Source organism: Solanum verrucosum, unplaced genomic scaffold, assembly GCF_900185275.1.
Source record: "Solanum verrucosum unplaced genomic scaffold, falcon-dt-bn FXZP01000376.1, whole genome shotgun sequence".
In the NCBI taxonomy this organism is placed as follows: domain Eukaryota; kingdom Viridiplantae; phylum Streptophyta; class Magnoliopsida; order Solanales; family Solanaceae; genus Solanum; species Solanum verrucosum.
Window position 1 is genome coordinate 1 of NW_026019870.1, and position 104,948 is coordinate 104,948.

The following is a 104,948-nucleotide window of genomic DNA, read 5'->3' on the forward strand; positions in this document are numbered from 1 at the left end:
TTGTCTTTTCTTCATTCTTCCAGCTGCTTAGTTCCTTTTTGCCCAATAGTGTTCATGTTTTGTCTCAAACTCCAAATACCTGAAACTCAAGGTTTTTCATCAATTATTGAGAAAAAATATGCATTTGAGGAAACTAAATTTATCAATGTATAGCCCTAAATGAGTCCAACTTGTGGACTCATCATATATGAACACTACTACAAATATGAACTTTAGCAACAATTATTTTGCGGCAATAAGCAAATGGCTGGTAATGTATTCATGAGAGGCAATATATTAGCGGCTAATGTATAATGGCCAGGAAAAAGTACACTTTTAGTAGAAATTCCAAACAATAGCCGCCAAAAAGGCCTTTTTTCTAAAATTAAAAACTCCTACATGAGAGGCTATCTATTAGCGGCTAATGTATAATGGCCGGGAAAAAGTACACTTTTAGTAAAAATTCCAAACAATAGTTGCCAAAAAGCCTTTTTTTTCTAAAATTAAAAACTCCTACTTTCTCTAAATTATTTATTTTCCCACCATTCTCCAAAATCTGGAAAAAAAAAAGAACTCCTAGGCAATAAGGAAAACATTACTTAGAAAAAAACCCTATGTACGCTTCAAATAAGGAAAAATTTCCTAAAACGATCTCCCACACACATAAGAATTATGTATCCTAAATCTCTTAGAGTTGTGACGTGCAACACCATATATTCATTCATAGCAGCAACCTTCCGACAGCATATATCAACTTACAGCAGCGACGTCCAGCAGTTATAGATTACTCGCAGGAAATACGTCTAGGAAAAACAAAGTTTTCAGATTTGTAGGTCACTCATCTCCACTCCTCTTTTTTTATCGTATTCTATTACCCTTGTTGCTCGGTACATCTTCGTTATGAATTTATCCCCATTATTTATTTTCTATTATGTTCATTAATGAGTATTCACACATTAACTAAGAAGAAAACAGAAAATATACTTGACGAACTAATCAATATTTAGGTATTAGCTGTGATTTCTAAGTGATTTGAAATTCGTAAAAGTAATGTTTTTGCGTTTGTGATCTCTGGCTGCTACTATTTTGATTGCAATTGATTAAATCAATTCATCTGATAATATACTTTAAGGTGTGTGGCTATTATATTAAGGTGTGTGGTTGTTAATATATTAAGGCGGGTGGCTTTTAGTTCATCTGTAACTTATAATCATTCGAAAGTTCTATTGTGAATACAAGAAATAGTACAAAGAAATAATTGTTTTGTTTTGACTCGACTTAAGATCTTTTTTTTGAAAATTTCAAGCTTAGCGATTACATAGATTCACTATTGTTTAGATTCATGTTTGTACAAAAAATTTTGTTTTGACTATATGAGCTCTCTGTTATTGAGATTATCTGTAACTAGAAGCATTTTTTAAACCTTTTGGTCTAATTTGTGGTAGGTTTAGCATTTGTCCTTGAATCTTTTATTTAATACTCTTGTTATTCATTTAATTTTCTGTTTTAGACGTTTATTAGAATATCTATTTTTTGGCCATAAAATATGAAACATTACCATACAATGAATAAAATAGTACACTTGAGGCATCTATGATCTGGTTATGATTAACAAGCACAAAGTTAGTAGACCTCCAGCATCATCTATTTATAGATTGTATCCCCTCGAAGGAAGGGGGGATCTTTAAATGAACAAACATGTAGTTTCGTAACACAAGATACACAAGTATCTGAATCTCAATACATCACGAAACAAATTAAAAAGCTATCGAAGTAAAAAAACTCGACTAGAGCACCTATTGATATAATGTTTGTATTTTGGGACATTAGGATCTTCATAACTGTTAGCCAGGCTAAAAATGTGCTACACAACATCAGAAACACCATAGGTCATGGTTGCTACAAGATTCGTTTAGCTTTGTTTTCACTAGCTTGAGTCGTTTCTTATGTCTACTCCATTATTTCTGAATCCTTCTTTTTTGTAGCCTAATCTGCTCCATTGGCCTTCGCCTTAGTAGCCTGATTGGCTCTAGTTGTCTTCATTGAGTTGTCTAATCTGCTCAAGCTGCCTTATCCTTCGTAGCTTGACCTTCTCTACTCATATTATCCTTGGTTGTCTGGGCTGCTTCACTTATCTTATTGTGCGCTATTTTTTAGCTGAATGAACCATCACGAATGCCATATTTATTTTTGCTTGGGCCTTGTCTTTCATTCATTCCATTGTTTGACTAAACATTGACTATCCCCCACCAGGTGTTGTGACATCTTACCCAAAATAATTCTCTTTCAAACTTGAGGAGAACTGAATCCAGATGAAGCTGATGATTAAGTTGGTCGATAATCCTTAATTGTTGACATAAGATATATTCAAAGTGTCTCTTTTGTGACTTTCATTGTTTTGATTATAGTAGATTGAACCTCATACCACACATTAAAACAATCACAATAGAATCCACAAACAAGCTGTCAAAATGGAATTATGGTAAAAACCTATATAAGTACTTCATTATGCGTTTTTCAGTATGCCTTTAGTGTTTGGACCTGTAGCTTATTGAGTTATTGTTGATCAGCCCCAAACCCAGTATTAGAAATACCCATTTAATCTGCTTCCCTTTCTCTTATCGTCTGAAATCAAATTATTGGAATTTGTGGTTTCATAATTTTTTTAGTTTCTGATGGGAGTTCCTCAAAGTTAATGTATTGAATAGTACCTGCACAAACAAAAACTCTATTAGTTAAAAAATTGGCAAGGTGGTTCCTTTCTCTTAGAACATGTGATACTTGAAAATCACCCTTTGTCTTCTAGTCTTTGATCTTCTGAACCTCCATACTTCTCCATAACAAAATCTCATTGATAAAGTTTCGACCTTACTGAACAAAGAGAAAATCTCCATAACAGAGTTATAGTTGCACAAATTTTACAGAGAACCAGCGTAAAGATTGTTCAGTACAAATTTGCTCCCTTAAAGAGAATTATCTTAGCTAACAATAGAGGGTGATTGATAAGATTACATGATACGTGTTAGATGAGTGTAATGAACTATTGATCATGTATGTAGTCCCCAATTACGGTTGTAGTTGAGTAGATGCCAAATCTTTTTTTTTTGCAGAAGCTGATGCTTTATGTTTCTAATGGTAGGAATTTCACTTATAACTCAAATTGATCGTCTGATACTCTCATAGTTAAATCCCAAGCTTGTTTCCAGGGAATTAAGGACTTGACTTTTTTCTATTGTAGCATTCTCTGTTCTATTTATCTTTATGGCAGTATTTCCTAGAGAGTTTGATCATTAAAGCCTATGGAGTTTCTAGTATATTTTTCAATAGTACCATGATAATAGAGCTGGACACATTGTTTCTCTATGATATTTCATGCAAGAGAGTTCAACTTTTGCATAAAAATAGGGAAGTGGAAATTAGCACATTTCTTTCACTCTTCATCATTCACCTTCTTCCACTCTTTGATCTTCTGAACCTCCATACCTCTCTAATCAGTGCTTCACCTTTATACCTTTGTACTCTATGAGCATTGAGCAAAAAATGTCATAAACTTGTTTCTCTGTTTCCAAATGGAAAAATTAAATTATATAAAGTTCTAAGCAGCAACTAGTTAGGAATTAAGAGATAACATTTCTTAATTTCATGGATCCACTGGAAATTAACCAAAATACATTTCATGTATCCATTGGAAAGATCCCAAAAAGAAGCAAAAATAAATTTCTCTTGTGCTTAAAAGCATTGCAAAAGTTTCAGCTCTAGCAGACAAACAGATAGACAATCACTTACAAACATAGCAGGTAAATGCAACTAATAAAAGTTAATATTGAAAATGTAACACCAATCTAAGTAACAATCTATTTGTGATTCAACGGAATATTGAAACGAAACATATTAACATAGCCATAAAAATCCTCGTCCCAATAGTTATTATTACTATAAAGCTGGAAAGAATTAGACTCCATCCTCTTGAAGCAGAAACAAATAGCAAATGATGTAAAGGCAAAGATAAAAATTCCAAACGTCCCATAAATAAATAGTGCATCAAAAACTCAATTTTTGCATCACCCATTATGTCTTGAAGGAAAATCCGAGTAACTCATCATGTGATTTTTAATTAAAGTCAAAGAACAAAAAACATCTTTGGACACAATTTCAGAAATACATCACCAAGTTGAACATGAAACAAATGTAAGAACTCAATAAATAGTGCATCAGAAAGGAAAATGCAAAGGCAAAGGTTAAAAATTTCAAACATTCCATACATAAATAGTACATCAGAAACTCGGTTTTTGCATCACCCATGATGTCTAGAAGTCCCGATATTTATATCTAGCTAGCTTTGTTCGATGATGATCCTTTCTTCATTCTGTGTTAAATTTTGTAATGCCAATAGGTCAAGTAATCTTAAATGTATTAGATTTATTTTTATGAGGGTACCTCAATATTGTCAACACCGTGGAAACTTAATACACACAAATTCACAAATACATGAAATTTGGTAACATGCTTCAAGAAACATTATCTGCTAGAAACAGGGTGCCTAAAGATCTTGCTTATTCATTAACAAATGAAGGTATTGATTATCTTTGGACTTCATTGGAAGATACCAAACATGTTGACGGTCATCTCATGTATTGCACCCTATGTACTAATAGGATGGATATTTTATCTGAAATACATTTTTGATTAATTTTCTCTTTTTTTTACTAACGTATTTCAGCTTCTACAATAATTGCAGAAAATAAAATCATATCTTGAACGCCATGAACAATTATAGAAATAAAATATTGATGTGAAACTATATATTGACTTTTATTTTACAGAAGAAGTTTTCTTTTCCAAAACGTGGAGAAGCGTTTGTCTTAAAGTCACTAGGAAAGAAATGGAAAGACTACAAGTGTGAAATTAAAGGTGAGTATATGTAAAATATAAGACTAAAAACTCTTTGCAGAAAAATAGATCAAATCGCATACTGAGAGATCAATGGAGTGGTCTAGTCTCTTATTGTCTTTCTGATAAAGCAAAGGTATAAACAAATTTTGAAAACACACCTACTTTCTTATTTTAACTATGTGGTGATTTTAGTTATGCTACATTTTTTTTATAATTTGTAAGATATTATTTAAATATTTCAACAACAGAACCGTACCCAAGCAAATAGAAACAATAGGGTCAATCAAAAGATACCTCACACAGGAGGATCCAAAAGTATAACGACATTGATGCATGAGCAAGTAAATCTGTGAAACATATTTTTAAAGATTTTTTGTCATGCATATCTGATATCAATTCTATTGCTTAGGATGAAAATGGAATAGAGCCTACACGAGCAGAAATTTTCTTATAAACTGATAAAAAATGGTAGACCACTAAATGATGATTTTGCCAAGGCAATCGTAAGATTTCTTGTTAATGTTATTTTTAAATCATGAAACAATTAAAAATAAATATTACAAGTGAATAAGCCAATTTCAAAATGGATTTATTGTGTATTCTATTATTAGGACATGATAAATGAAAGGATGAGCAATAATGAAAGATCTATCGACCAACCTCCTCACAATATTGCTTGGGAAGGTGATGTGTATTCTCAAGTGTTGGGAAATGAGAAGGGTGGGTATGTTCGTGGTTTAGGACTTGGTACAACTCCTTCAATTCTATGGGGTAGTAAATCTTTCGTAGAAATATTGTTGTAGAATATTCATCTAATGAGATTGTACAAAGGTTAGAACAAGAAATAACTGAGTTAAAGGAAAAACAAAATGAAGAAATGGATCTGATGAAACAAAATCACAAGAAGCTGCAATCAGAATTACTCCAAATGAGACAATTCATGCAAAAATATGCTCCTAATGAACCCTTCCTCAAGATATCAATAGCACTTCAAATGAACAGGTAACTAAATTTTACATGTCTTAGGAATTTTTAATGAAAATTTTTTATCCTATAAAAGGATTGTTAACTAATGTCTTAATACTTACAGTTCCTGATAATAATAGCAGCAAGAAGGAGTACCACAATCATCAAGGATATCTAGTAATGCTGAAATTACTCTACCTCATGGTACTACTCATCTTTATCATTTAACGTTATTCTTTAAGTTTTCATTACTAGTCTTTCTTGTCTTTGTTTTTAATAGATATGTCCGCCAATAGAACTCGCAATTTTTTGTAGTAGTAGTAGTAGTTCTTCTACAAGTATAGACTATCTTTCTGGTTCCATTTGTCTTATCGTCTAAAATCGAATGCTTGGAATTTGTTATTTATCAGTGGTCAGGATCTTTTTAGCGTTAGATGGGAGTTTCGGAGAGTTATTGTATTGAATAGTACCTGCACAATCAAAACCTCTGTTAGTTAAAGTTCCCTTCTCTTAGAACATGTGACACTTGGACACAATAGCTAGGTTTGTATATTTCCAACTTTTGTATGATGAGTGGTCAAGTGTTAGAGATCTCATTTATCCAACTTTTGAGGCAACTTTTCTCTGTTTGTCTTGGAACAAAGAATGATATGAGTTGTTGTATGTGAAATGGTGAAATGCTATTCTAAATCAGTTTCTTGGCTTCGATGTGACCTAATCTTGTTCTAAAAGCTAGTTCAATCTCTGTTTTGTTTTGCTCGAGTTTATTTGATGTTCGTTTGGTTTAGATTTTGAATGCACTAGATGTACATTTATGTTTCTTCATTGTTCACTCGTAGTCTTGGCTATCTTCTCTTTCGCTCTTGATTCATTATTATAGACTTTACTTGTCTTAGTTTAATCTCATAGAATTCCTCTCTGTTCTAGCATAACTTTAGTGTTGTCCATATCTTTTGTATTTCAACGGGTGATGTTACGTTTGTAATTCGTCATAATCTTGTTTTAACTTGGCTCTATTTATTGTTAGCTTATCTGTAAATACATGTATAGTCCTTTACATGGTAGAACTATTTTTTCTTCAAAATGTGACTGGGAATCTGATTGTCTTCTTTTCTTTCTAAGTGTTGCTTTATTTATTTTGGTGTTTTCCATTAATCAAAATCTGAAAACTTCTTCATTCTCTAAAAAATATGTGGTCTTCTTTCCTTTGTTTTTTTTTCAGTCTGAGTCTTAGTATTTATACCTGAGCTTTTTAATATAATATCCTATTTTTTAAGATATGGTTAAGTACCAGTCTCTTGTATTGTTGCCTATCCTCAGCCTAAGTTTTTTCTTTGTCCTGCTCATCCTCTTTTGGTTGTTCAATGGGCTGATCATGTGACATTAGATCAATAAAATTGTTATGGGAAGGGTTCTTATTCATATCTGTCTTTTGGTTGTTCAATGGGCTGATCATGTGACATTAGATCAATAAAATTGTTATGGGAAGGGTTCTTATTCATATCTGTCTGGACTTGAGTTTCTTTGTGAAGTCCTTTGTTGTGTTGACATGAAGTTGCAATCTTTCCTCCATCAATACTCTGATCTGCCGCTACTTGATTTTTGACTTGCTTTGTTTTTGGTACTTGCCATTATTCTTCATGTTGTGTGTTTTCTGCCTCTTGGGTGTGAGGCAGAGCTTCAGTACTCTTTTGTTTTCCTATCCCTTGAGTTCCAGTCTGCTCTTTTTTCTCCTGAGCATTTTTGTTTTTACTCATGATCATCTCCACCTTAGGCATAGTATTGCTGAATTTTCCCACGAAAGTATACTTACATCTAGTTGCTAACTTGACCATAAAATCCTCTCTTTTGAATATCACAGAATTCGGTTGCGACAACTCCACATTATTTATATGGCATTATACTCACTTTACCTAAAAATTGCAGATGGTGGTCCTTCTGTGCAGTACTTTACTGAAATCTCTCTAGCATGTGTCAGGTGACAAAATTGATAAATAAATATGCTGCTTTATCTCATATTGGAATATTCTTTTCAAAGACAGGGGAAGTTTTTTTTTATTAAGTATGTGTATTTCGCGAGAAAATTTATTAAAAGAAATTATTTGCATGCTTTAAGTGAAAACAATCTTTATTTGTACAATTTGAATATCACTCCTAATGAAAAGTCTTCAAAGCATGTTGACATGTTGTATACTGTTTTTTTCAGTTTGAAAATATTGTTTTATCTTTTAACTAAAGAAATCCAATTGTTATCATGTTCTCCATTACTGCTCTAGTTAGTTTCTCTTCAATAATCAAGATGACAATAATTGTTCTGTTGGTTTGTTATCTTGCCATTGATGTGACATCCTCTATGTCCAACTTTTTTTTCTTTTCTTCATGAAAAATCTGATCTTAACTTCAAACTTCTAACTATCAAGTGAAAATGTGTCGAGCAAGTTCACAGAGATTGTACTATGCTTTTAACCAAATTTATATGTGGCAAGCGAGGTAGACATTTCTTAGTAGTGATTTTAGGGTAGCCAAATTTATAGGTGTTTTATCCTCTAAAAAGTAATTCACTTTTTCAATTTGGTTGTCTCTTTGATTTGATGGCACAAAATGAAAATGGATGCTTCTTACTTGTAATTTTTCAGATTAGTCACACTACTTGCAATATTTTTATACTTTGGATTTCATCTATTGACACATTTCATTTTTATTTCAGGTTATACAATCTGAAGTTCTCAAATTTTATATATTGGTGATTTCAAAGACATTATTCGAAGAAGAGTAACAAAACTTATTTGAAGACATTAATCAATAGTTTGAACAATATACGTTTATTTTTGAAAGTTGTTATTGTCGTATTTTGGATTAGTACTTCTTTTTGTTTGTCTAGATTTAAAGAGATATATTATATTATATGGATCAATAGTAATATATATGTTTTCACCATTAGCGAAAATTGTTGTTACTATGAGGCTCTCATTTGCGAACATGTTTGTTGGATTTTTATATATACATTTTATCTATAATGTAGTAGATATTATTAATGGCGGCTAAACAATTGCCGTTAAACATTAATATTTAGCGGCAATTCAGTGGAAATTATTAGCCATAAAATGGACGTTAAAGGGGAAAACAAAGATATTTTTAGAAGAGATATTGTAGCCATTACTCACCATTGTAAAATTGTCGTTAAAACTACTACCTTTTAGCAACTATTTATTTTGATTTATCAACTAAAACAATGAACGCTAAAGGACCACGAATAGCCGATATGAATTACCTTTAGTAGCCTACATAATTGCCGCAAACAATCGCCATTAAAACTACTATATTTTAGCGGCTATTTATTTACATTTATCAACTAAATAACTGTACGCTAATAGACCATAGTTAGTCGAATGAATTACCTTTAGCAGCCAAGACAATTGTCGCAAACAATTCACATTAAAAGTACTACCTTATAGCAGCTATTTATTTAGATTTATCGGCTAAATCAATGGATGCTAAAAGACAATAGTTAGACAGTATGAATTACCTTTAGCAGCCAACACAATTATCACAATCAATTGTCGTAAATGTTAATGGTTTGTAGCGGCAATTTATGCTACCCTTTACCAGCATTTCCCACAATGGCCGCAAAAGCCTTTGTCGACCCCAACATTGCCGGCTAAAATTCATTGGCCGGTATAGAGTATCGCGACAAATGTTATTGCCGCTAAAGCCATATTTTATTGCCGCTAAAGGACCCTTTTGTAGTAGTGGAACTTGGAATTTACTTGAAAGGTAAAGGTTTTATGACAATGGTGCAAGTGAGGTATTGTTGAATGGTCTTTCTTCCCTTGCCCCTTACACATAATGATGTATGCATTGTAAAGAATTATATTAATGTATGGTGTTGATTGAAAGTCTATTCTCATGAAAACACTATGAATGATAATGTGAAAGTTCTACTCACATACTAATGTTGATTCTAAAGTTGAAAGTACATTCTCGCTTTAATGAATCTATGAGCTATTTTGATGAATTGTTTTGAACAAAGGATAAAGTATCTCCTTCACACATGTAGATACAATTTAAACACTATCAATGTATAATTTGGGAAATAATGCTTAGCACCGAGTGGATATGGACAATGAGGTAAAGACCCTTCCGTTAATGCAAGAGGTTGGGTCATCTTAGTGAACTCATGAGATGGAAACTCCTCCGGTAATGCAAGAGGTAGAGTTTCTAGAAGCAATCTCCCTATCCCATAACTATGTGTCAACATAGGACTTAGCTAGTGGATCCACCTTATAGCTATATATATTTAGTTCTACCTTAGGTAAGTAGAACACCTTCTTTCGGTGTGGGGTTATACGACACCGGATTCCATGTAGCTCATATGGTCTATGTCGGTTATGGTTATTCTTCCCTATGTAATGAGATAATGAATGAGACATGAACTATACTATGACTTCTTGGTAAGTTTACTTTGTAGGAGTGGGGGTATGAGACTTCACTTTTACATTGCACAAGTAGACTTAGTAGGAGGTTATGGGATGGTTCTTTTATATTATGTTGAGACATAAATGTATGCATGTGTATTGAATGGATAGTTACTATGAATGAATTTCCTTATATTCAAATGATATACATGGCTAATTCTTTATGTATGACTATTGAATATGATGAGGTCTAAAGGTAATATGTTTGACCACGGTATCTCCAAAGGGGTGCTTAGTAGGGTTGGTATTATGGGATGCCAACCATACATTGCAAAAGTACAGCTTAAGGGTTGCTAAGGTGATGAATTTACTATGTTATGAGTATAATTGTGACTTTGGCTTGTATTTAATGTTGATGCTGCAAGTTGGTTTCCAAAACCTCATAAATGCATATATTTCACATAAATATCCTTTTAAGCATATTTCAAGATTTTTGTGCATATTTCCATACTTAGTACATATTATGTGCTAATACCTTTTTCCCTTCTACATCTTAATGAGTGTAGGTTCCCGCTAGGTGACTTTTACTCTCCTTTGAAGAAGACTTGGATTGCTTATCTCCAAGTTGTGGTGAGTCCTCAAGTTTGAGGACGGGATTTCCTATTTCTTAGTCCATTTTGTATCTCGTATATTGAGACTTTTATTCATGTAAAGGGCTAGGTCCCAAAACTTGTATTCATATGTTTAGATGGTTCATGTGACAAAGTCTAGACTTTCTATGATTTTCTTTTATGAAAAGTGAAGTTGAACTTCGATTGTAAAGTTTTGAATTTTTTCGCATTATTTCTATATCTTATGTAAATGATGATGCTAAAGGCTTGTATGAGACCCCTTCGGGGTCAAGTACGTCGTGTCGCGTCTAGGGGCTAGCCTTGGGTCTTTTCATCCATGGGATCCTTCCTTCCATGGAGTCCCCTAGAATTCCCCAATTTGATGAAGAATTCCCCCAAGTCTAGCTAGGATTTCTTCCAATGTTGTGGGTTATGTTGATTATAGATCCAATTGAGTGGATTATGATTGTTTATGATTGAATTAGTGTAATTACATGTTATTAGAGCTGAATTACATGTATCCATGCCTATACCATGATTATGGCCTAGAATTGATATAATTGGTTTGATGCCATGAAGGGAAACTTTGTGGGTATAGGCTTGTCCTTATAGGATTGATGAATTATGAGTAGAATTTCTTTAGAATGAAGCTTAGATGATGATCATGAGATCTAGGGCTTTAAGATTAAATATTATGATGTGAATTGTTGGTAATTGATATTATTGTTGAGGAAGGGATACTTCCCACATGATTTCCTAATTATGAATGTATGAATGTGAAAGGCTTTCTCACGTTAGTGATTCTAGGTTGAAAGGATTGCTCACCTAAAATGAATCTAGACTAAAAGACTATGTAAATGATAAAGTTAGAGGCGACTACCCTTGACCTCCATATGTGAAGGATATAAGGTGATTTCCAATACTCCTTAGAATTAAACAAGAGGTGAATCCTATGTTCCTATTATGATTGAATGGACATGGAGGCGAGTACCCATGCTCCTTATGAAATAATGTGGAGTAGAGTACATGTGTCATATGATGAGGTTGTGGAGGCGAGTACCCGCAATCTAAAAGTAAGTAAGGCAAAAATTGAATACCCATTAGCCTTTGAAAGTTAGGCAATGAGGTGAATCCCCATGTCTTTAAAAGTAAGTATTAACTATGTGAATTATCTTATGAAGAATGAATAGCTTGGATTGTTGCTTGAGGTACCATCCATGAGGTAAGTTGACTAAGAGGTGATGACCCAAGTCTTGACTAAGGATGAGTAAGGTTGCTTGAGAAGTATTCCTTTCTTATTATGATATTGATGAATGTGCATGATTATTCTTATGGTTTATATTGACTAACCATGATGTTTATGTTATTTATGCTAGCTATCATATTTAGTACTTAATTGTACTAACGCATACTCTTGCCTACATTCTTATCAAATGTAGGGTCCGGCGACATAGATTCTCACACTCATGGCTAGCTCTCTTGTTGATCAAGGAAGTGAAGATTTGGTGAGTCCTCATTGTGTTCGAGGATGTGATCACCCTTTTTCTCTTATGTCTTTTCTTTTATGTCTTGTAATTTTGTATGGGTTGCGTCTCAAGATTTTATTCATATTGTTTTTGATGGTTTGAGGCAATGATGTTAGACTTCCGCTCATTTGATAAAGGACTTTCATTGTATTGAAATGTTTTAAATTTCTGCACCATTATCTATTACTTTATGTTATGATATGCTAAGTGGCTTGTACGAGGCCTCTCAGGGTCTTATACGCCTTGTTGCATCTAGGGGGTACCCCTGGGTCGTGACGCTTAGTGCTTATGTGGACCAGCTGAGGTCCCTCGATATTTCTATGCTATGGAGTGAGGTTCATTTGCTTAAGTTTGTGCCTCCTACAGAGATGAGAGCAGATGTACGTACTATTGTGGTTGAGTAGCCGCCAAATATTGATGATGAGGATGATTATGATGCTACTGAGAAGACTGAGGAGGATGCTTTCCAGTGTGAGGATGAGCAAAGGATTGTGAAGACCCTAACAAAGGTGTAGGTTATAGAGGAAACAATAGTGCACGCGACTACGGAGAGATCTCGTCTGGAGACTTCCACGGTTTGTACTATTGGGTCTGTCTTTCATGCTCTACTATTCCTACCACTGATTTGCTTGGAACTGATGCATCAGTTGATGCTACTGTGCTACCTCCCACTCTAGTTGTACCATGTACTGATGCCCGAGATGATGACATCCCTTGAAAGCCATAGGAATAAGTTCTTCACAAGTATAGCCTGTCAGGGGAACCTTCACTCATTCTCCTCACATACTTATTTTGATTGCATTGAGGACATTGCTAGTTATTTTTTATGAGGTGAGGGCATTTGTGCCAATAATCCCCTTTTTGGATTGTATTTTGTTATTTCAGTTTTATTTTAGATATTGTAGTATTTGATTTTCTCTATGATATTTGGTTTCTTTTTTAATATTTGGTGGTTTTTATTTCATTTTGTCCGTCTATCCTTTGCCCCATGATTTTGGAGATGTGAAATGATTGACACTGTTTGTGTTTTCATTGTTGATGATCGACGATCGATTGAGTCCAATATCGATGTCTTTGATAGTACTCATGATGAGAAATGTGTTTTGTGTAGATGCTGCAAGAAGAAATCAGTATGGCTTTACTTTTGAATGATCTTTTTTATTCTTGTGTTGACTAGTTACGTATTGATGTGAACCTTACAATGAACATCGCATGCAAGCTCTTTGATTTTGTAGAGTTGTTCTAGATGATTGTGTTTGAAGTTACATGTATGGTGAGGTTCTTCTTGAAAGCATGCTTGGTGATTCCTAGATATTGCCTTGTTAGTCTAATTGTCTATCCTTGGTGAATGCAAGAAATGAACTTGGGAATGAATTATGAGAGGGAACACAAATGTTCATACCTTTAGTGACTACCTTGTGAGGGTATGCAACCATATTGGCACCATTTGAGCCTAAATCATTTGTTGTCAACCTTGTTGAAACCTCTTGAGCCAAATATGTCCCTAACTTCTTACACATAAATCATTTTCTAATGATTGTTTTCTTTGATAGACAACTTAGACCAAAAGCCTAAGTATGGGGTTTGGAAAGGAGGGATGAAAGAAAAGAAAGTCAAGTGAATAAAGAAGAAAGAAGAGTGAGACTCAACCTTGAGGTTTGTAGCAAAAAGAAAAAGAAATCCCTACTTGTAAAAAAAAAGTGATCAAAAGTTTGAAAATGAAATGAAAAAGAAAGTGTGATGAAATGAAAGGGGTGTCCAATAAACTGAGTGAAAAATTGAGGTTTGAGTCTCCAAGTGAAAAGGATGAAAAGAACTTGAGAAGAGGTGAAGATGAGTACAACACTGCATTGAATAGGTGAAATCACTGAGCCAAATTTACCATAATTTTACCCTCAGCTCCATTACAAGCTTAAAATACCCTTGAGATATTGCTTAAACTAGGTTGTATGATGGTTGGAAAATATGTGCAAAGCGTTGGGATAAAGCTTGCATGTATTTCTCTTTCGGAGAGTGAGAGTTGTATTAATTCCTAACTTCTTTATTAATGTGCTTTGTGAGAGAATGAAATGATTTTTGTTGTGAGAGGACTTAAATGCTTTTGTTGAAACATGTTTTGCATTAGAAGGGATCACTAGTGAGCTTAAGCTTGGATTGATACTAACTAGTCATCATTTGAAGCTTTTTAAGCATGATTAAGCATTGCATATGATTGTTAGTAGTCTTGTGAGGACACTTGTATGTTATCTCCCATTTAAGAACTGTTGTAGACACGTTGAACTAATTATATTCTTGATTTACTTTAGTACAAGAAAAATTTTAAGTTGGAGTGTTGATGAGTGGTAGATTTCCATTAATTTGAGTCATTTTTAGTTTAACAATTAGTGCTCTCAATACCTATTTAGGTCCTATTATGATGATATTTTAATGCTTTGCAACTATGAAGCTAAAGGACAAGACAAGGATAAATACATGAAAAAGAGTTCAGAAACATTGAAATGAGTATAAACTCTCAACTAATGGTTGATGAGTCTGCAATTTGGACTCATTTAGGGCTATATTTTGATAGATTTAGTGTCCTCAAATGCATATTTTGTCTCAAAAACTGATGTAAATCCTTAAGTTTTAGGAATTTGAATTCAGAGACAAAGCATGGATGCTATAAAGCAAAAAAGGAACAAAGAGGCTGAAAGAACGGAGAAATGAAGGGTTGAGGATCACCTAATGCATTAGATGAGTCGCCGAATGGCCTTAATCTCACCTAATGTTCCAGTGTGCTGAGCCCTGAAGGAAAAGATCAAGTCGGCGATGAAAGGGCACAGTTGGCGCGTCGCCGAACAGATCTGCGAAGCAGCACCATATTGCCCAATGATTCAAAATGCAAGGATGTTGAAGGCAAAAAGTAGAAAGGCGATGAACCAGACCAAAGGGCGGATCGTCGAGTGTGTCGGCGATCCCTACTAACTGCGCCGAATGATCCTTCGCAGCACAAATTTTTGAAAACTATAAATACCCATTTAAATATGTAGCTTATTATCGAATTATTACTGAATTTTAGAGTATTCTTGAGCTGAGACTTAAACATTTTCATTTTTTAGAGTTTTTGGGAAACATTATTCTTGAGCTTTGGGGATTTTGAAGGTTTTCAATTCCAAGAATTTGGAAGTGGGTCTTGAACAATCTTCATCCTTGACGTGTTTAAAGACCTTATTTATCGTACCCATTTGATGGAAAAACTTATCGGTATCGATTTCTATCTCTTTTACATGTCTAGCTAAAACCTCAATTCTTGGGGTGTGATTTTGTGAATATGGGTTAAATTTACTGTTGGGTATTTCTCATTGAAAGTCTATTTGTTGTTTAAATGTGATTTCATTTAGTAGTTGTGTTTGAACTTAATGGGGTTGTCGTTGCAAATACAATTTCATCTTCGTGTTTTTGGCTTGCGAGAGAGAGAGGTCTGGCTTGCGAGAGAGAGGGGTCTTAAAACCAAAACTACTAAATCGATAGCCTGTGGTTATTGGGTCGTCGTGGGTTCAGCTCAAGAGAGTGAATCATATGCCTTCTCCCACATATTAAGCTCGAGAGAGAGAGTGAATGGGCTAAGGCGAAGGTTGTGCTTAATTGCTATAACTCGATGTTCGAGAGAAACTGAGTTGATTCGGGATAAATTGTTCAAGATAAAATTTACCCCCACTAAAGTCTAGCTTAGTTACAAATGTTCAGCGATTCACTATCAATAACATTTACCTGATTGTTTATTTTATCCCATATTCCTATCACATCCCAAGAATCCCGTTATCCTATCTCGCATCTTTATATTTTTGTTGTTTTTTTTATTAGTTGAATACAATGCCCCCCATTGATAATTGACATTCGTGTCACCATTAGATTTAGTATGTTTTTATTCGTTAATATTTATAGCTATGATTGATTAGAACTTAGTTTTACTTTACTATTTGATTCTCGATTGTTAACTGCTCTCTTGGGACTCGACCCCAACCCATTTGGTTAGGTTATATTACTACTCACGATCGTACGCTCTTAGAATTGGAAGAAGAGTCTTGATCACGTGAAGCATCAAAATGGCGCCGCTGTCAGGTAGTGGTGTTAGTTGAGAATTTATAGTTAAGTAGCATTATTGTTCTTATTAGTTATCGTGATACTTACTTTATTTTTTGTTTTGTTTTTCTTTGTATTGCTATTGTAAGCAAATACTTTGAGCATGGCTGATAGAAATGGTGGCCAATTGCCTGAGACAAATGAAGTAGTCGAGAGGGACTTCAAGTTAACTGCATTGGTAACTCAGCTGGACGATTTGGCCACCAAAATATCAGAGGTAGAAGTCCAGTGCAAAAGCAACGGGAGGTACACACCCCCTCATGAGCTAAGAAAGTCTAGAGACCGTGAGAAGATTCGTGTCGAGGACACACTACTAATCATTCTTCAAAAGATAAGTGAGCAAGATAGAGTGCTGGAAGAGATGAAGGAGAATATTGAAGTGTTAAATCAAATGATTGGCTCTTACTCTAGATCTATCCAGCTGATCGAAACACTCATGAGTCATGTAGTGCCTCATCTCCACCCAAATGAGCAATTAGGGTTACCTAGTGACACTAGGGCCAACCCCAATAATGGAGTTTGAGTAAGGACTTGCATCGTTCCACAACGTTAACTAAGGCGCTTCTTGGGAGGCAACCCAAGGTATTATCGCTTTAAATTGTTATTCTAGAATAAGGGTGTGTTGATTGTGCAGGTTAAGGTGAGAAAAGTGTTGAAAATACAGAATTGGCGAGCTAAAGGTCTATTCGGCGTATCTCCAACGAGGTCGGCGATCCCGACCTAGACTGCCGTTAGACTCAAGACAAATTCAAATGAGAGTCGGTAAAACTCGGTGAACCATTGAAATTATTGGCAAATCACCGACCTTGTCAGCGATACCGATCTAGCCCGCCGTTTGGACTCTCAATATAACGGAGGTCCTATAAAACTCAGAGAGGTAAGTGATCATTCTGCGTGTCGCCGAGTGAGTTGGCGATCACGACTAACGTCGCCGAATGGGCACGAACTGGACGGTCTTTAATAAGGGCTAATGGTTTAAACTTCCAACTCTTTCACTTTCCCTCACTTTTTAATCCTCTCAAACTCACACCAGCATAGTATTCTATATTTTTCTTGTTTTTCCATCGTATTTTAGTTGTTGATTTGTGTTTAGAGAGGATTACATTGTTGCCTAGCATCTCAATATTATTTTAATTGGCGTAAAAGGTTGGTTTTCCGAACCCCGAATTTATTTTTATCAAATTTGTAATCATTTGCAAATGATCTTATCATATGTTGTGCGATGGGCCTCTCTCATTTAATTAGAATATTTGATTGCCCGTTGTATCTCTTAATCTTGCCTGTAGTGCATTTTCGATGTGAAATCCTGTATTTTCGTGTTTTAAAATTGAGTAAATTTTGTGGGGTTATCCTTGCATACTGTTTAGTTTGTTTGGGTGAAGTCTGAATAGCCCGTATTTGTGCCAAGCAGCATAATTTTCCTGATGATAGAAAGGGTGCCTTAGGTCTTAAAGAAAAAAATCGTAGATTGGCTAAAATTGGCAAAACCGGGAGAAGTCTGAGTATTTTGGGGAAATGGGTGCTATGGGTCTTACTTTAATTTGAGTAGTGCATGGTTTGATTATGTTTTCGGGGGTTGCGGGGTTGAATTCGAGAGTATGGGTTGAAAATAGGCATCTTGGGTCGTTTGGCGAGCTGGGTCGAGCTCGCCGAACCACTTGGCGGTTCGCCTAATGCCCTCATCTTGCCTTTGATTTTATGCTAAACTTGATGTTTGCCTCTGTAACTTTCAGCGAGAAGCCTGAGGTCGCCAAAGGTACTCGGTGACTCACCAAACGTCTCTTGTTTCACCCTTGTTGCACTGTAACTTCCGGCGAGCTATCCATTGCTCGCCGAATGATATCGGCAATTTGCCAAAAGACCTTTTACATTGCCAACCTACCATAATATTTGGAGCCAACCCTTTCGGCGAACCCGATTCAGCTCGCCGAAGCGATTTGGCGACTCGCCAAGTATCTCGATGAATCCTTTTGCAACTACTTCTCTATGAAGTTGATTAAGTCTTTCCTAACTTTTTTCTAAAAAAATTGCAGGCATGACAAGGACAAACATAGATGAGCAACCTCGAAAAAGAGTACGGGGTGTCACAATCAACGAAGGGGGATCAAATCCTCCAAAACGAGGAAGGCAAGAACCTCCACCAGGTGACAAAGGAAAGGGAAAGAGGCCCATGTCTAACATGGCCATTGCTAGATCCCAGGCTGCTCTATTTGAGCCTAATGATGACCAGCTTCTCCAGTCCCAGCAGTTTGAGCTCCGGGCTAGATCTCACACCGCGTCCAACAGAGTCCCTCATACATCTACACCAGCAGAATCAGTGCCAACTTCGGCACCTCCTATGGCTCCTGTGCCACCAGTTGTTCCTCCACCTAGACTCCTCTACAAGCTGAAAGGAGATGGTTTGCGAACCATCCTCGAGGAGAAGCTATCTATAAAGGTTTTGGAAGGCAAGTACTCCAGTGTAGCAGAACTATTATAGTGGCACCAGTTCCGGATTTTCACAAGGCCCCGAGGTCCATATATTCCTTCATGGGTCCATGAGTTCTACACATTATATGGTGAACTAGTGCCCAAGAGAAAAAATAAAGCTAGTGAGTTCAGACCAGTTAAGTCGGTCAGTGTTCGCGGTGTAAAAGTGAGCTGCAGTGAGGAGTGCATTAATGTTGCATTATATAAGCTTCTAGAGTTTGCACTCTCATATGAAGGTCTGCCTACGACACAAACTCTGGAGGATCTAAAGGGTTGGCTTGCTCCTTTTATTACTGATACCATTCCTAGGTGGATTGAGGCCGGAGTCGAGATCGAAAAGGAGGATTTGAATGTAGCTGCCTGTTATTAGTTCGGATTCATCAGTTGCTCAATTATGCCTTCAAAGAATGAATCTATACTCCGACATGCAAAAGAAGCCTGCTTAAGGTCTATATTATCAAATAGGTGGCTCAACTTTGGCCTTATCATAGAACAAGAGATAGCCATGAGGGCCAATCAGAAGCAGACCTCTTTGCTCTTCCCAGTACTGATCACAGAACTATGCAGGTGTGCTAAAGTGCCTCGGGATGCTGCCAGAGACATTGAGATTACCCCGTCATCCTTCATTGATATCCGGCGTATTGAGGCCGAGTACACTAGAGAGGAGGCTGACAGGAGAAGAGCAGCACCGACAGATACTTCTCCAGAGCTGGATGTCGATTCTATACCTGCAGAGGCATCTTTGCCTACTCCGGCCTTCAGGTACTTCTGTCCCTTCCTTATCTTCTCAGTCTCCAGGCACCTCATCTTCCTCCCAGCAAACCAAGATCACTCAGGAAATGATCCTGAAGATGGGGAATCAGGCCCAGTCATCTGACGTGAGGGCCACCCGATCAGAGAGGTCTGCCCCCTTGATGATTGAGGTTGCGATTCTAGTTGCACTGACCCCTCAACAGACTTCTATCGACACTCTCATTACGAGAGTTGAAGCTTGTGAAAGCAGGCAGGGGGGAACCTCTGATATTCCAGATTTGAAAGTTGAGGTAGCAAAATTGTGGAAGGACGTAGACTATCTGAAGTCTACCGACTTCAATTCATTAATAAGGGTTGCAGATGACTTGGAAGCTCTTGAGACTTCAGAGATACCTCCGGCTACCACCGGAGATGTACATAGGGATGAAATAGCAGATGATGAGTCAAATGCAAAGACAGATAAGGAGCAGATAGCGATATGGGAGGAGAGCATATTTATAGACTTTCCTGACGTTGCGGAGGCTGAGAGAGCTATGGTAAATGTTGTTATATAGGCTTCCTTAGCAGATACACCTTTAGCGACCTCTAGTGGAGCTGGCCCTTCTGAGGTGACTCCGGGCACTGATGCCTAAGTCCAAACCGATGCACCTGGCACTGATGCCTAGATAGATGGAGCTACTGCTTAGATAGGATCCCCTCTTTACCTCCCTCTCTCTCTTACTTTATTTTAAATTTTGGATAATTTTTTTTGCATTTGAGGACAAATACTTTTATTTGTGGTGGGGTGAGGCCCACCTCTCTTTTGCGATTGATATTTTAATCATATATTTGGGTCATTATGCTTAAAACTTGTGTTATACACTGCTTTTTGTTGATGTTTGACCTTGTAGCTCCTTTTGGTTTAATTGTAAATGATTTTGACCCTTCTAAAAAATTTCACCACCTCTTATATTTAGTTGAATGTGGGTGTTCTTTGGCAAATTTGAGTCCAGTTTTGACCAATACTGATGACTTAAATAGTGCTCATAATCGAACGAACATGAATGTGCGGCTATGATGAGACCAAATGAAGTTGCATAGACAATATGTGAACTTTTTGCATCTCGTTGTGATTAGCCATGTATCAAATCGATTCTCTTGTGATGAACATTGCACACTAGCGAAAGTGTGGAGTCTTGTTTGACTATAGTGTCGATGTCTTGTGTGATGAACTTACTGTGAACCATGCATGATAACACCTAGAATTTGCCCCATTGGTCCGGTTGGCGAAGTGATGTGATCTCATGATATGATCTTAGGCAACTTTGAAAAGTGTGAAACAATTTGACATATACCTCTTTTGTGGCCTACCTTGTGAGTGTGTGAACCTCTTTTGAACACCCCTTGAGCCTTACCCTTCTTTGGAAGAAACTTGATGAAAACATGACATTTCTTAATCCACTACCTAGAATCCTCTTGATTTGTGGTTGATTGAATATCCAACTTAGGCCAAAAGCCTAAGTTGGGGGTGTTGTGAAAAGAGAAGGCAAGTCAAGAAGTGCAAGAAAATTCCCTTCTATCCATGTGTTGAGAAAAATGGAACCCCTCCATACAAAAAAAAAAAGGGATATGAAAAAGAAGAAAAGAATGAAAAAGAAAAAGAAAAAGTTGTGGAACAAAGTATGCAAAAAAAAATGGGGTTTCCAACAAACCATGGAAAGTGAATAATGGGATGACTTGTGAGCATGAACAAACTCGATAAGAAGAAGGAAAGGAAGTGTTGTAAGCACCACATTTCATGAGGATAAAAATCACTGAGCTTAAATGACCATACATTTGCACTCAGCCCCATTACAAGCCTTGAAAAGACCTTTTTGATCTTGAGTAAGCTGAAGCAATTGTCAGTTGGAAAATACGGGCAAGCCTATGGGTGAACGCATGCATTTTGTTCATCTTTGTGAGTGTGAGCGTTGCATTTGATTCCGGAACTTTAAATGATTAAACCATTGTGTGTGAAAATAGAATCATTCTTTTTGTGAGGGCATTTGAACACTTTAGTTAAGCTTAAACTTGTATTTGAAGCAAGTATTGTGAGCTTGAGAATATTTGGTAATGGTGTGTCACAATTTGAGTCTTTGAATACACAATTGATCCTTGCATGAGTAAGTTGAGTCTTGTTATGTATTCTCATGATTGAATCTTGTGTAGCACTGTTTGAGACATCCTTTTGAACTGTTGAACTTGAGTTTTACTTGTGGACAAGCAAAAGTTTAAGTTGGGGGGTGTTGATGAATCCGCAATTTGGACTCATTTAGGGCTATATTTTGATAGATTTAGTGTCCTCAAATGCATATTTTGTCTCAAAAACTGATGTAAATCCTTAAGTTTCAGGAATTTGAATTGAGAGACAAAGCATGGACGCTATCAAGCAAAAAAGGAACAAAGAGGCTAAAAGAACAGAGAAATGAAGGCCCGAGGATCGCCTAATGCATTAGGCGAGTCGCCGAATGGCCTTAATCTCGCCTAATGTTCCAGTGTGTTGAGCCCTGAAGGAAAAGATCAAGTCGGCGATGAAAGGGAGCAGTCAGCGCGTCACCGAACAGTTCCACGAAGCAGCACCATATCTCCCAATGATTCAAAATGCGAATATGTTGAAGGCAAAAGCAGAAAGGCGATGAACCAAACCAAAGGGCGGATCGCCAAGTGTTTTGGCGATCCCGAATAATTGCGTCGAGTGGTCCTTCGCAACACAAATTTTCGGAAACTATAAATACCTATTTAAATCTGTAACTTAGTATCAAATTATTACTGAATTTTAGAGTATTCTTGAGCTGAGACTTAGGCATTTTCAGTTTTAAGAGTTTTTGGGAGACATTGTTCTTGAGCTTTGGAGATTTTGAAGGTTTTCAATTCCAAGTAATTGGAAGTGGGTCTTGAACAATCTTCATCCTTGACGTGTTTAAAGACCTTATTTATCGTATCCATTTGATGGAAACACTTATCGGTATCGACTTATATCTTTTTTACATGTCTAGCTTAAACCCCAATATTTTGGGGTGTGATTTTGTGCATATGGGTTAAATTTATTGTTGGGTATTGCTCATTGATAGTCTATTTGTTGTTTAAATGTGATTTCGTTTAGTAATTGTATTTGAACTTAATAGGGTTGTAGTTGTAAATACGATATCATCTTCGTATTTTTGGCTTGCTCAAGAGAGAGGTTTTAAAACCAAAACTACTAAATCGATAGCCTGTGGTTATTGGGTTGTCGTGGGTTCAGCTCGAGGGAATGAATCCTAGGCCTTCTCCCACACATTCAGCTCGAGAGAGTGAATGGGCTAAGGCGAAAGTTGTGCTTAATTGCTGCAACTCGGTGTTTGAGAGAAACCGAGTTGATTCGGGATAAATTGTTCGAGAGAAAATTTATCCCCACTAAAGTCTAGCTTAGTTACAAATGTTCAGTGATTTACTATCAATAACATTTACCCGATTGTTTATTTTATCTCATATTCCTATCACATCCCAAGAATCCCGCTCCCTATCTCACATATTTATATTTTTGTTATTTTTGTTGTTTTTGTTAATTAGTTCAATACAAAAACCCCCATTGATAATTGACATTCGTGTCACCATTAGATTTAGTATGTGTTTATTCGTTAATATTTTATAGCTATGATTGATTAGAACTTAGTTTTACTTTACTATTTGATTCTCGATTGTTAACTACTCCCTTGGGACTCGACCCCAACCAATTCGATTGGGTTATATTACTACTCACGATCGTACGCTCTTAGAATTGGAAGAAGAGTCTTGATCACGTGAAGCATCAATGGTCGCCTAACCAAAATGGCGAATGGCCCAATTTGCAAGACCTCGCCCAATGTGACAAGTTTCACAATTTAAAATATTCAAGGCAGGTTTGCGAACTAAAATTGAGACAACGATTCACCGAAGTTATGGGAAAGCTAGCACGTCCATCGCCGAATGTGACAGATCTCTAAGGTAAAATGAAAGCTTAATAGGCGAATAGAATGGTAATCAGCTATCCACCATACGTGTTAGGCGAGCCCGACTAATGTAGCTGAACTGGTCACGCATGAAATTTTGGACCAATTTTTGGGAAACTATAAATAGTCCAAAGAAGAGAGAGAGAGAGAGAATGTATGAAAATTTTCATCATTTTTCAGAGAACAATTTAGATGATATTTTAATTAGTATTTTACCCTTTGAGAAATATTCTTAATTTTTGGTATTTTTGAACAATCTTATAATTAACATTTGAGGGTTCAAATCAAAGTGGATGTTGAAAATTATTGTTTAATTCCAACTCTCTAATGGCTCAAAACATATGGGTGTACTTTCTTTTCCTTTTATGATGTTTGGCTAAAATCCCAATTCTAGGGGTGTGATTATGGGGTTGGGTGTTGATTTAATTTCGTGGGTCTTTTGTTTTGCTCTCTTTTATTGGTGTTCATTCATGAGATTTTAGTTATTTAGCAAGAACTTATGGGTTAAGGTTGCAAACTTAATCCTAATTTTTATCTTCGATTGATGCTCGAAAAAGATCAAATGAAGTAGGTAAATAGCTTGATGCATGCAATTTAGCTTTGATTTCTATTGTTTGCACGAAAGAAAAATTGTTGTTCAATTCTAGTTGCCAAAACTGTTCGAAAAAAGAGATTTTAGTAAGATTTTGGTTGAGTTGTGATTCACATAGATGAGACCGAAATGAGATTCTATGATATGATGCTTTGAGATTGAAAGAAGATTAATGTCATTGAAGATTACCCAACGTATCCATGTTTGTCAAGCATTATTGAGAATGCACATGTACCCCTATTTGACATCTATACCAACCACACCCCTTGATCGTCTCTTACTTGTTTGAATTCCTAATTTTAGATTAATTGTGATAATTGGTACCAAAATCTTTTTTGTAAATTTTGTGGAATCATCCACCTTGTTCTTATTACTACAATGAATTTGTTTGCTTGCTTAATCTCCTAATAGAATTCCTTGCATTATATCACTCCTTGTGGAATTCGACCCCAACTCTCTTGTTGGGTATTTTTATTGTTAACGGTCTTTTATTCTTCTAGTTGTTTTTAGAGTAATTTTAGTGTTATCATGGGCCATGAACACCCCTGATGGAAGAAAAAATTGCAGACTTCAGCAACTTTTCTGCACTTTTCCACTTTTAACTAAGTCAGGCACTTCCGAAGTGTTAGACAAGACAAAAAAAATAAGATCTTTTTTCTAAAACAAATTTAAAACAAACATTTATACGTGTGGCAACGCGAGTCATGTCACCATGCTAATTGAATTGAGTCTTGGGTCTTGACTTCACATCAGTATAAAAAGAGCACGAAAAATATAAATAAATGAGTTTAAGAAGATTATAGGACCCTAGTTAAGTCTAGGTATTTCGCTGAAACTTCGGGTATAGTTCAAGATGGTACTTGTTTCATATCTCATACAACATATCAAATTGTTGATAAAAATAATGCTTATGCCTTATCCCATACAACATATCAAATAGTTGATAAAAAATAATGCCAACATAACTTGTCACAACATTATTAATACACTTTATTCAATAATATTCTTGTACACCCTACCGAGCAACTCTTTAAGCAAAGTTAGCATACAAACTCTACATTCAAACGTCTAAGTTGTAAAGGAGTCGTAGGCTATACCTAAAATTTGACACCAAGGTCAAAACTTTAATAGTAAATTAGACCTTGTCAGTCAAAATGTCTATCAAAAATGGTCATATCAAGTCATTTTAAATTTCAAACAAAAATGTTTGATATTTGAATTTTAAAAAGATAATGCATAAGTATCATGACCAAAATCCCAGCGACATACCTTAACCTAACTAGAATCCTATTACCCTACTATTGAACTAATTTGGATTCAAACAAAAATGTTTGATATTTGAACTTTAAAAGGATAATGCACAAGTATCATTAAATTATGACCAAAATCCCAGCGACATACCTTAACCTAACTAGGATCCTATTACCCTCCTATTGAACTCATTTTTTTGTATTTTTGTACACCTTGTGCTAACGTGACACCTTCAACCAGATAAGTTGATTGCGTTTGTACAACTCACGCTCGTCACATGTATAAATATTTTAAGAAAAAAAATTAGTTTTTTCTTTTATTTGTTTTAAAAGCTTCTTATTTTTTTATCTTATATTTAAATTAAGTCAATATATGTAAGAAAAAAATATTTGTCTTGTATTTAAACTCTTTTTCTTCATTTTATTTAACTTCATTCACTATTTTTTCTCCTTTTTCTTTTATTGATTTTGTTTATTCCTTTTATTTTGTTTGACTTTTCTTTTGATTTAATTTCAAATTTAATTTAAAAATTGTATTAAAATAAGCAAATTTTGAAGGATATCAAATAAGTGAAGAAAATTAAATAAAACATTAAAAATTAAAGAACAATTTTTAGTTAATTATTTTTTAAAAAATACACATAATTTTTTAAAAATAATTAAAAGAAAAAAGAAAAGAAATTAATGAAAGAGAAAAAAATAAAGATTAAAGTGAGGAAGAAATTAAAATAAATATTTTACAAAGAAAGAAATAAAAATAATTACATATGTGAAAAAAATTGTGTACTAACTAATTGTAAATAGACCAATTAAAAAAGAACACATGTTCAATTCTTTAGATCTTCACTTGCCTTCAAGAGAGTGTGCACTCTCTCTCTACCATGTCAACTTTTGGGGTGTTCTTATTCCATTTTAAAATATTTTATGGGATAAGAATACCTATAAGTTAGGTGTGCAACAAGAATTTCAATCATAATTTAAGGGGTAGTTATGCATTACCCCAACTTTAAAATAACACTTTCGACAAAAATATTTTGAAGTTTGGCAAATTTGTACACAAATTTTAACTTTATTCACATATTTAAAGTTGTTTTTGAATTGGGTAAACTTGCAAACAGACTTGAACAGGTACAAATAAATAACGGCTCCAGAAGCTAATATGAGTGCACTTTGCTGGATTAATTTCAATAATTTTTCTATAAAAAAAACATTTAAAAATAATAAATAGCTGTCACAAATCGGAATCATGATGCAAAAGACAAGTTTGAGAAATAAAATAAGCAAAATGCATTAAAATAAGAGGATAAAATGCGAACTCAGCAGAGGAAGTGGGTCAATCAAAAAAAGGAATCGTTTTTATGTATTTATCAATTGTCTCAACACTTTTCTAATTGTAGAGCTTTTCATCAAAACTTAACCGACAAGCTTTTCTGCTCACACGAATTTAGAAGAAACAAATAGATGAATTATCATGATAGACATAAGGAACCTATAATAGGAGTTATAAGAAGTGGTTGTTGATATCGTTTTACTCACTTCTAAAATGAATGAATTAGATGAAATGAATCACTAAAGATAAAAAAAAAAAAGATAAATAGAATCTTTGGTCAAAGAAAAGTGTCACATCATCTTCCTCATTTCCAGGATTATATAGATAAATATATAGATTCAATAGAAGCTACATCAAACCATACAAAGTCAAGATATACTTGGACTGGTTTCTGCAGCCCCTCTTCTCTGTGCTTATGATCTATATGCCAACATTACACTTGAATTTTAGCAATATACATATACTATCGTTTTCTGCAAAACGTTCTTCAGCAAGTGTATCCTAACAAAATTATCTCTAGGATGGGGGATATTTCCACTCTTTCCTTTCCCATACATTGGTTTGAGCCTCTCAAATATCAAACTGAAATCATAACCCCTGCATCATTGTCAACAATCGCAGCCTATACCCCAACTTTCCTGCCCCAGTAACCATTTTTGGGACAAAAGGATTCACATAATATGAAGCAAGAAAATGCACATGAAGAGGCAAAAAGACCTTCCCACCATAATTGATTATCAACAATATTATGAGATTCACCTACCCAAGGGCTCAAAGACAACCTAAATTTCATACATCTTCTGCCTGCAATAATTCAGGATACACAAAAGACACCATTTGCTTCAAGGAGTTCATAGATTCTTTCAAAAATGTATGTCCTTCCATAGCTGCAAGAATCAACAGTGTAACAGATTGAAACCATCAAAAATAACAAACACCATGCAGAAAGAATCATATAATTACACTACCTTTTGTCAGAGCATAAAATTCCTTGGAGAAGTCCTCAACATGTCCATGGACAGGTCTCATTCCACAGATTTGGATCACACAAAATTCCAGGTACAATGCCATAACAGTAATTTGCAACAGCAAAATACAGACCCCTTGTATTTCAGAAGTAACCTGCTTCAACTTGTTGGCTTCGCACAATTCAGTGACAATAGTTATTCCTTGATCCTACAACCCCAGAGTGAAACATAACATGAGTGTCATAAGACTGCTAGAAAATATCTTCTAGGAAGGTAACATGGCAGTATCCTCATGAAGTTTTTTTAAAATAATGCTGACGAATGCAGAGTTGGAAACTAGGTGCAGTTCCCTTTACATCCTACAGCACAAAACTTGTATTCCTCACATTCACCTTAGAATAAAAATTGATCATCTTTAAGAGTTTCAGGGAAGAGCCCCCATTAAAAGTGACTAACGTAGCCCAAAATCTCAAAAGAAAAATTAAAGGTTAAAATTAACAAACTATAACAGGGGGACACATAAATATTGAGGACAACAGGCTCAATACTGCAGAAGCAATTAAGTAAAACTGATCCATTCTGTTAGCTCTGTTTATTTTCCCTTTAAACAAGACAGGTGGTTAGATTGAGAAAATCCTGGGAAGTCAACCTGCAATCTTAAGCCTCCATAAGGTCAGGGACATACAAACCGCTGTGTTCATCAAACTACATTGGAATACTGACACGGACTTAAGCTCAATGCATAAATCATCCAAAGATCAAGAACGGAAAGAGGAAGATAAAGCAGTCAAAAAATGTGTTTCACCTGCAAGCAGTGAAGGATATCAGGCATTGGTAGCTCAGGAAAATGAGCAAGATCGACAAAACCCACTTCTTCAGCCCTTGCAGCAGCATCTTCAGCTTGTTGACACAAAAACTTAAGGAGAAGAGAGGTAATTCTGTATATCTGAATAGACATTGCATCTGAAAAGTGTGTCTGCGAAGTCAGGTTAGCATGCTCATTTGGTTGATCTTTGATCAAAGTAGCAGTTCTAGACGAAAAAGATGAATATTTGGGATTTAGACTGCAGCAATAAGCAGAAAAAGCAAACCAGCCATTTTTGCTACTGATAGATGATGGCTTTTTGTGCCACTCGTACTCCTCCCTAAGGGTAGGATGACAAAAGATGGGGGGAACTCTTCCTGGTGATTCCCCATGACGTGGTGTACCGCAGCTAATAAAGGCCAATAAATGTATGCATCTTTCCCTCAACTGTGACTCCATTTCTTTCATGGCCCTTGACCAGGTATTCCTATGCTTTGCCAGAACACAGATTAACATAACTGTATTTTCAATCTCTCTAAGAGCACTCAATGAAGTATGTGGTTTGAGTGCCCGAAGTCTTTTCTTATCATGATCATCTGGTGGAAAATCCGGAGCACTTAGATAATATGAAATTAGATCAGCCTTCTCCAAGAGGAAGTAAGTCACCACGTGTTCCACATTGAAAATCGAACTTTCTCCTAAAGAGTTAATAATTGCTGTAACCACAGCCAAGCTAAGTCCCCAAATAGGTTGAGCCCTTTCAATATTCTCAAAGGTGTTTGCCAGATTTCTCTCCCTCTCAACTACTGAGAGAGGTCTACCATTAGATAGGTCAGCCAACAACACACTTAACGATGCAAAGAAACCAGTTTTTACAAGCATCTCAGCACCTTCCTTCACATGTGCAATAGTCAAAAGAAACTTCAATAGAATGCCAATGTTTGAATAGGAGCTTTTATCTTGAAGTTTAAGAACAATACGCTGCATTGGGAGATGTTTTTGAATTATGGGGAACCAAGTAGCAGGTGTTGAAAAACCTTTGATTATTTGATCGGTAATAATCACAGAGAGGGAGCAATGTTCATTAAGTTCAATACAGTTGCAAATCAGCGGTAGTAGCCCCAAGCTCACATTAGCTGCCTCAGGTAAGGCTTCATTATGCTCAATTTTTGTTTGTACTCCAAGACGAGAATCTCTCCAACTTGATTTGAGTGAAAAGAGAACTAGCATCAAAAATATCTTCATTGGATAAAAAACACCAGTAACCAATGGCCTACAGTTACACAACACCTTGAGGCCATAACCTGAAGTTTTTAATATCAGAAGGCATGTAGATAAAGATAAATGTGTACTCAGAGACCTGGTAAAGTGGAAAAGCAACTCTGCTTGAGCTGCAAGAATATCAACTATGTCTTCACTAGCATCAGAAACAGGAGGTAATAGCTCGATTGTGCGGTGGAGAGACTGGCATATATTATCAATGCTAGATGACAATGATTTTTCAGGAATTTTTCTGCCACTTCTAACCTCATTATCAAGTGACTGCATAAACAAGGAAACCATGTCAAACATAGAGAGCAAATATATACAATTACCCTTTTCTTGGACAAAATTACAGTTGCTACATTTTTACATACAACAATTACACTTCAATACAAGTTGAGTGCAGCTATATGAATCCTCACTTATGGTGTTGCTTTATTTAAGTTCTTCTCAGATAAATATTATACAAACAACAACATACCCAGTAAAATCTCACCAAGTGGGGTCTGGAGAGGGTAGAGCGTATGCAAACCTTACCATTACCTCATGGAGTCAGAGACACTGTTTTCGAAAGACCTTCGACTCAAGTGCATCAAACCCATGTAAATTAAAGTACTAAAAGTTCTCTATATTTTCTATTGGCATATAAGTTAAGATAAAACACTTCTAGAAAACATAAGACCTTAAGTAGGAGCATTTATCAGTTAGTTTGTTCGGTTAGGAATGTTATTGGTTTTTGTTAGAATAGGAATAGTAATAGTATATAATATGCTACTTGGTGAAAGATCGTATTGTAGTGTCTATAAATAGGGTCTTGTGTAATAATGTAGATACACAATTCAATAATATGCATATCCAATATTTCTCATATGGTATCAGAATTCAGAGGATTGGTGAGAAACTTCCAAGGAAGAAAACTCAATCAGACAGGTCACTGTGTGTCAATTTCCAGCTACTGTCAAGGCTGATTTGTGTCATCATCTATTTCCATTAGTGTTGTGTGAAAACAAACACCACCACTAGCTCCCTCACTCTCTGACGACAAAAACCCAGTCAGACCCATGTGAAAAAAACATCTCACATGCCATTCAGAGATGCGACTTTTCCGGCAAAGATCTGACCATGCACCAGTACATGAGCTATGTTCCGGCCACTTTGCAACAGTTCTTCTTTTCCTAGTAGGATCAACACTTCAATCTGAGGCAACCCATACAATTATTTCCTGATTCCAACCAATATTTGGCAATCCGATCTAATTTTCCAGAGACCCCTGCCTTTTTTTCTAATCAAATTCTAACGATCTTTTTCAAATTTTGGCAACATGTCTCTAGATTTTTGGCTACAAAATTCTAATTTCACAATATGTCTTTAGGGGTTGATATTTTTGGCTCCAAGAATATAGGAATGAGAAGTTCAATCCCTATGATCACTTCAGAACCATTAATGGGAAGCACAAATTATTTACCTTGGGCTTCCTCGGTTGAGTTGTGGTGCAAGGGTCAAGGTGTCTAAGACCACTTAATGAAAAATGCTTGTGTGGTAGATGAATAGACAAAGGCTAGTGAGGAAGATGCAAAAGCCAAAAAACAATGGGAGAAGGTTAATGCTCAATTATGTAGTCTCCTATGCTATCCATTGATTTCAAGTTGATGCCCTTGTTTTGCCCATTCCAGACATGTCCAGGCAATCATGGAGGAATTTGAAACGTTGATGCCATTCACTACGAACGTGGAAAAACAACAAGAGCACAGGTAGACATTCTTTTTAGTTCTTACACTTGCTAGACTTCCTACTGACCATGATTCAATGTGTGACCAGATTTTAGCTAGTCCTAAGACCCATAATGAATTCTTCACTGTGTGCTTATAGTGCTTCTAATTTTCAAAAGAAAAATAAATGTATTATAAACGAATAGGTGACAAAATTCTTTTAAGTAGTTACACAAATATTTCTTTCCATGACTAGGCATATTGATCAAATTATGAGGCAATAAGGCCTTAATTTTTCTGTCATCTTCAAATGCAACGTAGGAAGCACAAACACCAACTTTTAGGCTGCCCATTTGAGTTGCATTAAATGTCAATAGGATGATAAGCAGTGTAGGTACAAAATATTTGGATCACTTCATGGAACAGAACTTGTAAGAAATAACCCTTTGAATTCCTTTATGTGCCCAAATCTTAATCAAAAAATGGTTTGGCTGTTTAGTGTCATGTTTTACGCTTTCTAGCATTTCGAGCTATTAGATGCTCTTTTATGATATTGAACTTGAATAAATATTTCGTTATATTCAAATTTATGAATTGATGGGTATATCCTCTATATATTTTGCTTGAGAGTTATTAATCTTCATACCCCCACACCATAAATAAATAGCTTTTTGTCCAATTCTTTTTGGCCGCTCTTCTCAAAATGTTTTGGTTACAACACTACTATGCCTATCTGTGCTACACAAAACGCAATGAATAATTCAAAGTAATCATAGTTGCAACCACAGTTGCAAGCTATGCATACTTTATGCTAGAGAAACTGGGTGTAATGAAATACAAACTAAAGCAGGAACAATCTTCATAAGGCCGATCTGAAAAATCAAACACCAATAATGCTTCTGATATATAATCTGAGCAATGACAAAGCTTCACCAACCATGGTACCCCGATTCAAAAAAGTTTCACAATGTAATGACTTATAAGATTTAAAGGTTATGCATTAAGGTAATGACTTAAATCTAGAAGACAGTACGTAGAAACTGGACATGCAACTAAAAATGGAGCTCACAGCATCACCATAGATAACACTGTTGCCGATGCTTTTTAAGGAAATAAGTTCATACAATTGAAAATCCTAAATAACTCAAAATTAGAAGATTGCATAAGAAGTCAAATGCAACTGACCGCAAAACTCACATTATCATTGTCAGATATGGAGAAAGTAGTTGCCAAAGCTATTAAAGCTGAAAGCTTGGATGTTGTGAGTGACACCATGACATTCACATTCTGCAAAGAGAGCAACAGCATTTCTGCAACCACTTTGGATGCTTTCCAATCCGAAAGATCCCACAAATCAATAGCCATGTCCCCTTGCAGACGGTCAGTGTCATATAAGCAGACACCATCAGTTTGAGGGAAAATGTCCTCATGGTGCTTGCGCTGATATGTTTGCAAGAAATTTGACTGTAGCAGATATTGTGACAGCTCCTTGAATGGCATGTGGGAAATATGTCTACCTTCAAGCTCTCCTTGCAGATGATAGAATAAATCATTGAGAATTAAGTCGTCCAGTTCATTTCCTCCACTGGAAGAAAACAGAATAGACAGAAGAAAGAATAAGTCTTGAGTTTGTGTAACTTATAGAATAGATTGATCCACTGGATACACAAGGTATTTTGCATTTCAGTTGCTTCTAAAATATTTTTGGGTTGTATAATCACACGCATGAAGGAGAGCCTTAGAGCAACGGTTAATTATTTCCATGTGACCTGTATGTTGTAGATTTGGAGCCATGGAAAGCAGCTGCTTATATCACACCCCCTTGGGGTGTGGCCCTTCCGGGGACCCTGCGTGAACGCAGAATGCTTCGTCCCAACTGCCTTTTTTTGTATAATTACATGCATGCCCCGTTGATTTAAATTATTACTCAACAAAAAGTAATACAATTGGTCCATTCTGCCTCAACTCTTGAGTAACAAATTACTATAAATTTCCCACACTATTAGTTACTCATGTCAAATAAGACTATGATCAGGATATCGCTATCATATAATAACTGAGAACTACTCCCTCTGTCCCACTTTATATGACTTACTTTCCGTTTTACTCGGTCCCAAAAAGAATGACACATTTCTATAATTAATAACAATTTAACTTTAAAATGTTCATGTTACCCTTAATGAAATGATTTCTAGGCTCTAGCCACACAAATATCTAGGACTTATTTTAGACCACAAGTTTCAAAAGTCTTTTCTTCTTTCTTACACTCCATGTCAAGTCAAACAAACTCATATAAATTGGGACAGAGGGAGTAGTAAATAACAGACAAACCAGTTCCAGGACCAGTCTCACTTTCACAAGGCATGAAAAAATCAAGCACTTACCTGTAACCATGCTTCGTATAAATAGCCATCAACTCAGAAAAGGCTGGCAACTTCCTCAACTGTAAAGGGAAAACAAACATAATGTAGAAAATAAGTATCTCTGATTGTTTGAAATGCAAGATCGTTTGAAATGCTGCAAAAAGAAAAAGGAATAAAACCTTTTCCCACAGGTTAGTAACTTTATCAACGAGTGAAACAGACAAACTTCCTCTATCACCGCCTTTTACTTTACACATGATGCGCACAGCAAACAGACCAGCAGCAACCTGCAAGTACTATCACTAATGATTTAAGGCATACTCATTTGATGTATTACCAAGGGACAATAAGAAGGTTTCCAGAAAATACTGAAAAAGCCTCATATCAATTAAAAAGATAAGCTGTTTTGAACAACTCCATTCACTCTGAAGGTGATATTTTTAGAACAAATTCAGAATAAACAAATCAAAAGAACAGTAAGCGGAGTTTACATGAAAAATTGAAAACTCCCTAGAGAGTTGAAAAAGCGCCTGATACAACCTTAGGAGAACCACACCCTAAAAGCTAGTTATCAAGGTGGGAGAGCCCAAGGCTATAAGCCCCACATCAATTCCCTATTTAACCGATGAGGGACTGAAGTCCCATTCCTTGCAATAATATCATAACAAACTACCACGCTCTGCATCCGTCGTCCTCAATGGCTGTGCGCTAGACATAACTATCCCCGGACGAAAACTGCCACACCGGCATCACCATCCAAGCACATGCAAACACCGTGGGAACAAACAACGGGGAGATGACAGATATAAAACTATTTAAAGAAAGAAAGATTTGAATTCACAAAACACATGCAACATTTAATAGGTTGAATCTGATAAGATCTTGAGATCTTATAGGATTTCGTGTCATTAGAGAAAACAAGAGAGAGCCGTATTGCTGACTTGATAATTTGTTGAGCACACGATACATCTATTTTTTTGATAAAGAAAAAAAAATACACATGTGAAATATTACCTGTGTCAAACATTACACATGTAGTCCAATGTGAAATAAAACTGAAGACTCAACACCTCTAACACTTCATGTCGCAACTTGATGGGTACACTAACTCAAACATTCTAGCTCTAACACATTATGTTGCAACTTATTTAATTATACTAATTTATTTCGCCTCCTCAAGACTCTAGTTAAGAAAATGAAGACCTAGATTAAAATCTAAGCAACTATAAGGATTCAACTTCAATCCAAAGGTACAAATAGCAAAGTGAAATAGAATGCCTCTGTCATTATTCACATGCATTATCAACATGAAGCTGAAAGTCAGAACTAGCAATGATGTAAGCTAACATAAACCAATGTGGAGACTTAGTTACTACGTACAATCAGAATAGAAAACAAGAGTTCCAGGAAATACAGCTCACCCTTGCACGCAGCTTTACAGAATCATCATACTCAAATGAAACAAATGTCTTGATAGTCTCCGCATCCAATGAGCTCCCACACCACGCTCCAAAAATTTCCTTCAGGTTACATGAACTTTCAGCTGTTGCTACTTTACAGCCATCTGACCCGTTATGTAAACATTTGGAAGATTCTTTTGTGACCAACTCAGAATGTAAAATCTTTTTCTGCAGGATCATTTCACAGGCCACCACATCCAATACATTATGTTGACACTGATATCTGTATGCCAGATTTTGGAGCTCCAATTCGGTCGTGCTATCAGATTGGCAACTCTTCTTACTTATGGAAAGCACGGCAGAAATCAGTAGCTTTTCCCAGAAGTCTGAATTTCTCAGCTGCTTCAGAAGATTTGTATAATGAGCAGCTCCTTGCCATAATGCTTTTAGGAAGTTTAGCACATTACACATTATACGTGATTTGCTGAAAGAAACCAAAAAAGAACTCTTAAATCAAATCATGGAGTACCTCAATAATTAAACGTCACAAGGAATAATGAAATGATTTATGGCATAACAAAAATGACTAGAAACCTTACGTCATCACAAGATCATCAGATCTTTTAACATAAATCCATATGCAATCTAATATGTTTGCAGCATTGCACTGTAATGCATCATTGTTGGCTGGATGATTGTCACCATTGCATGATTCAGAAATTGAATTTTCTTCCAAAGCGATCACAGCGGTAAGAAAAGAAGCCTACGAAAGAATGGTTTTCAATTTAAATACCAGAAAGGGCCAAAGATTATGATCTTTTTCATACCCAATTCAGCGCTTAAAACTAAATCTATTAAGGGATTAGACACTAACAGTAACAAAAAATCAAATAAATACATTTTAGTGACATCTAAAATGATAGGAACAGTTACTGTGAGAGTTGCCATTGGATAAGGGAAAAGGAGATATCGCTGTTATTGCTGCATAGAGAAAATGGGTTAATTGGAACATCACACTATGAAGAAGTACAGGAATCTCTATGAGTGGGAATTATTTGAGCTCCTACACCTCAACACTTATCTGCTGCAAGGAAACCTGAACCCTATTGCTACAGATAGAATAAAATGGCGCAATCAGGGAGAAGGCAACTACACTGTAAAGTGTTACCAGCAATTATGCTCCTGCAACTCCATGCTAGACAACTGTCCCTGGAAACTTATTTGGCCCAAGCCTTATAAGGAGCCAAGGAATCCATTCATCAACCCCCACCCCCCACCCCCTCTCCACGTCCAGATCCAGATATTCTTTTTATCTGGGGTTCCTCTGTCCAGTCCAGTGTGTGCACATTCATGGACTGGTGGCCCACATCGGGTCTAGCTCTAATACCATATAAAGAAATGGATAATGGTCCTAACTCAACCTCAAAAGCAAGCTCATAGGATGAAGAATGTCCAAGTACATATAAGGAGACCAATTGCCCATCCCTTTTCCGATGTGGGAGTTCTTAACAATGACGATTGACTGGTTTGTATAAACACACATTATAAGTTACAGCTGTGTGGAACAAGGAGTTTACATTCTCCACTTGATTGCTTAAGGTAAAAATGGGTATAAGAAGCTATTTATTGACTTTCACCCCATTGTAACAAAACAATACTGAAGATAACCTGAGCAAGTGTTGCAGAAGCTTTGAATAAAGATGCATAATATAGTCATGAAAACATTTTTTAATGACAATAAAATTGATTTAGAGGCAAAATGGTCATAATACAGCAAGTTGTCCTTCCTTCGTTCCTTTAAATAATTGGCGGGATATTTCTATGTCAAGGTAAAATTTGGGACTGAACTAACACAACGCCTTCCATCTTCATCATTTTCTACTTTACCCATGACCTTGGTAAAAAAATCAACTTGGATCAAGTTTGAAGCTCAAGGGCTCAAGGACTTTAGGCTTGATAATAGCTTTAAATGCTCCTGGGCAATAGGTCGTTCAGATATAGGAGATCCCATGGTCTGGCAGCAATGCAGCAGATTATGAGCTCAAAAAGAAAATAACAAGTGACAAATTACCTGATAGCGTGCAGCAGAAGTAAGCATCTTGAAAGTAGCAATTATGAGATCCTCACTTTCTACTTTCTCTTGACAAAGAATGCTACAAATGGTATTTTTAAAATTATATATCTGCAAATGCATTAGTTGAGATCAGTTAAAATAGCTTAACATTTATTCCACAAAATAATAAACTTAAGAAAAATAATACCGATATTTTAAAGCTAAACCTGCTTGTCATCCAGACCGAAATATACATTGCTAAGTGCATATGATTGTGAGTCGTCTCCAATAATAAACAACCTGGAGAGCAGTCTTGCTGCACCAACCTGTATCTTCTGCATTGGCAGCAGATGTTTGCATTTAGCACAGTTACAAACCATATTAGACCTTCGAATGATTTCACTGGAACCTATTTTGGTTTCCTTTTGAATGCCAAGACTCTATTTCCAACAGAAGATTATTTCATGTAATTTCTGATACTACCCGGAAATTAAAAAAAATAGTGGAGAGAAGTAGATAGATACAACCTTAAAAAAGCTGCAACCTTTAACTAAAAGAAGAGTGCACAGGAGAGCGCTAAAGGTTCAACAAAATAAAACACATACATGCAATAAATGGTGTAGATTTTGCTCATCATTAGAAACCTGTTAATCCGTTTTTTACTTTTTTGAGTTTTTTCTTCCCCACCCACCCCCCACTCCAAAAAAAAGAGAGACCTTGATGCAGCACAGAGTTTTTTCCAGAAACATTCTGCAAGATCAAGCTCTTTCTTGTAGTTTACATTATCCTAAAGTTCAGTATTAGATAAAAAGAATAGGTTGATTTCGTTTTAAAACTATAAAAACAAATCCATATTATTTCTCTTTGCAGTCAGCACTTAGATTTTCATAAGAATCTTGTCACATTTCATTGAGGAACCTAGTTTTTCTTAATACTTACTAGAGGCACATATAAACCTGAACCTACATGACTTCCCTCTTAGAGATTCTGCGGTATTCAAAGCGCTAAGGCATGCACCCAGCACCTCTGCCTTTAAGAGGGTGGCACTAGACAATAAATAGAGTTGGCAAATCAATATATTGATTATTAACACAGCATTATGATGAATGATGTAGATATTAGGAACAGAAACTAGAAATTGCAAGGAAACTAGTCACCGGAAGCTTTAATAGGCAAATTTACATTTAATCAGAAAATGGTTCTTGAACTTGACTAACTTGATTTTTTGCTTCATATATTTCACCCAATTAATTTTTCAATTTTCTTACTAAAACAATAATTGTTTATGTTAGTTAAAAAAAATTGAGAATGATAATGTTAGTGTTAGTTAATTTTCTTGCATTTTATACCGAACTAATTTTCTTCATTAGCTCCTTTCTTTAAAAAATCCCATCTTTTAATATGCTGCAAAGCCCCAGAAGCAGGCCTTGCCATTTTTCTACATTTTCATGTTTTAGAAAGAATGTCAATTTTTATATTGGCAGGTAGTCTAATAGACAACTTCTACTTACACTGTTTTGAAGTCCCGGCCACCCCACTCAATGGAGTTTCATCGGACACTTCAATTCATTTAAAACAAGTATTTTAAACCCCTCCGATAATGTGTGTTCCTTAGTTGCCCAGAGATGGATGATACATCAGATCCACATCACACGACAAGTTAAAGAAAGATTAAAATCAGAAAAAAATAATTATTTATTTTTATAGTTGAGAGTTAGTTTTTTGAGAAAAGTAACATATCATATATATATAAAAGAGAACCCTAGGCTGTCTACGTGGCGCCACCACAAATCAGGATTCCCTTTTAGTTTATTTATCTCCAAAACTAGTCTTCCCCTCCTCTCAGAAACCTTCACAACTGTCTCCACCATCTTACAAATTAAGCCTCCACCAAATCTTCTATATGTATAACTATCAGGCCCCTTTGAACTTAAGTAATTGACCACCAGATAGTAATACTGGGTCAAACTTTATCCTATGTATAATTGCATTGCTGCATGCATTAGTCTACCGTTTCTCGATAATCTTACTTTTCCGTTGGTGATTTGAGTTAATCATATTTTTTTCTTGGGGTGGTACAATATAGATTGAATGTCAATGTCATTTATTAGAGCTTTGAATTGATATATGAAGTACACGTTGTTGGATTTTTAAAGGTATGAATGAAATATGAAGAGTTGTGACTTTTATGAAAAGTTGCGACTTTTATGAAAAGTTGCGACTTTTATGAAAAGTTGTAACTTTTATGAAAGGTTGTGACCTTTCCGAAGGGTTGTAACTTTTCCAAAGAGTTGTGAGATTTCCGATAAGGCACAATAAGCATGTGTTCACACCACCCTTTGTTGTCTATAAATAGAGGGATATTCTCTCATTTTAAACAACGCAAATTATGAACTTTTTCTTCTTCTACACGATTAAATATTTGTGTACTTTACTCCTGTTGAGTGGCTCACTGACACCATTATTTTTGTATCAATACATTGGTGAATAGAATCGTTCTATCCTGAGAGGAATCTTTTAATCCTCGGGTACTAGCAGGAATAATTTCCACAGGAGGACATAGTGCATTCAGTGGGCTCGATTTTTTCCTTTCTATTTCATTATATTCTTACTGATCCTGGAATGTTGTTTACAGTCATTAATTTATGTTTTATGTTATTAATTGTTGTTTTTGAGTACATGATTTAAACTCTGCAAAGTTATTGTTATAAGTATTTGTTATTACAGATTAAATAACACGCATTAATTGAGTATTCACGTATGTTTTCTCTCCAGAAATTGTTGAAGGTATAATAAAAAAATCCCTTAAAGATATATACTACCATCTCTTGAAGACAAAATTCAAACTTGGTATGCCATTGTAAGAACATAACGATCTTAAAAACGTTATCGTACCTTGATGTGCAATGTGAACCAGCAAAAGAAGACAAGAAATAATAAACTTTTGACATGGCTTCAAGAATGTTGTGTCGGATGACCTATAGAGGAATATGACTAGACTAGAGCCTCTTTTAATCCCAAAGACGTAAATAACTACACAATAAATTAATTGTTCATATTCAATATGAAGTATGGATAGATTCTCAAGTTTATAGCAAGTTTTAAATACTTTTCTTGAAGTAATAGATGTGTTTCTCTACAATGCGATTGGAATAGAAGTGTAATTTCAAATTGAACTTCATTACACTAGTATGCTGATTTTTAAAAAGCACCCAAACAAACTAAATAGTTTTGTGTAATATTTTTCCCTTTCAAGTATATATGATAAGTTGAATTGTTGTCCAATATGATACATTCTTCCTTTAATTTTCCATTTTAATAATTTTTTATGATACATTTAAATTAGGAACTTTAAAATGATATTGTAAAGCAAAAGGTAGGGCTGAACTTTCTACAAGTTAAAATTAGAATATTTGTTTACTATGTTCATTTGATTCCCCACATATATCAAACAGTAAACTTCCTGGAAGCAAAAGGATAAATTATAAAATTATTAATGTTCATTACTACGTAATCTTGTATGTAAGATAATATAGTGTTTTAATTTTAATGACCGATAGGTTTTAAGTATTATTTTATAAGTTCTGTGATATTGAATTCCCGCGCGAGGCGCGCGTTAGTTTACTAGTGTGTATATAAATGAAAGGACGGTATAATCATACAAAATTACACAACTCCTCTATCATCTAAAAGGAGTCTAAAACATCAAAAATTGATTCATGGTCTTCAACACAATCTCCTCTACACCAAAAATACAAAAGTACCTAGCCCTTCATCTTTATCTTCAAAGCATCTATTGTTCATTTCCTCCCACATTATCCACCAGATAAAAGTTGAGACGATCTTCCATCTCTCCTTCTGAAGAGAGTTAGCTCTTTCTCTTTTCCAACACGCTAGAACTATGCTCCTAGGCATGCTCCAACTTACAGCTCTTAGGCTGAGAAACATCCTCCATAGTTGAGTAGTCCTATTACAATGTAAAAAGAGATGAACAATTGGCAGAAAGAGATGAACAATTGTCTCTGCCTCTTCTCCACAAAGGTAGCATCTAGAGCATAACTGATATTCTTTCTTCTAAAGGAATCATGTGTAAGAACAACTTCTCTAGCTAACACACAGGTGAAGCCTGCTACCTTGTATGGTATTTTAACCTTCCATGGCCAACACTCAATTTGATTGTTAGAAGAGTACAATGCCTTGTTCACAATGTTAAGAGTAAAATTTCCTTGCTTCTCCCCACTCCACCTAATGCTATGCTCAGATGTTGAAAGTTCCTTGACCTGTTCTAAAGTTGTAAACAGATCTTCTAGCCTGTCTATTTCCCAATCATTAAGTGGTCTTCTGAAAGTGAGATTCTAGTCTTGATTGCTCCATAGTTTTCCTACTGATGCCACCTATAGTATTGAAAGTATATACATTTCTGGAAACCTCTGTTTCAAATTTTGATGGATGGTCCTTGAATTAGCCTTCCTCCCATTGAACTATATTGGCTCTTTCAATTGGCTAATTTCTTTTAACATTTCTCCAAGGTTCTATTCCATATATCCTTTGTCTCGTGTTCGGCTCCCTAAAGCATCCCTAGATACAGTAGGTAGAGCCCCAACTCTTCCACCAAGAATACTCACCAAAAAATGAAACTAGTTCACATCATTTACTAGATAAAAAAAGCTTACATCTTCAAAGAGAATGGAAATAATCCTTAGTATTCACAGTTGGTCTCACAGAACACTAGGGTGTCATCTGCACATTACAGATGAGAATTCTCCAGAACGTTGTCTATCATTGAACTCACCTTAAAACCTCTAACCTTAAGTATATCCATAGCTACGATGAATAAAAGGGAGATAGGGGATCACCCTGTCTCAAGCCCCTCTGGATGGAAAAAGAACCAATTGGTGATCCATATACAAGGATCGAAACCTTACTGTATGTCTGTACGGATGCAATATTTAGTCCAGCTGAACATCTGTCACCGAAACCCATTTTCCTCAGAGTTTCTGATATGTAGATCCAGTTGAGACAATCATAAATCTTCTCTATATCGAATTTGCATAGATTCCAGGCTCCTTGCTTCTAATTCTCGTATCCATCTCATTGACAATCAAATTAGAATCCATAATATCTTCCTTTAATGAAAGTCATTTATTGATTGGCCACCAGTTTGAATGTTACTTTCTTCAATCTCTCAGTCAAGAGTTTGGAAATGACCGTGTAAATACTTCCCTATCGAGCTTGATGGGCCTGAAATCTCTCAGCTCCTTTAGTCCTCTAACTTTTTTTTTTGGAATCAAGGCTACAAAAGTAGCATTACAGCTTCTTTCAGAAAAAAAACTTGATCATAGTAATTTTGTACTGCAACTACCACTTCATTTTTTACCACTTCCCAGCACTAGATGAAAAAAGAACATATAGATTCCATTATGTCCAGGGGCTCTGTCCCAGGCACATGCTTTCACAATATCCCATATCTCGTGTTTAAAAGGGGCTTTGGCCTTTGAAGCAACACATTATCTTCAGACAAAAATTGATCCTAGGACAGTTTCCTATATGGTCTTGAGGCCTCAATCCTTCACATATAGAGTATAAATCCTGATAGAAGGTGACAATTTCCTTTTCTATATCAGCTGGATTGATCAGAATCCCCCCCACCTCCACCCCACACAGACACACAATTAACAACTTACCAATGCTGTTAAGTCTTTTATGATAATTTGCTACTCTATGGAAATATCTTGTATTTTTGTCCCTCTCATTTAGCCACAAGGCCATGGATCTTTGTCTTCAAGCCACTTCGTCATGTCTTGCAATATTCTCAAATTCCATAGTTAAAGATGCTTGCGTGACCAGTTCTTCCTCATTCAGGTTCATTTGATCATTGATTTCCTTCAGTTAAGCTTGATTGAGAATACAATCTTTCTGCAACTCCAGGTTTCTTTGAATGGAGTACTGGTTGAGTTTAACCTTGAGAGCCTTTAGTTTGAAAGCCAAAACATAGTCAAGTCTTCCCTTCACACACAAATGATTCCTACCACTCCTTCACCCTTTCTTTGAAGCCCTCTGTTTGTAGCACACCAATTCTCGAACTTGAAGTAGGACTTAACTCGACCCCAATAGCCACATTGCAATATCACAAGAAAATGGTTAGATGTAACTGTATGAGGAATAGATCGTTTAACGTTCCTATAGCTCTCATTACAGTCCATTGATACTAGAGATTAGTCCAACCTAATAGCACTTCCCTATGTCACCCTATCTCCATGTATATCAGCACTCTGATAGTTGTAGATCAACCAGCTCCATGTCACCAATAAACTCCGAGAAGTCCTTCATTGCTCTACTGATTCTATTGCAATTCCTCTCCTCTTATGGGAATCATACAGTGTCAAAGTTCCCATATACAGCCCATGGTCCAGAGAAATGGCACTGGCAAGTTCCGACCAAACTTCTTCTTTCTTTTATATCACTAGGTGCATATACACAGGAGAGTTGCCAAGTAAACTCTCAAGTCTTTAGAGTAAATTTGCAAGAGATAAGAGTATGCCCATTTCTGCATCCCATATCCTATTGTACCAAAAATTAGGATTCCCCCTCTTGTTCCATTAGCTTCCAATAGGTAATGTTACTCGGAAAAAAAAATGTTACTCTACAGATAAAATTTTATATTTAAAAAATATACCACCCACCCTCTTCTTCTTTTTTTACTTCTATGAAGCTCATCATTCTCTTCATTATTGCTTTACTATTTCAAGATTTATCTTGGTCGGTAACTTGCTACAGATACATTTTACACTTGACACTTAGTCCTGATCTCAAGGACTACTCTCTTAAAGTAAAAATTAAGATTAAATCTGATGCTCGAGAAATCAAAATGGGTCTACAGAGTTTGGTCTTTTTGCTCTATTTACAACAACATACCCAGTGTAATCCCACAGGTGAAGTCTGTGAGGGTTAAGTGTATGCATACCTTACCTTACCTCGTGGAGGTAGAGAGGCTTCTTTGCTCTATTTACGATGACCATTTTCAGTAAATGCTCACTTCTTCCATCCCAGAAGGTAAGACTATTTGTCGACACAATTATCATACATATATAGTCGGCACATTTCTCCACCATCAAGGAACATCTCCTCCATCATAATACACCCAATAGACCACCATATCCTTGATTTCTTAACAACTAGAAACCACCATTCCATCTCACAGCTACAACCACTTTGCCGCAAACCACTGTTGATATCTTTTTCCATGGAAGCACAGTCCACCATCTTAACCATAAAAAAACAGTGACCTTGTCATAAAAATCCGAAACCTTACCCTCTCAAATTCAATCATCAAACTATCCCATTCATTTCACTCAGAATTTTTAGGGTAAGTTGAATATAGAGAATTCATATTCTCAATGTTCGTAATCCATTTGAAATTTTTAAGGTTAAAATTTTGATTCTATGAATTTTAGCTGGTGATTTTTGCTTGAGTTCCTTTTTTTTTGAGACAAGGATAACTTTGTATTCACAAAAAACTCATCATCAAAGAAATGATGAGGAAGAATCTTACACCCACCAAAAGTATGGGAAATCCTCTGAAAGGACTCCAAAAGTAGAACTTTACAAGTTACCTATGAAGTCAACTAGTGCTACTATATCCCCCAACTCTTGTTTACACCAAAAATACAATAAACTAAGACTCTGACTCTGTATCTTCTGAATGTTGCTACTCTTGCCTTCAAAACATCTGGTATTCCGTTCCTTCCATAGTGTCCACCAGATACATGCTGGAATGGTCATCCACCAGTTTTCCTTTGACCCTCTACTACTGATACCTTTCCAACAGTTAAGCAGCTCCATAGTGGACTTTGGCATCACCCAACTGACCCCAAGAATATTGAGGAACATGTCCCACAACTTTGTGGCTGTTTTACAATGAAGGAACAGATGAAAGTTGCTCTCTGCGTCTTGATCACACATAAAACATCTTGAACAGATTTGCATTCTCTTTCCTTGTAGGACTTCATGAGTTAGACATGCTCTCCTAATTGTTAACCATACGAAACAAGAGACTTTTAGGGGGCTTGTGACCTTCCAGATTTGCTTCCAAGGCCAGAAGCCCGTTGTGGATTGATTGTTATTCTTCTTCCAATAGAAAGATTTAACTGTAAAAACCCCTTTGTTGTGAAGCAACCAAATAGGTTTGTCAACTCCATTAAGTATCCTAGGAAACGTACTTAACAATTGAAGGAATCTTGCAATCTCTGTAACTTCCCAGTCATTCATAGCTCGCCTGAAAACCAAATTCCATCTTTGTGGACTCCAGACTTGTGACACTGAAGCATTTTTTTGTGAACTTAAAGACATATAGCCGAGGAAACAGAGTTCTCAAATTGTTTTCCCCTATCCAGAGTTCATTCCAAAAATCTATTCTTACTCCATCACCCACTTTAACGGAGATATTGGTATAGAATTGTGGCCACAACCTTCTGATGGACTTCCAGACACAACAACCAAAAGTACCCAAAACCTCTTCAATAGACCATAGGTTTAGTAAACCATATTTCTCAGCGATAAATCTTCTCCATAGATCCCTGTCATCTATGCAGAATCTCCAGAGTCACTTCTGCATTAATGACTCATTCTGGATATTAAGGTTTTTGATCCCTAACCCCCCGTGATTCTTATTGAGTGTGAGGGTATCCCATTTAACCAGATTGTACCCTCTTTTTTCCTTACTACCTTGCCACAAGAAGGATCTCCTTAACATGTTAATCTTCTTCTCTATACTCTAGGGAATTGGGAACAAGCTCATCATATAAATAGGGAGGGCATCCATTACAGATTCGATGAGTGTCAACCTACCTCCCAAAGATAGATATTGGCTCTTCCACCTTTGATAGTTTTTTGCCACTTCTCTCCAAGACTTCATTCCATACCTCGGTTTCTTTGTTTTCGGCTCCCAAAGGTAAACCAAGATATTTGATTGGAAGGGGAGCCACCTGGCATCCAAGAGTATCTGCTAGCAGTGGCAAGTTGTCCACCTGATTGACTGGATGGATAAAGCTCTTATGCCAATTAACATGCAATCCAGAAATACCTTCAAAAACAGTTAGGATAGCTCTAAGGTGTCTGATCCTATCTGCATCACAAAAAGCTAGTGAGTCATCAGCATATAATAGGTGAGTGACTTCCATAGCACTACCATTGCTAGGTGAAGCACGGAAACCCTTAATCCACCCATTGCTCTTTGCCATTCTGATCATGTGATTTAAACCTTCCATGGCTAAAATAAAAAGAAAAGGAGACATGGGATCTCCCTGTCTCAATCCCCTTTGTGATGGAAAAAACCCTTCATTACTACCATTTATGATGACGGAGAACTTCACAGTGGATATACAATAACTGATCCAGTTTATCGGAGGGCAAATTTGCCCTCCCTTTCCCATCTCCTTATTCCTTCCATTGTACACCACTAATTTGCCCTCCCATTTATTGCTTCCCCCTTCCCAACATGTCAGCTCTTTCTACACCTTCTCCACAGCATCCCAAGACACTTGGAGGTGGCAAGGTTATACCCTCCGCAACAATGTACACCACAACATAGCCACTATTCAGGAAGTGGACGGGTAATAATGAAGAATTCTCTATTATGTCTCTCTATGAGAAGCCTTTGACAAGGGAGGTTGTCTTTCCATTTAGTTCGATTTGGATCTCTAAGGTACCTAAAAAAATGTGTTAAAACTTGGTTAACAATAAGAGGGGTGATTCTGACGGTTGAGATTTTGAGAAGAGGAAGGTTATTTATGTCAGTTGGTGCTTTATGTGCAAGGGTTCAGGTGAAGATGTCAACAGCCTACTCATACATTTTTTTAGCAGCTAGACTATGGTGGGAAATAGTTAGATGGTTTGGGTCAGTTCAGATGATGCTAGACATTGTAAAAGTGGTTATGTTCATCTGGAAACATTGTAGAAGGACAAGATGCACGGCATTGAAGCTTGCACCCGCTTGGGTTGTTTGGCGAGAAAAAAATAAGAGAGCTTTTGAGAAGGTGAAAATAACTTGGTACAGTTGAGAAGTATATCTTTCATTTTGATTTGGTGCACCCATGAAATTCCTTTATTGAAGATTGGGTCTTTCTCAGAAAGCCATTTATGTTTGTATTTAAGTAAAACTTATTTCTTTTTTTAGTCTAGTTCCAATAAGAATGATTCATTTCTAAATTTTACCCTTAATAAGAAACTTTTATAGCCACACAAATGTTATGGCATATTTAAAATCATAAGTTTCAAAAATTAAGAATGTTATGGCATATTCAAGACCACAAGTGATGCATACACGCCAAGGCAAGCTCAGGAGTTGAAGAGCATCTCATCAAGTAACTGTGTCAGGGGCTTGAAGAAAGTTTGAAATGAAGGTTTGAGGCTCAAGAACATGCTTTTCACAATTCAAGGAACCTCAAGTACACATCTTCAAGTTATACTCTCCTTGATCATGAAGATGAGGCACTTGAAGCTCAAGAAAGGCTCGTCTGGTCGGTGGTGTGTAATTGGTGCCCAATCAAGTCTAGGGGGTAATTTGGGACCTGACATAACGCCAGGAAAATTATACTCCCTCCATCTCATTTTATGTGACACTTTTTCCTTTGTAGTCCGTTGATATACCGTGAGTTTACGGTATTTCTAATACATTTCACTTACAAGTTGTGTGTCTAGGGCCTTTTGTATTGGTTTTTATGTGTTTTTATTGTATTTTGCAGGAAAGATGTTCAGGCGCGGAGGTATAGAGACGGCTGAAAGAAATGCAGAAAAAGGGCATTCACGGAGGTGATCTACGGACCGTAGGTCCATTGACGGTCCGTGGGTGATGGCCGTAGATCAGCAGGCAAGGTATGGATGACAAATCAGGGAAATCTGACCAAGTGTGGAACCACGGTGGCCATTGACGGTCCGTAGACCGTACTGATTGATCCGTAGAATGATGCTGCGAGGGTTCCAGTACCTGATTTTTGAAGATTCTAAGTATGAAGCTACGGAGGGGATTGACGGACAGTAGATCAATCTATGGTCTGTACTGCAAGTCCGTTGTTTGCTTCAGAGAAGCTGATTTTTGGAGGCTGAAATAGTTTCTAAGTCCTGGCTGACGGAAGGGACTTACGGACCGTAGATCCATTGACGGTCCGTAAGTCAGTCTCGTGGAATGAAGACGCGTGCCTGAACAAACTTTCCTTCATTTGTTTCCTTTTTAATTTAGAATTTGTTTTCTATAAATAGGACATGTAAACCTCGTTTTTGGGGGTTAGACATTATTATTCTAGTTTTATTTTGTAACTTTGGAGATTAATTTGCAACTTTAGCAATTATTGATTTCCTAAGTTCGTTTTGAAGACTTTGGCTTTGCAATTCAAGTTGAATTTCTGGGTTTATTATTCTCTTTACTTAAGTTCATGATTTCTTCATCTAAAACTCTAAATTGTGTTCTTGCTAATATGGGTAACTAAATCCACAACTAGGGTTGTGGGAACCATGAGCGATTAACAAATTATGAATAGTAAATAAGCAATTCTTGAATAGTGTTTTGCATGCATTGATAATTCTTTCGTTTAGAAGTCTTTTTAACGAATGCACGCGTTAAAACTCACCTTGTTGCTACTTGCCGGACCAAGGAGGTAATCAACAAGAAAAGAATTATCAACATAGATTTAGTGTGATACTATCTAATAGGCTAGTGTCGATTGGTGCAAAGTAATAACTAAGCCAAACATCGATTATGATGTCTAATATGAGGTAAAGGTAAGGGTTAGTAAATTATACACACGTAGCCGGACCAAGGTGCGGGGTGAAATTCTCTAGATGCCGAACCAAGGATTTAGAGATACCTAACTTATCACTTTGCATGTAATACACTAGGAAAGGATTGCTGTTACTAGGATTACTGTGTTATGAGCTTGTGGGGAACACGTATACCCTAGGTATTTGTCTTACCTTGATAACAACCAAAGTTGAGTTTTGATTACTGATTACTTATTAAATTCTTACTATTTGTTTCACACAAACAAACCCTCCTTTAATTACCTGTTTCTGGAAGTAATTTTACTAATTGAATATAATTGTTGGTTAAAGTAAAGTCTAAACCATTTTCATCGTGGGATCGACCCCAACCCACAAGTTGGGTTCTTTACTTGATAACGATCGCTTATACTTCTGTAGGGAGGTGTAATTTGAGCGTATCATCCGTCCTAAAAAGAATGTCAACTTAATATAATTGGAAACAATATCACTTTAAAATTTCCCTTTTTACCCTAGTCAAATGATTTACAACAACACAAATATCTGAGGATTGCTTTAGACCACAAGTTTCAAAAAAAAAAAATCTTAAACTCCGTGCCAAGTCAAACTGTGCCACATAAAATAGGTTGGAGGGAGTAGTTGTTTCAGAAAGCAATTTAAGTTATAAAGACCGAGATAGTAGTTCACCTTGAACGGGTTAAATCATAACATAAAGTTGTTGGAGACTTTGGGACAGTTGATGAAATTCACACATCTTGTTTTGATCATTATTGTCGCATAACAAAATAAAACATTGTAGCTCTTGGTCCGGGTCTCACCGCCACCCAAATATAAAAAAGTATTGTTTTCATGCTTGGCCGGCAAAAAAAAGAATTAGGCTAACACATGAGAAGACTTTTTGCGGAAGTTAATAAATAAAGTGTTCCCTCTTTGACAGCTTAAGTTTACAGATGAGGTGGTCAATCATTTCAACAATTACCACTACATATATAACATTGGTAAATTGAGACAACTTGCACCTGACTGAAAGAAATCTAATCCAAAGTTAGATTAGACTAACACAGCTATCAGGTTCGGAAATGAAGCAGCACTGGAGTAACAGGATTTCAGTACTGGATCAGCACAAAACCTGACCTAAATAGGGAAATCAGCACTGAAACCAAGATAACACAGGAAGAATAGGAACTCACAATCTTCAAAACCTTAACACCACAAGAAGCAGTAAACTAGTGAAACTGTATTATCGCAACAATTAGAAGGGTGACATCAAAGTGAATGTATTAATGCACTAGGGAAATGAGCAGAAAATTCTTGAACTCCGAAGAAATTTTGCAAAGCAAGAAAAAAATTGCTTTCAATTAAATAGTGATGACAACATACAGGATTTCGGAAGAATGACATCAATGATATCACAGCAGTAACCACAGGCACTGGTTTTGCCGTCAGTGACATGACTGCTTGACAAAAGACGGTGAAAGTGGGCACAACCTGAAATGAACCATAAGCAGGTTTTAGTTTTTCCTGTCAAACATCTTCACAAAGTAAAACAAGATCAGGGATATCCATGAATATCAGTCTTCTGAAAATGAACTTCATTCAACCTAGGTGCTGTAAATTTTGTTTAATAGACTGATTCCAGCAGTAAAGAAAGCAGGAAAACTCTGAAATCTATAATTATCACAGAATGAGAGAGAAAAATAAACAACTCAACAGGGTGTCGGTATGAGAAAAATATTAGACAAAGATCATGAAGTCCAAGTTGGGACACCTTTCACTTGATTAAAGATTAGAATGCTTTATGCAGATGCTCCAAAAAAAATAATGCAAGAATTACTGATGTCTGATTTTGTCGACAGCAAACTCAATCTGGATCCCCAGAAAAAATAAGCTCGAAGAATTGAGCTCAAATAAGTAAATGCACACTACATTATTCTCATCCTCTCTCACCCACAAAAAAGCATTCATTCCGGGATGAATTTCTCAAGCATTTCGGTTCCTATTGAAATAAGCTAGTAAGTAACAGACGAGGAAGATTTTGCTTTTATTCAACCTGAGGTGGAAAGGAACAGGGGCGCAGAGATTGAAGAAAAGCAAACTTTCTTCCAAATGCATGCAACCCTTCAAGAAGTTTATAAAGAGAAGCAAAAATTTTATCAAGCATACCCTTGACAAATCGGAAAGCATACTGGAAAGAATATCCAATCCCAAGACAATAGCCTGCTGTAATCCTTCAATATCTGTCAGTCCATAAAGCCGGCTGAAATAGAGCTTCTGTTGAAGAAAACATAAAGCAATGGTATCAAGTGTGGATCCTGCATCCTGGCTAAAGATTCAGCGCACATTAGAGTTTATTAGCATATTTCAGGGAACAACAGGTTGCAAGATGCACCTCCAGGCCATCTGAAGTTGTGCAAACAAGTCGAAAGAGTGCATTGTGGATTGAAGAATCACCAAATAAAATATCCTTGACCACTTCACCAAGTTTCTGGATATATGAAATGGACAAAATGCATTTCTTCAAGACTTCAAGCACCTAAAAGCAAATAAATAACAAAGTCCATCTTCCTTAGCATTCAGACGGTACAATTTAAATGATTATAAAGTCAATTTGTAACACAGAGAATGACTCAGTAAATATAGCAATAACAATAGGAAGATACCCAATGTAATCCTACAAGTGGAAGATACCCAATGTAATCCTACAAGTCATTAATACTTGGAGATATGAAGAAAACATGCTGGAAGTGGTTTTGCTTAATGGGAGTGGCCAAAACTGGAAAACAATGCAAAGAAAACAAGGAGACCTACAGGGGTTCCTATGACAGCCTCCCATGTGAATCGAGGAAATCTCAGGTCCCAGGAGGTGACTTCACACCGCGAGGTAGTGCAAAGGAGACAAGGGGACCTTAATAGATAGTTTAGTTCACTTGTGTGTCAAAGTATGCCCGTCTTGCACAGAATATAATTCTGTATTGAGTACTGGGAGGGGGAGGGTTTTCTGTAGTAAAACTTCCATTTGGTTTTAGTATTGTACAAGTTCTTGAAATGAGTAGGGAATTTTAATATTGTTGAATGAATTCCCAATCTCTTCAACATTGCCAGTGACCCTGACTGTGGCCATTTCACATTACAGTGAAGGAAACTCTTGGGCTCCATGATTCAGAAAACATGTCCAAAATTGAGAATTGGAAGAACCGAGTTCAAGACAAGCCACTATGGTGAAATTTTTTTTTTTTGAAATCAGTAACTTTGTATCATTTCAAGGATCAAAACAGTACTTGGGTAGTACTGAAACCATATTTACAATAGAGCTCTAGTGTCTTTCCTTTCTAGCTATAGAGAATCTAGAACATCTATGATAGACACAGTATCATTAGCTGTTTTGAACATACTATTCAGTCCTTCCATGGCAATGATAAACAAGAAGGGAGACAGAGGATCTCCTTGCCTGAGACCCCTTTGAGCCTTAAAGAAGCCAGCAGGTGATCCGTTAATCAACACAGAATAACTAACAGTGGATATACAAAATTTAATCCAATGTATCCATTTCTTCCCAAAGCCCAACTTCTTCAGCATGCGTAGCAAGTACTCCCAGTTTACATGATCATATGATTTTTCAATATCTAGTTTGCATAGGATACCAGGCTTCTTTTGCTGCACTCTTGAGTCTATTGCTTCATTTGCCACTAAAACTGCATCCATGATTTGTCTGCCTTTGATTAAAGCCATTTGCTGAACATCCACCAGATTGGAGATCACTCCTTTCAGCCTCTCTGTCAATACTTTGGAGAATAATTTGTAGATGCTTCCTATCAAGCTAATAGGCCTATAATCTCTTAATTCTTTAGCACCTTTCTTCTTAGGGATAAGAGTTATGAATGTTGCATTGAAGCTTCTTTCAAAAACTTCTTGCTCATGGAAGTTATGAAAGGCATTCATAATGTCCTGTTTCACAATCTCCCAGCACTTAATGAAGAAACCCATGGAGAAACCATCTGGACCAGGAGCTTTATCTCCTGCGCACAGTTTCAGACACCTTAAGACTTCCTCCTCAGTGAAGTTTTCCTGCAATCTCACCTTGTTTTCCACTGAAAGAGTTGCACAATTATTGAGCATGTTGATGGGTCTCCAGTGAGTGGTCTCTGTATACAACTTTTGATAGAAGTCGATAATGGCACTTTCTATTCTTGTAGACTCCTCGGTTAATTCACCTTGCACCATTAGCTGGTCTATGTAGTTGAACCTTTTATGAGCGTTTGCCACTTTATGAAAGAACTTGGTGTTCCTATTGCCTTCCTTTAACCATAAGGCCCTTGACTTCTGCCTCCACGCAATTTCTTCATTTTTAATCAGACCCTCCAATTCTAAGGTTAAATCTGCTTTCTTGGCTGATTCTTGTTCTGTCAAAGGTCTATATTCCAGTATCATATCCATTTCAGCCAATTGTCCTAAAGTTTGTTTTCTTTGGATCACTAGGTTGCCAACCTCACTCCTGCTCCAGTCCTTCAGTTTATGTTTGAGTGCCTTCAATTTACATGATAGCACAAAGTCAGGCCTGCCTTTAAAACTGAAGGAATTCCACCACTCTTTGATCCTGTCATTGAAGCTTGCAGTCCCAAGCCACCAGTTTTCAAATTTAAAATAATTCTTCTATTTTATCCAGGAACCACCCTGTAAAGCCAAAGGAATGTGATCAGAGGCCAACCTTTGCAAAGGGGACTGCTTTATGTTGCTGAAACAGTCATCCCACTCTTCTGAGAGTAAGAATCTGTCGATCCTGGAAGCTGTGTCGTGATTGTCCCCCTTGAACCAAGTATAATTGCCATCTTGCAGCTGAAGGTCGATTAAGTTCATATCTTCAATGAAATCTGAGAACTCTATCATCCCTCTTGATCTCCTGTTGCAATTTCTCTTCTCCGAGACATATCTTGTAGTGTTGAAATCACCACAAATAGCCCAAGGACCTTCCATTAAACCCCTGACATCTGCAATTTCTTCCCATACCTTTCTTCTTTCAATATAACAGTTTGGAGCATAGACTCCAGTTAAATGGCAAGAGAAGCTCTGAAATTGTGCCTCAAATTTACATGTTAATGTATAGGCCCCAATTTCCAAAACTTCCCCCTTCCAGGCTCTGCAATCCCACATCATCATGATACCTCCTCTAGTGCCACTTGCTTCAAGGTAGGCAAATTTGATCCATCTTCCCCCCCATATTTGTTTAACTAAGTTTGTAATTTCCCCCTCCAGTTTAGTCTCCTGGAAGCATACTATGTCTGCTTTCCAGTCAACTACCAATGTCTGCACCAATCTTCTTTTTTCCCTATCGTTCAGCCCCCTGACATTCCACGAGACTAGTTTGAATTGCATGGGTCACTATTTAGCAACTTTCTCCCCTTGTTTCTGCATCCACTATCTTTGAATTTAACATCAAAGGTGACAAGACTTTTAAGTTCTTGCACCCCTTTGCATCTACTCCTTTTACTAATGCCAACAGATTCTATCCTTCTTGCTTGTCTACAACTATCAACCTGTAGAAGTAATTCTAAGGCCTCCTCTTCATGTCCTTGGAAGTCGATCCCCAGTAATTTGCTCAATTTGATCATGTTTTGTTGGACCCATGCTGATGTCTCCCTCTCTTCTTCGATGATAGCTTGTTCTTGATGAATATGAAGAGGTACCACCTCTTCAATCTCCAGAATTTCAGCCGGAAATTGGTAGACACGCGATGAGCTTACTTGCTAATTCTTAGCTAGAGGGATGCAACATCAATGACCAAGCAGAGAGGATAGTATGCACTGGCGTACACCAAGTAATGGTATTTACTCCGTGAGCCTACTATGCACAGCTGATCTCCTACTCTGAAATCACAGAAAGTTGGCCATGGAAGCAAATATGGAACACCAAACTGCCTCCAAAGATAAAATGCTTCAGCTGGACAGCTCTATATCAAGCCTGTTTGACACAAAACAACCACAACAAAAGAAGTATACAAACTGTGAACGGGTGCATGTAGCAGAATGAATCCAACAGCCACATCCTCTTGCATTTTAGAGTAGCTGGGGATATCTGGAGTAAATTACTCACTATTTTGGGCTCTCATGGGTCATGCCTATCTGCACCAAAAGTGCTTACGAAAGCTGGAGTCTGTGGAAAGTTGATATTGCCATCAAGAAAATTTGTAACACAGTTCCAGCCTGCATTTTCTGGGTTATCTGGACTGAAAAGAATTGCAGATGTTTGATGTAGTATCAACTCCTACCCACACCCTTAAGACTAGGAAATGTTTTCCATGGAAAAGGTTTTCTTGAAAAATGTTCTTTAGGAAAATAAGTCGGTTTCTTGCTTATTTTCCTGTGTTCGGTAGATAAGCAAATAATATTATCCTAAAAGCATTTGCATATAATTCAAACAAATGATATGGGTGGTCGGGATGGGGACGTAGGGGTGTGGGATGGGGGGAGATGAGGGCTATGGGGGGTGGGGGTAAAGATGAGGTGTATTGGAGGGTGGGGAGGACACAATCAATGTGGAATATCATTAGTGCAACTAGTTTTCCCTACTTTCATTGGGGAAGTCATTTTCCTCATTTTTAAGGAGCTTATTTTCCTAGAGAAAATGTTTTCCAAAATATTTGACAAACTGAACATGAGAAAATTTGAAAACATGAATACACCCTAGATGTTTTTTACTTTTATTTAGCTGCCACAATCTCTCGTTTGTAACCTGCCCTTAAAATTTTCTGGACTTCATTAGCTCCCTTATAATTTAGGCAGTATTGCTGGAGTTAACCCTATCTTTTTGTCACCTTCTTGCACCTTCTTGATGTCTCTCAATAAAACTTCTTACTTCATCAAAAGAAAAATTCATGAAATGAGTATTGTTTAAGCTTAGGGTTAAAATGGAGAAGAAGATAAATAATGGTAGTGTGAGATATATTACCTTGATAGGTGGAGGGTACAAAATCATGTCTAAACTTATCACTAAGGCTGAAAACTGTCATGGGGAAATTAGTAGATGAACACCAAATGGCCTTTTCGAAAAGAAGGCAAATTATAGATGTAGCTTTATTGGTCAATGAGCTGGGGGACTCTAGGGTGAAACAAAAGACACTCGATATCCTATGTAAGCTTGTTATTCAGAAGGCCTATGATCATGTCAATTGGAATTTCCTTCTTAACATTCTAAATCATATGGGTTGGCAACAAATGGATCAGATACTGCCATATCCAATGTGAAATTTTCACTCATCATAAATGGAGCACTGAAGGTTTATTTCCGGTCCCAAAGGGGATCGAGGCCGGGGGACCTTTTCTCCCTTTCTATTTTTACTAGCAATGAAGGCTTAAATCACATGACCAGGATTGCAAATGGAAAAGGATGGTTGAAGGGTTTCAATGCACAGACAGCCAGGGTTGATGCATTGGAGGTTACACGCATCCTGTATGCAGATGACCCATTAGTTCTTTGTGAAGCAGCGGAGATTCAGATCGGGCATCTAAGGGAAATTCTCACCATTTTCAAAGGCATTTCTCGATTACAGTACGAAATGGAAAAATAATCTTCAATATTTTGGTGAACTCTCTAATAGGTAGTGTTTCTTGGTTGTGTCGATGCTAGCAATGAATCTACCTATTCCACCAAAATCTATAACTTTTGAGAAGATTATTGAGAGAATCGGACTGAAAATGTTGTACAAGTTGTCACTTATAATGCTAGTGAGAATGTTAAAGCGGGTGACATGACGATGGGCGTGTACCCACACATTTAATGAACTCCATGTGCTGCATCAATTTGATGTTTGGTGACATATTCAAGATTAACTCATATGCTTCAGGTAATATAACTACCCTCTCCTCTAACTTTCTTTGTCACACCTATTAAGAAAACAATGATTGGTATAGTGAGTTTACCATTTTACCCCGATTAATTGATAGTCTTGAACATATTTACTCACTACATTTTTCAAAGACATTACCTCAATGTTAATAAATTGAGGGTATAATAGGAAAAAAAAATTGTTCTTCCTTGATTTGTCAGAAATGATAAGTAAAAAGCGAATAAAACTAGGAAATTTTTGACAAGTAAATAGGGACGGAAGGAGTATTAGCTACTAATTACTATAATCTTACTTTTACAGTTTTTAAAAAGGCCACCAAGATCTATTCTTACATTAGTCAAAGACCATGTTGTTGAACTTGATGAAGAAATTCACAAGAGATAAAAAATTGGTGAAACCTACCAAGACAAGATTTGCAATGGCCTTCTTAACTTTGCAAGCTATGTACATGCAAAAGAAAAACTTGAGAACTATTATGCTCTCAACCGAATGGACTACAAGTAGATTTGCAAAAGAAATTTTGGGGAAAGAAGTTGCCATCCATCTTATTTCTGAACACATTTGGAATGATGTTGTCTAGCCACTAAAAGTTGGTGGTCCTTTGATCAGCGTGATTCGTTTGGTGGATGGGGAAAAAAACCACCAATGGGCTATAATTATAAAGCAACGGATAGAGCCAAGGAAACTATTGAACGGGCTTTTTGTGAAGTTCAGAAGCAATATGAGAAAGTGTTTGGAATCATTGATGCAAGGTGGACTGACCAACTCCATTGTCCTTTGCATACAGCAAGTCATATTATGAACCCAGGATTGTTTTATACTTCCCAGGTACTATAGATGTGTTGAGAAGATGGTCCACAATATAGCAATTCAAGATATACTAGTCGCTGAGCTTCCTAAGTACAAAAATGCAAATTGGATGTTTGGTTGAGGTCAAGCTATTATAGCCAGAGACACAAGGTCACCGGGTAAGTGAGTTGGTTTAGTCATCTTTATAGCTTTACTTAAGTTATGTGACTTATTTATACTTATTAACCTCTAAATTTATTTTTTTATAGTTGAATGGTTGTCGCTATTTGGTAGTCAAACTCTAACCATGCAAAAGTTTGTCATGAAAGTAATAAGTCTAACTTGTATCTCATCTGGATGTGAGTGAAATTTAAGTGTGTTTGAACATGTGAGAAGAAGATCTATTATATCTTAATTTCTATATGTATTACTTTTTATAAAGGTAACATTTTGTATATCAACCATCATCTCAAAGCTAGTATCCAAAAATTTACATCATATCTTACATCCAGAGGAGTGTGCCTATCAAACAAAAAGATAAAGAAAAAAGCAAAACTATCACTAGATCCTCCTTCATCTTATAAGGATCGTAGGATGTCTATGCTTAAAGTCCTCATAGATCATGTCTATGTTCTTATGCATTTCCCCATACTTAGTACATTCCATGTACTAATGCATATTTGTGGCTATATAGTCTTATAATATAGGTTCCAACACTTCTCCTCCCGGACGTGCCTAGATTCAAGATTGCTCAGCTTGACTACTTGGATTAGTGAGTCCTCATGCTCTGAGGACAAGTTGGACAATTGATGTTTTAGTTGTTTCAACTTTATGTCCATTGTTTCAAACTTGTACGTAGTGTATGGGTTACGTCTCAATCAATCTAATACTCCGGCATATGCGCATGTTTCGGCCAGTTTTTCGGTGACTTATTTAATATCGACTCGTCTATTGATTCCAACATGATCCACATACTTTAAACTAGATTTTGAGCACTTACAACGACCGTTGCATTGTGAAGAAGTCTATATGGAGCAACCACCTAATTTTGTCGCTCAGGGGGAGTTTAGTAGCCTTGCATGCTGATTACGTAAGTCACTCTATGGTCTAAAACAGTTTTTGCAAGCTTGGTTTGGGAAGTTCCAACACTGTAATTTTATCACTCCCGTGTTTTATCGGCATTATGCATCAAATTCAGTATTTCATGAGAAGACCAAGCACATTGAGATTGATTGTCAATTTTGTGAAGTCGAGTGATCAACTTGTAGATATCTCACCAAGCCCCTCATCGGTCCTCCTGTTAATTACATTTGTAACAAGCTAGGTACATGAATTGTATGCACTAGCTTGAGGGGGAGTGTTAGAATAGGAATAGGTTTATACAATCCTATTAGAATAGGAATAGGTTTATACAATCCTATTAGAATAAGAATAGGTTTATACAATTCTATTAGAATAGGAATAGTAATAGAAATAGAAATAGAAATAGGAATACTAAATAGCATCCTACTTGGTAAAGGATTGTATTCTAGGGCCTATAAATAGGGTCTCAATGTAATAATGTAAACAACAACAATTCAATAATATATTTCTCCTATATTTCTCACAAGTCACAATAGATATATACCTAAAAAAACTAATTTTAATCAAGTATAAATAGTGCAATTTTCTGCCGAAAGGGGGTTGGGATGAACCCCCTTAGTCCTACATAGCTCCGTCCCCATCCGTAACCCTCCTATTCTATAGAATCTCAATAAAGGAGACAAAAAAAAACAGTATCCAAAATGGTTGCCTAATCTCCAACCAGGACTATTTTAAGCAGAAAATATCATGTCATTCAAGCAAGCTTAGCTGTTTAATTTATAGAAAATGAGAGGAGTACCTTCAGTGTCACCTTCCACCGAGTGTGCTTGATTTTATAATTCCAGAATTCATGATTAACAAGGACATACTGAATGGAGAAAATGACTAGTGCAAGGACAACATCGTTTTCCATTCCAGAATCCATAAGCTGCATGGTGAAGTCAAGCACTGAAGATGAAAAAATAGTGTGTAAGATAAACCCTACAGAAAATGGCATAAAGAATCTAGTCACACAATCGAACAAAATATGCCGTCATGACTAATGGCCAATGAAAATGGGACTCCCAAAAACATATTGGGTTAGACAGAAGAAGCGATATATCTATGTTTCAGCGACAGAAGCGATGGACACCCTTGGTATAACAGCAATTAGAACACCAATAACTTTATATAAAATACAAACATGTCAAACATAATTGATAAACATAAGTAAATAAATAAATACAACTAAAGAACATGCCTGAAAGTGTCAATTGACAATCATTCTGCTCACAGTCGATCAAAAGCATTTTCGCGAGCCGACCAGAAAGCAACCACGATCCACTAAAGCAGCCCAAAAAACACAGAATAAGGTGTCCAGATAACTTTGATTTTTCAAGAATTACAGAAGTTTCTTGATGCAGTTAAAAGCATTAGGCTAAACAGCAAACTATTAGAACAAAACTATGTTGTCCAAGGTATACTACACATCAATTTTTTTGTAGATTGCAGACAACTAATATGTCTGATAGAAGATTCAATTTTGAATGCAAACAACAGTAACACAAAAAGTAGACAACACAAAAAGTAAAATTTAAGTCAAAAAAAGGACAACAGTATCTTCCTTTCTTTTTTTCTTAATTTTAAAAAAAAAAAAAAAGGAAGATACTGATAGAAGCCCATTATCACCAAAAATCAAAATAGAAACTAATTGAAGACTTCAAATTTGCTCTGGTTGGGAAGCTTTTACTTTATTATAAAAGGTATCATGCCCTTTGCAACATAAACTTTTTTGATACTTTTGAGAGAGAGAATGACCGAATTTGGGTTTTAGAATCCTCTCCACATAGAAAATTACTTTATAGTGATCAAATCTATTTACGAGTATAACAAAAGCAAAACTCCATATTCAAAGTGCCCTTCACCATTTAGCCTTGTGCATCATGGGTGAAAGGGTTTGGCTTTGCAAGCCTTGCCATATATAATCAACCCATTCAGGGTACAGGAGTGGATCAACAGATAGAGTGCATGAAGGGAAAGCTCAAAGGACAGCAATGTAGAAATCAATTCATAGTACATTATTACTCAAAAGATTATGGTCATAGTTGTTTATAGCAGTCAAAAGCCACTAGCACAATTGTAATCAGATTGTACGCAAAACGTTACAGTTAACCAATCACAAGTAAACCTGATAAATACACCAGATTGTGCCCACAAAATTCATAAACGTTTAGTAGGACGGAAATTCCATATGAAGTAGGAGAAAGGTGGATCCATCTGACCTCGATAGGCCATTGGAGTCTACTTTGAAGGGATTCGTCTTAAAAGCAACATCAAAGATATTTGCCTGGACTATCAATCTTGAAACATGATATGGTGAGCTGCAATAAGCAAAGTTGAAGAATTAGAAAACCTAACTAGAAAACTAAACGACAAAATAATAATAATGTCTCTCATGGTAGATTCCGTTATCTATCCAACAGGGAGATAAACACAACTCAATAGCTATTTAAATTTCCTCTGACCACAAAATGCTCATTCAATAACCCAACAGAACATAAACCTAAAGGCAGGTAATGTAAAAGTAATATAGTAGGATTCTCTTCAAAATTTCCAATTCAGTAGCATTGAAAAGGAGCCAGAGAAGTAAACACAGTTAAAGTTAATAACTTGATAGACAAAAAGGTTTACCATTTTAACATCTTTGCTAAAATGTTAACTCCCATTGACATCAACGCCACACCAGAGCAATTAGGAGACAGATTCTTGATCCAGGCACAAATGATTTCAGCCACATTAATACTGCAGTTGAAGAAGGGATGTTATTCAATGAAAAGACATAGTATTTTACCGAGAATTTGAGAATTTTTTTTTGGTGATTAAGTAACAAGCATATAGGATAAAGTTCAATTGAAAACTGAGGGGGTTCATTAATGAACTTATAGCCATACCGCAGGTGTTCTGTTGGTGAATTCATTTCATCGTGCATATAGCCACCAAGGTTCAGAAGAGAATAGCAAACACCCTAACCACACAATATTATCAGCAGCAAGAAAAATCAATAGCCAAAACAATTGTTGACATGCCATGAGAAACAGGTGGCAAATAGGATTACAAAAGTTTCATCATCAATTCCCGTATCTCAGCAAAGTTTCCATAGTGAGGAACCGATATTTTTCCATTACTTGGAGACTTTCACACTAATGGGCATAAAATCTCTAAAACTTTGTTATGGCCTACGGTTGTTCCTCAAAGTTGAAGCAAATATAGATGCAATCTGAACTCTTATTCTCAACCTCTCTAAGGGTCAACTAACTCTTATTCCAGCCTCGACTAACTCAATCTCAACCAATTTAAAGGATAAAATTGAAAGTGAAAAGAATCAAGAAACACTTCCAATTCCGTAAAGCATAAGGACTAGAGTGTAAATGCAGGAAGGTAAGAGTGAGCAGCCATGGTTGAGGTAACAATTGCATGTGTGAAATGGCTCAGAGATATGACTTATGAGGAGACACTTGCTGTTGTTGCCTTTTTGAATCCACATAGCTACCTCTCTACTTTCCGATGTCTGATTGTACAGAGGAAACCATTACACCTGCCAACAATCTTATCCTCTTTTCTTTTTATACACAAAAAAAAACAGAGAGTTGAATATAGAAAGCTGGTCCTAAACAGAAAGGAGTCAACGACTCCCAGTTAAAGCAAATAAGAAAGGTTGAGTTCCAGATCTTTCTCTCCGCTACACCCTTGACAAAAGTTATGTTACTTGGAAAACATGTGCATTAAGACATAGGAGCACAGCCATCTATATTTGATAGCAACCAAGATCTAATAAAAAGAAATCAAAGAAGTAAATAGGAAACTAGGTAAAACAAAAGGATAGAAGTATAAATAAGATTGGGGAGAACAGAAAATTCCAAGATAAGAAAAGTCCATCTGACAATTAAAGTAGCATTAAATCATCAGAATTTATCCACCAGGGAAGATAATGAACTCATACAGGGAAACCATACTAGACATGAATCCAAGAAAGGTTCAATAAGGAATTGATACAAACCTAGCTAATCTAAAGTGAAAAGGATTGAAGAGAGATGATTACACAAAACATAGTGCATCTTTAGCTCATCGAGGACATGACCCTAGATAGAGCATAGAGGTCGAGGATTAGGATTGACGATTAGTAGGTAATTGAGCATTTTCTATTTTCCATACCTATTATTATTAAGCAAGCTAATTATCTTATTCTTCAATTTTTATTACTTTTATGGTTCCTTTTAAGTTTACTACTTTACTGTTAGTACATCTCTTTTTTCAATATTTTCAGCATAGTTTTTTACTCTTGTAGTTCTTTTAAACATATTCTGCAAATTGATTTCTTTAGTCCAAGGTCTATTGGGAACAGCCTCTCTAGCCCACAAAGGTAGGGTAAAGGTTTGTATACACCCCACCCTCCCAGACTCCACTTGTGAGACTATAGTGGGTATTATGTTGTTGACAGGGCTTACTAGAGATTAGGATCTAGTCACTAAATAGTTTGATGTCTAAGCAAGTTAGTGATCTCCCTCTCAATTGTTTCTACCCCTTTAAGAAAGGGAACAAAAAGGAAGCAGTTATCTAACTCAACTCAAAGCTAGCGATGAGGTAAGGACTGTAAAGAACTTATAAGGAGACAACACTTGATTTCATCCACCAATGTGGGATACTTAACACACTCCCACACAACCAAGACTAGACATCTGAAACATGGAGGGCACAACATGGGGGGCTAGCACTGGGTACACTAAGAATAGGAATGGGTCTGTTTAGCTCTGGTACCACACTAAATTTGTGTGATCATTTCATCTAAAAGATTTAAGTAGTTGAGAGAACACTTTTTAATTTATTAACAGCATTCTCAATACACCATGTCACGTGCAGGTTTGATTCTTTTGTTCGCTCTTGTTAGAATAGAATAGGAAAACACAATCCTACACAAACTAGGAATAGTTTATAGTCTCCTATTTGGTAAGGAATTGTATTATATAGTATCTAATGCACGCATTAAATCTCTTGCATTACTAATACCTAGAAATCCATGATATTAGTAATACACACTTTAATACACAATAGAGTGTATAATTAATGCAAGCATTAGTAGTTATACATAGGTTGAAAAGTGTATCAAACAAGGCACTATTAATACACAGAGTTAATGCATGCATTATTTTTCCTAATACACTCTACCAAACGACCCCTAAGTGAAACAAAGAATACCTCTTTCCATTCACAACGTGAAACTGAACAAACTTAGGCTTTGCATAGACATGAAAAGACCTATCACAAGGCTGGTCTTTCCAAAACACTTGTTTTGAGTATTTGACTTGTTTTCTTTGAAAGTATGGTAGAAGTGGGGCAAGCTTGTTGAGATGAACACCTCGTAATTGAATTTGGTGTAATTACTAGGGTAGTAATTACATATTACATAAGACTCTTTGTTTTTTATAACATAATTACAATGTAATTCCATGTCATTTTGGCTGCACAAGTATAATTACATAGATATATTTTAAATTTTTAAAATGAAGTTAACAATAATGATAAAATAAACCTTTTTAGATTAAAAAAAATTAATGTGTAACAAATATACGTGCATATAAAAATATAAAATCTTATTTATTACTAGGTATTTAAAATGCATAGTTTTTAAAAATATATATTTATTAATTATAAATTGATAGCTACTATCATAAAGAGTAATCAGTTTCTTTCCACACATGAATATAATGGAATCTGTGATTTGTTCCATTCAAAATAATAAAAGAATTTATGAGTTTCGAAAACATTTTTCTATAACAAAATACTTGTACTAATTATAAAAAGAAAGAAAACCAGCAAAACACAAATTGTTTAAAATAAATGCTCCTATATTTGAAATGATAGAAATAAGTATACAATAATAATCCCTCCTTTCAGTTTATGTGATACCTTTTTTTAGTCCGTTCTAGAAAGAATGACACTTCTAAATTTAAAAACAATTAACTTTACACTTCCCAATATACCCTTATGAGAATCTTTTATAACCACAAATATTATGGCATGTGAAAGGCTATAGCCACACAAATACTATGGCATATTTTACAGCACAAGTTTCAAATGTCTTCATATCTTTCCTAAACTCCATGCCGGTTCAAATTATATCACATAAATTGGACAGGCGGGAGTAATATGCTTGAAAGACTAGAATAAAGGAGAATTTGAAAAATCACCTGGGAATTACCAGTAACTCTTAACTCCTCTTGAGAATTGGGAAGTGTAATTACTCCCCCTTAATTACATCCTATTCCATGCAGGCCATGTAATTACACCAGACAAAACAATCCAAAATTGTGTAATTTACATTCAGTAATACCCAAATCCAATTACAAGGTATCCTTCCAAAAGAGCTCTTAAAGAACAGGAGCAGTCATTACTGCAGCCGTTATTGCAGTTGACAAAGTACCATATTAATGGTAGAAAGAAATGGACAACAGAAAAGGACTAAGAGAACTAAGATTTCAGAAGTAGCATAGCAAACATCATCTGCAACCACCACCAGTGCAAATGGATACAAATGTATCACCCGTCATCAGGCACACTAAATCAACTAGAAATCAGTGCAAATGCATTTACATAGATGCAATGACACGAAGGAACAACTCTAATCGCTTAGATTGGGCAGTTGCAATAGATGTATCAAAATCACCATGCAAAGAAAAATTAATTTCGTGTGGATTACCATGTTGAAAGTCACAAGCCGGCTGAGAAATCCAAGAGTCATAACGATTTCACTGGTTTTCTCCAAGTACAGCCCTTGGGCCAAACGCAAAAGCAGCACGACAATCCCAGATTGCGGGAACTACAAATTAGCAAGTTACGATTACTGAAGCTGAATATAAAAGAGAAAAGGTTTGAATGTCAAACTCCTAACACTAGATCACAACAATTTTTTATCAGAAAGAAGAGAAAATGGAGACAGCAGCAGAGAGATAGAATGTGTGTTTTTTTACATAGGAAAATCCCAAAATAAAACTAAAAGATAGTTAAAACACAAGCAATGCAAAACAGAAGAACTAAAAGAATATCCTTTCAACAACAAAAGATCATTCTGAAGTATTCACATTATTGTATAAAACGGTCAGCAAAAGATAAAAATGGTAATGCTGACAAAGTGAAGGATGGGATTGTATATCAGTTCTTACGGAAAGAATATTAGCAGCAAAATATGATGAAATTTTAAATAATTCATATTCCTCTAATAATTTTACTTTGCTCTTTACCCTGGGGGGAGGCAGGGGGGGGGGGTAAGATTTTATTTTCCCTTATGTTCTAGCTTTATAGAAAACCAACCTCGGTTACAGGATAATTTTGGACAAAACCTTAGCTACTTTTTTAGCAACGTGACCCATAAATATATAGAATAACCGGGTAAACTTTTAGATCTTCAGCACAACAAAAACTTGAGAGAGAATTGTTTACATGCTAAGTAATCCAGGATGAATTAACTTGCTGACTAGCTAATCTTAAAATAAAAGATTTTTCCTTGGTGTATTCCAAATTCAGAATCAGAAGTGTACACATGACAATATCTGACCAATCATCAAATAACACCTACAAAATAATATGACTAATAAACGATATGAAATTCGGTTTCAAACAATTTCAAGTGAATTACATTTTCAAACACACTTCTAATCATGTGCTCAAGTCCATAAGGGGGATTGTATTATCAGACTGCATTAGACAGCAACTTAGGTGTGTTTGACCTCTAGCACACCACATTCTAAAACATGAAAAAGAAGCATTTTCGCCAAAAAAAAAAAACTTGCTGACTGGCCAAACTTCAAATACAAGATCTAATTTCCTTGGTGCATTTCTGGTTCAGAGCATGTGTGTGGATGACATTCTCTAATTAGTTGTCAAATACAGCCAACAAAATAAATGGACCTACTAACGATAAGAATTACAGTGTCAGGTAGCAAATTCTTTAAGCCAGCTACACTTTCGATCACACTTCTAGCTCTTTTCTCAAGTACAAGAAGGCATTGTCTTACATGAGTGCACGAAACAGCAATATGGTTTGGGTAACTTGAGTGATGCCACTAAGGCATGGAATGTGGCACCACTAGCACTTATGTGGGTCGTTTGGAGAGAAAGAAAAGGCTTTTGAGGGTGCAAAGTTGAATTTTATTCAAGTGAGAAATAGTCTCTTATACTTATTTCCATTTGGTGCACCCATGATGTTTCTTAATGTATAGAAGATTGATATCTTTAGTAGAAAACCATATTTATTTTGTAGATTTTCTACTTTGGGTATACTTCTAGTAAACGGGCAGCTTGTTATGCACACAAATATAATTTCATTACTTTTTATCAAAAAAAATTAGTTGGGGAGTTGGGTAGTGTTATCAAAGGTGCTTTTATGCCCTAAAATGAGGCTCAAAACGCATTGAGTGCTTCACCTCGCTTAATGTGCGCTTCAGTGTCATCATCAAAGCTCTAAGACATACTTCTCCTTGTGAATGAGCATTTCCTGAAGAGGGGATGCTAAACCATTGATATTTCAATTTATCATAAAAACAATCAATTTATTTGTCCATATATTTGTTTTCATGCTTATAATTATTAGTCTAACACTAAATACATATTTTGATGTTTTCTCCATTAGTGCCTTTTCTCAATAAAGCTCATGCTTTATTTGCGCTTTTTGCTCTTAAAGCCCCTATGAACCTTAAAAGTTTTTTTGCGCTTTTCGCTTTTGATAACACTAGAGCTGAGTTGTGATAATGGGAATCAAAAAATTACTTTTGAGCTTTTTATGCCTACACAACTATGTCTTAATTTTCATAAAAATTGTTTTGATTGGGAATCCTTTGTTTTAGAAAATCTCAAGAAGGTGGTTTGGATGAAAAAGTACCATATACTTCCATATGGACTAGGTAGAGAGATGCAGTGTTCTATTTAAACTCTTGCTAGAAGATACTTAACAGTGATAGAGACGACATAAGCTGGCCTCGCAAGCGATTCATGTGTCATAAATAGTGTTACAATTACTCATATTGATAAAAAGTCCAGGGAACAATGAAAATAAAGAAAGAATTCAGACCATAGAAACAGAAAGGCATGAATTGTTCTAGAAGTTCCTTCCAGCCCCATTGAGAGATTGTGGATATGGTTTCATTTTCCAAAGAGTCAAGTTATTGCTGGTGTCGTGCGTGAGTTGATATCATAGAAATGAACGCAACTTGTTAGGAGTCAGTTTTGGCTTGCACCTTTCCTCTTATTAGTCAAATAGGCTTAGAACCTTGTGCAAGTGGCTGCTAAGTGCTAACTACTTGCCCCGATCTCTGAAGTCTAAACTGGCTTATGCACTCCACTTGTTACCACTAGACGATGAAGCCAGGAGCGGAAGGAGGGACTGGAACCCTCAAACTAAGCCTTGGCAAGAGTATGCTCCACCATTAAGCTATTTCAGGAAGTCCTTAGGAATGAGAAAACCAACGAAAGCTACCTATGAAGTCAGATGTTTTATGTGGATAGCCTCACAGAATGCATGTCTCCACCCAAGGCAACCTTTACCGAAGGGTGTCAATTTGTAGCAGAAGCTTCATGTGCAACAGTGAGGAGGAAAGTGGCAGCCATCTTTTTTCACAATACACAGTACCAAGACAAATCTGGTTGCTGGTTGCTGTTTTTTCAACTTTTCAGGGTCTCGTTTGTCAGGCCCTGTTCAGTAAAGGATCATCTGGCCAGCAGGGGTGTTAGGGAATGCGTAAATCAGTGAGGAAAATTTGGAATACTGTGCCAGCACGTGTGTCAGATAATATGGAAGGAAAGGAGTGCAAGATGCTTTGAAAGAAAAATAACGGTGATACAGAAGATTAAGCACACTTGCTTATGGTTTGTGGCTATTTGGTCTAACCTACAGGATGTTTACAGTGAAAAATACTGTGCTTGACTTTATAGCCTCATTACAGGAGTAGAATGGAATCAGTTAATATTATTAGTTTGGTCTAAAACTGCCTTTGCCATCAATAGTTTGGTCCAATAAGGCCTTTATTGTTACTTAATGGATCGAAAATTCCCTTTTTCCAAACAAATATATTACTATTTCTTTTGCTTTTAAACACATTCTTTTCCTAATGATAATTTTTTTAATTAGAAAATGCTTATCCTACTTCAATTCGAAAAAGATTAAGAAATTCTATTTTATTAGGAATTTTTTATCATTGTCTAAATGAAAATTGATGACGGAGTTATTGTGATCTTATATATATATCCTACAGGCCCCAAGGCTTAGCTCAAGTGGCAAAAGGTGGAGGATTTGTGGCTCAGGTCCCAGGTTCAAGCCCCACACCATGCAAAGTGAAGTCCGGTATTTAAGTGGAGAAGGGTAGAGGGGCAGGCCCATTATCCACCGAGTTTAGAAGGCTGTGATTGGTCCAAAGGGCGGGTCACAGATGGATTTCTCGGTTATCAAAAGAAAAAAAAAAAAAATATATATATATATATATATATCCTACAGTATTAGTTAAAAAGGTAAATTGAGTTATTTTATTTTAATCGTTAAAGTGAGATTAAGAAGAAAAAAAAGATCATCTCCTACTTATTTATTAGTTAAAGTGAGTTAAAAAGAAAAGAAACAAGAATTAATTTTTTTAATAGTAATATTTTTTAGGAATAGCATATGTTTAAAAAAGAAAAAAAATACTATTATTTTCAGTAGGAAGAGGACATTTGTGACCCACTAAGTAACAATAAGGGCATTTTCTGACCAAACTATTAACCAAGGACATTTTTGTTAATTTCACATAGTTTAAGGACATTTTTTACCCTTTTCCGTTAATACAATTACTACTTTACCAGTTCGGAAAAAAAAATCACACTTCATATTATATCCATTATGGAATTTGCATCAAAGTCATATAGAAGGAACATAAAGCAGTCCGATATTAACATCTAAAAATTCTCTAAACATTGAAGTTTGGCTGTGTCAACAATAGAATGTTGCAAAACCAAAGTCACAAAATGAATTTTATCAAAGATATGCATCAACAAGAAACTAATACCAAGATACGCATGAAAATGAAGATGAATACAGCATAATTAGCTCCTAAAAAGTACAACTTTCGAAAAATCAGGGTAAGCTTGCTCCCATAGCTAGTGGTAGAAAGAATTGAACAGTCAAAGAAGCATAATAGTGAAATGAATATAATAGCAGTTATAGTTACCTCCCATCTAACTAGAGCAATATCCCTATCAATCATCTTTAACAGATGACCACAGGTTCCACTAGGAATGACCAGACCCTCAATACCAGGAAGATGTAATGGTTGGACCACCATAACAGTCTGAGAAGCATCATTCACAATTGCACAGCTACTGATGTCAACAGGAGATGACAATCCAGTGGACTTGTCGAGAAAATTAAATCTGTTCAAGACGCATACATAATTTCTCATAACACATTCTACAAGCAACATAAATGAAAGGATCCTTCATGATTCCTCGGAAAGAGAAAGTTACTTACACACATTCCGCAGGCCACGCTCCTTCACAAAGTGCAGTTAACAACTGTAAAAGCTCAGCAGTTCTAAATGGGAATTCACCCTCCAAGCTGCAAAGAAGGCACCTGATAGGACCATCAACAAAACTTTCCCTATCCCAAAACTGAGTACAGAGGGACTCCTGCACAAAATACGGCAATAGTCACCATGTATTAATGAGAGAACATATGAATTTGAAGGCTCAAAAACACAACAATCATCCAAACCTCCCCTTGATAAATTTTGCAAAGAATATCCAATATCAATTTCAGGTTACCATCCTCCAGCTGCAAAACAGGAAAGGCATGATAATTAAGATGTGTGTGTTCCTTCAAAAAGCAATGAAGTCTTTGAAATTAAATAACCTGGAGATTGATCTCATAAGATGCAATAAATGCTGATAAAAATGTCCGCAAAACACTTCTAAAACCAGTAATAGGACCCTGAAAAAACTAATAAATATCAAAGCAAAGATAAAATGATATAATGCACCACCTGAATATTTTAGAAAGGTAAGATGGGTGAAATATTATTTTCATATAATGAATAAACAAGCAATTCACTCACATCAAAATCCCTCAGTATATCATTTTCAATAATTTCAAGAAAAGAACTCAATGATCCAGCTTCAAAAGCTTGGCGGACATAACCAATATGATCGATCTCCTGAAACAGCATTAAGATATGCAAAACAATGTCAAAACTTTACAGCTATTGGAGAAAGCACAAGCAAGTCAATTACGCAATATGAAGCACAACAGACCATCAGTTTATTGTTTTCTTCTTTTCCTGGAAGAGATGAAATTAGACAGAGAAACACTGCCCATGCCAAAACCAATGGTCCCGATTCATTGTTTTCGAAAACATCAAAAGTGGACACCATAGCATCAATTTCTTCCACCTCCGACAAAGAAAAAGTAACATAACCCTGCCTGATTTTGAAAAAAGGTAGCCATTAAGTCAATAAGGAAATAGGACAAACATACCGAAGCAACAATGCTAAACTGTGAACAGAAAATCTTGAGAGAAGTTGAAGAACCCATAAGAAGATGAGAAAACAAGACGGAGGTTTATAGCTAACCAGTACTATTTGATCTTCCCTCCAATGGGGTCAATCATCCAGCAGAAAAGCCATGCAATTGCCCTCCATAATTAAAAGTAGATATAACACAATTTGCAACATGACTTGGAGAAAAAGCTATTCATACTCCAAAGGAGTTGCACTAGACTGCAGTTCATTGAATCATTCGAGACCATAATTGTGATAGTGATACATCAGTGCATATGATGTGTGAGAATCTTGTAGTTTAATTGATTTCCACTATGAAATGTTGTTTTACTTATTCACAGAAGTGCCAATAATGATAATCTAGTTTTGGTGAGCTGCTAGTGACATTAAATATAGTTAAAACTCAACAAATATAAAAAGAATATCTTGGACTGGGCGTGCGAGAGGCTGGTTATAGGGGATTCGCGGAGGGGTAGAGGTAGCCGAAGAAGTATTGGGGAGAGATGATTAGACAAGATATGGCGCAGCTTTATATTACCAAGGAGGCGAGGACATGACTCTAGATAGGAAGGAGTGGAGGTTGCGGATTAGGGTAGAGGGATGGTAGGGGTGGAGGGTGTCTTGCCTTGTGAAGGTTTAGGTTTGTTAGTGCATGTCTTAGTACTAGTCGTACCCTTGTAGTTCTTGTCATATGTTATTGTATTTGATTATCAATATTTTACTGTTGTTAGTGTTTTCTTGTGGAGACTTTGCACTGTTTTTGCTTTCTTCATTGTTTTCTTCTTATTCTCCTTGGGTTTGATGCACTTGAGCCGAGATTCTTTCATAAACGGCATTTCTATCTCCACGAGGTAGTGGTAAAGTTTGCATACACTATACCCTCCTCAGACCCCACTTAGTGGGATTTCACTGGGTTTGTTGTTGTTGTTGTTGTTGTTGTTGTTGTTGAACATAAGGACTGGCATAAACAAAAAACATAATAATCTTTAACTGCTCCACAGACAGCACCAAAGTTGATGCAACTCCTGATATGAAGCAATGATCCTAATTGACTTGGCTAATCAAATCCAGGCAGTAGTATTTATTGCTCTCACACGAAGCAATGAGATTCCATAATTGATTTGGCTAATCTAATCTTGGCCAAAGAATTTCACTACAGTACCTCCACTGCTCCACAATAGTTCACCAAATTTAGTTTGTTTAATAGGTCATTCATATGTTGTTTATTAACATATCTAGACCAAATATTTCTCAAAAAAGAAACATATAAAAACATTACTCAAAGTCATTTAGCACATAACCCAGAAACAAAGTCTGTACACCTAATTAATGTTAAGAATGCAAATATTTTCTTTAAAGTATGAAAGCTAAGTTGAAGAAATGGAATGCAAACTGTTAGAACATGGATACGTTTATACAATCCTATTAGAATAGGAATAGGTTTATACAATCCTATTTAGAATAGGAATAGGAATAGGAATACAAATAGAAATAGGCATAGTAAATAGTATCCTACTTGGTAAAGGATTGTATTCTAGTGTCTATAAATAGGGTCTCAATGTAATAATGTAGACACAACAACAATTCAATACTATTCTTTTCCTATATTTCTCACACAAACAACTATGGGAATTTAAAAATAAAGAAGATAGAGATAATGAACCAGAGTTTAATACTGGGTAACTTGCAAGAATTGAGCACGCATTTATTGAGGATGAAATATTACAAAAAGCTAATTTTATATGGAAATCTAAGAGGTAACTAAATATGAAGAGATTTAATGGAGGCAAATGTCTAGAACTTAATGGTTGAAGGAAGGAGACAAAAACACCACGTTTTTCTAGAAAATGGCCAGCTCTCACAAAGATTTAACCATATTGATAACAAGGAAGTTCAAGGGAAGTTATTACTGATCCTAGAGATACAAAAATGGAAATAGTAGGCTACCATCAGGATCTTTATGCTGAAACTGAAACCTGGAGGCCTGAATTCAACATGACAGGAAGGTCTTTCATCACAGAGGAGAAAGAGTGGCTGCAAAGAGACTTTGATGAAACTACAGTGTTGGAAGGGTTGAAACTCTATGTGGCTGATAAAGCCCCTGCATATTTTGTGTATGTTGAACCTTGGCAAGGCATATGATCATGTCAACTGCAACTTCCGAAACTTCATTATGAGAGCATGCGTTATGTATACAGGTGGAGAAATTGGATAAGATATTGAATATCTACAATTAGACAATTGTTCTAGTGGATGAATGGTAGCCCTTATGGACCTTATGAGGTTTTGGGTAGTTCATGGGGTTCTTCGGTGCCCGACAATGCTCCTCTCTCCTGCAACATGTGCCCTGGTCTCCATAAGACCATTCAAACATGCTCTTCTATCTAAGATCATTCAACTACCATTCATCGCTCTAGAAACCAGTGATAACAGCACAGCAAATTTTACATGATAGACTCCCTCCTCTAAACTTTGAATTTATTGCCATTGTTCTGCAAATTCATGTTACACTGATAATGTTCAGAAGATTTGCAACACTATCTTTTCCGATGATTGAGAATAGATTTCTCTCTGTATGTAGTGCTAGAAGCACTTTTTTCATTGTGTAGTTACCAGTGAATTTCTGGTATAAAGAATTTCAACACTACTTTTAGTTTTGGTGGTTGTGCACTAGCCACTATTCTAGCAAGAGTTCAGCACCAACTTCTACATTTTTTAAAATAAGCAAATTCAAGTTGGTTTCTCCATGTTGAGTTTGAAAGGACATGTTAGAATATCAAGTGCATATGTATCTAGATTCATACACGCCTGGATTCATTATACTTGAATAAGAAAGATCATAGAGAATATTCTACAGGACACTATATAATATTGTATATTTAATTACAAATATTACACTTACCTAAGCTTAAACAGAGAGATGCTTATGTATCATACTCTACATAATCCAAAATTCATATTTCTTGAGCACCTCTGGTACATTATTACTCAAGCCAATGAGAAGCTTTTTATATTTCACATGTAATAGCAGAATAATACGAAATATTGGAAGAGGGTGGAAAACTAGAAACATTAGTATTCCTTTTAGTGTGGTCTTTGGAGAAACATTATGCAGTGGTGAGAGGATCTAAGTGGTAATATAACTTTCAAGACATGGGAAAGAAGTAGGCTTAATTATTGGGAGCACATGTGGTGTGGGTATAACATTCAGAGATTACTTTTAAAAAAATTGAAATAAGTTGGAAGGTCATTTTTGGAAATTTTCATAAAATTACAGTTTTACCCCTCCCTATAATTGCCCCGGGTCATTTTTTATCAATCGGTGAAGTTGGTTTGGGAATTTTGGCGCTATTCATTAACTACAGTTGTTTAGTTGACGGGTAATTTTAAATAATTAATTTGATTGATGGTTAATGGACTAAAATATATTGTTAATTTATTTAATACCCTATATCACTTGGCCCATATTTATTAAAATGAGTTAGTGGGGTTAGTCACTTTTAGTACATAATTATTTACAAGGGAAAAAAGGGGAAAAGGTCTGGAGAATACCACCCCCGCCATCGACACGAACACTTGACACAGGTAATTGCTACGTCTAAATCTTTCCTTTCAATTATTTTGATGGTCAATTAACTATGACTGCCAGCAATTAGTATTGGCCATTATTTGGCAATGATTGAAAGTGGCAATATAATGGATTCAAATTGGGTTAAGCTTTCTGTTTGGTACTGGTTACATATTATTGTTAATATTGAGTTTTTTTCTTATGTTCATCACATAATGATTCGAGTTTTGACATATTGAGATAGGTAATTAAATATTGGGGGTATGATATTATATGAAAACTATTAGGGTTGCAGTGTTTGGAGAAATTAAGACTAAACCCTAGGTTTGAAATTTAGGAAATATGAGATTTGACCTATTGGTTGGCATCAAGATTTAGGAACTTGGTTATAGAGTTAGGTGAGTTTTTGGGTCAAGGCTAAAACATACAGTAATATGCTAAAACATGAAGAAAATGGCCATTTTGTTTTTGCACTGCAGGATGGCTGCAGATCTGTGGAACATGTTCATTTGTATACTCGGGGTTAACTGGACAATGCCCAGAAACACTTTTGAGGTACTAACACGCTGGCAAGGAATTGGGAAGAGAGGATTAAAGGGAGATTGGTGGAAAAATGTACCTGCTTGCATTTGGTGGACACTATGGAAAGAAAGGAATGGAAGGTGCTTTGAAGGGAGGACTAGCAGTGCCTAGACGATCAAGATGAGATGCCTTAGTCTTTTGTTTTTTTGGTGTAAGCAAGATTTAGTGGGGGAAGCAGATAGTTTAGTAAAGTTTATAGGACAATTGTAAATTTTTGAAAATTTGGTTTTGGACTTGAGAATGATGGCACCCCCGGGGGGTTTGTAAATCCCTCCTCGTCAATTTCTTGATGAGGTCTTTTGTGTGAATACAAAGTTACCTATTTCAAAAAAATACAGTAATATGGGTGTGGTTAGTTTCAAAATTTTATTGTGATTACTTATTTGAATAAATTGCATTGATTTGGAAGCACAACGAAACGGGAAGGCTCAAGTCCCGGAGTGATTGTTCGATTATTTGAGGCAAGTGGATTTCTCGACCCTTGTTAAGTGTATAGAATCGTGTATTTCTTTATGGTATGTGTTGGGGAGTAATGGAACTTGGTGATGGGTTGACTTGTTCATATTAAATGATCCTAATGATGAAAAAGGGGTAATAAAGACAACTTCCACGGTTTGGTTTGGTGTATTACAAATAACATGCATTGCATAATTTCTAAAAATAATTGTTTTCAAAGATACCCTCCATATTTATACACTTTCAGGGGAAATTGTATCTTTTACCATGCATTAGCATGCATTAATAAACTTGATATTGTTAAGACCTGGTTTGTTATGTATTAGTTATACATAGGATAGTACCAAAAAGGGTGTATAACTAATTTTTACATAGGTTGAAAAAGTGTATCAAACAAGGGAATAGTAATACCAAACCTAATACTGCATTATTTTCTCTAGTAACTATTATCAAATGACCCCTTTGTGTATATTGGAGTTTTTCCCCATCATTAATGAATTTACTCCTTACTTGACTAAAAAAAGTACAACAGTAATAGTAAGCATGGAGCTAATGAACTGTTAACAACAACCTGAACGGAGTTTCATCATGAACCATCTGCAAAAGATTTTCCAAATCCAAAGTTTCTATGAGGATAAGCAGCAGCTGCAGTTTGGCATGATAAATAGAGGAAACTGCTTCAGCAGATACAGCCAACTTCCCAAAATTATAAGAATTTGAAATGAATCCCTGAAATAAATTGTGCTAGAATCAGCAAATATGCAAGTCTAAGAGATAATAACTCCAACTGAAATTTCAAGGAAGTACCTCATAAAGTGAGCACAATTTTTTCCACAGTTCACCCGTGCAGGGGCAGAACTCGTAAAATATGAGGAAAAGAACATCCAATACAAGATTGTCTTCAATTACTATTTCTTCAGCCCACAAAGTATAAAGGTCAACATCCTATTTTGCATGAGAAGGCAGGTACTTCAATCTATGAAATGATTAACAAGAACGGATTGCACTAAAAATGAAAACAAAGAAGAAAGTACGAACTAGAACTCTGATATATAGCATTTAGACGATGATGGAGTCTATCTAAAATGCTGAAACCTTGTCACCAAGCTAATTCAGCCATTCATGCAATAAGACAGAAAACTAAAATTTATCTAATGCAACCAATAAATTAGAATTTCTAATTAAGAAGAGTAGCTTATGTGGGAAACAAAGTACAGAACTGTTTTGACATGGCTTCCAAATTAACATTCGCATGTTTCCCTTGATGTCCTTGGAGCAACAAGGACATTATCTCCAAATTCATTTAGTAGAAAGTCATAGAAGTCCAGATCTCACATTTGCTTCCAAGTTTCTTCAATCCTCACCTTTTACTTGTTGCTTCATAAGCTCTTTTTACTTCATATTAATGCATCCCGATCCAACAGTGCACGCCTTTCTTTTTTCTTTTTCTCTTTGATAGGTAAAAATGTATTCCTTTCTAATACACAAGTATGTATATTATTATCTTATTAGTAGAGAAGGGATTATGAAAATTGGGTGATTGTGCAGAGAAAGTCACCTTCGAAGGTGAAGTTTCACTCTCGTTTTCCTTCCTCTCCTATAACGCACACATTTATTCTTGTTTTCCTTTTCTTAGTGCGGATGAAAGGCCAAGAAACCACTCTTAGTGGCTCATACATCCATAACTATCTATCATTAAGTTCTTAAATGAGCCAAGGGTCTTTCGAAAACAGTCTCTCTACCTCAACGAGGTAGTGGTAAGGTTTGCGTACACTCTACCCTCTCCAAACCCCACTTAATGGAACTTCACTGGGTATGTTGTTGTTTCTGTATTAACTTCTTAAATTAGCCACTTCAGAGACTTGTCAAATTATCCAATCCCTTAAAGCCCATCCCATGCATGCACAAACTTGCCCAGCACTTTTGATCACCACATCCTGAGTTGAAGTCACACAAACTCAATCCTGAACACCGAATACAAAACATAGTTTACCATGTTCTCAGGAAAGTTAGAGTGTAGATTCTCCTGCAGGACAGAAAAGAATTTCCTGTCCAGTCCATCAGAAATCAATTTCTGTGCCTCATCTACAATAAACGAATCTTGAGATCTTGTCGCGATATATACTGCATTAGGAGACGAATAAGATAAGTAATACATGAATTTATATAATGCATAAACAAGTATGGTGGAGACATGTTATAGAAACAAAAAGTAATCAAAGAAAATATATGTAATTTTCAAACAAATGTGTATATGCATAAAAACAAGTATGGTACAGACATGTTATAGAAACAAAAAGTAATAAAAGAAAATAGATGTAATTTTCAGATAAATTTATATGCATAAACAATTATGGTGGAGACATGTTATAGAAACAAAAAGGAATAAAAGAAAATAGATGTAATTTTCAGATAAATTTATATGCATAAACAATTATGGTGGAGACATGTTATAGAAACAAAAAGGAATAAAAGAAAATAGATCTAATTTTTAATAAATTGATACATGTACATCGGAATCTAAGCCAAGCATCTAAAAGAGTCAGAAAAAAAAAACGAGATTGAAGAAACAATCAAACAGATCATTGATAAGGACTCTCAGCTCTATGTTGGCATTAAAACATTGAAAATATCAAACTATGACAACAGTCTCAAATGACGATAAATTTGTATTGTGAATTCGAAAAGAGATTTTCAGCTCATTTGTACTCCAATCAAAAAACAATAATTTCATGAGATAGAAGCAACAATTGGTACTTGAATGGAATCTCGTAGAAAGCTGTTTTTTTCTTTTGAAGAACACTTCACTAGAAATCCCAAAATAAGCTGATGGAGTACATTCTATACTAATATAACTTACAACTGAAAATTAAAGGGAAAAGGTGACAAGAAAACATCAGCCTCTCCTGAAATCAGGCCTAATATCCATGTCAACGCACAAGTACTTTAAGTGTTCTTATAGGGCAGCCATGTTGCTGAGTTATCATTTTTCTCAACAGCAAAATATTGTCCCTCTAACAAAGACAAGGGGACACTACATAATTCAATGTCCAAAATTTAAGACAATACTCAAGAATCAAAGCATTTCTTGTTGCACATATTCTACCAGTACAATTTAACACTATGGAAGCAATTGTTTACTCAAGTTTAAGTGATACCTTCCAAAGATGGGTGCCACTGAGACATAAAGGTAAGTTTTATAGAGTAGGTGTTAGACCGACTATCTTTAAGAAGCAGAGTGTTGGTCAGTCAAGAATTCACATGTGCAGAAAATGAATGTAGCAGAGATGAGGACGCATAGAAGGATATGTGAGAACACTAGGAGAGATAAGATTAGGAATAAAGATATATGGGGCAAAGTGAGAGTTGCCTCAATGGTAGATAAATGCGGGAAGCGAGGTTGAGATGGTTCAGACATGTTAAGAGCAGATGAAAAAACACAGAAGCCCTAGTAAGGAAGTGCCAGAGTTGGCAGTGATAGGTCTAAAGAGAGATAGAGGTAGATTGGGGAAGAATTGGGGAGAGGTGTTCAAATATGACATGGCACATCTTCAGCTCACACAGGACATGACCATACATAAGAAAGCATTGACATAGAGAATTAAGGTAGAGAGTTAGTAGGTAGAGAGTTGTAGCTTAATGCACCTTGCCTACTCCACTTGCATTACTATTAGAATTATCTTATTCTACAATTGTATCCTTGTTGTTTCTTTTACTTGAGTTATCTTTACTATTTTTGTTGTCAGTACTTTCCTTTTGTAGAGTATTTCACTGTAACTTTTGCTCTTGTATTTGTCAAACCTACTTTTGAAAATGCTTTTCTTGAGTTGAGTCCCTAGACCCCACGTGTGGGATCACGCTAATATGTTATACCATTCAGAACTTGTAATTGAACACTTAAGTGTACCAAAATGCTAGCATGAAAGAGTGCACAATAAAATCAAGGAAAAACTAAACAGCGTCCTTGAAGGTTTGTTTGTGGTGCGCTTAAGCTTGAATTCAAGTTCATTGCAAGTTGGACACTTCCCACACTTTGACAACAGTCAAATGCAAGCACTAAGGTTCAATTCATCATCCACGATTTTGTCTTGAATGACGAAAGAGCTAGCACTAAACAATAAGTACAGCTACCAAAAATAATATGTTAAGTGTCCTGCAAACCTTTTTCCTTTTCAAAAAGAAGAGTTATGCGAACGTTATTTTAATGAATGTTAGTAATCACAAAAAAAATTATAGTTTTAGCATAAGAAAGACCTACAACCTCTTGGAATCAATGCAAACTTAGCAAATGATAGGATGTAGTGGATGAAAGTTTATATATGTGATACCAATTAATTGGGAATATATTTTTTAGTCATGTTTTTTTTTAAACTGGTAACTTTAGTCTATATATCCACAGGTATACTTCAACAAAAGTGTAGTTCTCCTTCAAAAGTGTTACAACTTACCAAGAAAACAGTCTTAGTCTAGATTGTTGCCTGTAAACAATCTAGCACATCAAAGATGTCTTCTGTCCTAGTTAATATATCTTATTTACACCAAAAAGAGGACAGAGCTAAGCAATTCATCTTGATCTTCTGTAAGCTATTCTGCCCATTTTCAAAACCCCTGTTGTTTGTCTCTTTCCAGATTGTCCACCAAATACATGCTAGATTGTCCGCCAAATACATGCTGGGACAAGTTTCCATCTCTTCTCCTTATCAGAAGCATTGTCATCTCTATTCCAGCTGCTCAGGACTCCTTTAATGCTCCCTGGTTTCACCCATCTTATCCCCTTTAGACAGATGAACATTCTCCATAATTGTTCTGCATGTTATTACGTTTACTCTAGGCCCTATGCTTTCTAGCAGTTTTAGCTCTAGAGATTCTTATGCCAATATAATATACAGAACTTCTGGTACTTTTGATTATTATTTTGTACTATATTGGACTGAGATGAATTTAAATAGGGAACATGTTCAGTAATTTTTCATAGAATTGATCACAACTTGTTTGGGATTGAGGCGTAGTGGTTATTATTTTTGTTGTAAACTTGTTTATAAATATGAATTAAAAACATAAAACTACATCGTTGCATCCAAATCAAAATCATCAAATGATTTTGAACTTGATTGACAACGATTTTTACTTAACATTTTTCACTTAATTGTCCTGATTAAAAGATAAGCATACTTCACTTAATTGTACTTTTTGATCTTTTTTATTTTTAATAAAATCAAATATCATATCATTAATATCAAACAAAGCAGGTGTCATAAACTATTTACAGCAAGCGTAAGTGGTTATATTAATATATTTGCAACTATAGTTATTTTCTTGCATTACATATATTTTATTTCTATTTATTTCGTTCCTCTACACCTTTTTTTAACTAACTCACATTTTGATTGCATTTTGCTCCATTTTCACCTTCAACAACACCAGAACTAAGTTTAGAACAACATCAACGTGCTTCTCAGCATTTTCACATCACAGTGTAGCAGCACAATGAACAAAGATTTCATTAAAATGACCCTAAAATATCTGGCTACAATTGATATACAAAATTTAGAGCACAAATTAATAGTCTCAACTAAATATTTCAGCCTAGGAAATTACCAAATGTTGTTGAAAAGCATAACTCATATATGAAACACTGCAAGGACTGTGCAGAACCTATGCACCTCCTATTACAGTTGTTTAAAAATAACAATGCAATAAGTAACAACCAAACAGAAGAAAGACTCACAAGCTTGCATAATTATATGGCGTGTGCACTTCATTAAACATTGGCGTTCCAAATAATACTGAAGCATAACCTGGATAACAACAATAAAAAGAAGAAAATGAAACAAAAGAGAACTTGTACAAACATCTCCTGCAACAAATAGTTCAACACAATGAATGAGGCACTACTACATTCTTAAAATTAAATTTCAAGTGAACTGTACTTTGTTGCAAAGGCATGGCTGGACCAACAAGGACCACTGTTGAAGTAAATTACCATGTGTCACTTTGTTCACCTGAAATTCTCAATACTGCAGGACTTGGGTGGGGCTTGGGTGTGGGTGTGGGTGTGGGTGTGGGTGTGGGCTTGGGCTATAGCAGTGGGGATAGATATAGACATGTTTCCTGTTTATACCTCAACAAGCTAGAAGTTCTTTTTCTTTTTCTGATGACTGAGAAATCTGTTTGGGGCCAACCCTACCCCCTCTTCCCTTCTCCACTTAAATATCAGGCTTAGTTCACATGGCACAGAGCTCAAGCCTGTGACCTCACAAGTCCCTCAACCTTAGGCACTGAACTAAGCCACGGAGGCGAAGCGACAAGCTAGAAGTTATTATTCCACGCAATATTAATAAAAACTGTTTCCTCCAAAATATAGTATGAGTAGCATTAGAGAATGAAAGAGCAAGGGAATTCTGTCACTAACCAAATGAGGAAGCTCGTGAAATACACCATCAGCAACGATACTTTTTTGATTAATGGTTCTATCAACAAGAATATATGACTGCACCTCATCCAAACACTGCAAAAATATGAGGATTTAGCCCCTTACAACAATTAACTAAATAAGGGCAAGATGTAGAATAATAGTAATGGTGATCCATGTCAAACAGAAAAAAGTTAGAATAAAACAACTTTCTGTATTGAAAAGCGACTACAGGCCAACCACGCAACAATATGATTTGAGTACCGAACATTGCATATGGTCCAGAAAAAGTAGAGTTTTACCAAAGCAGAACTAATTTTCAAGGCTGCTTCTTTTTTATCAGCTTCTACAGTAATCTGGTGTAGACCAATCTTCAGTCGGCTGGCATCTAAAGCCTCCCTTGATTTCAGGTTTGGTGGCTTAAATAGTGAAACTGTGTCCAGAAACCATGCATGATTTACCTTTATCTTCTTCTCCTGAGTAATAAAAATAAGATATTAATAGCTGTACTACATAGCAGAACATTGATTTTCTAATGCAAATTTCAGTTCCACCAAAAACCATTTCCCTATGATTTCAAAAACAAAAAAAACAAAAATTGCTACTCTAATTACCAGAGGAGGAGGGAGGTCAGAGGAGGGAGAAACAGATTCGAGTTCAGCGAGCAAGTGTGGGAAGGGGTCCCACCAAAGCGAAGCATCAACAATCTTGGTGGTGCTTCTTCTTGAAGCTTCATCATTAGCTTCTGTAGTTGTGGCCATTGGAGTAACTAGAAACCCTAGCAAACCAATTCTTCCAACCCGCGCTTTTCTTCGTTCGAATTTGAGAGCACAAGAGTCACGGCGCAGGGTTTTATGAGCAACCACCACCTGCCAGCCAACAAGCTCAGGGTTTTACCTTTTTTTTTTAATTTATATAATATACTAAGTAATTTACCGTGCAAAATAAATAATTTTTCTAAGTTTTTGAACAGCTTTTCAATAATTGACTGTTATAGAAAAAAAAAAGTAAATTTTAGTAGGTTTTAAGAACATTTCAACATAAATTAAAGGGAGAAGGGATAAATATACCCCCGAACTATTATAAATGGTATGTCAATATCCTCCGTTATACTTTAAGGTTGTATATAGGCCGAAAAGGGGTAAAAAATTATATATAAAATAAGTTCAGGGGGTAATAGAACCTTAGTAAATGTTAGGTGTGTCTCAAGGATTTTGGGCATAGGCTGGGGGATACTTATGCATTTTCCCTTAATTGTGTGAAGGAAATTATTTAATGGACTTTATAATGTGGACCCATTACAATCTAACTTCATCTTTTTTTAATTCTTCCTAGTTCACTCTTTTTTTTATTCCTCTTTCTTCATCTTTTCTATAATCCTTTCTCTTTTCATTTCATTACGTGCAAAACTAATTCTATTATACAAATTATAATTCCATAAGATATTTTTCGATACAATCTATCAATGATTTTCTAATTTTTGAACTTGTAAAATAACATTTATTTATTTCTATTATATACAAATCATCCTTTTCTAAAATTAAGCACATAAAAAATATTTGCTTAATATCTAACTTCATAAAACAAAATTTGTTGGAGATCTACAGTATTACATTAGTTTTCTTTATTTTAATTTCTTGATAGTATATTTAATACACTATCATCAATATTAAAAAATATATGATTTGATTATTTTTTTCTTCACTAATATACTCATTTGAATATTATATTTCATAATCATATTTTTAAAAAGAAATAAAATAATTTTTGTATGATATACTTTAAAGATAATTCTTTTCAGGCAATAACAATTTTTTTCTAATAAAGTTTATGCTTTTATGTGATAAATATAGAAAGATAAATTACGTGTAATAACTCTTAAAGTTAGATGGCCTTTATGTAATAAAAAAATAAGAAACTAATTTTTCGTGTTATAATTTTATTTTTATTTTTATAACAAAAATATGACATAACGCTCTAAAATAAGTTAATTACATTCAAGATAATTTTAAAAACTTCCCTTAATCTTTTGCTTCATAAGTATACAATACTGCATTTGCTTTCATTAGTTTGATTCTTTATAATAATTTAAACACTCTATTATCAATACTAAAATATATATATATATATATATATATATATATATATATATAATTTGACATTTTACCTTACTAATATACTCATTGTAAAGTAAATTTCGTAAATACTTTTTGATTTTTTTTTGTGTAATAACTTTTATGTGATAGAAAAATAAAAAAAAGTTTACGTAGTAAAAGTACTACAAGTTACAACCTTTCTGTCACGACCCAGAGTCCCAGACCGTCGTGATTGGAACCCACACTAACCCTTCGGTGGGAGAACCATTACTATGACCCAACTAAGCAATTTAACCAAAAGCTAAGCATTTAAAGCTAGGGAAGCAGGTTTAAATAATTAAATAATTAAATAATTAATACGGAGTTCCCAGAAACTCCGGGAGTTCAACTAACATCTAACAACGAATGCGGAAATAACCCCTAGAACCTGAAAGTCATTGTACCAAAAGATCTAAAGTTCAACAAGTCTAAGGAAAGGGGTACAACCCCAACCAACATAAACAACTACTAAAGCAATGTCTAAGTCAGAACAGAATGAACTAAACAAAAACGAAGGATCCATGACAGCCTGAAAGAACTGGCTCACCCTTGAATCCGGTCTCAATCAGATATCTCCTAGCTGAGGTCTACCCGTAGCCGCTTGAAGATGCCTTGGACTCAACAAAGAACGCACAAGTGCAGTATCAATACACAATCATATTCCAGTTAGCGAAACATATATAAACAGTCACAACATAGCAAACACGCATATACATAATATCAATATATATATTAGTTATCATTTCCGGAGCAATGTACAATTCAACATTCTCAACAAGTATATATAACAAGTTAATGGTCTTCTCATGGAACCCATACCCAAACTATTAGTGTGCCGAAATGTGACATTTGATCCCAATTAGTGTGTCGAAATGTGACACATGATCCAATGTATGTGTAGGTACGTGACACCCGATCCCAATTAGTGTGTTGGAACATGACACCCAGTCCAATATATGTGTCAGTACGTGACACCCGATCCAATCATCATACCACAATCACAATGTACATTATCATAATCATACAATCAAGTATTGATTCATGGCATACAATCGTTCATTCATACTCATTTACATTAGGTTTGATCAATAGTGCTATATTCACATACATACATGCATTACAATGAAGCAAATACCCACATACATCACATAAACATGAAATAAAACCATCACCTACCTCGAAATCAAGCTTGAATCCATGTAAGACACTTGATTCTTCCCTTTCCGAATTCTTTACGCTTGTTCTAGGTCTACAAACAAGTAATATAACGCAAGGATCAATAATTAAGGTGTAATTTACCCGGATTATAACAACCCAATACCCCAAGACCAAATCCATGATCCCAATACCCAATTTAGGACTTTTTCCACCATTAACTTCAGATCAAAACCTTCCTCTAATAATAATTACCCAAGAATCTAAGTTCTACGGATCGAAAAATGGATTAGGGGAGTAAAAACCTTACCTTTAGTGCTAGAAGAGGTGGAAATCCTTCAAGAAATATCCTTGGGTCATCTCTTAGCTATCAAGAACGAAACTTGCAGAAAATAATGTTTTTGGGGTTTAATCCCGTCGCGATTGGCCCGCTACAGCGTACCTCGTCCCGCCACATCTGCCTCTCCTTGGAGGCTTGTGCGGAGACAAAATGTTGGATTAGAGTTTCAAATACCCATTTCACAACACGCCTTCAACCATGACATTCAAAAACTACCCGTTCACGCTAAGATCAGTTTCAAGAGTTCTACTCACCCGAATTCGATTCCGTAAAGTTGTACGGGTTCCTTAACATCTTGGCTATCCACTCATGTCATCAAATTCATAATTAAATCTCTCACTCATTACCAGATTTTTCCAGACCTCACATGACTCAGATTTCGTCCAAATTTGGACTAGGCTAGAAATTCTCAAGTCACTATCCAAAAGTTTTTCTAGTCCCATTCTTTCCCCATTTGCTTTTCCCTAATGACGAAAACATGTCGTTACACTTTCTCATACTAATTTGATGTAAATAAATATTTAAAATTCTTAGTCAAATTCACAAAATTTAACTCTTAATAAGTGAAATGTGACGATAAGTTTGAAACTCGGGGAGTAAAATATAGGAAATTATCTTTTGTAATAAATAATTACAAAAAATATATAGATACATAATTTAGATTTATTTAGACATAATAATTTAAATTACTTAATTAGAGGTCATATTAATAAAAAAAACATTAGTAGTGATTTGCAAGTTATCAAAACACCGTAACATAGGGATGCAAGACTAGAACATTAATGTATGATTTTCTTTGGTTATTTATTAACTAAGGTCGCATATGTGAATTATATATTTTTATAATTTATATAATGTTTAGTAGTTTAATACGTCCAAAGTGTTTTGAATTTATGTCATTATTAAAATATTTAAATATAATAATTGATAAGCTGTTATAATAAAAAAATTAATGATTCAAAAGCTATCAAAATTATATGATTCTTCTAATTTTTATATGTATTGATATCCACTATATCTAAAGTGTTTTGAGTTTTAAATGTCGTTATTGGAATTATTTTAGATAATAGATAAATATTAAAAAATATAATGTTTCGATTTCTAACATATTGTTTGATCTTTATAAAAAAAATATATTGTGTAAATTATGTTGTATTATTTTTATTTTTATTTTTATCGTCATCATCATCATCATTATTATAACTTTGCGACATAAATTTGATATACTTTTGTTAAATAAAGTGGTTCACATATAACTACTGTAACACAAATAGTTCAAATAACTTTTTCACTTGATGGAAGTGAAAATATTGAATTTTTAAAACTTATTTGTTTTAATTTTTTCTTAAAACAAAATTTATATAGGGACATATGATCCATCTCACAAAGTCCGATAATATATTTGATACTTCTCACATGTGATTTTTTTTGTCACCTTTTTATTTCAACGATTAATTTCAGTCTTAAACATCTTATTTATGGATTTATTTGTTTATCATTATCTGAATATTTTGTTTCTATTTAATTTTTTTTTATCATATGTGTCGAACCAAAGAGAGTCAAACATTTAGTATTAATTATATAAGTCTTATCTCCTATTTTTTTTGTCGATTTGATAAATTGTGAATCATTACTTATGCTTGTTACTAAAATGACCTCCAACTATGTAAGGTTTAAATAAAATTAAGCTATATAAACAAATAATTTTTAAATGTAGTTTGTAAAATATTGGGATAACGACAACTCAAAACATATTAGACCTGGTAAATATCGATAGTTATAGAAATCATGCGTATAACTCATACATGTCGAACCAAAGAGAATCAAGCATAAATAGTATTGATCATACAAGTCTTCTCCCTATATTATATCGATTTGATAAATTGTGAATCATTACTTATATTTGTTACTAAAATGACTTGCAATTAAGTAATTTTTTAAGCATTATGTTTAAATAAAATTAAACTATATATTTAAATAATTTTTAAATGTAATTTGTAAAATATTGAGATAACGACAACTCAAAATACATTAGACCTGGTAAATGTCGATAATTATGGAAACCATGCATAAAGTCCATATATGTCGAACCAAGGAGTCAAACATTAATAGTATTAGTCATACAAGTCTTTTCTCTATATTACGTCGATTTGATAAGTTATGAATCATTAATTATATTTGTACTAAAATGACATCTACCTAAGTAATTTTTTTAATTATTATTTAAATAAAATTAAACTATATAGTTAAATAATTTTTAAATGTAATTTATAAAATATTGGATAGTGACAACTCAAAAAAATTAGACCCGGTATGTCAAATCAAAGAGAGTCAAACATTAATAGTATTAATCGTACAAGTTTTATCCCCTATATTACGCCGAATTGATGAATTAAGAATTTACTTATATTTGTTACTAAAATGACATCCAAATTCCAATTAAATATTTTTTATTAGTATGTTTGAATATAATTATACTATATAATTTAGTAATTTTCAAACACAATTTCTAAAATATTTAAAATATAATAACACAAAACATATTAGACCTGGTCGAACACTATTTTCTATTTTTTTGCCAAATATATTTGGGAATATTTATGGCTAAACAACACCAAGATGTATATAATTAAAGTTAAAAATATTTTGTTATTACTGATGTCACAATTTTTATTTTTTTTGTAAAATATAATTTGAAAACAATTTTTTTTACTTAATGTTCTCTTTGGTGGAATTTGTAGTCTTTTTTTCATAATTGACTATGAAATCATCTATAATTAATGTCATTACTTATTTTCAATATATTGGAAATATGATGGAAGAATATAGAGTTCCCAAGAATATATTCAATTTTTAAGTTAAAGGGGTAAAAGTGTCTAAAAAGAAACTATTTTGTAGTGTGAATAGATCTTTTTAACACTCTGGCCAAATTATGGCCAAAAATTTCTGGCCAAAAGGATTTTTCCTTAAATAAGGGTAAATTAGGGACTAAGTGTAAAATTATCCATTGATTTCATAAAGTGGACAAGTAATGTTGAACATCTCAAAATAGTGTAGTGGACAACTATAGTTGGATGGATGGAATATTCTTTTGAAGTCAAGTTTTCAATAAATGAACACAAATGAATTCATTTTGATTAATTAAATTGACCAATGAACATGAATTAATCATTTAGTTTTCTTATGTAGGTCAATATCATACTCTCAAGGGTAAAAGATAAAAAAATAGTGTTATTTATGTATTGGTTTTGTGAAATGACAAGTATTAAGAAACATCTATTTTAATAAGGACGATATGTAAATAGGAATGAAGGAAGTAATACTAAGAATAAAACATGATTTTTTTTGTCTTTTCTTGATATGGAAAAAGTAATAAGTAAAAATAAAAAATTATTTTTAAAATAATGAACAAATGAAAGAGATTACATATATACTGGACACAAGTGCTCGTGCTAGTACGGGTCTAATATCTGTTTTTTTTTGTCTTAACTTATGTGACATAGATAAAATTTAGATAGTTAATTAAAATTTAATATGATTTTTAGATGTTTTAAGTAATTAATTATTGTAATTTTCTAGTGTTTTTTACTTAATTTTTAAATAATATATGTTCCTTTTCTTGTCCCAATTTATGCGACGCTGATAATATTTTGAGAATCAACCTAATTTTCTACATGTCTTTTAACTTTTTAATTATTGAAATATATATTAATTTTACATCATTTTTAAATAATATATGTTACTCATATATTTCTATTTATATGGCACTGATTCGAGGGAATTAGACTTTCTATTATTTCATTTGTCTCCTCCTCCTCCTCGTCTACCTCATCTTCCTCTTCATTCTCCTCTTTTTCCTCTACTTCCTCTTATTTCTCTCCTTCCTCTACTTCCTCTTATTTCTCTCCTTCCTCTCCTACTTCTCCTTCTTTTGCTCTTCTTCTTCTTCCTCCTCTTCCTCTTCCTCCTCTTCTTTTTCTTCTTATTCTTCTTCTCCCCCCCCCCCTCCTCCTCCTCCTCCTCCTCCTCTTCTTCTTCTTCTTCTTTTTCTTCTTCATCCCCCTCTTCTTCCGCCTCTTCTTCTTCTTCTTATTCTCTTTCTTCTCCTCCTCCTCTTATTATTATTATTATTCTTCTTCTTCGTCGTCCTCCTCCTTCTCTTCTTCTTCTTCCCCCTCTTCCTCTTCCTCCTTCTCCTCCTTCTCCTTCTCCTCCTCATCCTTCTTTTCCTCCTTTTCCCCTTCTTCTTCTTCCTCCTCCTCCTCATCCTCTTCCTCTTCCTCTTCTTCCTATTTTTCCTCCTCCTCTTTCTCATCCTCTTCTTCCTATTTTTCCTCCTCCTCTTCCTCTTCATCGACGCCTCTAAGATCTTATTTATGGCGTTAGTTGATCTCAGGGGGGAAATGAGCGCATTTTAAAGTTCAAACGAACACAATAGGAGGGAAAATAAGATTTTGTCGATTTTCATGTGGTATAGTACATAGATTTTTTGTGATTCAGGATTCCAGCTTGTTTTTGGCTGAAATTATTCAAAAACATCCGCTAAGACTTTATTAATGGCGTTAGTTGGTCCCAAGGGGAAAACAAACTTATTTTCAAGTTCAAACGAGCTCCAAAGTAGGAAAAACAAGATTTTGCCAATTTTCGTGTGCAATAGTCCATGGATTTTTGGTGATTTGAGATTCCGGCTTATTTTTGGCAAAAATTTTTCATGGACATCTGTTAAGACCTTATTAATGGCGTCAATTGGTCCTGGGGGTAAATAGGCGCATTTTAAAGTTCAAGTGAACCCCAAAGCAGGTAAACCAAATTTTGCCAATTTTCGTGTGCATCCATAGATTTTCGGTGATTCGGGATTTTGGATTGTTTTTGGCCGAAATGTTTCATGGACATTTGTTAAAACCTTAATAATCGCATCAATTGGTCCCAGAGGGTAAACATGCACATTTTCAAGTTCAAACGAGCCCCTAAGCAGGAAAAATCATATTTTGCCAATTTTTCGTGTGCATATCTATGGATTTTTGGTGATTGAGGATTCCATCTTGTTTTTGACTGAAATTTTTCATGAACGTCCGTAAAGAATGAATGGTGTCAGTTGGTCCCGAGGGAAAACAGGTGCATTTTCAAGTTTAAACGAGCCCCAAAACAGGAACAACCAGATTTTGCCGATTTTCGTGTGCATAAGTCCATGGATTTTTGGTGATTCGAGATTCTGACTTGTTTTTGGTCAAAATTTTTCATGGACGTTCGTTAAAACCTTATGAATGGCGTCATTGTCTCGGGGGAAAACATGCGCATTTTCAAGTTTAAAAGAGCCCAAAGCAGAAAAACCAGATTTTATCGATTTTCGTGTGCTATAGTCTATGGATTATTGGTGATTCGGGATTTTGGCTTGTTTTTGGCCGAATATTTACATGGACGTCCGTTAAGACCTTATTAATGGCATTAGTTTGTCCCGGTGGGCAAACATGCGTATTTTCAAGTTCAAACGAGCCCTAAAGTAGGAAAAACTAGATTTCAACAATTTCGTAAACGAGCCCCAAAGTAGGAAAAAGCAGATTTTTTCAATTTTTGTGTGCTATAATCCATGAATTTTTGGGTTTTCGGGATTCCTACTTGTTTTTGGCTGAATGTATTCATCGACGTACGTTAAGACCTTATGAATGGCATCAGTTTTTCCCGGGGGGCAACCAAGCGCATTTTCAAGTTCAAACGAACCCTAAAGGAGGAAAAATTAGATTTTACTAATTTTCGTGTGCTGTAGTCCATGGATTTTAAGTGATTCAGAATTCTGGCTTGTTTTTGGCTGAAATTTTTAATGGACGTCCGTTAAGACTGTATTAATGGCCTCTGTTGGTCTCGAGGGGCAAACATGCACATTTTCAAATTCAAATGAAGCCCAAAGCAGATAAAACCAAATTTTACCGATTTTCGTGTGCTATTTATAGTCCATGGATTTTTGTTGATTTTGTATTCTGGCTTGTTTTTGGCCGAAATGTTTCATGGACATCCATAAAGACCTTATTAGTGGCGTCAGTTGGTCACGTGAGGCGAACAAATACATTTTCAAGTTAAAACGATTCCCAAAGCAGGAACAACCAGATTTTGCCTATTTTCGTGTACTATAGTCCATGAATTTTTGGTGATTCAGATTCCAGCTTATTTTTGGTGGAAAGTTTTCATGGACGTCTGTTAAGACCTTATTAATGGCGCCAGTTCCTCCCGGGGGTAACCAGACACATTTTAAAGTTCAAACAACCCCCAAAGTAGGAAAAACAAGATTTTACCGATTTTTGTGTGCTTTAGTAAAATGATTTTTGGTTATTTGGGAGTCCAGGTTGTTTTTTGCCAAAATCTATCATGGAGTTCTATTAAGATCTTATTAATGGCGTCAATTGGTCCCGGAGGGTAAACAGACGCATTTGCAAGTTGAAACGAGCCCCAAACCAGGAAAAAATAGATTTTTCTAATTTTTATGTGTTATATAGTCCATGGATTTTTGGTGATTCGGGATTCCAGCTTGTTTTTGGCCAAAAGTCTTCATGGACATACGTTAATACCTTATTAATGGTGTTTGGTTCCAGGGGGCAAACAAGCGCATTTTCAAGTTCAAACGAGCACCAAAGCAGGAAAAACCTAAAAAAATAAAAAGTAAAAATTAAAAAAAAACCAGGAAAGACCAAATTTTCCCAATTTTCGTTTGCTATAGTCTATGTATTTTTGGTGATTCCGGGTTCTATCTTTTGTGGCCAAAATTTTTCATGGACGTCCGTTAAGACCTTATTAATGGCGTCAGTTGGTCCCGGCGGGAAAATCATACACATTTTCAAGTTCAAACGAGCCCATAGTAGGAAAAACCAGATTTTACCGATTTTCATGTGCCATAGTCCATGGATTTTTTGTAATTCGGGATTTCGGCTTGTTTTTGGCAAAATTTTTATGGATGTATTTTAAGACCTTATTAATGGCATCAGTTGGTCCTGGAGGGAAAAAAGGTGCATTTTCAAGTTCAAACGAGCCCCAAAGCAGGAACAACCAGATTTTGCCTATTTTCGTGTGCTATATATAGTCCATTAATTTTTGGTGATTCAAAATTTTGGCTTGCTTTTGGCCAAAATTTTTCATGGATGTCCATTAAGACCTTATTAATGGCTTCAGTTGATTCCGGGGGTGAAATGGGCGCATTTTCAAGTTCAAATGAGCCCTAAAATAGGAAAAACCAAATTTTGCCGATTTTCGTGTGCTATAGTCCATGGATTTTTGGTGATTTTAAATTTCGGCTTGTTTTTGGCCGAAATTTTTCATGGATGTCCATTAAGACCTTATTCATGGCATTTGTTTCTCTCGGGGGAAAACAAACACATTTTGAAGTTCAAATGAGCCCTAAAGTAGGAAAAACCAAATTTTACTGATTTTCGTGTGCTATAGTCCATAGATTTTTGGTGATTCGAGATTTCAAATTTTTTTTGCTGAATTTTTCAGGGAGGTCCTTCAGACCTTATTTATGGCGTCAGTTGGTCCCGGGGGCCAAACAGGCGGATTTTCAAGTTCAAACGAGCCCCATAGTAGGAACAACCATATTTTGCCGATTTTTGTGTGCTATAGTCCATGCAAGTTTGGTGATTCAGGATTCCAACTTGTTTTTGGCTGAATTTTTCATGGACGTCCATTAAAACCTTATAAATGGCGATAGTTGGTCCCGAGTGATAAACATGCGTATTTTCATGTCCAAAAGAGCTCTAAAGCAGGAAAAACCAGATTTTACCAATTTTTGTGTGTTATAGTAATGGATTTTTGGTGATTCAGGAATTTGGCTTATTTTTGGCTTAAATGTGTTATAGACGTTCGTTAAGACCTTATTAATGGCGTCTCTTGGTCAGCGAGGGGCAAACATGTGCATTTTCAAGTTCAAACGAGTACCAAAGCTGGGAAAAAACCAAATTTTGCTGAATTTCGTGTGCAATTTTTGGTGATTCAGGATTCTGGCTTGTTTTTGGATGAAATTTTTCATGGATGTCCGTTAAGACCTTATGAATGGTGTCAGTTGGTCTTGTGGGCAAACCAGGGCAAACGGGTTTTCAAGTTCAAACGAGCCCCAAAGATGGAACAACCAGATTTTGTCGATTTTCGTGTGCTATAGTCCCTGGATTTTTGGTGATTCGGGATTTCAACTTATTTTTGGCTGAAATTTTTCATGGACGTCCATTAAGACCTTATTAATGGTGTCACTTGTCCCTGAATGCAACTGGGTGCATTTTAAAGTTCAAACCGCATTATCTAACTGCACTGATCGGGGTCGATCTCACTGACCCCTTGCTTCACCACGCCCAAGCTGGAGGCTAAGGAGAGCAGAATAAGGTGAAGGTGGATACCACTCATCAAGAGCTTGGTTAAGTGTCCAAGACCGTATGCCTTGCTGGTTGGATCTGAATCTGCTCTATAGTTATCTATATCCAAAGCATGAAAAACCATATTTAGCCCATTTTTGTGAGCTATAGTGGATGAATTTTTGGTGATTCAGGATTCTAACTTATTTTTAGCCGAATTATTTCATGGACATCCGTTTAGACCTTATTAATGGTGTCAGTTGGTCCCGAGGGCAGCAAACGAGAGTATTTTCAAGTTCAAACGAGCCCATAGCAGGAACAACAATATTTTGCCATTTTTTATGTGCTATAGTCCATGAATCTTTTGGTGATTCAGGATTCCATCTTGTTTTTAGCTAAAAGTTTTCATGAACGTCCGTTAAAACCTTATTAATGGTGTCAGTTGCTCTCGAGGAGGGAGGGCAAACGGGCACATTTTCAAGTTCAAACGATCCCCAAAGAAGGAAAAACCAGATTTTGCTGATTTTTGTGTGTTATATCCATGGATTTTTGGTGATTCACGATTCCAACTTATTTTGGACAAAATATTTCATGGATGCCTGTTAAGACTTTATCAATGGCTTCAGTTGCTCTTGGAGGGAAAACAAGCTCATTTTCAAGTTCAAACGACCCCCAAAGCAAGAAAAATCATATTTTACCAATTTTTGTGTGCTATAGTCAATGGATTTTTGGTGATTCGGGATTCAGGCTTATTTTCTGCCGAAATTTTTCATGGACATCTGTTAAGACCTTATCAATGGTGTCAGGTTCTTTCGGGGGCATGATGAGTTTTGGATTTTGAATCATTTAGGGAGTTTTATTCATATATTTAGTGTCCTCGATGCCTATATTGCTCTCCATACTAATGTTTAAATGTTAATTTACAAATATAAAGGCAAAAGAATTAGGTAAGGACATTATCGGGAAAAAATGAGCGAAAAAGATGAAAAAAACTGTAGATAGTGAAAGATGATAATCACCAAAGCCACTCGGCGAGTCGCCGAGTGGCACTTCAACTCGCCAAATGTTCTAGCGTGCCATCCCTGGGGAGAAGCCAACTTGGTGATGACATTGGACCTTCGGTGAACTGCTGAATGGACCGACAATGTAGAATTTGATTGCCTAAAGTTACATGGTCTGAAGGATGAAAAAGTAAGGAAAAACGGTGATTGATCTTGTGTTATACTTGAGGACAAGCAAAAGTTCAAGTTGGGGGGTGTTGATGAGTCTGGGATTTTGACTCATTTAGGGCTTGTTATTTATATATATAGTGTCCTCGAATCCTATTTTGTGCTCCAAACTGATGTTTAAATGTTAATTTGCAGATATAAAGGCAAAAGAACAAGGCAAGGACATTACCGGACAAAAAAGAGAGAAAAAGATAAAAAAGGTTGAAGATAGTGAAAGCTGATAATCGCAAACTCATCGAGTGGCACTTCAACTTGCCAAATGTTCCAGCGTGTTAGCCTTGGGGAGAAGCTGACTTGTCGATGACATTGGACCTTCGGTGAACCGCCGAATGGATCGGCGGTGCAAAATTTGATCGCCTAAAGGTACAGGGTTTGAAGGATGAAAAAGTAAGGCAAAACGGTGATGGAGAAGAGAAATTGGCACATCACTGACCTGGTCAGTGAAGCTCGACTAAATCCACCAAGTGAACCCGAAGACCAAAATCTGGGAATGTATAAATTGATTTTTAAAAAGAAGAAAAAGAAATCCTGCCATTGTTAGACTCTGAGTTTTGATTGAAACATTGTTCTTCTTAGTTTTTGAGAGTTTTCTAGTAGATTTCAAGTTGGGTTTTCGATATTAAGCATTTTAGACCATTGTAAAGACGTGGATTGCATTGCCCAACTTATGGATAACGTAGTTGGTAACACTTTTCCTACTTTTAATAATGCATGGCTAACACCCACATTCTTGGGGGTGTGATTATGTGATTAATTGACTTAATTAGCTTATGGGTGTTAGCTATTGCTGATTTAGTTGTTGTTTTGAAGTGGGTTTGATGGATAATTGAGTTTTATCTTATGAATTGCAATTTCAAATGTAGTTCTAGTCTAGTATTCTATGCTTGCTCGAGAGAGAGGTTTTAGAATTAAGGTTATCAATTGATGATTGTAGTGATTGGGTTGGTGTGGGTTTAGCTCGAGAGAGTGAATCTTAATTCGATCCTACCTATCTAGCTCGAGAGAGTAGATAAATTAAGGTTTTGGACTGTTTATAGTTTGATGCTTGTTGAGGTTCGAGAGAACTCACTTGATTCGTGATGGTTGATCGAGAGATGGCTATTTCACCTAAAGCCTAGCCTACCCACTAAGATTCAATGATTTTTGGTAATTAGTAATCACTCGTATGGCGAAATTGGCAATTGATCGATCACATCCTCAAGTATTCCCATCTACTTGATTACTCCTCTATTTCCGTAGTTGTTAATTGACAAACCTTAACCCCCTTCCCCCATTTGACACTTTTTGTCAACTCCTTAGATTTAGTCTTATGATTTCGATAATTTCTATTCCTACAACCGTTTAGAACATGTCTTTTACTTTGTAACTGAATGCTCTACCATATGACTCCTTGTGGGATCAACCCCAACTCTTTGTTGAGTTTATAATAAATTACGATCGCCTACACTTAGTATTGGATGAAATGTAGTTGAGCGTTACCAAAAATGCTGTCGATGCCGAGGAGTGGTGTTTAGAATTCTCTTATTGAAGTATAACTATGATCTAATCTTGTTTGTAGTCGAATCGACGTACTTGTTTTGTGTTTGTTATTGGTTGTTTGTGAATAGGTGACGCGATGAGCGTGAATGAAATTAACGGTAGTCAACTTGGACACCAAGATGAAAGATGACATTGGCAATCTGAATGTTGTCAATGAAGCAGTTTAATTGGAAGGTATCGGTGCTATTCGTTTACCTCAGGTTGTGGGAAATGTTGTATTCCAGGTGACTAGCACGATGTTGTAATTATTGCAAATGAAATGATTATTCAGAGGGCTAGATCATGAGGATCCCATGACCATATTCGGAATTTTGTAGACGTGTGTGGTCCATTCTCATTCAAAAATATCTCACAAGAGTCAAGTCCGGCTTCAGTTGTTTCCTTTTACGTTGATGGGGAAGTGACAAAATGGTTAGCTGATCTACCGAGGGATTCTATTACGTCTTGGGACGAGCTTATCGAGTCATTTTACATAAGAATTTCCCCTCATTCAAGGATGATGGCATTGAGAGACAATATTCAAGGCTTTAAACGTTTCGATGGTGAACCAATCCATGAATTATGTCTGAGATTTCAAAAGTTGTTACTCTAATCCCCAACTCACGGGCTTCCAAACAACGTGTTGTTACAACACTTCTACTAGAGTCGAGACTCGTGAACAAAGGTGTGGGTGATCAATGATGAGTCCACAAATTGGACTCATTTAGGGTTTTATTTTGATAGGAATAGTGTCCACAAATGCTTATTTTGTCTCAATATCTGATGAAAACTCTTAAGTTTCAGGTATTTGAAGTTTTAGTGGAAGCATGGATACTTAGGCACAAAAAGGAGAAAAAAGGCTGAAAAGAATGAAGAAGCTGAAGCCTGCTCATCGCCAAGCACGCTTGGCGATTTGCCGAAGGGACGCACTCCGCTTTTTGTTCTAGTACGCGAAGTCTTGAAGGAGCAGGATCAAAAAGGCGATGAAAGGAGCAGTCGGCATTTCGCCGAATATATCCACGAAGCAGTACTATCTCGGCCAATGACACAGAGCACGACCATGCTGAAGGCTAGTGCAAGATGGCGACACACAACACCAAAGGGCGAATCGCCGAGTTAATCGGGGATTCCGACTAACCTCGCCGAAAGATCTGCCAGCACTATTTTCTGAAGTCTATAAATACTAAACTTGTTATTAATTTTTAGAAGTCGAACATTTATTTTAATTTCCAGAATAGAATAGTACTTTTTGGATATTTTCTCTCAAGTTTGGAGAGGGTTTTTGGGAGACTTGAAGAAAGAAGGATTTCATCTTCCCCAAGTTGGAAGTGGGTCTTCTCCATTCTTCTTCCTTTGCTTAAATCAAGGTTTAGTTCCTTATGCCCATTTGATTTTAGTATCATTTCAGGTGTATTTTTTTTATTTCTTGATGTATGGCTAAAACCCCCATTCTTGGGGTGTGATTTAGCAAGTATGTGTTGATATTGTTGTTGGGTCTTGCTTGCTGATGGGATAGATGTATTTTAATGGTAATTTCACCTAGTGGTTGTGGTTTAATTTAATGGGTTTGTAGTTGCAAATACAAAACCACCCATGTGTTTTCGGCTTGCCCGAGAGGGAGGTCGCGAAACGAAGACCGCTAGACTGATGGCCTATGAAGTGGGTCGACATGAGGTTCAACTCGAGAGGGTGAGCCCTAGTCCCATATCCTAACACTCAGCTCGAGAGAGTGAGTGGGTTAAGGCATAGGCTAGCCTTCATGCGACAAATGGGTGTCCGAGAGGAACACATTTGAAACGGGGTAACTTGCCCGAGAGGGAACTTATTTCCATCTAAGTTTAGCCTAGTCACTATTATCTTGCAAATTTCCTAATGAAAGCATGTACCCAACGATTTATCTCAACTTGTATTGCGGTCACACGCCAATAACTTGTCCCCATACTTGATTTTCTTTTTATTTTTGTTGTTTTTTACTACTTGTGACAAAACCCCCCATTTGATATTTGACACCTTTGTGTCACCCCTTTTAATTTACAATGTTTTTAATCATTAATGTCTTTAGCTACGACTAGTTTGAACTTAATTTTATTTTTCTACTAATTCTCAAAACCACTCCCTTGGGACACGACCCCAACCCTTGGTTGGGTTACTGTCACGACCCAAGCCTAGGGCCTAGACGTGACATGACGAATGAGGAACCCGAAGGAACCCCAAACAAGCCTCTCAAACTTGTCATCACACTTCATCGATCGCGGAAGTACATTCAACATTAATTAACGGGAAATAGGGACTAAGGGCAAACCATTTCAAAATGACATCATAGAACAAGAGTCAAGCTCATTTACAAAATACTTGTCCAACGCACACCTCTACATACATAGATAGGACGGGGCCATGACATACTACCGGCTCCCCTCATAGTCAAAATACAATTGCAAGCTAAAGTCTCAAAACATAGGAGTACATAACATAGCCCTCGAATCATTGAGGACTCACCAACAACTCGGATAAGCACCGTACTAGCCACGTGAATGGAGAGAAGGATCAAGAGTAGCTCCGGTCCCTACATGGTGACATTATGTAGGCAAAATATGCGTTAGTACTTGGAATGTACTAAGTATGCGGGGGTGCAACACAACAATAGACAAGGACACAATCGAAATACAAGAAATAGTTTCATAGGCATTATGAATAACAATATGAGGATGCATGATCAAAGTGAAGTCAAAACATGTTTAAGTAAATCTATACTAATAGTAGATATCATATGTGTATGCATGATCCAACCAATCTATAACCCCAACTTAGGATGGGGGATGCCGTTCACACCTGGACACCGTGGTGGCAAGGTATAAACCCCTCACATGGTTGATGTTGGTCACACCCCAAGCATCCTAGGTGGTGAGATATAAACCTCTCACATGGTTGATGTTGGTCACACCCCAAGCATCCTAGGTGGTGAGATATAAATCTCTCACATGGTTGATGTTGGTCACACCCCAAGCATCCTAGGTGGTGAGATATAAACCTCTCACATGGTTGTCCGGTTCCTTTCCCCCGGACCGGGCATGGTCATGCAACACTTTATATAGGAAATTCCCATTAGGCTCTAATGCAATCTCACGTATGGAATGAACATATACACAAGCTTAGTTTGTCATCAACACATCTCTGGATTTCCATAAATCTCATAGCTCAAGCTTTAAAGCATCGATTCATCAATTCTCCATAGTTGGACATTTTGTCAAACACCTTGAAGGCATATAATGGAATCAAAGAGCATGGAAAATAGGGTAGTAATTATGCAGCCAAACCAGTGAACAACCTACAACAACACCTTTTTAACACCCACAATACCACATGAAAATCTCCACATCCATTCCAAATTTAGGTTCAAGTTCTAGAGTCACAACATGCTCAAAACAATCACTTTTCATGTTTAAAATTCAATGTGTAGGAAATTATTACAAATAACAAGACTAATTTATTAATCTTAACTTAAACCATGAATTAGTGAGTAGAATAGAGTCTAGGCACTATGGGTGGAAGGACCCATGAGTTCAACACCACATACCTTGAGTTTTTATGAAGGTCTTGAGAGTGTCTTCAATGGAAGCTTGGAACTTGGAGCAAGAGTCTCTTCAATCTTGAGGAAGGTTTTGGATTAGGGTTCTTGAGAGAACTTGAGAGAAAATGTGTCTAAGTATGGGAGAGGTGTTTTGGGAAATGTTTTAGAGATGGGAATTGAACTAATGGTATATAGGAAATAACATATGCCCTTTGGAAAAATGGTCCAACACTTAGAAAAAAAAAATGAGGCGGGTGAATAGTAAAAACGCTCACTGGAAATTGCCTTTCCTGCCGGACAGATTTTACGAAAATGGGTATAACTTCTTCGTCCGAACTCCGAATGAGGTGAAACAAAGTGCGTTAGGTAGCTAACTCAAAGGTCTTTTCATGGATATGTTATTGGCCACCCAATAATTTGTGTGCTAGGAGATATGACCCTCCAAAGTAGACCCTCGAAAAAGGCTTCACTTGAAAATTTCGGATTTTGATACGGTTGCTCTAAAATTTGGGTTAGACCCATTTCCCACTCAATTTGACCCCCTAAACAAGAATATGAAGTCGGATTTTCGAAAAACGAAACGGATTTTTTATATATAGCTAAACAAGTTTCCGGTAACTTCCGAAGCACATTTTTAAGAACTTTTTGGGTCATTTCAGTTACTATATTATCGACGATCATAGACAATCGTACTGTAGATTAGTGTCGTTGGTCACAATAAGCATCAAAATGGCGCCGCTGCCGGGAAGTGGTGTTGTTTGAGAAATTATAGTTTAATAGAGTTTCTGTTCTTTTTAGTGGTAGTTTACTAATTAATTTTTAGTTTTGTTCTGTTGATTGTGTAAGCATTTCAGAAAGCATGAGTGTTAACGGTAGTAACGGGAGCCAAGTAGGCCATCAGGACGACATTGGCAACCTCAACGATGTCCAAGATCCCAACATCAATGATCCACATCTCATGGGAGGTGTTGGAGCAATCTGTCTACCTCCAGCAGGGGGAAATTCGGTGCTCCACATAACAAGCACCATGTTGCAACTTTTGCAACTAAAGGGACTCTTCAGTGGATTAGCTCATGAGGACCCACATGAGCATCTTCGAAACTTCGTAGATGTGTATGGACCTCTTTCAAGAACATCTCTCAGGAATTAGTTCGATTAAGACTATTCCCTTTCTCATTGATGGGGGAAGCGTGCAAGTGGCTAGCTGTGTTGCCACGTAACTCGATCTCTTCGTAGGAGGAATTGGTCATCGCATTAAATGTGTAATTTTTTCCTCTCTTGAAGATGATGACTATTTGGGATAGCATCCAAAGCTTTAAGCATTTGAATGGAGAGCCTATGCACGAAACTTGGCTCCGGTTTAAGAAATTGGTACTACAATGCCCAACCCATGGTCTACCTGATAATGTGTTCTTTCAATACTTTTGCCGGAGTCTGGACTCGGTAAACAAAAGTGTAGCTGACTAACTCTCGCCCGGAGGATTAATGCAGCAACCATATGCAGTAGTAGCTCAGCTTCTTGATGGCATGACAACCATCAACAGGGCGTGGTACACCCTCGAAGACCAGGTTTCACCTGTCACATTTCAGCTATCTATGGAGCAGGTTGAAAAGGACCATGAGAGAGACCAAAACATGACCACGATCATGACATAGCTTGACATTTTATCCAAAAATGTCATGGGGGCTGGTGCTCGTAGTGTTAATGCTGTGGGAGCCGAGGGTGCAAATCCTGAGGAAATGAAGTTTGAAGCCATGCATGACGAGGAAGTAAATTTTCTAGCTAACCAAAGCGAGGGCTATCGTTCAAACTACCCAAGTCAAGGTGGTAATCGAGGATGGGTTAGAGACGAAGGCTGGAAGGATCGAGATTGTGAATGGAGGGACCGCATTCCAAATTGGAAAGATGGGGAGAAGGATAGAAATGTGCCACCCCATGAGCGTTAGAAGCCCAAGGATTCATAAGGTAGTAGGTCCGAGGATATGCTCTCGCGTATCCTAAACATAGTTGAAGGGTCAGACAAAATGCTAAAAGGCATAAAAGAAGACGTGTCTACCCTCAACCAGACTGTCACCTCTCATTCAGTTTCAATCAAGCAGTTAGAAACCCGAATGGGTCATATCTCATCGCATCTCAATCTAAGACAACAAAGGGATTTACCTAGTGATACTATAGCTAACCCTAAAAGTGAGGTCTAAAGGTGGACTTGCGTCGTGCCGCGACGTTAACTAAGGCACTGTTTGGGAGGCAACCCAAATTCCCTTTAATTGATTTCTTTTTAATATTATCAGTACTTATTTCCTGGTAATAGAATGGTATGTTGTTTGTGCAGGTTAAAGTACGCGAGGTGCTTGAAAAAGGATGGCAAATAATAAATCGTGTCGGCGAGTCGCCGAAGGGGTTGGTGAATTTGACCTTATCCGCCGTTTGACTCAAGACCTCGTCAAAAGTGAAGTCTATAAAACTTGGCAAGATTTGGAGATTATTTGCGAATCGCCAACCATTTCGGTGATCATGATGAAAATCACCGTTTGGACCTTCCCAATGACTGAAGATTCTATAAAACTCGGTGAAACAAGTAAATGCTCAGTGACACACCAACTGATCCGGGGATTCAGAGTGATATCGCTGAATACACAGAAATTGGACGACACTTGCGTAAAGCTGAGACAAGGTAGTTGTGAAGCATTCGAGAAAGTGGTGTGACAATAGGTGTGTTGGGCCAACTCGCTGTATTTTAAATGCTAGAATAGTGGAAGGTCTACACAAAATAGTCGCAGAAGAACCATGCCACCCTGATAGATGGAACAATCGCATAACCAGGATCACTTCTTTACCTCTCTATTTGTCTTACTTATTTTTAGTGTTGGGTGCTTTTATTTGCATTTGAGGACAACTGCTTTAATTTGTGGTGGGGTGTGTGCTATTGGTGATTCGTGTTTTGTATATATTTGGGTCGTCTATTTTTAATTGTGTTTTTAAAACTGCTTTGTGATTGTTTGAGCTTGTGGCTCCGTTTATTTTTATTTGCAAAATGATTTTGACCCTTTCGATTTTTTTTGAATTTTACGCACATTTTTTCCGTCTCTCGTGAGTTGATGTGGCTATTCTTTTGCAAAAAAATTGTGTCTCGGTTTCGATCAATACCGAGGACTTGAATAGTGCTCTCAATCGAACGAACATGAATGTACGGCTACGATGAGGCAAAATGAAGTTGCATAGACATTATGTAAACTCTTTGTATCTCATTGTGATTAGCCATTTATCGAATTGATTCTCTTGTAATGACCGTTGCACACTAGCAAAAGTGTGTGGTCTTGTTTAACTTAAGTGTCGATGCCTTGTGTGATTAGCTTGCCTTGAACCTTGCATGAATAAACCTAAAATTTGCCCTGCTAGTTTGATTCATTTAGAAAGGTGTGCTCTTGAAATGATCTTAGGCAACTTTAAAGAGTGTGAGCCAAATTTGACATATACCTCTTTTGTAGCCTACCCGTGAGCGTGTGAAACTCTTTTGAACACCTTTTGAGCCTTACCTTTCTTTGAAAGAACCTTGATGAACCCTAGACCTTACTTGACCCACTACCTATAATCCTCTTGATTTGTGGTTTAGCGAATAGCCAACTTAGGCCAAAAGCCTAAGTTAGGGGTGTGGTAAAAAGGAAAAGTAGAAGTCAAGAAGTGCAAGAAAAGTCCCCTTAACCCCTGGTGTTGTAGAACAATGGAAACCTTTAAAAAAACATGTTTGTGGAATAAAGTATCAAGGAAATCGTGTTTCCAAGAAATTCATGGGAGGTGAATAAAAGATGACTTAGAAGCACTAGAAAAATAATTGATAAAGGAAAAGAAGGGAATGCCTTGAGAATACCACATCTCACAAGGAAAAAGTCACTGAGCCTAGATGACCATACCTTTGCACTCATCCCCATTACAAGCCTTAGAAAGACCTTTTTGATCTTGAGTAAGCTGAATCGAAAGTCGATTGGAAAATAAAAGCAAACCTATGGGTAAAAACATGCATTGTGTTCCTCTTTATGAGTGTGAGCGTTGCATCTGATTCCTGATCTTGAACTGGTTAACCTCTGTGTGTTAATATAGAATCATTCTTTATGTGAGGGCATTTAGATACTTCCTGTTGAGCTTGATTGCACAAGTAGCAAGTATTGCGAGC

At 36.0% G+C, this 104,948-nt stretch overlaps 1 protein-coding gene and 1 non-coding gene across 5 annotated transcripts; both read right to left on the reverse strand.

The window, feature by feature from the left end:
• Nucleotides 1–4,016: 4,016 nt before the first annotated feature.
• LOC125819211 (small nucleolar RNA snoR60) lies at nt 4,017–4,088 on the reverse strand. The gene has a single exon (XR_007442444.1). It is a non-coding gene; the product is annotated as a small nucleolar RNA snoR60 (small nucleolar RNA).
• A 23,532-nt stretch (nt 4,089–27,620) lies between these two features.
• LOC125819154 (uncharacterized) lies at nt 27,621–83,377 on the reverse strand. Of its 4 annotated transcripts, none has more exons than XM_049498680.1 (32): nt 83,119–83,377; nt 82,807–82,980; nt 82,505–82,600; nt 81,821–81,890; nt 78,086–78,216; nt 76,900–77,037; nt 76,664–76,821; nt 71,241–71,409; nt 71,045–71,143; nt 70,843–70,920; nt 70,705–70,764; nt 70,462–70,619; nt 70,163–70,364; nt 65,671–65,790; nt 61,868–61,941; nt 61,608–61,718; nt 61,199–61,297; nt 60,178–60,260; nt 59,737–59,885; nt 51,615–51,758; nt 51,389–51,496; nt 50,606–50,713; nt 37,681–37,788; nt 37,472–37,582; nt 36,000–36,163; nt 35,422–35,884; nt 34,180–34,287; nt 34,022–34,080; nt 32,835–33,222; nt 28,666–30,207; nt 27,861–28,068; nt 27,621–27,779 (listed from the first exon to the last, which is right to left on the reverse strand). In XM_049498680.1, the coding sequence occupies exons 1-32, from the start codon at nt 83,263–83,265 to the stop codon at nt 27,682–27,684; spliced, it is 5,925 nt and encodes a 1,974-aa protein (XP_049354637.1). In that variant the 5' UTR covers nt 83,266–83,377; the 3' UTR covers nt 27,621–27,681. The 4 variants fall into 4 exon arrangements, with proteins under 4 accessions (XP_049354637.1, XP_049354626.1, XP_049354633.1 ...); XM_049498669.1 differs by having other exon boundaries at nt 32,823–33,222; XM_049498676.1 differs by having other exon boundaries at nt 70,843–70,929.
• Nucleotides 83,378–104,948: the final 21,571 nt, after the last annotated feature.

Excerpts from the sequence above, each read along its gene's own strand:
- LOC125819154 (XM_049498665.1), bottom strand. The coding sequence starts at position 83,265 with ATGGCCACAACTACAGAAGCTAATGATGAAGCTTCAAGAAGAAGCACC. Across the intron at positions 82,981-83,118 it reads CTGACCTCCCTCCTCCTCTG|GAGAAGAAGATAAAGGTAAA; the intron begins GTAATTAGAGTA and ends TTTATTACTCAG. Across the intron at positions 65,791-70,162 it reads TTGCTCTAGTTAGATGGGAG|TTCCCGCAATCTGGGATTGT; the intron begins GTAACTATAACT and ends GCTAATTTGTAG.